The 144,179-nt window shown below is 45.4% G+C and overlaps 1 protein-coding gene across 1 annotated transcript; it reads left to right on the plus strand.

The window, feature by feature from the left end:
• The first annotated feature begins 88,099 nt into the window (after positions 1-88,099).
• LOC125510692 (probable N-acetyltransferase HLS1) lies at positions 88,100-90,344 on the plus strand. The gene is made up of 3 exons (XM_048675941.1): positions 88,100-88,786; positions 88,968-89,137; positions 89,237-90,344. Exons 1-3 carry the CDS (start codon positions 88,592-88,594, stop codon positions 90,087-90,089), a joined length of 1,218 nt encoding a protein of 405 aa, XP_048531898.1. The 5' UTR covers positions 88,100-88,591; the 3' UTR covers positions 90,090-90,344.
• Positions 90,345-144,179: the final 53,835 nt, after the last annotated feature.

Raw genomic sequence — 144,179 nt, forward strand, 5'->3', positions numbered from 1 at the left:
TTCCACGACAGTTGGCGCCCACCGTGGGGCTTGCGCACGGTGGTGTTGAGTTTTTGGAGGGCTCTCTTCCGGGATCGAGAAGATCGTGATGTAACTGGATGAAAGAGAACCGGCGTAGAAGGATACACATCGTCTCCGTGATAAGCGGTCGGAGCAATATACGAGAGTGAGACTAAAGAAATTAGGGTTTTTGCGTTCTGTGCGCCGCCGACGCGAGACGATCAGTCCAAACCGACGGGAGATTGGTTTCGCTGGATCCACAAGCTGTCAAGTCACAGTTTCCATCGAGATGGCCAAACGTTTTTTTCGCTGTCTGATCCGCCAAGTTCTCTAAGTTACAGGCTCATGTCTAGAGGATTTTTAGTACTGCTAGTCCATGGGATACACAAAGATAAATCAAGTGGAGATCAAAACTAGTACTGCTACCAGGTGATTAGACAAATCACTGCTCCTGCTGCTGCCAGGCCGGGGGCAGTCTGTTTCCTGGTAAAAATCAAATACTACTCAGCGTCCCAGGTATAGGCCAAAACAGCAGAGCAATGTTTGCAGAGAAATCAAGGAATAGTACTACTACCTGTTTGGATAGGAAGGAATTGTTGGAAATATGCCCTAGAGGCAATAATAAATTGATTATTATTATATTTCCTTGTTCATGATAATCGTTTATTATCCATGCTACAATTGTATTGATAGGAAACTCATATACATGTGTGGATACATAGACAACACCATGTCCCTAGTAAGCCTCTAGTTGACTAGCTCGTTGATCAATAGATGGTTACGGTTTCCTGACCATGGACATTGGATGTCGTTGATAACGGGATCACATCATTAGGAGAATGATGTGATGGACAAGACCCAATCCTAAGCCTAGCACAAGATCATGTAGTTCGTATGCTAAAGCTTTTCTAATGTCAAGTATCATTTCCTTAGACCATGAGATTGTGCAACTCCCGGATACCGTAGGAGTGCTTTGGGTGTGCCAAACGTCACAACGTAACTGGGTTGCTATAAAGGTACATTACAGGTATCTCCAAAAGTGTCTGTAGGGTTGGCACGAATCGAGACTGGGATTTGTCACTCCGTGTAAACGGAGAGGTATCTCTGGGCCCACTCGGTAGGACATCATCATAATGTGCACAATGTGATCAAGGAGTTGATCACACGATGATGTGTTACGGAACGAGTAAAGAGACTTGCCGGTAACGAGATTGAACAAGGTATCGGCATACTGACGATCGAATCTCGGGCAAGTAACATACCGATAGACAAAGGGAATTGTATGCGGGATTGATTGAATCCTCGACATCGTGGTTCATCTGATGAGATCATCGAGGAGCATGTGGGAGAAAACATGGGTATCCAGATCCCGCTGTTGGTTATTGGCCGGAGAGTCGTCTCGGTCATGTCTACTGTCTCCCGAACCCGTAGGGTCTACACACTTAAGGTTCGGTGACGCTAGGGTTATAGAGATATTAGTATGCGGTAACCCGAAAGTTGTTCGGAGTCCCGGATGAGATCCCGGACGTCACGAGGAGTTCCGGAATGGTCCAGAGGTAAAGATTTATATATGGGAAGTCTTGTTTTGGTCGCCGGAAAAGTTTCGCGCATTATCGGTATTGTACCGGGAGTGCCGAAAGGGGTCCGGGGGTCCACCAAGGGGGTCCACCTGCCTCGGGGGGCCACATGGGCTGTAGGGGTGTGTGCCTTGGCCTATATGGGCCAAGGGCACCAGCCCCAAGAGGCCCATGCGCCAAGAGATAAGGGAAAGGAAGAGTCCTAAAGGGGGAAGGCACCTCCTAGGTGCCTTGGGGAGGATGGACTCCTCCCTGGCCGCACCCTTCCTTGGAGGAAGGGCCAAGGCTGCGCCCCCCCCTCTCCCTTGGCCCTATATATAGTGGGGGGAAGGGAGGGCAGCCGCACCTACGCCCTGGCTCCTCCCTCTCCCTCCCATGACACATCTCCCTCCTCCCGCAGCGCTTGGCGAAGCCCTGTTGGAATCCCGCTACTTCCACCACCACGCCGTCATGCTGCTGGATCTCCATCAACCTCTCCTCCCCCCTTGCTGGATCAAGAAGGAGGAGACGTCACTGCTTCGTACGTGTGTTGAACACGGAGGTGCCGTCCGTTCGGCGCTAGGATCATCGGTGATTTGGATCACAACGAGTACGACTCCATCAACCCCGTTCTCTTGAACGCTTCCACGCACGATCTACAAGGGTATGTAGATCCACTCCTCCCTCGTTGCTATATGACTCCATAGATTGATCTTGGTGACACGTAGGAAAATTTTGAATTATTGCTACGTTCCCCAACAGTGGCATCATGAGCTAGGTCTATTGCGTAGTTTCTATGCACGAGTAGAACACAAAGTAGTTGTGGGCGTTGATTTTGTTCAATATGCTTGCCGTTACTAGTCTTATCTTGATTCGGCGGCATCGTGGGATGAAGCGGCCCGGACCGACCTTACACGTACTCTTACGTGAGACTGGTTCTACCGACTGACATGCACTAGTTGCATAAGGTGGCTAGCGGGTGTCTGTCTCTCCCACTTTAGTCAGATCGGATTCGATGAAAAGGGTCCTTATGAAGGGTAAATAGCAATTGGCATATCACGTTGTGGTTTTTGCGTAGGTAAGAAACGTTCTTGCTAGAAACCCATAGCAGCCACGTAAAACATGCAAACAACAATTAGAGGACGTCTAACTTGTTTTTGCAGGGTATGCTATGTGATGTGATATGGCCAAAAAGGAATGTGATGAATGATATGTGATGTATGAGATTGATCATGTTCTTGTAATAGGAATCACGACTTGCATGTCGATGAGTATGACAACCGGCAGGAGCCATAGGAGTTGTCTTTATTTATTGTATGACATGCGTGTCATTGAACAACGCCATGTAATTACTTTACTTTATTGCTAACCGGTAGCCATAGTAGTAGAAGTAATAGTTGGCGAGCAACTTCATGGAGACACGATGATGGAGATCATGATGATGGAGATCATGGTGTCATGCCGGTGACAAGATGATCATGGAGCCCCAAGATGGAGATCAAAGGAGCTATATGATATTGGCCATATCATGTCACTATTATTTGATTGCATGTGATGTTTATCATGTTTATGCATCTTATTTGCTTAGAACGACGGTAGTAAATAAGATGATCCCTCATTAAAATTTCAAGAAAGTGTTCCCCCTAACTGTGCACCGTTGCGAAAGTTCGTCGTTTCGAAGCACCACGTGATGATCGGGTGTGATAGATTCTTACGTTCACATACAACGGGTGTAAGCCAGATTTACACACGTGAAACACTTAGGTTGACTTGACGAGCCTAGCATGTACAGACATGGCCTCAGAACACAAGAGACCGAAAGGTCGAGCATGAGTCGTATGGTAGATACGATCAACATGAAGATGTTCACCGATGATGACTAGTCCGTCTCACGTGATGATCGGACACGGCCTAGTCGACTCGGATCATGTAATCACATAGATGACTAGAGGGATGTCTATCTGAGTGGGAGTTCATAAGATGAACTTAATTATCCTGAACATAGTCAAAAGGTCTTCGCAAATTATGTCGTAGCTCGCGCTTCAGTTCTACTGTTTAGATATGCTCCTAGAGAAAATTTAGTTGAAAGTTGATAGTAGCAATTATGCGGACTAGGTCCATAAACTGAGGATTGTTCTCATTTGCTTCATAGAAGGCTTATGTCCTTAATGCACCGCTTAGTGTGCTGAACCTCGAACGTGGTCTGTGGATGTTGCGAACATCTGACATACACATTTTGATAACTACGTGATAGTTCAGTTAAACGGTTTAGAGTTGAGGCACCAAAGACGTTTTGAAACGTCGCGAAACATACGAGATGTTTTGAGGGCTGAAATTGGGATTTCAGGCTCGTGCCCACGTCAAGAGGTATAAGACCTCCGACGATTTTATTAGCCTGCGAACTAAGGGAGAAAAGCTCAATTGTTGAACTTGTGCTCAGATTGTCTGAGTACAACAATCGCTTGAATCGAGTGGGAGTTGATCTTCCAGATGAAATAGTGATGGTTCTCCGAAGTCATTACCACCAAGATGCTAAGAGCTTCGTGATGAACTATAATATATCAGGGACATATATGATGATCCTTGAGATATTCACGATGTTTGACACCACAAAAGTAGAAATCAAGAAGGAGCATCAATTGTTGATGGTTGGTGAAACCACTAGTTTCAGGAAGGGCAAGGGCAAGAAGGGATACTTCATGAAACGGCAAATCAGCTGCTGTTCTAGTGAATAAACCCAAGGTTGAACCCAAACACGAGACTAAGTGCTTCTGTAATAAGGGGAACAGCCACTGGAGCAGAATTACCCTAGATACTTGGTAGATGAGAAGGCTGGCAAGGTCGATAGAAGTATATTGGATATACATTGTGTACTTTACTAGTACTCCTAGTAGCACCATGGTATTGGATACCGGTTCGGTTGCTAAGTGTTAGTAACTCGAAATAAAAGCTACGGAATAAACGGAGACTAGCTAAAGGTGAGCTGACGATATGTGTTGGAAGTGTTTCCAAGGTTGATATGATCAAGCATCGCACGCTCCCTCTACCATCGAGATTGGTGTTAAACCTAAATAATTGTTATTTGGTGTTTGTGTTGAGAATAGACATGATTGGATTATGTCTATCACAATACGGTTATTCATTTAAAGAGAATAATAGTTACTCTGTTTATTTGAATAATACCTTCAATGGTCTTGCACCTAAAATGAATGGTTCATTAAATCTCGATCGTAGTCATACACATGTTCATGCCAAAAGATATAAGATAGTAATGATAGTACCACCTACTTGTGGCACTGCCACTTAAGTCATATCGGTATAAAACGCATGAAGAAGCTCCATGTTGATGGATCTTTGGGCTCACTCGTTTTTGAAAAGTTTGAGACATGCGAACCATGTCTATTGGTGTATATGCATGAAGAAACTCCATGCAAATGGACCGTTTGGACTCACTTGATTTTTGAATCACTTGAGACATGCAAATCATACCACATGGGCAAGATGACTGAAAGCCTCGTTTTCAGTAAAATGGAACTAGAAAGCAACTTGTTGGAAGTAATACATTTTGATATGTGCAGTCCAATGAGTGCTGAGGCGTGTAGTGGATATCGTTATGCTCTTACTTCACAGATGATTTGAGTAGATGTTGAGTATATTTACTTGATGAATCACGAGTCTGAATTATTGAAAGGTTCAAGTAATTTCAGGGTGAAGTTGAAAGATCGTCGTGACAAGAGGATAAAATATCTATGATATGATCATAGAGATGAATATCTGAATTACGAGTTTGGCACAGAATTAAGACATTGTGGAAACTGTTTCACAACTAATACAGCCTAGAACACCATAGTGTGATGGTGTGTCCGAACATCATAACTGCACCTTATTGGATATGATGCATACCATGATGTCTCTTATCGAATTACCATGATAGTTTATGGATTAGGCATTAGAGACAACCACATTCACTTTAAATAGGGTACCACGTAATTCCGATGAGATGACACCGTATGAACTATGGTTTAGAGAAACCTAAGATGTCATTTCTTTAAAAGTTTGGGGCTGCGACGCTTATGTGAAAAAGTTTCAGGCTGATAAGCTTGAACCCAAAGCGGATAAATGCATCTTCATAGGACACCCAAAAAAAGTTGGGTATACCTCCTGTCTCAGATTCGAAAGCAATAAGGGATGTCGAAAGAATTGAGTGGGAGGATGCTGGAGACTTGATGAGGTTATTGAACCGTCTCTTCAACTAGTGTGTGGCAGGGCACAGGAAGTTGTTCCTGTGGCACCTACACCAATTGAAGTGGAAGCTTATGATAGTGATCATGAAACTTCAGATCAAGTCACTACCAAATCTCGTAGGATGACAAGGATGCGTGCTACTTCAGAGTGGTACGTAATCCTGTCTTGGAAGTCATGTTGCTAGACAACAATGAACCTACGAGCTATGGAGAAGCGATGGTGGGCCTGGATTCCAAAATGGCTCGAGGCCATATAAAATCCGAGAGAGGATCCATGTATGAAAACAAAGTGTAGACTTTGGCAGAACGGCTCGATGGTCGTAAGGCTATTGAGTACAGATGGATTTTGAAAGGAAGACGGACAATGATGGTATGTATCACCATTAAGAAAGCTCGACTTGTCGTTAAGATTTTTTCCGACAAGTTCAAGGAGTTGACTATGATGAGACTTTCTCACTCGTAGCGATGCTAAGAGTCTGTTGGAATTATATTAGCGATTACTGCATTATTTATGAAATCTTGCAGATAGGATGTCAAAACATTGTTTCCTCGACGATTTTCTTGAGGAAAGGTTGTACAACCGGAAGGTTTTTGTCAATCTGAAGGATGCTAATAAGTATGCAAAGCTCCAGCAATCCTTCTAAGGACTGGAGTAAGCATCTCGGAGTTGGAATGTATGCTTTGATGAGATGATCAAACATTTTGGGTGTATACAAAGTTTATGAGAAACTTGTATTTCCAAAGAAGTGAGTGGGAGCACTATAGAATTTCCGATGAGTATGCGTTGTTAACATGTTGTTGATCGGAAATGATGTAGAATTTCTAGAAATCATGCAGAGTTATTTGAAAAGTGTTTTTCAAGGGAAAGCCTGGATTAAGCTACTTGAACGTTGAGCATCAAGATCTATAAGGATAGATCAAAACGCTTAATGATACTTTCAAATGAGCACATACCTTGACATGATCTTGAAGGTGTTCAAGATGGATCAGTCAAAGAAGGAGTTCTTGCCTGAGTTGTAAGGTATTAAGTTAAGACTTAAAGCTCGACCACGGGAGAAGAAAGAGAAAGGACGAATGTCATCCGCTATGCTTTTGTCATAGGCTCTATACGGTATGCCATGCTGAGTACCACACCTGATGTGTGCCTTGCCACATGTCTGGCAAGAGGGTACAAAGGTGATCCAGGAGTGGATCACTAGATAGGGGTCAAAATTGTCCTTGGAGTAATAAGCACATGTTTCTCGATTATGGAGGTGATAAAGAGTTCGGCGTAAAGGGTTACATCGATGCAAGCTTTAACACCTATCCGAATGACTCTGAGTAGCAAACCGGATACGTATAGTGGAGCAACCATTTGGAATAGCTCCAAGTGGAGCGTGGAAGTAGCATTTATAATATGACCTAGAGATTTGCGAAGTACATACGGATCTGAATGTTGCAGACCCGTTGACTAAAACCTCCCTCACAAGCAAAACATGATCAAACCAAGAACTCATTGAGTCTTAATCACATGATGATGTGAACTAGTTTAGTGACACTAGTAAACTCTTTGGGTGTTAGTCACATGGGGATGTGACCTTGAGTGTTAATCACATAGCGATGTGAACTGGATTATTGACTCTAGTGCAAGTGGGAGACTGTTGGAAATATGCCCTAGAGGCAATAATAAATTGATTATTATTATATTTCCTTGTTCATGATAATCGTTTATTATCCATGCTAGAATTGTATTGATAGGAAACTCATATACATGTGTGGATACATAGACAACACCATGTCCCTAGTAAGCATCTAGTTGACTAGCTCGTTGATCAATAGATGGTTACGGTTTCCTGACCATGGACATTGGATGTCGTTGATAACGGGATCACATCATTAGGAGAATGATGTGATGGACAAGACCCAATCCTAAGCCTAGCACAAGATCATGTAGTTCGTATGCTAAAGCTTTTCTAATGTCAAGTATCATTTCCTTAGACCATGAGATTGTGCAACTCCCGGATACCGTTGGAGTGCTTTGGGTGTGCCAAACGTCACAACGTAACTGGGTGGCTATAAAGGTACACTACAGGTATCTCCGAAAGTGTCTGTTGGTTTGGCACGAATCGAGACTGGGATTTGTCACTCTGTGTAAACGGAGAGGTATCTCTGGGCCCACTCGGTAGGACATCATCATAATGTGCACAATGTGATCAAGGAGTTGATCACGGGATGATGTGTTACGGAACGAGTAAAGAGACTTGCCGGTAACGAGATTGAACAAGGTATTGGCATACTAACGATCGAATCTCGGGCAAGTAACATACCGATAGACAAAGGGAATTGTATGCGGGATTGATTGAATCCTCGACATCATGGTTCATCCGATGAGATCATCGAGGAGCATGTGGGAGCCAACATGGGTATCCATATCCCGCTGTTGGTTATTGGCCGGAGAGTCGTCTCGGTCATGTCTACGTGTCTCCCGAACCCGTAGGGTCTACACACTTAAGGTTCGGTGACGCTAGGGTTATAGAGATATTAGTATGCGGTAACCCGAAAGTTGTTCGGAGTCCCGGATGAGATCCCGGACATCACGAGGAGTTCCGGAATGGTCCAGAGGTAAAGATTTATATATGGGAAGTCTTGTTTTGGTCGCCGGAAAAGTTTCGCGCATTATCGGTATTGTACCGGGAGTGCCGAAAGGGGTCCGGGGGTCCACCTGCCCCGGGGGGCCACATGGGCTGTAAGGGTGTGCGCCTTGGCCTATATGGGCCAAGGGCACCAGCCCCAAGAGGCCCATGCGCCAAGAGATAAGGGAAAGGAAGAGTCCTAAAGGGGGAAGGCACCTCCTAGGTGCCTTGGGGAGGATGGACTCCTCCCTGGCCGCACCCTTGCTTGGAGGAAGGGCCATGGCTGCGCCCCCCCCTCTCCCTTGGCCCTATATATAGTGGGGGGAAGGGAGGGCAGCCGCACCTACGCCCTGGCTCCTCCCTCTCCCTCCCATGACACATCTCCCTCCTCCCGCAGCGCTTGGCGAAGCCCTGTTGGAATCCCGCCACTTCCACGACCACGCCGTCGTGCTGCTGGATCTCCATCAACCACTCCTCCCCCCTTGCTGGATCAAGAAGGAGGAGACGTCGCTGCTCCGTACGTGTGGTGAACGCGGAGGTGCCGTCCGTTCGACGCTAGGATCATCGGTGATTTGGATCACAACGAGTACGACTCCATCAACCCCGTTCTCTTGAACGCTTCCGCGCGCGATCTACAAGGGTATGTAGATCCACTCCTCCCTCGTTGCTAGATGACTCCATAGATTGATCTTGGTGACACGTAGGAAAATTTTGAATTATTGCTACGTTCCCCAACAGGAATAAGACAAGAGGCATGCACCAAAATCAGTCAAGTTCATCACGTGAATCTCCCAATGGCCTATTTCATGTCCAGCTGAAAATAAAAGGAAAAAGGGAGATTACGACCTGGACGACACAGATATGGACAGCCAAACTAACATCGATCAAGATGAGGATTAGAAACGGGGTCAGAATCGGACTCCGCCGTGGCCTGCTGACCCTGAGCCACCTTGCTGCTCGCTTATATTATTGTGACCCGCCCAAGTGCACGCCCGTTTTCTTGAGCCGGCCCATACTCCGTTGACTCGTCATGAGTCTCCACGATTAAATCACCATTGCCAACGCTGCGCCTGCCGCGAGATGAGCCGTCAGGGATGTGTTGAGCCGCCCCTCCCTCTGCACGCACTTATGCCGAAAAGACCGGAATTGCGGTGATGAGGGACAGTGGCTACAAACACTACTGCGGCTAGTACGTTGCATAATGTTATCAGTACTAATTCCTACATAAATATACTGACGTCATCATCAACTTGGCGGCCGAGTATCATTCAGACGAATCAGGTGATATCTATCAAAGTTTATTTTTCTTAACACATTGTTTTTATCAAAGAACAATTACTTGGTCTATGCTATTTTTTCGCAGGACCATTATTCCTCACAAAAAGGTCTTGCAAAAGGGGCATGAGCACATATTATTTTTTGCACTAGCGCTCATCCTGCAAAGGTTGCTACCCCCGCTACATCAGCACACGCGATTGACTTATTGTTCGCCCCTGCGGCTGATTCTCCCGCCCACACCGGTTTATAATGCTGCGGTCGACTCGCTATCCGCGCTGGCTTACAAACGTCACGGCCGACTCACCCGTCCACACCGGTTCATCCGTGAGCGACTTCAATTTCACCCAGCGATCATCAATCTCATGACGGATTATTTCTGGCCTGGCACATTAGGTGATATCAATCTAAGATATATTTTATTGGCATATATTATTGTTGTCAAAGAGCAGTTTATCTTTGCCTTGGTCTGCACTATTGTTGATGCAGGACAATGTGGTTGACTCACCCGCGCCGGTTTATAGCACTGCGGCTGATTCATCTGTCCGAGCCACCTCTAATACTGTGGATGTCTCTACCGTCCGTTTATTGCGGCCTGGTTTACATCGACACGCCAGGGCCGCACCGGTCTGCATGAGCTGTTTATTGAGTATGAAAAAGTCACAGCTTGGGTAGCCCGGTTTTCTTTCAACAATTTGGAGGCAATTATTATGTATTATCAGCCGTCGTCTGCACTGGATGGTTCAATGGACATGCACACAAGTCACCGCCACTATAGTTTGGTTAAACTTCAAGGAACCAGTTGGAAGGAACCATTGGCCGAGTTGCTGACACGGCTCATACGGGATCATTTATAACCCGCCGCAGTCACCTCAACTTTCTATGGATTCACATCATGCTATCAACATCAATAATATACAAGTTATGCCGGTTTATATCACGGTCAAATATGGAGAGTCTCAAGCCAACTCCTCGAGGCACCTTTGAGACTCGGGGGCTACGATGACATGACTCAGCAAATCTTGCCAGTTTCAGCCGGTTTAAGAACCCCAGGATGATGGAGGGAAACATAACCCGGTCCTGGAGGCTACTGTTATATTGATGAAAATTTATAGGCCGTCAGAAAATTTCCGGTTTAGAAAGTATATGACAGTTACAAAATCCCGGCTCAATGAAGAAGATCCGGGTCATCAGAAAGGATTCCGGTTTAAAATCCGACTCAAGGGAAGTCAGTATGACTGCAGCTCTCAAATATCTGGTTTACAGTCCGGTTCAAGGGAAATCTGTTCTCCCACAAAGCTCTGAAGCGCTCAAATCCGGTTTAACAATGTCCGGTTCAAAAAGGAATTAACCTCTCGCAAGTTCGAGTTTAAAGGCCATCAGAAAATTTTCCGGCTGAAAATGAAGATTCCGGTTTAAAATCCGGTTCAAGGGAAAGATGTCTCCCACAAAGCTTTGAAGCTCTCAATATCCGGTTCAAGATCCTGGTTCAAGAAGAATTTATCTCTTGCAAAAAGTTAAAAATTGCCAAAGAGGACCTGCTACCATGATGCGCGGTTCAAACATGGGTATCCTGCCTTACTGGCCTGACATATTATTGATCACATGGGGGCTTCTGCTTCATAAAGCGGGATCTCTGTTCTTTTACATCATGTGTGGTTACACGGAGTTGTTATAAAGCTGCCTCCGGTTTACCCCTTGAGTTAGCTTTTCAAAAGCATCATGTTATATCACTTGGGGGCTTGGTCGTGTCCGAACCAATGCAATACCTCTTGATAGGCGAGAGCCACCAGATCACTTGGGGACTTGGTCACGTCTGAACCAGTCATGCTTCTTGATCGGCCTAAGGCCACAGAATCACTTGGGGGCTTGGTCGAACCTGAACCATTGCCATGCCACTTGATCGGCATAAATGCCACGGTTTCATTTGGGGACCTGGCTGACTTGAACCATAGCTACACCTATCGGGAGCTTGGTCGTGTCCGACCATGGTAACGCCATCTGATCAGCTCAAATAAGCCTCTTTTTGCAAACGGTTTTATCATTGCCTTTGCTTGAAATTTTCTTTGATAGATATTTCTTTCTTTTTGTTGCGTTTTTTAACCGGCAAAATTTTAAACCGGTTCACACTGTCAAATTGGCGGAACATGGTCAAATCTTAATCCGGAGACTATCTGCCCGGTTTGATTTTCTGTTACCATCCTATTATGGAGTAAACCGGTGTTTATCACAACCCGGCACGGTTTTATCATAAACCTGCACAATATGGAAGGAGTTATCAGTACTCAAGATTTGGGTTATCACCCTTACTACAAAAAGTTGGTAAAACCAACAATGTGATTCAATGTCACAGGTATGATATATTTCATATTTGATTATTCTTAAGTGCAGCCTTGGTTATAAACCCAAGTTATATGTTGGGCATTATGACCCGTCCGGCGGTAAACCGCCAGGACACTTTAAACTTGTTGTATGTAGAAACAGGTTGAATAAAGCATAATTACAAATCACCGGGGTTTATGACCCGACCTGGCTTTGGACTATAAGTCGCCAGTATATATTTGGATTGCGCCATTGGAATTATGCGCTTATAAATCATTGGGTATATTATTCAAATAGCCAAAATGGCTGGATTTTTATTATGGTTATCAATAACCAGTATTATGATTAAGGTTTTCAAAAGTCGCTTTAGCGCAATGGCTATCATATTATCAATAGATATGATTTATTCTACAATTGAAGGAATAGTCCCGAGTTGCTGCAGGCTTACGACCCGGCACTTGAGGGCTATATTATTTCAGTTGAAATTACATCAAATACACAAGTCTCATGTCGCTGCAAGCATGCACCATGACACTTGGGGGCTAATGCGAAGACATTTTTTGCTCACCTTATTGAAGACCCGACTCATCATATTATAATGAGCCGGCCCTTGGGGGCTACCAATTGCTCCTGTCAAAAATTCAAGGTACACACGTTTTCATCTATTATTGAAGGATCCACTGCTCAGTTTGTAAAGTACAAAGCTCTCAACCTTGTGGATATGGGTTCAAGCCCCATGATGGGAGTTACATAATATAATGTTATTCTCAATGAAGTATATATAAAGTCCCAGCTCAATATTATCTTACTGAGCCGGCCCTTGGGGGCTACACGTTGCTGTTAAAGTCTACATGATCATATTTTCAAAGTCCCTGCTCATTATTTACATATTGACCTGGCCCTTGGGGGTTACACTGGTTGAAGTTTTTTATGAGCATCAGGAAATTACAAGTCTCGGGTTGCTGCAAGCATGACAACCCGGCACTTGGGGGCTACATATATGGAGTATTCGGTTTATATGATTGAGGTGAACTAATCGGATTTCTTCAAGGTTGAAACACTTATTGGACCAAGTCTTAAGTTATCACTATGTTCTCCTCTTAAGACTTGGGGGCTACAGGTATTATGCATATAAAGGAGGAACATCTTCATTTTATCAGTTTTGAGCAAATCAGGAAGATCAATTACATGACCCGGTGTCGACAACAATTATGACCCGACACCATCAATATTTATAAACCGGCCATTTTGGTAATATTAAACCGGCAAGTTTTACATCTTCAAACCGGCTGAATATCAGAGAAGTATTTTCAGACCCATATTTCTTAAACCGGCGGAGCTGAGTCAAAGGAGTTATTCTTCACAATATTTCTCGGTGACAAGCCAATGTCGGCAAATTGATTATGAAGCTGGTCTGTTGACCCGGATTTCCCAGAAGGAGGAAATAATAAGGACTTAAGGATGATCAGGTACCGGTTTACAAAAATTCTTAACCCGGAGCATAACCTGTCAAATTTGTTCTTGTGTTTATTTTGCAGCATAAGTTTACCATGAATAAATCCAAGCTAAACTTGGGGGCTAATGTCGGGGATATACCCCACGGTGTAAACCGGCCGGAAGTTAACCCGGCCGGACTTGGCGGTTTATCTGAAGACCCCGCTGACACTTGGCGAGTTACTAGCGACCCGCCCTGACCTGGCGGTCTACAAGCAACCCACCTGGTCATTATGACTCACTGGTGATCCGGCATGCGGGACAGACGGATGACAAGGCCCAGAAGGTCGGTTCACATTTAACAGTGGGCCGGTTTAAGAGGAAAGGCATGAGGAACATTTATCTTAGAAGGACTTAAGACCTGGACTTGTATCTGGTTTGTATTAGAGATAGACTAGTCCTAATCCTAATAGGACTATACATGTAACCCGCCCCTCCAACATATATAAGGAGGGGCAGGGCTCCCCAAAAGGGAGAAGATTCACAAGTTCCACAAGTTGGACAAGTTAGGTTTAGACAATAGCTCTCAAGATAGAGCACTCTTGTAACCATGATCATCATCATCAATATCAATGAAGCAAGATGTAGGATTTTACCTCCACCGTGAGGGGCCGAACCTGGGTAAAACATCGCGTCTCTCGTCCCGCTCAACCCCTCTCAAGCTACCACATAGATGCATTGGCCTCGCGACTAAGTCCTGACACTAAGGACATCTGCCGTGACAATTCCACGACAGTTTCTGAACACAATGCTGCAACTCTGTCAGCCCTGCAGACCGCTTGCAAGTGCCTTCAAATGTTCTAACAAACACTCAGGCCAACTCTTCCCAACTGAATATGATGTTAGGAGCCAAATGATTCAACCAAGCTCTGGCTGACCCTTCCAACATCGAAGGAAGATGTTTCATGGCTACCTCATCATTACCGCCACCAATCTGTACAGCCACTCAGTAATCCTCTAGCCAAGTGTCAGGTTTGGATTCACCGGTAAACTTACTTACCCCAGTCGCCAACCTAAAGTTGGGAGGGATTTCTGCTGCCCTGATGGCACTGCTGAAACACTCAGGTCCTCGTACATGCACTTGACTGCTTGTTGGTCGATCTATGTCCTGTCCTTCTCCGTGAGCTCTATTCCGGTCGACCAAACCTTGTACCAAAACTGACCTTGCATCAAATCCAGGTTCTCTGGGGTCGACTGGATGCCTTCGCACTTCACCATACGGACGCCTGTCATCGAGTTGCCGGGGTGCATACAATCTGCCCCTCAGAGTGGGCGTGGACACTCGACGGTGGTCCTCATGGCCGAAACGATGATCATATTGCTCGTGGTTCCGACCCATGTACTACTCTTGAAGGTGTCCTCGTCCCTCACCCCACAGAGGTGATCTTGCGCTATGGGCCGATTGGACAGTGTCTGCAACCACAGATCTGCTATGGATCCTGTTGCGCGACTGGGAAACTGATGTGTTCTGTTCTCCCGCTGCATGGAGCAGCGCTCGAATCTGCATCAAACCTCTTCCAACCTCTGACTGGGATGGCTGGATTGACTCTACTATGCGGGCTGCAGCAGTAAGATTCTGAATTGGAGTACGATATACCTGATGTTTGGGGGGAAACAATTACCGCTGCTGTCGACTGGATTCAGGGACCAGTCGTCGAGCGCGATCGTCGAGTGAACGTTGAAGGTTCTCCAGTCATGCGCCCTCAGCCAACGTGGCCAGGCGTGCAGTCTCCAAGTTCCGAGCCTCAGAGGTTTCCACAACGATGGGTGTGTGGAGTGCCTCTGTATTGCGACGATGCAGCTCCTCTCGCGGCTGCGAAGTAAGGGCTTGAGGACGATATTCTTCGTGAACATGCGACGGATCACCACCGCCATCGCCGCCTTCACTGTGGCGGAAACCAGGCGGGCTGCACGGTGTGTCGACCATCAGCACTTCTGCCGCATGGTCGTTGCTGTCACACTCGGACAGGGTCTCAACGGATCCAGTCGGCAGGTCCAACAGCCCGTAGAGAGATTCGTCAGGCTCGATTGCCGTGACTTGAGGGGTGGCCGTCTAACGAGCCACCGCATGCTTAATCCACCGCTAAAGCCGTGATCGACCGATTCGTTTGCGACGATGAACAACGGGGAGCGAAGACGTTACGGGAGCCGACCGATACTGGGACGACGGTTGCTGCAGAAGGACGCCGCGGGCGCACACCCGAAAGTGGGTCGCCCCGCAGACGGGGAGGACCTCGACGTTGAGGGCAGCTTCTTGAAGCCAAGCGGAGTCGTCGGTGTTGAAAACGAGCGCGCCAAGACGGATCTCGTGGCCCTCAGCCAAACCTCTGCCGGAAACCATGAAGATGGGACTCGGAAAATTCGCAACCTCACCGGAAGTCGCTAAGACACCTGCCCCAAGGTGGGTGCCAACTGTCGTGGTTCTAAGTCTGACATTAGAAAGGGGGGTACGTAGGAGGAGGCAAGATCCTAGATACGATGAGGTTGGGCACACAAGATTTACGAGTTCAGGCCCTTCGCGGAGGAAGTAAAAGACCTACGTCTCGGTGCCCTGAGGCGGTCGACTAGATTACGCGTGAAGTTACAGGAGGTGAGAACCCTTGTGCCAGAGGAGGGGGTGTCTTATATAGAGTGCGCCAGGACCCCAATCGTCCCACGTTACACCGGATTCAATGTACATTAAGTTGAGACGTTAGTGATAACGCCAGCAATAAAGATATATAAATGATCACTAACACTACGGAGTGAACGCCTGACCATTGCCATCCTGAGTGACTTTAGATCATCTGTACTCTGAGTGGTTTCTTATTCGGTCAAGCGATGATATACTGGTCTAATGGAATTGGGTTATCCGAGTGGAATTATTGGTCAAGTGGGTTGCACTCTGAGGTGATTCCGGTCGGTGAAAACTGTTGTGCCTTGAATGCCGTTGATCTTAGGGTAGTGACCTTGGGGAGGGCGTCTAGATCAGGCCTATTACCCTACCCTAGGTACATGTCCTCGTCAGGGACCACATATCTTAAGGGCTTTGGCATCATATCTGAGAAGAGAAAAGTTGGCATCGAATCCAAGAATCAAGGAGGAGAAGTTAGCATATTTCCTATCTGTGGTATGAAATAATGAATCTTATGAATATATCCGGTTAGAACTTGAGCATAGTGGTATAAATTTCATGAGCACATCAAGGATTTCTTCTACATGATCTCTGCCTTAGGTATTTTATTTTTGAAGCCTCCCAACATTGATGAACTGCTTGCAAGAAAAATTCACTGACATAAGATTCTAACCTTACTTCGAGGTTTTTATTTTTAGCACTTCCACAATTCTTATGTTATCTACCTCAAAGTTCCTTATTGACCTGCAGTTGGTTTCCTTTCAGAATTTTATAGGAGCCATTGATGGGCCTCGTGTACCTATAATGAAAACACCTGAGAATGTCGCTCCATTTCAAAATAGGAAGGGAAACCTTCGTCACAATGTCATGATTGCATGTGACTTTGACCTAAGAATCACTTCTGTATCATGTGGCTGGGCGGGTTCCTCTACATACTAGAGTTCTTCAGTATGCGATGAGCAAAGGCTTTAGAGTACCAAATGGAAAGGTTCGTTTGGTCGATGGGGTTATGGAAATACTGAATCATTACTGGCACCTTATCAGGGTGTTCGGTACAATTTGAAGCAATTAGGGCATGGAAGCCATCACCACAAAACCATAGGGAATTGTTCAATCATCAACATGCAACTCTTCGCAACCATGTGGAAAGGGTCCTAAGAGTTCGTAAAAAGAGCTTCCCAATTCTTCATGTTGGCACACTTCATTCAATCGAGAACTAAGTGACAATTCTAGCAGCGGCTGCGGTTCTTCAAAATATCATCAAAGTGCATAATGGTGACAAGGCTTCACTACTGTGGGATGCTGCTTACACGACACTTCAATCAGAGACCCTTCGAGAAACTGTGTGCGATGCAATATTCGCAAATGGTGGTGTATGAAAACCGTCAAGAAAGGTGAAAACATTTGCGATGGAGGATGCATCAAACATGGTTCAGATTTTAGTTGCGTGTGCGATGAAGGGCATACGGTCCAGTTCAATTAACTGTTTGCGATGAGGAGGAACAAAAGAAACGGGCAGCCAGATGAAGGCGTGTGCGATACACAACTCGGATGAACTGTTTGCGTTGACACAAGAGAACAGAAACGGTTCAACTTAACAAGACGTGTGTGTTGTGTGATGGGATTGCATGCGGTTCACTCGGCCGTTGTCGTCAGTGTGTGACCTCTGTGGCAACCGTTCACTCCCCAGGCCTCTTCGTGTACTGTGGCAACTATCCACCGACTCTTCGCCTTTCCCTCTTGATTTGGAACTGCTGTCACTCACTAGCTCTTCCTCCCTCCTCCATTTGCCTTCACCCTTCCTTCCGCCATAGTTTGATCGTCTTCTCCATGGAGGGAACAAGCCGGAAATGACCCCATTATTCTTGCCCCGATCTGAATGATGAGGCAGTGGACGAACTCATTAATCGGTGTGACGTCATCACCTCGGCTAGCATGGCAGGTTCGTTCAAGACCATTCTCCACTCAATTAATAACATCATTACAAGCAACCCAAGGGTCTAGGAGCAGTTTCATCTCCCCTATCTTGTTCACCGTGACCCTGCTGACTGGCGCGGGGACGACGGAAGCCTCGCCTTGTGCAAGTTGATGCCGCTTGATAATGATACGTGTGATGTTAAGATGCCATCGCTTGAGGGGCAAGGCTTGGGCAGGCGCAAATGAAGATTGAGTTGTTTGTATTGGGTAAAACTGCGAGTGCGAACTTGTGAATGTGTACACTCGTCACCAGGTTCCACTTCCAAAAATCTCAGACTACCCAGAGGTTGAGCATACATATGATCTACGTTTTCCCAGTCACGACGTTGTAAAACGACGGCCAGTGAATTGTAATACGACTCACTATAGGGCGAATTCGAGCTCGGTACCCGGGGATCCTCTAGAGTCGACCTGCAGGCATGCAAGCTTGTTGCCTTCCTTACTTCCACGCCTCGATGGATATTGCTCAAAAATCAATTTATGTACAAAGATGAGTACTGTGATGCAATTCATTACGAGGGTATTGTGTTTGCTGCCACCACTCGTGGCACTGTTTTTGCATGGAATCATCATGCTTTCGGTACGTTTGTCTTCCACCGTAATTATAATGGTTTCATCCACATGCATGCGGGTTAGCTAGTTTCCCTTTACTAATTAATTAACCTTCTTGTGTTTCCAAGGTCCTGTGAACATTCCACCACCTATACTTGAAAATTTTATTCACGAGCATGAGGACGAGCAGGACCCATATACTCAGTGGCGCCTGGCAACTTATTCCGATGGATCACCTCTTCTTGTCTGTATACGGGGCACTACTGATGTTACTAAGGAAGCAGGTGTTGCCTCGTATGGTCGCACTCTCCGGACCTATTCCAACATCCATTCCAGGGTATTCGGGATGGATACTAGTGTACTAGCGCCAACACCTTCTCCCTGGTTCAGTATTGAAAGTCTTGGAGGAAACTCGCTCTTCCATGGACAAAACTATCCAATGATGGTGGAAGGCGATCCAGCTGCTGTTGACACAACGTTACTACCATTTATGAGAAGCAACTGTATCTATACCTTGGACATTACTATGCTTCCCTACTGTCCCAATATGGGTATTGAAATAGGCCGCTTCAGCTTGGATGACCAGTCATGTGTTGGTCTCAAGATTGTAGCTGGCCCTTCCGAGAGAATCACTTCTAGTTCAAAGCAAGCGTTTCCAACACCGACGAGTGGTTGAGCTGAAGTTCATTTCATCTCTTTGTCATTTTTTGTGTGAGAAAAACTTTACTAGAATGTTTTGTTGGAAATGATCTATAATCCAACGTGTATCCTCGCTGTCGTTATGGGTTGATAACTTGTTGTATGTAATCAATGGTACATTTGCATATGAGTCCATGAACTCACGCCTGCTAGTGGTGTCCATATGAACAGTGCTAGCGATTTTAGTTGCAAAAATTAGATAGTGCTAGTGATTTTTAGCTGCATATTTTGACAAATCGCAGTGTCACAAGGTTGACAAATGACAATGTTACTAGATAAAAAAATGTCAATCTTTCCAGTTTGAGAAATGGCAACATACCCAAAATGATAGATATGCAAATCTTACCCAATTGTTTGTACGTGGTTGCACACGGGTCATGCAAAACAACCGTTTGCGTTGCAGGGATGCAAAAATCCTGCTTGGCACATTTTCCCTTGGCTTCCTGGGGAAGCTGTCGGTTTGCATACGGGTGTTCTAACTAAAACGTTTACGATGAGTATTTTATATTTAAAAACTGTTGACGTTTTTTTAAAAAGAAAATCATTTGATAAGTCTATAAATTAAGAGAGAAAAACACAAGTTCGTTCAAACCATATCTTTCATTCAGTCACACTGCGAATTTGTATTCATATGATCGAGAATTCGAGATACAGTATTAAACCCCCAAAAAACTATTTCCGGCGGCTGCGGAGGCGGCGTGCCGCGCCGTCGTTGTCGTTGTCGTCCTCCGGAACACCGTTGTTGAAGTCTTCAAGGCAGCACAAAAAGTTTTTCACTTGTAAATCAAACATCATGTCGTCGCGCGATCGACGGGCGGGGCAAGGGAGGACGGCAACTGGCACCGCTGAGAGTTAGCGGTCAACGGCAGCGTCCTATGCCACTGATTGGGGGCGCGCAGGCACGGGCACGGGCGCGGTGGGTGCAGCCAAACGCACGGGAATCGGCGCCACGGTGGGTGCAGGGGCGCACACGGGCGCGGCGGGTGCAGCCAAATGCACGGGGGCCGACGCCACAGTGGGTGGAGGGGCGCGCATGGGCAGAGGCACAGGCGCTGGCGCTGGCATGTACACGAGCTCGCATGGGTCCACGAAGACCTCGCTGACACCCGCGGCTTCCAGCTCTGCGATAGTGCTTGGCGACCAGCTCGTCACTGCTACGGGAATGGTCGCTGGCGCGGGCGCGGGGATGGGAGCTGGTACGGGAGCGGGGGCAGCAACCGCCGCGGCTAGCTCGTTCTGGGCCATGTCCATGAGGCCCCATTCCTCCTTATTTTCTATCACCTCCGGCTCAGAGTCGACTTCACCAAGCTTGAAGACTAGTGGCATATGATCATTCTGCGCCATGGTGGTGGAGGTCTGTCGGGGGGAGGGGAATGGAGGCGAACAGTAAGGCCGCCCATATTAAACAGCGGCTCGGGCGCCATTAATGGAGAGGAAGGTGGGCGACCATGGAAGTCAAAGGGCTCGCTTCTCAGTGAGCCTGCACAGCATACAGCTCGCACGATTCTCGATGAGCCTGCACATTGGAGGACAACTTGCACGTCACTTGGTCATCCTGCGCACCGGACTGCGCTTGCACGCCTCCCGTTCAGTCAAGATCAAGCAGCTGTCTGCACGGCACCTCCTACAGCCATTAAAACCAAGACATGTGGCGTCATTATTCGAATGTTTGAATTATACAAACGTTTGAGATATTACAGTCGCAGCTATTTTTTCAAAATGCCTTTGTTGGTTGTCATTATTCGAGTGCGCCTTCTCTCAAAATGGACACAAAAAATACCACATCATGTCGGGTGCCATTCCATGATAGCATGCCAAGTTTCATGAATTTCAGACGAGTTTTGGATTTACTAGAATTTTAAAACCAGGCATCTCAATGTTTTGTCGGCAATCAACGGTGCCCTGGTGTTTGAAATTCATTCCCATTGCTTGCATGGGACCTTAGCATGCACCCAAGGACACAGATTTGATTTTTCAACCAATTTATATGCACTGGAGCATGTGCATGTAGTTCAAATTTGAATTATGCACATAAATGCATTGAAAACCCGGTTAATGCATAAAAATGTCCAAAAGAACCCCAAAAAATCACAAAAATTGACAAAACGCTCCTGTTGTTATATGTTGACACGAGAAAAATTTTGGAAGCAATAAGAGGCAGGAGATATCATTTCGTCCCCAAAGGTGGGACGTTCCCTACCTAAACCATGATGCTTGTTGTGAGAAGCTTAGGTTTGTGAGAAGCATATACCCAAACCTGCCCCAAACGGGACAAAAAGTTTACCACAACATGTTGATGCCGCTCCATGAAAGCATGCCAAGTTTCATGAATTTCAGACGAGTTTTGGATTTACTAGAATTTAAAAATGAGGCATCTCAATGTTTTGCCGGCAATCAACGGTGCCCCGGTGTTTGAAATTCATTCCCATTTCTTGTATGGGACCTAACCATGCACCCAAGGACACAAATTTGATTTTTCAACCAATTTATATGCACTGGAGCATGTGCATGTAGTTCAAATTTGAATTATGCACATAAATGCATTGAAAACTCAGTTGATGCATAAAAATGTCCAAACGAACCCCGAAAAATCCCAAAAATTGACACAACACTCCTGTTGTTCTATGTTGACACGAGAATTTTTTTGAAAGCAATAAGAGGCAATGGATATCGTTTTGTCCCCAAAGGTGGGACGTTCCCTACCGAAACCATCATGCTTGTTGTGAGAAGCTCTGGTTTGTGAAAAGCAAAGACCCGAACCTGCCCCAAATGGGACAATTTTTTTAACACGGCATGTTGATGCCGCTCCATGATAGCGTGCCAAGTTTCATGAATTTCAGACGAGTTTTGGATTTACTAGAATTTAAAAACCAAGCATCTCAATGTTTTGCCAGCAATCAACAGTGCCCTGGTGTTTGAATTTCATTCCCATCTCTTGCATGGGACCTAGAAATTCCCCCGAGGACACAGATTAAATTTTTCAACCAACCTTAGTGCATTGGAACATCTGCACGTAGTTCAAATTTGAATTATGCACATAAATGCATTGAAAACTCAGTTAATGCATAAAAATGTCCAAACGAACCCCAAAAATTGACACAACACTCTGGTTGTTCTATGTTGACACGAGAAATTTTTTGAAAGCAATAAAAGGCAATGGATATCGTTTCGTCCCCAAAGGTGGGATGTTCCCTACCGAAACCACCATGCTTGTTGTGAGAAGCTTTGGTTTGTGAGAAGCATATACCCGAACCTGCCCCAAATGGGACAAATTTTTTAACATGGCATGTTGATGCCGCTCCATGATAACATGCCAAGTTTCATGAATTTCATACGAGTTTTGGATTTACTAGAATTTAAAAACCAGGCATCTCAACGTTTTGCCGGCAATCAACAGTGCCCTCGTGTTTGAATTTCATTCCCATCTCTTGCATGGGACCTACAAATTCACCCAAGGACACACATGTGATTTTTCAACCAACCTTAGTGCATTGGAGCATGTGCTTGTAGTTCAAATTTGAATTAGGCACATAAAATGCCTAGAAAACCTAGTTAATGCATAAAAAGGCCAAACGAACCCCGAAAAATTTCCAAGATTGAACACAACACTCTTGTTGTTCTATGTTGACACTAGAAATTTTTTGAAAGCAATAATAGGCAATGGATATCGCCACGTCCCCAAAGGTGGTACATTCCCTATCGAAACCATCATGCTTGTTGTGAGAAGCTCTGGTTTGTGAGAAGCATATACCCGAACTTGCCCCAAATGGGACAAAATTTTCACCATGGCATGTTGATGCCTCTCCATGATAGCATGCCAAGTTTCATGAATTTCATACGAGTTTTGGATTTACTAGAATTTAAAAACCAGGCATCTCAATGTTTTGCCGGCAATCAACAATGCCCTGGTGTTTGAATTTTATTTCCCATCTTTTGCATGGGACCTAGAAATTCGCCCAAGGACACACATGTGATTTTTCAAGCAACTTTGGTGCATTGGAGCATGTGCTTGTAGTTCAAACTTAAATTATGCACATAAAATGCCTAGAAAACCCTGTTAATGTATAAAAAAGGCCAAACGAACCCCGAAAATTCCAAGATTGAACACAACACTCCTGTTGTTCTATGTTGACACTAGAAATTTTTTGAAAGCAATAAGAGGCAACGGATATCGTCCCGTCACCAAAGGTGGTACGTTCACTATCGAAACCCTCATGCTTGTTATGAGAAGCTCTGGTTTGTGAGAAGCTTATACCCGAACCTGCCCCGAATGGGACAAAATTTTCACCACGGCATGTTGATGCCGCTCCATGATAGCATGCCAAGTTTCATGAATTTCAGACGAGTTTTGGATTTACTAGAATTCAAAAACCAGGCATCTCAATGTTTTGCCGGCAATCAACAGTGCCCTAGTGTTTGAATTTCATTCCCATCTCTTGCATGGGACCTAGAAATTCACCCAAGGACACACATGTGATTTTTCAGCCAACTTTGGTGCATTGGAGCATGTGCTTGTAGTTCAAATTTGAATTATGCGCATAGAATGGCTAGAAAACCTAGTTAATGTATAAAAAAGGCCAAACGAACCTCGAAAAATTCATTCCCATTTCTTCCAGGGGACCTAAGCATGCACCGAAGGACATAGATTTGATTTTTCAACCAATTTGTATGCACCGGAGCATGTGCATGTAGTTAATTTTGAATTGTGCACCTAAAATGGTTAGAAAGCCGGTTTAATGTATGAATGTCCAAACAAACCCTAAATAATTCAATTCCTTTACAACACACATACAGTTGCATATTCACTTTCGATAAAAGGTCTAGCAATTCAAACACCGTCCATTACCGCTGCGACCCCATTTTGTAATTCAAATCAAGTAGATCCCACATAGTTTATTCTCACCAACCGTGTGAGATGTAGTACAAAATATCTTGGAGCACCGTCGGTGTATAGTACACCTATGGCTTACGTGAGAAGGTGCGTCGGCTATAGTCCACAGCCGGCGTGTCAAGCACACTAGCTCGCTCCCCCAAAACTCTCGCCTCTGCATCCCTCGCAATCTCGAAAATATCTACCGCCTGGAAGGTTTTAATGTTTGATAGCACACGATTAGTATGTGCGGACCGTGTGCGATGTCTGTTACTCCCGCTCTGCTTCAGTCCCTTGGTTCAAATTTTCAGTAGCCCCGGCATTTTACTCCCGCCTCTGCATCCCTCGCAATCTCAAAAATATATGCTCCCCCTTGATCCAAGTTTTTAGTAGCCCCGCCTTATTACTCCCGTCTAGTAAAATTTTCTGTTGCCGTAGTAATTCCTCAAACATAACCTCCGCTCACACAAACACACACAACCCTCGAAACCATTGGTAGGTCGCCGCCATCACCGGCGCCTCCATCCTCAACCTATGCCTGTGTGCCGGGGAGCTCGAGTAGCCAATGGCCAAAAAGAGGTTTATCACGGCCTTTTCGCCCGACGCTGGCGAGGTGGCCGCCGAGGTGCCCCCGTTGTCCTCTGCAGGCCCGATCCGCCGTCGCCGGTCCCTTGATCCGCCCACCGCCGCGCCCCTACCCCGGTTCGAGGACTTCCCCGTCCTCCCCCGGACCCGGCAGCCGACGAAGTCCTACTTCGCGGTCCGGCAGCGGCGGTGGGGGATGTGGGTTGCCGAGATTAAAGATCGAGAGACCCACACCCACTGGTGGCTCGATAGGTTCCACACGGCCGAGCTCGCAGCCATGGAGTACGACCGCTGGTAGGTCCGCTACCATGACGTGGCGGCTAGGCTCAATTTCCCCTTCGGCACACGTCTGGTCCACCTCGTTCCACCGGAGCCAGGGGTGGTGAATTCGGCTATGGCACGGGAGGACCGCGAGGTGTGGGAGCGTCTCGAGGCCGAGGCTGCCGACGAGGCCTGCATGCAAGAGCTCCACCCGCAGCACCCGGAGCTCGTGGAGGCGGAGCGGGCGATCTTTGCCAGCATGGAGGGTAGCAAGGTCATCGCGCTCTCCTCTGATGATGAGGTCGAAGGCAGCGAGGACGGCACACCGAGGGTGGCGAGGTTATCACGCTCTCCTCTGATGACGAGGTCGAAGGCTGCGGCGACAGCAGCATGAAGGGCGTCGAGGTGGGCCCCGAGGACGAGGAGATCGACGTTGACGAGTGGAGGAGTGCCTTCCCCGACGACCCCGACGATGGTACTGGCCTGGACCCGGCTCGTGGCACACCGTTCATGACGAGGAAGGATTGGCTCGACCTCTACTTCGACCGAAAGTAGTTTAGCTTAGTTTAAATTTATGGTTTATGTTCGGTTATGCAAAACTAACTATGTTTATGTTTAAATGCTTGCTACTTTCGGTTGAACCTGCTTTGAACTTGATCAGATTGAAGTTTACAACTTTAAGTTTAGGGGATCGACTAGAAAAGGCCAAAAATTGCTGGAGTATATATATATATATATATATAGTGTTACTATTCATCACCCAGGGTGCAGAATAAGTTATTCTTCACCCGAGGTAATCTTACGATCATTTCATAATTAAATTACGTTTCAGATTCAAATAGTTACATTCCTATTGATTCACTACGTAAAATTTGACATAAGAAAATAAAAATATAGGTCATAAGACAAGAAAATTTGCAGTTTATGTGTATTTTAGACTATGTTTTTACGTTTGTAATTTTACATAACATAAAATATTTTTTACGGTGATTATATATTTTCTTACGGTCCCTTTTTGCGTCGGAAATAAGACAACACTTACGGAACGTAAAATTGCGATGCATTGATGGTAAAATAGAGGGGGTGAAGAATAACTATTCCTCACCCAGGATGACGAATAGCACGACCCTATATATATATATATCCACTAAGGGTTTTAGTCCTGTAACTTTTTAAGGATCGCCTAGAGATGTCCTTATGACTTGTTTATTTCAGTTCTTCAGAATGTGATGCTCTATATGTGCAACTATTTGCTGTGCAGTTCAATTTAATCAATAACAGTTCCAACAATACGACTATGAATTACGATATTTGGTTGCTGTTAAGGATATTGCAGTTAACTTGCCTTTTCGTTTTTCAATTGTTGCTTAGCAACATGCATTGTACTGAATGACTAAATATGCAATCCCAGACTACATAGCAACAAGGAAGAGTGTTACCTTAATGTTCTGATGATGTCTAGATATACATGTAATAAAATCTTATATAATGGGATGGATGGAGTGTTGTACTACAACATTTTTCAATTGTTGTTTAGCTTAATATTAACTTGGTGCTTTTAGGTACATATATCATTGCCAAAGATCCATGCTTCGACCCGTTCTGCACATGGGGCAATGAGATATTCATGAACCAACATCAAGTGAGGAAACTGGTAAAGATTGTTACTAAAATGGGTCAAAAGATGTTAATCAAACTATTTGTTTACACTTTATGCAAGACAACACTGAACTGCGGGATGGTAAGTAAGAACCCTATAGCCTTCTTTTTACTGCCCATAATGAGTTGTGTTAGATGACAATATCTTAATCATTTTATTTTGCAGTGGATCCTAAAGCAGTTTACTCAAGATTACCTCTCAAACTGCATGATTGGCGGCCAACCATCACTAGGGGTTGGACTAGAGTCCTGCATGCCTTCTCCATCCAAGAGAGCACAATAGGGCCATTCCGCTTCACCTTGTTCAGCACCTGGAATGTCTGTTGCCTCTTTCTTTACCATTTGTAATAGTACAAGTATAGAACATATGTACTTGTGAATCATTCTTTATTTGGTGCTTCTATAATTCTTAAACATATGTACCTGTGAATCAAATAATGCATTGGTTGTTTGAACCTGATGGATATGAATAAAGCTATAGCCTACTTTCAAGTTTAAATTAGGTGCAATTTCAAATAGTAGCAATTAAATTAGGGCAAAATTACGTTGTGCAGGTCATTATGGCACACACGGTTGGTAAAACACAAACATTTGCGATATACACCATAATCTGAGATGGTTAACAGAGAGGAAACGTGTGCAAGCATGCACACAGTTGCCGTTTGCAAAGCGTGTGTGATGTCAGACACTATCACATACAGTGCGGGAAAACTAAATGTGTGTGATTGTCTACCTATCGTACACGGTTTATAATCATGAACTGTTTGTGATGTTCTCGACATCGTAAATCTCCCGTGCCTAGAATCTGCCTAGAAAACTGCCGTGTCTGGAATCTGCCTGGTTTTAGGCAGAACCAAAAAACTCCGACTGCGATGGCAATTTGAGCACAAACGAGTGGCAAGGATGAAGCATTTGGGATATTCGAGATATCGAAAACGGTTATACAGGGACAACTGTATGCATCAAGGCTCCCTATACTCGACGGTTTCTGGGTCATGTGGGAAGGACCCCCCTATTGCCCACACTCACATGGAGACGGTTCCTTATGCCGTCGCGGTAAGGGGTTAAAACCGTTTGTTTAGGACCGACGTGCACCAATGCTAGGCTTGATAACTGATGTCTTCTACACACTTATATTCTTGAATACTATGTTGGGCCTCCAAAGGCAGAGGATTGTTGGACAATGAAAAATTTCACTCAAATGGATGACCTAAGATTATCAATCCGCTGTATATGTAGGGTTGAAAGTAGTCCTCTCAAATACCCCTGCAAACAAATACAAGTATTCTCTTGTGTCCCCAATACACCCAATACAATTTTTAATTGTGTAGGTGCACTAGTTTGGCGAAGAGATTGGTAACTTGGGTGATAGGTTTATAGCTTGGATGGTATCAATATTTTGTATTTTTCCAAATAAAATAGGATATCAGGGAAAACATTAGTAAAAGTGAGTGAAACGATGTCTCAATGCTTGGGAACGAGGTGTAAGGATTATACTTTCACTAGTGCCACTTCCAACATTAAATGATGACCCACAAGTATAGGGGTCAACTGTAGCTCTTTTTGATAAGTAAGAGTGTCAAATCCAACAAGGAGCAGAAGGAAATGGCAAGTAGTTTTCAATAAGGTATTGTCTGCAAGTGCTGAAATTGTAAGTAGCGAGTAGTTTGGTAGCAAGATAATCTGTAACGAGCAAGTAACGATAATTGTAAAAAGTATCAAGGTAGCCCAATCCTTTTGAGGTAAAGGACAGGCCAAAACAGTCTCTTATGATAAGCAAACTGTTCTTGAGGGTACATGGGAATTTCATCTAGTCACTTTCATCATGTTGGTTTGATTTGTGTTCGCTACTTTGATAAATTGATATGTGGGTGGACCGGTGCTTAGGTGCTGTTCTTACTTGAACAAACCTCCTACTTATGATTCACCTTCCCGCATGCATCCGCAACTACAAGAAAAGTATTAAGGATAAATCCTAACCATAGCATTAAATTCTAGGATCCAATCGGTCCCTTACGAAATAGTGCATAAACTGGGGTTTAAGTTCCTGTCACTCTCGCAACCCACCATCTATTTACTACTCCACAATGCATTCCCTTAGGCGCAAATATGGTGAAGTTTCATCTAGTCGACGTTCACATGACACCAATAAGGGAATCACAACATGTATACTATCAAAATATCGAACACATATCAAATTCACATGATTTATCCCGTGACCTCAAGAAAAAAATAACTACTCACAAATAATAATCATTCTCAAGATCAGAGGGGTATTAATATGCATAATGGATCCGAACATATAATCTTCCACCAAATAAACCATATAGTAATCAACTAGAAGACGTAATCAACACTACTAGTCACCCACTAGCAACAATCTATAGTTCCGGTAACAAGATTGAATACCAGAGATGAACTAGAGTTTGAGATGAGATGGTGCTGGTGAAGATGTTGATGGAGATTGCCCTCCCCAAGATGGGAGAGTTGTTGGTGATGATGATGACGACGATGATTTCCCCTTCCGGGAGGGAAGTTCACTCGGCAGAATCACTCCGCGGAGAGCAAAAGTGCTCCTGCCCAAGTTCCGCCTCGAGATGGCGGCGCTCCATCCCGAAAGTATTGTTGTAATTTTTTCTAGGTAAAAACCACTTATATACCAGAAGATGGGCACCGGAGGTGGGCCGAGGAGGCCACAACCCACCAGGGCACGCAAGGGGGGCCTCGCGCGCCCAGGTGGGTTGTGCCCACCTGGTGCCCCCTCTAGTACTTATTGGCTCCAATATTTCTTATATATTCCATAAAAATTCTCCGTAAAGTTTCAGCCCATTTGGAGTTGTGCAGAATAGGTGGCCCGACGTAGATTTTCCAGGTCCAGATTTCTAGCTGCTGGAATTCTCCCTCTTGGTGTGTTCCTTGCAAATTATGAGAGAAAGGCTTTATAATTACTCCAAAAAGCATTATTATGGATAAAAACATTGTAAATAACAGTAAGAAAACATGATGCAAAATGGACGTATCAGCTCCCTCAAGCTTAGACCTTGCTTGTCCTCAAGCGAAGACCGAAATTGAAAAACATGTCCACATGCTGAGAGAGAGAGAGAGGTGTCGATAAAAACAAAATACGGACATAGAAGCATCATGTTGATTATTATAATAGCAACAAAATTAAACATAGGACTTCTATCATAGAACTTGCGTCATATACTTCTCATGAATAAGTAATAGTTTATCACACAATCGAAGTATAAAGCAAAAACTCTATTAGAAACCAACAAACTATGTTCTTAGTAAACTTTGTAACTACAATTCATCATCTTTTCAGGAAGAGTCATGTGTCAGAGCCTTTAAAGAAAGTCCACATAATCAACCATCATATAGTATTCTATGATTGCTAACACTCACCTTGTACCCATGAACAAAACGTTTCAACCGGACACGCAGAAACATAGGGGCTTATGATTTTGCCTCCCAACATACTCAACTCAAGGGTGATGTCAACATTAATAACTCATGCCATCTATATTCAACTGGACATATGTGCCTAGATCTTTCCTCACCACATGATGCTGGCCAAAAAGAAAAAGAAAAGGAATAGAGACAAAAACTTTGACTCTTTGCATAAAAGTAAAAGATAGGCCCTTCACAGAGGGAAGAAGAGGTTGCCATGCGCTTATTTTTTGCATGCTCAACCCCTTAATGCAAAAGAACGTCACATTACATTGCCCCTTAAGATGACAACCTTTATTATGCACTCTGTCGCTTTTATTCGTTATCATCCAAGTTCATGCAACGCTCAATTTTCTCTTGCACTAAAAGATCTCACATATTTAGAAGCAATTTTTTATTGCCTTTTTGCACCGATGACAACTTACTTGAGGCATCTTGTTCAATCCGTAGCTAGGTATGGTGGGCACTTGAAAAAGATTTGGGTTTAAGGATTTTTGGATGCACAAGTAGTATCTCTACTTAGTACAGAATTTTTGGCTAGCAAAGATAGGGGGCAAGCATCACATGTTAAAGGATCTATGACAATATGACTTCTATGTGAACATAAACAAACATAAACAATTAAGTTGTCTTCCTTGTCCAACGTCAACAATTTTGGCATAATATTTTGATGAGGGCTCACAATCACAAAAGATTTCTAGGATAGTATATCTATATGTGAATCTTCTCTTCCCTTATTAATTCTTTCATGAGTTGCATCATTGACTAATGCTATGTTTGTCAATCTCTAATAAAATTTTCTTACTTATACTTTTCCTTATGTGGTGCTATCACTTACCATAGGATTAGTGTATAATCTTTTTGTTATCTCTATCCTTTCTTTATTTATTTCTTTCTTGTTTCTTTTCTTTATTATTTCGTTTCTTTATTTGCAACATGAAAGTAATGAAAACAAAAGCTCCTACTAAACTTTATTATATAACTTGCACTTAATTATAAGGATAGGTCACTAAGCAAACTCTCGAACAAGAAAAGGATCGAACTAAACTTTATTTCATCTAAAGCAAAATATTGAACTAAGATAAATAAAAGCAAAAGATAGTGGGATGATACGATACCGGGGCACCTCCCCCAAGCTTGGCGAAAGCCAAGGGCAGTGCCCATACCCGATACTCATTTATCCTCTGGTGATGAAGAAGATGGTGGCGGTGATGAAGAAGAGGTCTTGTCCTCCTTTGATTACGTCTATAGCCTCCTCCCTCTTCGTCTCGGTCTTCATTAGTCAAGCATCTTCTTCCATGTGGTTGGAGGAGCAGGAAGACACGATGCCTAGCTTGACAAATCTGACCAGGAACAGCAAGAAAAGAAAACAGAGGATTTTCTCCACGATACGGTGGTTAACATGTTCGGGAAGTATATATAGATTTTTTATCTTGGAGGATAAGCGTATAGAAGAAAATAGAGTACGGGAGGTGTCCCAGGTGGGCACAACCCACTTGGGCGTGCCAGGCATACCCACCAGGGGACGCTTCCTGGAAGTTTCTTTATTTCCAAAATTTCAAAATATTCCAAAATTGATGAAACATATTTTTGCAGATTTTTTGGAGTCCATTTGCTTATCGCACTACGTACCTCCTTATTTTGACAATTCTGGAGTGTTCCGGAAGGACTCTTTTATGTATTCTTCTGGTGTCAAAGTTTGGATAATATTGCTTTCAACATTAATAGGCGTACATGAGATATAATGCTCTATTCGTTGTCCATTGACAACCTTCGGGTTAGTACCTTCAGAATTATTTATTTTGATGGCACTGGATCGGTAAACCTCCTCGATGACATAGGGGCCTTCCCATTTGGAGAGAAGTTTTCCTGCAAAGAATATGAAACGAGAGTTGTACAAAAGAACATATTCTCTGACTTTAAACTAATGCTTTTGAATTCTTTTGTCATGCCATCTTTTAACTTTTTCTTTGAATAACTTTGCATTTTCATATGCTTGGGTTCTCCATTCATCTAATGAGCTTATATCAAATAACCTCTTTTCACCGGCAAGTTTGAAATCATAATTGAGTTCTTTAACTGCCCAGCATGCTTTATGTTCTAACTCAAGAGGCAAATGACAAGCCTTTCCATAAACCATTTTATAAGGATACATACCCATAGGATTTTTATATGCTGTCCTATAAGCCCAAAGTGCATCATCTAATTTCTTAGACAAATTCTTCCTGGACCTATTGACAGTCTTTTGCAAAATTAATTTTATTTCTCTATTGCTAAGTTCAACTTGACCACTAGACTGAGGATGATAGGGTGATGCAATTCTATGGTTAACATCATACTTGGCAAGCATTTTATGGAAAGCACCATGAATAAAGTGTGAACCACCATCAATCATTAAATATCTAGGGACTCCAAACCTTGGGAAAATAACTTCCTTAAGCATTTTAATAGAGGTGTTGTGATCAGCACTACTAGTTGGAATAGCTTCTACCCATTTAGTAACATAATCAACAGCAACCAAAATATGTGTATACCCATTAGAGGAAGGAAAAGGTCCCATGTAATCAAATCCCAAACATCAAAAGGTTCAACAGCAAGTGAATAATTCATAGGCATTTTTTGACGCTTACCGATATTACCTATTCTTTGACATTCATCACAAGAAGAGACAAACTTACTGGCATCCTTGAAGAGAGTAGGCCAATAAAATACAGATTGCAATATCTTGTGAGCAGTTCTATCTCCAGCATGATGTTGTAGGATCGAAAGTATGTCTAGAGGGGGTGATTAGACTACTTGACAAAATAAAAATTTATCCTTTTCCCAATTTTAAGTCTTGGTAGATTTTAACAACTTAGCACAAGTCAAGTAAACAACCTACACATGCAAGTCTAAGAGTATAGCAGCGGAATGTAAAACATTGCACATGAAGGTAAAGGGAGGAGTTTGAAGGGAGCAAACGCAATGTAGACACGGAGATTTTTGGCGTGGTTCTGATAGGTGGTGCTATCGTACATTCACGTTAATGGAGACTTCAACCCACGAAGGGTAACGGTTGCGCGAGTCCACGGAGGGCTCCACCCACGAAGGGTCCACGAAGAAGCAACCTTGTCTATCCCACCATGGTCATCGCCCACGAACGACTTGCCTCGCTAGGGTAGATCTTCACGAAGTAGGCGATCTCCTTGCCCATACAAACTCCTTGGTTCAACTCCACAATCTTGACGGAGGCTCCCAAGTGACACCTAAACAATCTAGGAGGCACCACTCTCCAAAAGGTAATAGACAGTGTGTTGATGATGAACTCCTTGCTCTTGTGCTTCAAATGATAGTCTCCCCAACACTCAACTCCCTCTCATAGGATTGGATTTGGTGGAAAGATGATTTGAGTGGAAAGCAACTTGGGAAGGCTAGATATCAAGATTTATGTGGTTGGAATGGAATATCTTGACCTCAACACAAGTGTAGGTGGTTCTCTCTCAGAAAATGTATGATGGAAGTGTAGGCATGTTCTGATGGCTCTCTCCACGAATGAAGAGTGGGTGGAGGGGTATATATAGCCTCCACACAAAATCTAACTTTTACACACAATTCACCAAACTCGGTGGGACCATATTAGAAAACTTGGTCAGACCGATTCAGTTCAAAATGTAAACGTTAGGATTTTCGGTGGGACCGACCAGTCAACTTGGTGGGAACAATGTCATTAGGGTTAGGGCATAACGTAATATCGGTGGGACCGATTACACAAACTCGGTGGGACCGATTTTGGTAATAAGCAAACAAAGAGTTGGTTAGGCAAACTCGGTGGGACCGATTCGCTCATCTCGGTTGGACCGAAACATTACAAAGGGGAAACAAAGAGCTTGCATTGCGAACTCGATGGGACCGATCGCTCATCTCGGTTAGACCAAAATGTTACGAAAGGAAACAGAGAGTTTGCAATCCCATCTCGGTGAGACCGAGATCCCTATCGGTGGGACCGAAGTGACTAGGGTTTTGTGGCAGTGGCTATGTCAACTGAACTCGGTGGCGCCGGATGGAAAGTTTCGATGGGGCCAAGTTTGACTTTTGGTTTAGGACATATGTGGATATGAGAAAGTGGTTGAGGATTTTGGAGCATATCACTAAGCATTTTTAGCAAGTAATCCATTAAGCAACACCTCACCCCCTTTTAATAGTATTGGCTTTTCCTATGGACTCAATGTGATCTTGGATCACTAAAAGGTAAAATGTAGAGTCTTGAGCTTTAGGGCTTGAGCCAATCTTTTGTCCTTAGCATTTTGAGGGCTCCACATTTCTAATCCATGCCATGCCAATCATTGAGCTTTCCTGAAATATTTATCTTGAAATAGTATTAGCTCAATGAGCTATATGTTGTTAGGAATTACCAAAACCACCCAGGAATAGTTGCACTTTCAGATGTCCTCCATAAGCTTTGGAGTGACATTTTCATAGGATTTGTCCCTATTCATGCTCAGGTACACAATGTTTAATAATGCAATCTAGTTCTTCTTTATAAAGATGTGGGTCATCCCAAAAGTAATGTCTTAAATCATAGAATAATTTTTTTTCTTTTGTTGATACGTAAAGCTAGGTCGCAGATATTTAGAAACAACGTAATTAGCATAGTCAGCATACCAAGGAGTACCATTAGAAACATTTATTGCAGCTAACTGCTCATCAGGAAAACTATCATCAATAGGAAGTGGGTCATCAAGCACATTTCCAAGCCTAGACAAGTTATTAGCTACGGGGTTCTCATCTCCTTTTCTATCAATAATATGCAAATCAAATTCCTGTAACAAGAGAACCCAACGAATAAGTCTAGGTTTAGCATCTTTTTTTCCATAAGATATTTAATAGCAACATGGTCTGTGTGAACAGTTACTTTGGAATCAACAATATAAGGTCTAAACTTATCACAAGCAAACACAACTGCTAAGAATTCTTTTTCAGCAGTAGCATAATTTCTTTGGGCACTGTCTAGAGTTTTACTAGCATAATGAATAACATTCAATTTCTTATCAACTCTTTGTCCTAGAACAGCACCAACAACATAATCACTAGCATCTCACATAATTTCAAAAGGCAAATTTCAATCAAGTGGTTAAACTACACGTGTAGTAATTAAAGCTTTCTTGAGTGTTTCAAAGGCCTCAAGACAATCATCATCAAAGACAAAAGGAATATCCTTTTGCAAAATATTAGTGAGTGGCCTAGAGATATTAGAAAAGTCTTTGATAAATCTCCTATAGAAACCAGCATGACCTAGGAAACTATGAATACCTTTGATGTCCTTGGGACATGGCATTTTCTCAATAGCATCAACCTTAGCTTGGTCCACTTCAATACCTTTTTCAGAAATTTTATGACCCAAGACAATGCCTTCATTTACCATAAAGTGGCACTTCTCCCAATTCAGGACAAGATTTTTTTGTTCACATCTCTACAAAACTTGATCAAGATTGCTTAAACAATCGTCAAAAGACTTCCCATAAATAGAAAAGTCATCCATGAAAACCTCAACAATCTTTTCACAGTAGTCAGAAAATATAGCCATCATACATCTTTGAAAGGTAGCAGGTGCATTACATAAACCAAAAGGCATACGTCTATAAGCATAGGTTCCAAAAGGACAAGTAAAAGTGGTCTTTTCTTGATCAGGTTGAGAAATAGGTATTTGCGAGAAGCCATAATATCCATCAAGGAAAAAATGTGTGTGCTTAGATAATCTTTCAAGCATTTGGTGAATAAAAGGTACATGGTAATGATATTTTCTAGTAGCTTTATTTAATTTCCTAAAATCAATTACCATTCTATGGCCTGTAACAATTCTTTGTGGAATAAGTTCATTCCTATTATTAGGAACAACAGTTATACCTCCTTTCTTAGGGACACAATGAACATGACTTACCCATCTACTATCAACTATAGGATAGATTATACCTGCTTCCAGAAGTTTTAATATTTCCTTACTTACCACCTCTTTCATCTTTGGATTTAACCGACGTTGGTGATCAACAACTGGTTTAGCATCAGGTTCCATATTAATTTTGTGCTGACATAGAGTGGGACTAATGCCCTTTAAATCATCAAGGGTATATCCAATAGCATCTAGGTGCTTCCTTAGAACTTTCAATAATCTTTCTTCTTCGTGTTCTGAAAGGCTAGCAATGATAATAACAGGATATATCTTCTTTTCATCAAGATAAGCATATTCCAAAGTGTCTGGCAATTGTTTTAATTCAAACACAGGATCACCTTTAGGTGGAGGAGGACCTCCAAGAGTTTCAATAGGCAAATTGTGTTTAAGCAGAGGACATTGTTCAAAGAAAATATTATCTATTTCACTTCTTTCATGCATATGTAAATCATTCTCATGGTCTAGCAAGTTTTGCTCTAAAGGATCAGTAGGTGGCACAGCAATAGAAGCAAGACCAATGAATTCATCCTTACTAGGCAATTCTTTTTCATTATAAATTCTACTAAACTTGGAAAATTTAAACTCATGAGACTCATCACCAAAGCTAACACCCACTGTTTGTTTCTGGCAATCTATCTTAGCATTAACGGTGTTCAAGAATGGTCTACCAAAGATAATGGGACATAAGTCATCAGGTGGGGTACCAAGAACAAGAAAGTCGGTAGGATATTTTGTTTTCCCACACAAGACTTCAACATCTCTGGCAATCCCAACTGGTGATATAGTGTCTCTATTTGCAAGTTTAATAGTAACATCTATGTCCTCTATCTCAACAGGTGATATGTCCTCCCTAGTTTCTTGATATAACTTGTGAGGAATAGCACTCACACTAGCACCCATATCGCATAAACCATAATATCAGTGATCTCCTATTTTAACTAAAATGACAGGCATGCCAACAACAGGTCTATGTTTATCTTTTCCATCAGGTTTAGCAATTCTAGTAGCTTCTTCACAGAAGTAGATAACATGCCCACCCACATCTTCTTCCAATAGATCTTTAACTATAGCAATATTAGGTTCAACTCTAATTTGTTCATCTGGTTTAGGTGTTCTAACAGAGCTTTTGTTAACCATAGTCGAAACTTTAGGATGTTCCTTTATCCTAACAGGAAAAGGAGGTTTCTCAAAATAAGCAGTAGAAACAACTGGATCAACATTATAAAGTATAGTTTCTTCTGTAACTCATACCGGTTCTTTAATTTCTTATTTGATATCTAATCCACTTCTCTTTAGGGAGTTCAGCATGAGTAGCAAAGGACTCACAAAAGGAGGCTACTATCTAAGAGTCAAGTCCATATTTAGTGCTAAACTTTTGAAAAGCATCGGTATCCATAAAAGATTTAACACAATCATACTTAAGCTTTATCCCTGACTCTTTACCTTCATCGAGTTCCAAATCTTCAGAGTTGCATTTAATTCTTTCCGAAAGATCCCACCGGAATTCAATATTCTTCTTCATAAAAGAACCAGCACAAGAAGTATCAAGCATGGTTTGATCATTAGGAGAAAGCTGAGCATAGAAATTCTGGATAATAATTTCTCTTGAGAGCTCATGATTGGGGCATGAATATAACATTGACTTAAGCCTCCCCCAAGCTAGAGCGATACTTTCTCCTTCACGAGGCCAAAAATTATATATATAATTTCGATCATGGTGAACTTGATGCATAGGATAATTTTTTTGGTGAAACTCCAATTTCAAACAATTCGAATTCCACGGTCCAATATCATTGCATAGCCTATACCATGCCAATGCTTTTCCCTTCAAAGATAAAGGGAAAACCTTTTTCATAACTTCATTCCTGGGTAAACCTGCAAGCTTAAACAATGCACAAATTTGTTCCACATGTATCAAGTGCATACCAGGATGTTCGGTTCCATCTCCTGCATAAGGATTAGCTAGCAGTTGTTCTATCATACCTGAAGGAATTTCATATTCAATATTTTTAGTAGGTGTTGTAGGTTGAGGGGCAATTAATTGTGGTTCCGGACGAGGTGAAGATACCCCGAACATACCCATCAAAGGATTGTTTTCCATAGTAACAAGTAACAATAAATTTCAGCACACTATATAAATGTTTCCTTACCGAATTCCACTTACCAGAAGTGCTTCACTCCTAGGCAACGGCGCCAGAAAATAGCCTTGATGACCCACAAGTATAGGGGTCAATTGTAGCTCTTTTCGATAAGTAAGAGTGTCAAACCCAACGAGGGGCAGAACCAAATGACAAGTAGTTTTTAGTAAGGTATTGTCTGCAAGTGCTGAAATTGTAAGTAGCGAGTAGTTTGGTAGCAAGATAATCTGTAAGGAGCAAATAATGATAATTGTAACAAGTATGCAGCAAGGTAGCCCAATCCTTTTGAGGCAAAGGACATGCCAAAACGGTCTCTTATGATAAGCAAAGCGTTCTTGAGGGTACACGGGAATTTCATCTAGTCACTTTCATCATGTTGGTTTGATTTGTGTTCGCTACTTTGATAATTTGATATGTGGGTGGACCGGTGCTTAGGTGATGCTCTTACTTGAACAAACATCCTACTTATGATTAACCCTCCCGCAAACATCCGCAACTACAAGAAAAGTATTAAGGATAAATCCTAACCATAGCATTAAATTCTAGGATCCAACCGACCCCTTATGGAATAGTGCATAAACTGGGGTTTAAGTTTCTGTCACTCTCGCAACCCACCATCTATTTACTACTCCACAATGCATTCCCTTAGGCCAAAATATGGTGAAGTGTCATGTAGTCGACGTTCACATGACACCACTAAGGGAATCACAACATACATACTATCAAAATATCGAACACATATCAAATTCACATGATTACTTGTAACATGATTTATCTCGTGACCTCAAGAACAAAAGTAACTACTCAGAAGTAATAATCATGCTCAAGATCAGAGGGGTATTAATATGCATAATGGATCTTAACATATAATATTCCACCAAATAAACCATATAATAATCAACTACAAGATGTAATCAACACTACTAGTCACCGCCTAGCAACAATCTGTAGTTCCGGTAACAAGATTAAATACAAGAGATGAACTAGGGTTTGAGATGAGATGGTGCTGGTGAATATGTTGATGGAGATTGCCCTCCCCAAGATGGGAGAGTTGTTGGTGATGATGATGACGATGATTTCCCCTTTCAGCAGGGAACTTCCCCCAGCAGATTCGCTCTGCCGGAGGGCAAAAGTGCTCCTACCCAAGTTCCGCCTCGAGACGGCGGCGCTCCATCCCGAAAGTATTGTTTTGATTTTTTTTTCTAGGTCAAAACCACTTATATACTAGAAGACGGGCACTAGAGGTGGGCCGAGGAGGCCACAACCCACCAGGGCACGCCAGGGGGGCCTGGCGCGCCCAGATGGGTTGTGCCCACCTGGTGGCCCCCCTCTGGTACTTATTGGCTCCAATATTTCTTACATATTCCATAAAAGATCTCTATAAAGTTTCAACCCATTTGGAGTTGTGCAGAATAGGTGGCCTGGCGTAGCTTTTCCAGGTCCAGATTTCCAGCTGCTGGAATTCTCCCTCTTGGTGTGCTCCTTACAACTTATGAGAGAAAAGGCATTAGAATTACTCCAAAAGGCATTATTATGGATAAAAACATTGTAAATAACAGTAAGAAAACATGATGCAAAGTGGACGTATCATTAAACAACATGATAAAACCTCAAAAGGCGTAGTAATGAATTAATCCAAAGTTCCTCTCTTTTATGATATCAAAGTAGGATGGGATCGAGTAGGTGCACAAATAGCCAACCACCTCATAATCATCTTTCCCTTAATCTTTTGAGCTACGCCAATATCACCTCAGGATACCTCAAAAATTATACTATGACAACACCATATGATCTTTATCATTCTAACCATTAGTCGTAAAGTTACCCCAATGTCTCTACGGTTCTCTGAAATTTATACTAGGCATGCATCATGTAGTCTCATCGATTCCCAAAAGATTCAATCTAGCATAAATAAAATTATACCAAGAGAAAAATCCAATTCACCAAAAAGATAATATCAAGGGATATATCACATAATTCAACTCCATTAACAAAGTCCATAATAACAATCATCATCGGAAGAAACATAATCAGGAGAGAGAGAGAGAGAGATCACATAGTTACTGGTACAAACCCTCATCACAAAGGGTGAACTACTCTTAGATCATCATGGAAGTAGCAATGGATGATGAAGAGGTCGATGAAGATTAATCCCCCCTTCCGCTAGGGTGACGAAAAAGGGCCAAAACGAAGAATGCCTCGAATCAGGAACTAAGGCATTGGAAAAATTATGGTTAAATAACATTTGTTTTTAGTATATATAGAGAGTCGCGGAGACCAAGAGGCGGTGGAAAAGAGATCCAAGGATACCATGCGACCACCTCACCCGGCCATGGGGGTGGCCCTTGTGGTTTGCCGGCATGGCCAACTGGTGGTCTCCTGGTCCTAGGTCTCTTCTGGTACAAAAATAATTATTGTTATTTTTCTGGAAGTAAAAAAACAAGCAGAAAACAACAACTAACATTGGGCATTGGATTAATAGGTTAGTCCAGAAATATAATAAATATTGATGCAAAGCTATACAGAAGTGGTATAATAATAGCATGAAATAATGAAAATTATAAATACATTTAGGACGTATTAACGACCAACCCAATAACATAGTAGAAAATGATTTTGTTGATCTCCCAAATGGTGATGAAAATAACTATGGGAACGACGGCTTAGGGAACACTTTGAGGGATGAAATTGCAATGCAAATGTCGAATGCATATCAATATGAATAGCCACCATTGTGATGTGTATCTTTATCATGTAATAATTAACTTTTAATGTCTTTATCATGTAATAATTTAATCTTTGTTGCAATTCAGTTGCGTATACAAAAGGGTAAATACAATTTGATGAAAGCTAGTGCTAGAAAATCTTGACTTGGTACAAAGAAGCCATCACCAAAGATAGAAAAAGCCTCCTCCAATAAGTATTTTAACGCTTCATATCAACATGTAACTTCATCCATGATAAAACTTGGTGCATTAATATTGCTCATTTTAAATAGTAGTTAGCTCATGGTAGTTTATCACTATATAGTGTAAACTTTCTTTTGAGCAACGTAAATTTGTGCTTGTGTAGCTAAAAAGCCAAGAACCAAGTGGAACCCAACTCTTTAAAAAGGTTTGGTAAAGTTACTCCATGAACACAACAATTCTTGCCATAGAGGTCAAAATGGACGGTCGAGTGAATCTTGAACTAGAATGGTAGCAGTATTCCATTAAAGATATGGCCATACAAATTTCACAAAGCTTTAAATTCAAGAAATAATAAAGAGATGAAGAGTCACATTGGCTTCTCAAGGATGCCCAAAAACAAAGTGGTGCTAGTTGGAACTTTCACCCACACATGATAGAGGCCGACTCACATCTTTGGCACAGTATGATCACTGTAAGTTCTAATTTGCTCCATTTCATCTTTGTAACTTGTAACTTCCACCATGTTTCTATTGTACTCAATGTTGTTTTTGTCTAATCCATGTTTGAGCATTTACTTGTGTTATCTATAGCCGTGGACAGAAATAAGCAATTCCAGATCAAACCGTCTCCTCCATTTGATTTGCTAGGTGGCCTTTATGATGGTAAGTTTAATGAATTTACATTTTTGCTAGATAGTACATTACTTAGTTGGTAACTTGGGTACTTTGTGCAGGCCACATGGCCGAGGGTAATTACAAGTTTGCATCTGTAATGTGTTATGGCTCTTCCGGTGTGTTGTGAAGATCCTATTTTCATGGTCAGCGGATGGTGTGTGAGGGGATTGGTGGGGATTTGAGAGGATTATGTGAAGGATAAGGATTCACAAAATCCCCTCCATATCCCAACCCCTTAGGGGTTTGAAAACTCCTCATGCGAAACAAAACCTAAAGACTTCCTCAATAACCTTCATTTCCAAAAATGGATATTTGTACTATTTTTTACTTCCTCATGCCCAATCTTGTTGCTAAATGTATTTCATATTTATATCCATAAATCTTTATATATATTCAAGTAATATTTTTCTAGGTGTAACAAGAAAATTTAACAGTGCAACAAAGTTTATGTATATTAAATACATATTTTCATCATTATTAATATATTTTATGTGATAACTTAGTTATACTTTTGGCAAAACCATTTTTTTAAGAAAAAGGTAAGTGAAACCCCTAGAGTGTCTTTTTAAATAATGAAAGTGCTAGTGATCGACTAGAGGGGGGGTGAATAGGCGATTTTTGAGAAAGTCTTCAAAACATGGAAGTTTCGAAGACTAACGATAGAAATAAACCTATTACCATGCAGCGAAAGGTAGACTACACTAAGCAAGCCATAGTCAAGTATTCTATGAAGTGAAAGCACAACGACTAATAGCAGCTAGGCAGTGTAGATCAGGTAGGAAGATAGTATGAAGCCAATTAGAACAAGCAGTCACTCAGTGAAGACAAAAGATAATGCAAACATGCAATGACTTCACAAGGACCAACTGTAAATAAAGAGATGGGAAGGATAGAACCAGTGGCTTGTTGAAGACAATGATTTGTTGGACCAGTTCCAGTTGCCGTGACAACTGTACGTCTGGTTAGGGAGGCTGAGATTCAACTCAGAAGACCGTGTCTTCACCTTATTCCCCTTGAGCTAAGGACACTAAATCCTCGCCCAATCACTCTGGTAAGTCTTCGAGGTAGACTTCCAAACCTTCACAGACTTCGTTCACCGGCGATCCACATTGACTCTTGGATGCTTAGAACACGACGCCTAACCGGCTGTAGGATTCACAGTCCTCAAGTGTAATAAGTCTTTAGATCACACAGACAAGAAGACTTCAGTGATGCCTAACACTCTTTGGCTCTGGGTGTTTAGGGCTTTGTCCTCGCAAGGAATTCTCTCTCAAAGGCTTCGAGGTGGGTTGCTCTCAAACGACAAAAGCCGTATACTAACTCTGAGCAGCCAACCGTTTATGGTTGTATGGGGTGGGCTATTTATATCCACTAGGCAACCCAACCTGATTTGTCCGAAATGACTTTGGGTCACTAGGGAACTGACACATGTTCCAACAGTAAGATTTCAAACACACACGGCAACTTTACTTGGGCTACAAGCAAAGCTGACTTATCCAACTCTGGATAACATTTGCTCTCATTGTCTTTGCTCGAAGACATAGGATTTTGGTTAAGCATCACTTCAGTCATTCTGACTGGTTCTCTTGGACCCCACTTAACAGTACAGTGGTTCCTATGACTCAACAAAGAAGAAAAAGAACGACGAAGCAACTAAGTCTTCGCGCTCCATAGTCTTCATGCGATGTCTTCTCTTGTCATAGTCTTCAATGTGAATGTCTTCACATACCACCTTTGACTTCAATGTCTTCATACATTTTTAGGGGTCATCTCTGGTAGGAAAACCGAATCAATGAGGGACTTCTACCTGTGTTATCCTGCAATTCTCACAAACACATTAGTCCCTCAACCAGGTTTGTCGTCAATACTCCAAAACCAACTAGGGGTGGCACTAGATGCACTTACAATCTCCCCCTTTTTGGTGATTGATGACAAAATGGTTGAAGTTTTCAACAGGGAATAAAATATGTGAAATTGTAAAGGATAGGGTATTGTCTTCATAAGTGGCAAAGGCTCCCCCTGAAGATGTGCATATAAGTAATTTGCTCTTGGAATGCAAATGCACATGGCAGGTTGTACTTGTGGAGATCCTCTTCAACTTATGATGACAATTCATCATGCATGATTTGATGTAACGAAGATAATGACATGCATAATGAAAAATGGACGTCTGTGAAATGACCTAAGTGCGGAAGTTATCATCGCACATGCGGAATTTATCATCGCATCACAGAATAGAAAATAAGTAGCAGACGACCATCGAGTTTAAGTGTTACAACTCAAAGAACCAAATGTATCAAAAAGCAAGAGTTGTAAGCACTTGGCAAAAGTAGCAAAAGGTAAAGCAACCACCCATATGGACCCGCTTGAAGACTATCAACTCATATGCTTCTCCCCCTTTTGTTAGTAAGGACCAAAAAGGTTTGAAGACATAGAGCGCCTACTCGTTCCCATGAGGTGCAGGCGAGGCAGCAGGGTCGTCATTGAGGTCCGATGGTGCAGAAGAACTTGGTGCAGTGTCGACACGCGCTGAAGTTGGAGGAGGTGAAGTTGCATCATCTTGGTCATCAATGACTCTGGCATTCACTGTCGCAGCTGAGGACGAATAGTCAGAGTCTTCAAGTGAGGGAGTCCGACGCAAGTGACCATTCCTGGGAGGAGTTGAGTCAAATTTGAATCTTTCAGTGAAGCCATCGTCTTGTAGATCAGCTTCAGCACTAAGCAATGTCAAACTCTTCCACGACCTCCGACAGGTTTCATGAGTGACAAAGGCATTCTTGGTGGCAAGATTGTGAATGCGGTTGACATCCACCAAGAGGCTTTGCATCTGACACTTGAGCCAGTTGTGATGCTTGTCATGTTTCTGGTGTAGCGTGACGAGAAGCTCTCGGTCATTGAGAACACGAGAGCGCCTTCGAGGTCTTTGCGCAATGGTGCTTCCAGTGGCGTCAGTTTGAGTACAAGGGGCACGTGTGTTGCCAGCCAAGGGATAAACATGCGAGACTGCCTGAACTCCTTCAATGGGCTGGGTGAAGCTTTGGTGATCAGCATTATGAAGATAAATGGGATCCTTAGCAGGCTCTGGGTAAATAGCTTCAACAGACAGATCAACCTCTGGCAAGAAGACAAGATGATTGCGCGCAGATGGCTGATAGTTGATTGTAGAATGACGCTTGATAAGGCGCATTACCCATGGAGCATAGAACTTCAGACCAAAAATGACGGAGCCTGATGCAGCCAACTGCCTGATGAAGAAGTCTTGAGCATTGAAGCTGATGCCATTGAACATATAGAAGACCAAAGTCTTCATTGCTCCTTCAAGCTTCGCTGCAGATGAATGTCCTTGGACGGGCCATAGAGTTTTTCTGATGATATGATAAATGGTGCGAGGCAAATACTCTAGGTCTTCAACAAAGAATTCAGATGGGTAGTCAACGTCGTGAGGCAAAGGCTTCATCATGCTCAACATTTGGCTCATGTTGGGTTCTGGCTTCTCAGAGATGCTCTCCAAAGCATTCTGGTGTTGTTGACAACCTGGTTCATAGTATTCACCAGGAGTGGGCAGGCATGTGAGCTCAATGATATCAAGAGCTTTGGCTTCATGATGGACATTGACTGTCATCCACTCAAGGACCAAAGTCTTTGGATCCCTGTTGTAGCCTCGAATGTGAAGAGTTGCATAGAACTGTAGCAGAAGCTCTTCATTCTAGTGTTCCTTATCTGTGACAAACTGCAGGAGTCCAGCGTCTCTGAAGCAATCCAATGCTTCTTCAAGGCAGGGCAGGCCAGCTATAGCTTCAATGTCGAGACGCATATGTGGAAATATGCGCCCTTGATTGTATAAGACGCAGCAATAGTAGTTGCGCTGCTGACAGCTCCAGAACCGATCTGATGAAATGCGACGTTTGGTGTAAGGGTTCTTGGCGCTGTTGAAGAAGGTGTTGTGTGCCACGAAGCCATTCACATTGAAGACCCCAGGTGAAGTTGTAGTGCCTAGGAATCATGGAAGTCTTGGCTTGCGCTTCTGGACGGGAGGTCTGTGCTCGACATGATAGTTAAATTGTGGACCCGCAGTAGGTGGAGGAACCAGAATGGGCCATCGGACCATAGCAGGCTGACCACGATCAAATGCCAGCTCAATTGTATGAGGTCTTGGAGGGGGTACAGGAGCATTGACATTGTCGTTGATCTGGGCTTCAGGGGCCACATTGGCTTCAGGTGCTTCAGTATTGGCTTCGGGCGCTGCAGTGGCTTCAGGTGCATGCACTTCTGGCATCGCAGTAGCTTCAGGCGCCACATTAGATTCAGCCATGACAACGTCATTGGCTTCAGTGTTGATGTTGGTGGCCGCCTCAGGATTGTTAACCTCCACTTCAGAAGCTGGAGGGTCGTACACGTTCTCCTCGAGAACAACATCTTGGTGGGATGGGGTGTAGCAACTCTTTCTACTTCAACTCTTGGTTCTTCTCTTTCATCGGCTGATGCAGCCGGAATATCTTCAGTGGTTTTGGCTTCAGACTCTGACACATGCATAGTGGGAGTGACTTGGGACCTCGGTCCTTTGTGAAGCCTGCGTAATGCTGGCGACGGTTGGGGAGATGGAGTTTGCTGGGCCTCAAAGTCATCGTCATCTTGCACGGGTGAGGTTACTTGTGGTTGGGGAGAAATTGGGGTGTCTTGTCGTTGTGGGTGATCAGCCCACGATGCATCCTGAGCAGTTGGCGTCAGAGGACGACCAATGCTGATGAGTTCGCTGTGCGTGAGCACAGGCGATAATACCAACTGGTGCTCGATCTGAGGAAGGACTTCATCATCTTCAACATTGTCGTGAGGACCAATGTCTTCAGCTGCGGTGGGGTCAACAGCTGGATTGTCTTCAGCTTCATGAGCCTCTGTGGAAGCAGGCTCATGAACTACCACTTGGCGTTCTTGATGTTCAGACGCAGGACAAGCCACTGAGATTGGATCGACCTCAAGGGGCTTTGTGGGAGCAGCCCGGTCTCTCTTCTTGGTTTTGCGTTTCTTGGTTGGAGGAGCATCATCAGTGATGGCCTTGGTTTTGCGCTTTCTGGCTTCAGCTTCAGATGCCCTTGTTTTCTTCAGTTCTGAAGCCACTGTGGGGACCTTAAGCTTCGAGCCTGTCATACTAGCTGGGAAGACAATTGGATGTACTTCCTACCTTGGTGCTTTGGGTTCTACCACAGCTGGCTTCTTCTTCTTCTTGGCCGCCATTCGGGGGTCGATGCCTGGTCGCCCCAAAGCCTTGCGCTTTTCAGCTTCATTTTATCCCTGAACACATTTAGCAGCAAGATCCTTCATGCGCTCACGAGAACCTTTGGCTTCTTCACGTTTCGTTTGGAATGCTTCCTTGAGCTCATGCATCATGACCTGGAAGTTCTGAATGTCTTCAACATTGAGCTTGGCCATATGCTTCTTGAACTGGGCCTTTTCATAATCTATCTTATGCTTCAGCGCAACAATTTTCTGAGCTAGAGCCAGCTCAGCAGCAATGGCTCCGTGGAAGGCGATGCTGAGGCCAATGGGAAGCTGAAGATCATCAAAGCTAACATTTGGACTGTCAAACCACTCATCAATGAACTTTTTTATGATTTCAACATCAAAAAGAGGAAGGTTGTTGAAGATTTCTGCCTCTTGCTTGATCTTGATCAACTGCTCAAGAGCGTCATCGCCAAGGTCGTCTTCGCTGGACAGATCAATGGCGTCATTCTCGTTGCGCAGAACAGCAGCAGGGGTCAGTGCTTGGCTGGTGGGTTGCATGGGCATCTTCACTTTGGAGGGCTTGGAGATGCGTGACAGATCTTCAGACTGCACACTGTGTTTAGGAGGTGCAGTGGCCAGAGGCTTCGCCCATGAAACCTTTGGTGCAGGGGCAGGCTTCGAAGCTTTAGGTTTCTTCAGCTTCTTTGGCTTCGGTGGTGCTGGCGCTTCGTCAGAATCAGCGTCGTCTGCAGGTTGATCCACGACTGCCCCTTGAACCTGTATGTGAGTAATGAGACCTTCTAAGTTATAGAAGGGCCCAACCAGATTGGGTTAAGCTTCGCGTGTGCCATCGACACGAGGAGCAGAGGGGCCTGGATTGAAGTCTAGTCCCCATGATTTCTTGTTTTCTTTGGCCGAGTTCTTGGCAAACTGGAAGTTGCGCTTGAACAGATTGTCGTCATGGCACCATAGTAATGAAGAAGGGTATGCATCGGCAGGCTGTGGTCCACGGACCATGCAAGGATAGAAGCCTTGTTCAATGGCTTCAGCTCTGGATCTGGGTTGAAGTTTTCTATACAAGATGTCTCCCCACGGTCGCTTGATGGCATTTTTCTCAGCATACTCCTGGGTCACGAACCTGTACTTGAACCATTGTTCTGCCCAATATCTTCGAATCCATTGGATTCGGGTTTTCCGCTGATTGTAGTCCTCCTCTGGATCTGTCTTGTACAGCTCATAGAGGTCAGGAGGCAAATCTCTTGAGGTGTTCCCACGACGCTGTCTGCCACCCTTCCTTGCAGATTTCTCTGTTGCCATGAAGTTTAGACTGAAAGGCTTCAAAATTGTCAAAGTATTCCATCTACTGGTCAGATAATAACTGGCTTCAGGAGAATTTATATGATGTTGTAAGAACTCTGCAAATGAATGCAGACTATGAGAACCAAGGGATTCTCCCACAGACATGTACCTGTGACAGCATTAAAGGTGCGAGGGAAGGGGAAGAGGTCATATGCATTCTCAGAAGATTTTTGAAGATAAATCAGTTTAGAAGACATTGACTTCATAGTGCGAAGACATTCACTCATAGGTAGAGAGTTGGTTCCATATTTGTATGAATCCACGAATAAGTACAAGTGAGGAATCTAACTACTTTGTGAAGCATAAGTGAATATACTAGGCATGTTATGAGATGCAGTATGAGATAGATCCAACTTGTGTGAACAGAAACTACTTGTGGTTGAAAAGGATGAATCTATCGGATCAAAAGGACTGTAAAAAGGAGGTTTTATTTACCACACGAGGAACTGCTAGACGGAGTGGGAGAGGAGGCCGAGCAGTTCGATCGTCCGTGCCCTAACTTGGCGACGAAGGACACCTACGGCGACGGCGGAGAAGACGATGTCCGCGGCCGGCGTGAGGACGGCGTCGATGAGGTCGCGGTAGCTAAGCGCTTCGTCGCCGGCGTCGTCGAGGGCTAGCGATAGTGCTAGGGTTTGTGCGAGAGTGGAAGAAGAGATAATGACTGGGGTGAGGCGTGTATTTATAGGGACAGGGACGGCACAGTGTTATTACACAGCTGCCCCTGGCGGTTCACATCTGAAGGACACGTGGCTATAATGCAACACATTGGAGGTTGTTCCATGTTCCCACGCACGCCTGGATTGTCGGGTGGTCGTTCCCACTTCTCCGGGTTTTAGGTGGAAGGATTTAGCATTGAAAACGGGTTAATGTTTGTCTCTGTTTCTTCTGCTGACAAGGACGCAGAGAAGACATTTTGACAGTGTCAATAGAATGCATATGATTTGGATAGATAGACTTAAGAAAGAAGCATAGAGGGGTTAGGGTCCGATCACATTCACTTAGTTCAAAAGACTCAGCAAGAAGATATAGCTATAAGTGAATGTTGTAGAGGACATAAACCAAATCAGTACATTGAAGATAAACATGAAGCCATGTTAACATTGAAGACAAACAGAAACTGAAGACTTTGCAAATGTAACGCCATGTGAGAAACACTTCTTAGGGAAGAATTTGGTGGTGGCGTTACCCACCGTATAGGAAGTATTAGACCCAGACATGGCGCACAATTATTGTGGCGCTTCGAAGTCAAATTCCACGTTAATGTATTCACACTCAGAATGCAAGTCTTCATTGATTGAAGACATACGTTACTTTGTGTGTTGCACATCTAAGTCATCAACATGCACAAGTGTTAGGATGTGTGCCTGATCACAAGACATTTGAGGATTCCAAGATATTTAGCTCACACCGTAACTTGCAAAACCTTTTCTCATCCAAGGGCTTTGTGAAGATATATGCCAGTTGCTCTTCAGTGTTGACGTGTATGATATCAATATCTTCCTTCATCACATGATCTCTGTGAAAGTGATGACGAATTTCAATGTGCTTTGTCTTCGAGTGCTAAACTGGGTTGTTAGCAATCTTGATGGCGCTTTCGTTGTCGTAGTAGAGCGGCACTTGCTTCAGATGAATGCCATAGTCTTTGAGTGTTTGCTTCATCCATAGAAGCTGAGCGCAGCAAGATCCAGCAGCAATGTATTCAGATTCAGTAGTGGAGAGAGATACACAGTTCTGCTTCTTTGAAGACCAACATACAAGTGATCGTCCCAGAAAGTGACATGTGCCTGATGTAGACTTGCGATCCACTTTGTCACCAGCATAATCAGCATCCAAGAATCCAACTAGATCAAACTCTGAGCCCTTTGGATACCATAATCCTAGTGTTGGGGTGTGAGCCAAATATCGAAGAATTCGCTTCACAGCTAAGTGATGCGATTCCTTTGGTGCCGCTTGGAATCGGGCACACATGCAAACACTAAGCATGATATCTGGCCTAGATGCACATAAATAAAGCAAAGAACCAATCATGGAGCGATATACCTTTTGATCGAACTCTTTACCATTGTCGTCGGGACCCAGATGGTGTTTAGCTGGCATTGGCGTCGTGTAGCCTTTGCAGTCTTGCATTCCAAACTTCTTCAGGCAATCTTTGAGGTATTTCTCTTGAGATATGAAGATGTCGTTACGTTTCTGTCGTATTTGAAGACCAAGGAAGAACTTCAGCTCACCCATCATGGACATTTGATATTGCTCTTGCATCATATATCCAAACTCGTCACTGTATTTCTGGTTAGTGCAGCCAAAGATAATGTCATCCACATATATTTGGCACACAAACAGTTCACCATCATATGTCTTCGTGAAGAGAGTGGGATCCAGCAAACCAGGTTTGAAGCCTTTGCTCTTCAGGAAGTCTTTAAGTGTGTCATACCAAGCTCGAGGGGCTTGTTTAAGGCCATACAGTGCCTTGTTGAGCTTGTAAACCATGTCAGGATGTTTTGGATCTTCAAAGCCAGGCGGTTGTGCAACATACACTTCTTCTTCAATCTTGCCATTGAGAAAGGCGTTCTTCACATCCATTTGATACAGAAGAATGTTATGATGATTTGCATAGGCCAGCAGTATGCGTATAGCTTCAAGCCTAGCTATAGGAGCAAATGTTTCATCGAAGTCAATTCCTTCAACTTGAGTGTATCCTTGAGCAACGAGATGAGCTTTTTTCTGACAACTTGACCATGCTCATCTTGCTTGTTGCGATATATCCATTTAGTGCCTATGATATTGTGCTTACGAGGATCAGGACACTTGACCAGTTCCCATACATTATTCAACTCAAACTGCTGAAGCTCTTCTTGCATAGCTTGAATCCATTCAGGTTCCATGAAGGCTTCATCAACTTTCTTGGGTTCCGATATTGAGACAAATGTGAAGTGTCCACAAAAATTTGCTAGTTGTGTTGCCCTTGAACGAGTGAGTGGACCTGGTGCATTGATGCTATCAATTATTCTCTCAATCTGTACTTCATTTGCAACACGAGGATGAACAGGACGAAGATTTTGCTCTTGCTGATCATTGTCACCTTTAGAAGGATTGTCTTCAGGCTGAGCATTGTCTTCAGGTTGATCAGGTGTAGAGATGATGAGTTCCTCTTCAGGCTGAGCTTCAGACGGTATGATTTCTCCAGTTCCCATGAGCTTGATGGTTTCACTGGATGCAACTTCATCTTGCACATTTGGCAGGTGCTCTCTTTGCGAGCCGTTAGTCTCATCGAACCGCACATCCACAGTTTCAACCACTTTATAGTGAAAGAGGTTGAAGACTCTGTAGGAGTGCGAGTCCTTTCTGTATCCAATAATAAAACCTTCATGTGCTTTCGGTGCAAATTTTGAAGTGTGATGTGGATCCTTGATCCAGCACCTGGCACCAAATACTCTGAAGTAACTGACATTTGGCTTCTTACCAGTGAGGATCTCATAGGATGTTTTGTTCAGAAGCTTGTGAAGATAAACACGGTTGATGACATGGCATGCAGTATCAATGGCTTCAGGCCAGAACTTTCTTGGAGTCTTGTATTCATCGAGCATCGTCCGGGCCATCTCAATAAGTGTTATGTTCTTGCATTCCACGACGCCATTCTGCTGTGGCGTGTACGGAGCTGAGAATTCATGAGTGAGGCCCAAAGTATCAAGATAAGTGTCGAGGCCAGTGTTCTTGAATTCAGTGCCATTGTCACTTCTGATGTGCTTGATCTTGACGCCATAGTTGTTCATGGCTCGATTGGCGAGGCGTCTGAAGACATCCTGCACTTCAGTCTTGTAGAGGATTATATGCACCCAAGTATATCTTGAATAATCATCAACAATGACGAAGCCATAGATACAAGCAGTAATAGTAAGAGTTGAGTAGTGAGTGGGACCGAAGAGGTCCATGTGGAGCAGTTCGAAGGGTTGAGTCGTTGTCATGATTGTCTTCGAGGGATGCTTGGCCTTCGTCATCTTTCCTGCTTCACAGGCACCGCATAAGTGATCCTTCTTGAACTTGACGCCCTCGATGCCTACGACATGCTTCTTCTTTGCAACAGTGTGCAAGTTCCTCATGCCAGCATGCCCTAGCCTCCGATGCCAGAGCCAGCATTCTGAAGCTTTTGCTAGAAGACATATGTCAAGCTGTGTTCCTGCTGAGAAATCTACCACGTACAAATCTTCTTTCCGATACCCTTCAAAGACTAGAGACTTGTCAGATTCCATTAGAACAAGGCAACGATATTTTCCAAACATCACAATCATATTTAAATCACAAAGCATTGAGACAGACATTAAGTTGAAACCAAGAGATTCAACAAGCATCACTTTATCCATGTGTTGATCCCTTGAGATTGCAACTCTACCTAGACCCAATACCTTGCTTTTACCAGTATCAGCAAATGTGATGTGAATCTTGTCAGATGGACGTAAAGTTGAATCCATGAGAAGACTTCACTTGCCAGTCATGTGATTAGTACACCCACTGTCAATAATCCATTCTGAAGCAGCTGGTGTCATACCCTACAGTGTAGTTAGGGGGATAGGCTTCATGAAGAGAATTGTGAAGCATAAACATTTGACGAGCAAGTGGATTATGAAAGCTTAGATCGAGGTTAGGACTGATAGGGCAAGTAGCAAGCGACTCAGAAACAAAATACATAATAAGACCATTTGGGCATTTGATCTTGCGCCCTACAAGATGTTTAAGGTCCCCAGCAATAGCTTCAGACGAATTTGATTTTTGGCTGGAGACCTTCCCTGCAAAAGAGAGTTAAGCTTTCTTAGCCACCCACATCTTCAAGGGTGGCTTTGAAGCAATGAGTCTAAGTGCAGCATCTGAGAACTTTGGCTTTGGAGCCCTAGCAAATAGTCTTGCAGGTGGACAATACTACTCATAAGAATAAGCAGAGTAGTTCTTGGTCTTATGAACATGGAGGTTTGATGAAACGCGCTCATATTCATAGGCCTGGGTATGGTTTCCCTGCAAAACATTTGCGTTAGTGTGACTCAGGTGAGTCCTTTGTCTATATGAAGCCTTTGGACCATATGAAGCCTGTGGTCTGGGGTTTGTCTTCTTCACTTGTGGTGTCATGACGACATTCACAGGAAGATTCTCCAACCACTTTTTCAGCACCCAGACTTTCTTCATAGGTGGCCCATTCTTGTAGTTAGTACCAATATACCTGGCAAACACTTCACCATTATGATTCTTAAACAGTTTATAGTTTGCATCAAAGGATTCATCAATAACAATGGGATTAGCACAAGTGAAGCCAGACAGGGTGGATGGATCCACTGAAGATTCCTTTGCAGCAACCCATGTGATTTTGGGGTACTGCTCAGGTTTCCAGTAAGAGCCATCAGCATTCATTTTCCTTTCGAACCCAAGACCCTCTTTCCTAGGGTTTCGGTTCAGGATCTGCCTTTTGAGGACATCACATAGTGTCTGATGCCCTTTGAGACTTTTGTACATCCCTGTTTCAAGCTATGTCTTCAACCTAGCATTTTCATCAGCAATAGCAGTGGTATCCTCAGCAGAGGGGTTAGTTACCACATCAACAATTGAAGATATTGCAATAGTAGCAGCAGTAGAACATCCAGCAACAGAAGTAGCGTTGTCATGCTCAATGCATTTAAGACAAGGTGGTTCAAATCCTTCCTGAGCGGAACAGATCTGTTTGGCGCGAAGTGACTCGTTTTCCTTTTGAAGATCTTCATGAGCCGCTCTCAATTTCTCAAGATATTGCTTCCTTTGAAGATAATCATAGGAAAGCTTTTCATGAGTTGTTGAGAGCGTTTCATGATGACTTTCAAGTTCCTCATACTTAACATGAAGATTTTTTATGTCTTCAATTAAGGACTGAGATCGAGTCATTTCAGCGTCTAATAGGTCATCGCTTTTTTCTAACAGTTTTTGAATATGTTCCATAGCTTTCTGTTGTTCAGTTGCAATTTTAGCAAGTGTTTTGTAGCTGGGTTTGGAACGAAATTAGAGTCATCTTCACTGGATGTTTGATAGTGAGTAGTGCGTGTGTTCACCTTGGCACCGCGTGCCATGAAGTAGTAGGTGGGAGCGGAGTAGTCCTTGTCAATTGCATCGGCGTCGGTGATGAAGTCATTGTCTTCAGTGTTGAAGATGGACTTGGCAACGTATGCTGTAGAGACTTGCAACGCCAGAATCAGACTCCTCCTCAGACTCCACCTCCGCCTCTTCATAAGCGGACTCCTCCTCTGAATCCATTTCCTTGCCAACAAACGCACGAGCCTTGCCAGATGAGCTCTTCTTGTGTGATGAAGACTTTGAGGAAGACTTGGAAGAAGACTTTGAGTATTTCTTTTTCTTCTTGTCGTCAGAATCATACTCCTTGCTCTTCTTCTTGTTGTTGTTCTCATTGTCCCACTACGGACATTCAGAGATGTAGTGGCCAGGTTTCTTGCACCTGTGGCATGTTCTCTTCTTGTAGTCATGAGCAGAAGCTTCATCATTCCTTGAGCTTGATCGTGAAGACTTTCTGAAGCCTTTCTTCTTGGTGAATTTTTGGAACTTCTTCACAAGCATAGCAAGCTCCTTTCCAATATCTTCAGGATCATCAGAACTGCTGTCATATTCTTCTTCAGATGAGGAGACAGATTTTGCCTTCAAGGCACGAGTTCGCCCATAGTTGGGACCGTATATGTCTCTTTTCTCAAAAAGCTGAAACTCATGTGTGTTGAGCCTTTCAAGTATGTCAGACGGATCGAGTGTCTTGAAGTCAGGACGTTCTTGAATCATTAGGGCTAGGGTCTCAGGAGTGTCTTGACGACTTCATGTTTGGTGATCTCAGTAGCGCCGAGGGCTTGAAGCTCATTTGTGATGTCAGTGAGTCGATCAAACGTGAGATGAACATTCTCATTGTCGTTTCTCTTGAAGCGGTTGAAGAGGTTGCGAAGGACACTGATTCTTTGATCTCTATGGGTTGAGACGCCTTCGTTGACCTTGGAGAGCCAGTTCTAGACTAGCTTAGATGTTTCCAGAGCACTCACACGGCCATGTTGTCCTTTGGTCAGATGACCATAGATGATGTTCTTAGCCGTGGAGTCTAGTTGAACGAACTACTTGACATCAGCAGCGGTGACACCTTCACCAGCCTTGGGGACGCCATTCTTGATGACATACCAGAGGTCGACATCAATGGCTTCAAGATGCATGCGCATCTTATTCTTCCAGTAGGGATATTCAGTTCCATCGAAGACTGGGCACGCGGCGGAGACTTTGATTATCCCTGCAGTCGACATAGCTGAAACTCCAGGTGGTTAAACCGAATCACACAGAACAAGGTAGTACCTTGCTCTGATACCAATTGAAAGTGCTAGTGATCGACTAGAGGGGGGGTGAATAGGCGATTTTTTAGAAAGTCTTCAAAACATGGGAGTTTTGAAGACAAACGATAGAAATAAACCTATTACCATGCAGAGGAAGGTAGACTACACTAAGCAAGCCATAGTCAAGTATTCTATGAAGTGAAAGCACAACGACTAATAGCAGCTAGGCAGTATAGATCAGGTAGGAAGATAGTATGAAGCCAATCAGAACAAGCAGTCACTCAGTTAAGACAAAAGATAATGCAAACAGGCAATGACTTCACAAGGACCAACTGTAAATAAAGAGATGGGAAGGATAGAACCAGTGGCTTGTTGAAGACAATGATTTGTTGGACCAGTTCCAGTTTCTGTGACAACTGTACGTCTGGTTAGGGAGGCTGAGATTCAACTCAGAAGACCGTGTCTTCACCTTATTCCCCTTGAGCTAAGGACACCCAGTCCTCGCCCAATCACTCTGGTAAGTCTTCAAGGTAGACTTCCAAACCTTCACAGACTTCATTCACCGGTGATCCACAATGACTCTTGGATGCTCAGAACGCGACGCCTAACCGGCTGGAGGATTCACAGTCCTCAAGTGTAATAAGTCTTCAGATCACACAGACAATAAGACTTTAGTGATGCCTAACACTCTTTGGCTCTGGGTGTTTAGGGTTTTGTCCTTGCAAGGAATTCTCTCTCAAAGGCTTCGAGGTGGGTTGCTCTCAAACGACAAAAGCCGTATACTAACTCTGAGCAGCCAACCGTTTATGGTTGTAGGGGGTGGGCTATTTATATCCACTAGGCAACCTAACCTGATTTGTCCGAAATGACCCTGGGTCACTAGGGAACTTACACGTGTTCCAACAGTCAGATTTCAAACACACACGGCAACTTTACTTGGGCTACAAGCAAAGCTGACTTATCCAGCTCTGGATAAGATTTGCTCTCATTGTCTTCGCTCGAAGACATGGGATTTTGGTTAAGCATCAGTTCAGTCATTCTGACTGGTTCTCTTGGACCCCACTTAACAGTACGGTGGTTCCTATGACTCAACAAACAAGAAAAAGAACGACGAAACAACTAAGTCTTCGCGCTCCATAGTCTTCACGCGATGTCTTCTCTTGTGATAGTCTTCAATGTGAATGTCTTCACATACCACCTTTGACTTCAATGTCTTCATACATTTTTAGGGGTCATCTCTGGTAGGAAAACCGAATCAATGAGGGACTTCTACCTGTGTTATCCTGCAATTCTCACAAACACATTAGTCCCTCAACCAGGTTTGTCTTCAATACTCCAAAACCAACTAGGCGTGGAACTAGATGCACTTACAAATAATAATAACTCAAACTCACATGTGTGAGGACTAGAATTTAAGTGACTGGATCGTACATCCACTCCCCTAACTAAATGCATGAGAGCTTACTTCTTATGTCAAAAAAATTCTCTTTTTTATTTGTTTGTGGATGTCAGCAAAAGATTGTTTTATAGGCATTAGGTTTTACCCTAGACAAGTAAATAAGAAGTATCACATTGGTACACAAATTATTTGTTACCCCTTAATGTTCTTTATTATTTATATGTATCATTACCCACAATATACCTCAAAATATATAGAACTTGGTAGAGTCTTTAGAGTGTAAGAATCAAGCAACTAACTCGACACTGATTTCTAAAGCACAAGAGTATCAAGGTTTAATAATAAACATTTCTTGAGTATATGACCTATCAATTAACACTAATAAGTTGAAGACACCTTGAATCGAAAGATGCATTTAAGAGCGTAGGTAAAATATCAACGATCCACTTTATTATATGTACAACTTTCGTTCTTTTCTTTCTAGGTAAATATGTAGGCATAGGCTAAATTCATAATGAGGTGATACATATGAGCAATATAAGCAAACATGCATCAAGTGCAAGTTTAGAAAGACATGCATTAATTTGAACAGAGTTATAATAATATGAATTTTGGATCGGTAAAATCTTGGTCATAAATTTTGAGCCAGTGGACGTCACACATCTTGGTCCGGATGTTTGCGAGCGATTTGAGGGCGAGCCTTGGAGATATCCTTTAATATCTAGGGAAACTTTTCCCAAAGACAAGGAGTTAGAAAGGATGTGGAGAGGGCATTTGGAGTGCTCCAAACCAGTTTTGTAGTTGCTTGAGTACCTGCAAAAATATGTGACCGAGAGATCTTGTGGGAGGTGATAACATGTTGTGTGATCATGCATAACATGATCATAGAGGATGAGAGTGAAGATGCTGCTGGAGGTCTGGAATTTGAGAACATAGGTGATCCTATCTGACTCCCAAATCAAAACCTGACCATGTTTGATGAGTTTGTGAAAATGCATCAACAAATTCGAAACCGAACAACTCATGAGCAGTTTAATAAAGAGTTGATTTGACATTGGTGGACACTTAAAGGGCACAACTAGAACATATGTGCATGTTGAATTCAAGTTTGAAGTTTTTTATTTTAAACTTAGTTGGATTGTAATATTATATTCGAACTAGCGCCGAATTTGAAATTTTTCACTAGTCAAAGGTTTTATATGCTATTACTGAAGGAAATATGCCCTAGAGGCAATAATAAAGTTGTTATTTATATTCCCTTATATCATGATAAATGTTTATTATTCATGCTATAATTGTATTAGCCCGAAACTTAGTACATGTGTGAATACATAGACAAACAGAGTGTCCATAGTACCTCTATTTTGACTAGCTCGTTAATCAAAGATGGTTAAGTTTCCTAGCCATAGACATGTGTTGTCATTTGATGAACGGGATCACATCATTAGAGAATGATGTGATGGACAAGACTCATCCGTTAGCTTAGCATAATGGTCGTTTAGTTTTATTGCTATTGCTTTCTTCATGACTTATACATGTTCCTCTGACTATGAGATTATGCAACTGCCGAATACCGGAGGAACACCTTGTGTGCTATCAAATGTCACAACATAACTGGGTGATTATAAAGATGCTCTACAGGTGTCTCCGATGGTGTTTGTTGAGTTGGCATAGATCGAGATTAGGATTTGTCACTCTGTGTATCGGAGAGGTATCTCTGGGCCCTCTCGGTAATGCACATCACTATGAGCCTTGCAAGCAATGTGTCTAATGAGTTAGCCACGGGATGATGCATTACAGAACGAGTAAAGAGAGTTGCCGGTAACGAGATTGAACTAGGTATGATGATACCGACAATCGAATCTCGGGCAAGTAACATACCGATGACAAAGGGAACAACGTATGTTGTTATGCTATTTGACCGATAAAGATCTTCATAGAATATGTAGGAGCCAATATGAGCATCCAGGTTCCGCTATTGGTTATTGACCAGAGATGTTTCTCGGCCATGTACACATAGTTCTCGAACCCGTAGGGTCCGCACGCTTAATGTTCGATGACGATTTGTATTATGAGTTATGTGATTTGATGACCGAAGTTTGTTCGGAGTTACGGATGAGATCACGGACATGACGAGGAGTCTTGAAATGGTCAAGACATAAAGATTGATATATTGGACGATGTTATTCGGACATCGGATGAGTTCCGAGAGGTACCGGATAATTATCGGAGTGCTGGAGGGTTATCGGACCCCCCCGGGGGAACTAATGGTCCTTCATGGGCCTTAGTGGGGAGAGAGAAGGGCCACACAAGATCACGTAGTATTTCAAAAAATTTACCTACGATCATGCAAGATCTATCTAGGAGATGCATAGCAACGAGAGGGGAGAGTGTGTCTACGTACCCTCGTAGACCGAAAGTGGAAGCGTTTAGTAACGCGGTTGATGTAGTCGAATGTCTTCGCGATCCAACCGATCAAGTACCGAATGCACGGCACCTCCGCGATCTACACACGTTAATCTCAGTGACGTCCCTCAAACACTTGATCTAGTTGAGGCCGAGGGGGAGTTTCGTCAGCACGACGGCGTGGTGACGGTGATGATGAAGTTACCGACGCAAGGCTTCGCCTAAGCACTACGACAATATGACCGAGGTGTAAAACTCTGGAGGGGGGCACCGCACATGGCTAAAGATCAACTTGGTGTCTATGAGGTGCCCCCTCCCCCGTATATAAAGGAGGGGAGGAGGTAGCCGGCCGGCCCTAGGGGGCGCACCCAAGGCGGGGAGTCCTACTCCAAGTAGGAATCGGCTCCCCCCTTTCCTAGTCCAAGTAGGAGAAGAAGGAAGGAGAGGGAGAGGAAGAGAGGGGCCGCACCCCCTCCCCTAGTCCTATTCGGACTCCCCTTGGGGGGCGCGCCACCTCCTGGCTGCTGCCCTCTCTCTCCCCTAAGGCCCACTAAGGCCCATTGCTTCCCCGGGGGGTTCCGGTAACCCTTCCGGCACTCCGATTTTATCCGAAACTATCCGAAACACTTTCGGTGTCCGAATAACATGGTCCAATATATCAATCCTTATGTCTCGACCATTTCGAGACTCCTCGTCATGTCCGTGATCTCATCCGGGACTCCGAACAACCTTTGGTGCATCAAATCACATAACTCATAGTACAAATCGTCATCAAACGTTATGCGTGCGGACCCTACGGGTTTGAAAACTATGTAGACATGACCGAGAAACATCTCCAGTCAATAACCAATAGTGGAACCTGGATGCTCATATTGGTTCCTACATATTCTACAAAGATCTTTTCCAGTCAAACCGCATAACAACATACGTTGTCCCCTTTGTCATCGGTATGTTACTTGCCTAAGATTCGATCGTCGATATCATCATGCCTAGTTCAATATCGTTACCGGCAAGTCTCTTTACTCGTTCCATAATGCATCATCCCGCAACTAACTCATTAGTCACTTTGCTTACAAGGCTTTATAGTGATGAGCATTACCAAGAGGGCCCAGAGATACCTCTCTGAAACACGGAGTGACAAATCCTATTCTCGATCTATGACAACTCAACAAACACCATCGGAGACACCTGTAGAGCATCTTAATAATCACCCAATTACGTTGTGAAGTTTGATAGCACACTAAGTGTTCCTCCGGTATTTGGTAGTTGCATAATTTCATAGTCATAGGAACATGTATAAGTTATGAAGAAAGCAATAGCAATAAACTAAACGATCATAGTGCAAAGCTAACGGATGGATCTTGTCCATCACATCATTCTCTAATGATGTGATCCCGTTCATCAAATGACAACACATGTCTATGGCTAGGAAACTTAACCATCTTCGATTAACGAGCTAGTCAAAATAGAGGAATACTAGGGACACTATGTTTGTTTATGTATTCACACATGTTATAAGTTTCCGGTTAATACATTTCTAGCATGAATAATAAACATTTATTATGATATAAGGAAATATAAATAACAACTTTATTATTGCCTCTAGGGCATATTTCCTTCAGTTTCCCACTTGCACTAGAGTCAATAATCTAGATTACATAGTAATGATTCTAACACCCATGGAGTCTTGGTGTTGATCATGTTTTGCTCGTGAGAGAGGTTTAGTCAACGGGTCTGCAACATTCAGATCCGTATGTATCTTGCAAATCTCTATGTCTTCCTCCTTGACTTTATCACGGATGGAATTGAAGCGTCTCTTGATGTGCTTGGTTCTCTTGTGAAATCTGGATTCCTTTGCCAAGGTAATTGCACCAATATTGTCACAAAAGATTTTCATTAGACCCGATGCACTAGGTATTACACCTAGATCGGATATGAACTCCTTCATCCAGACTCCTTCATTTGCTGCTTCTGAAGCAGCTATGTATTCCGCTTCACACGTAGATCCCGCCACGACGCTCTGCTTAGAACTGCACCAACTGGCAGCTCTACCATTCAATAAAAAAATACGTATCCAGTTTGTGACTTAGAGTCATCCGGATCAGTGTCAAAGCTTGCATCGACGTATAACCATTTACGACGAGCTCTTTGTCACCGCCATAAACGAGAAACATATCCTTAGTCCTTTTCAGGTATTTCAGGATGTTCTTGACCGTTGTCCAGTGATCCACTCCTGGATTACTTTGGTACCTCCCTGCTAAACTAAGAGCAAGGCACACATCAGGTCTAGTACACAGCATTGCATACATGATATAACCTATGGCTGAGGCATAGGGAATGACTTTCATTTTCTCTCTATCTTCTGCAGTGGTCGGGCATTGAGTCTGACTCAACTTCACACATTGTAACACAGGCAAGAACCCTTTCTTTGACTAATCCATTTTGAACTTCTTCAAAACTTTATCAAGGTATGTGCTTTGTGAAAGTCCAATTAAGCATATTGATCTATCTCTATAGATCTTGATGCCCAATATATAACCAGCTTCACCGAGGTCTTTCATTGAAAAATTCTTATTCAAGTGTCATTTTATGCTATTCAGAAATTCAGTATCATTTCCGATCCACAATATGTCATCCACATATAATATCAGAAATGCTACGGAGCTCCCACTCAATTTCTTATAAATACAGGCTTCTCCAAAAGTCTGTATAAAACTATATGCTTTGATCACACTATCAAAGCATATATTCCAACTCCTAGAGGTTTGCACCAGTCCATAAATGGATCGCTAGAGCTTGCACACTTTTTTAGCACCTTTAGGATCGACAAAACCTTCTGGTTGCATCATATACAACTCTTCTTTGAGATATCCATTAAGGAATGCAGTTTTGACATCCATTTACCAAATTTCATAATCATAAAATGCGGCAATTGCTAACATGATTCGGACAGACTTAAGCATCGCTATAGATGAGAAGGTCTCATCGTAGTCAACTCCTTGATCTTGTCAAAAACCTTTTGCAACAAGTCGAGCTTTGTAGACAGTAATATTACCGTCAGCATCAGTTTTCTTCTTGAAGATCCATTTATTCTCTATGGCTTGCCGATCATCGGGCAAGTCAACCAAAGTCCACACTTTGTTCTCATACATGGATCCCATCTTAGATTTAATGGCCTCAAGCCATTTCGTGGAATCTGGGCTCATCATCGCTTCCTCATAGTTCATAGGTTCGGCATGGTCAAGTAACATGACCTCCAGAACAGGATTACCGTACCACTCTGGTGCGGATCTTGCTCTGGTTGACCTACGAGGTTCGGTAGTAATTTGATCAGAAGTTTCATGATCATCATCATTAGCTTCCTCACTAATTGGTGTAGGAATCACTGGAACTGATTTCTATTATGAACTACTTTCCAATAAGGGAGAAGGTATAGTTACCTCATCAAGTTCTACTTTCCTCCCACTCACTTATTTCGAGAGAAACTCCTTCTCTAGAAAGGATCCATTCTTAGCAACGAATATCTTGCCTTCGGATCTGTGATATAAGGTGTACCCAACAGTCTCCTTTGGGTATCCTATGAAGACACATTTCTCCAACTTGGGTTCGAGCTTATCAGGTTGAAGCTTGTTCACATAAGCATCGCAGCCCCTAACTTTAAGAAACGATAACTTAGGTTTCTTGCCAAACCACAGCTCATATGGTGTCGTCTCAAAGGATTTTGATGGTGCCCTATTTAACGTGAATGCAGCCGTCTCTAAAGCATAACCCCAAAACGATAGCGGTAAATCAGTAAGAGACATCATAGATCGCACCATATCTAATAAAGTGCGGTTACGACATTCTGACACACCATTACGTTGTGGTGTTCTGGGTGGCGTGAGTTGCGAAACTATTCTGGATTGTTTCAAATGAAGACCAAACTCATAACTCAAATATTCACCTCACGATCAGATCGTAGAAACTTAATTTTCTTGTTATGATGATTTTCGACTTCACTCTAAAATTCTTTGAAATTTTCAAATGTTTCAGACTTATGTTTCATCAAGTAGATATACCCATATCTACTCAAATCATCTGTGAAGGTCAGAAAATAATGATACCCGTCGGGAGCATCGACACTCATCGGATCGCGTACATCAGTATGTATTATTTCCAATAAGTCTGTTACTTGCTCCATTGTTCCGGAGAACGGAGTCTTAGTCATCTTGCCCATGAGGCATGGTTCGCAAGCATCAAGTGATTCCAAAAGCCCATCAGCATGGAGTTTCTTCATGCGCTTTACACCAATATGACCTAAACGGTAGTGCCACAAATAAGTTGCACTATCATTATTAAACTTATATCTTTTGGCTTCAATACTATGAATATGTGTATCACTACTATCGAGATTCAATAAAAATAGACCACTCATCAAGGGTGCATGACCATAAAATATATTACTCATATAAATAGAACAACCATTATTATCTGATTTAAATGAATAACCGTCTCGCATCAAACAAGATCCAGATATAATGTTCATGCTTAACGCTGGCACCAAATAACAATTATTCAGGTCTAAAACTAATCTTGAAGGTAGATGTAGAGGCAACATGCCGACCACGATCACATCGACTTTGGAACCATTTCCCACACGCATCGTCACCTCGTCCTTAGCCAATCTTCGCTTAATCTGTAGCCCTTGTTTTGAGTTGCAAATATTAGCAACAGAACCAGTATCAAATACCCAGGCGCTACTGCGAGCATTAGTAAGGTACACACCAATAATATGTATATCATGTATATCAAATATACCTTTCACTTTGCCATCCTTCTTATCCGCCAAATACTTGGGGCAGTTCCGCTTCCAGTGACCAGTCCCTTTGTAGTAGAAGCACTCAGTCTCAGGCTTAGGTCCAGACTTGGGCTTCTTCACTTGAGCAACAACTTGCTCGCCGTTCTTCTTGAAGTTCCCCTTCTTCCTTTTTCCCTTTTTCTTGGAACTAGTGGTCTTGTTGACCATCAACACTTGATGCTCCTTCTTGATTTCTACCTCCGCAGCCTTTAGCATTGCGAAGAGCTCGGGAATTGTCTTATCCATCCCTTGCATATTATAGTTCATCACGAAGCTCTTGTAGCTTGGTGGCAGTGATTAAAGAGCTATGTCAATGACACTATCATCAGGAAGATTAACTCCCAGTTGAGTCAAGTGGTTGTGGTACCCAGACATTCTGAGTATATGTTCACTGACAGGACTATTCTCCTCCATCTTGCAGCTGTAGAACTTATTGGAGACTTCATACCTCTCAATCCGGGCATTTGCTTGAAATATTAACTTCAACTCAGGGAACATCTCATATGCTCCATGACGTTCAAAAAGTCGTTGAAGTCCCGATTCTAAGCCGTAAAGCATGGCACACTGAACTATCAAGTAGTCATCAGCTTTGCTCTGCCAGACGTTCATAACATCTGGAGTAGCTCATGCAGCGGGCTTTGAACCTAGCAGTGCTTCCAGGACGTAATTCTTTTGTGCAACAATGAGGATAATCCTCAAGTTACGGACCCAGTCCGTGTAGTTTCTACCATCATCTTTCAACTTAGCTTTCTCTAGGAACGCATTAAAATTCAAGGCCATTTATCTACAACAACATAGACATGCAAAATATTATCAGGTACTAAGTTCATGATAAATTACTTAAGAACTCCCACTTAGATAGACATCCCTCTAGTCATCTAAATGATCACATGATCCATATCAACTAAACCATGTCCGATCATCATGTGAGATGGAGAAGTTTTCAACGGTGAACATCACTATGTTGATGATATCTACTATATGATTCGCGCTCAACCTTTCGATCTCAGTGTTCCAAGGCCATATCTGCATATGCTAGGCTCGTCAAGTTTAACCTGAGTATTCTGCTTGTGCAAAACTGGCTTGCACCCGTTGTATGTGAACGTAGAGCTTATCACACCCGATCATCACGTGGTGTCTCGGCACGACGAACTGTAGCAACGGTGCATACTCAGGGAGAACACTTATACCTTGAAATTTAGTGAGAGATCATCTTATAATGCTACCGCCGAACTAAGCAAAATAAGATGCATAAAAAGATAAACATCACATGCAATCAAATAAGTGATATGACATGGCCATCATCGTCGTGTGCCTTTGATCTCCATCTTCAAAGCACCATTATGGTCACCATCGTCACCGGCTTGACACCTTGATCTCCATAGAAGTATCGTTGTCGTCTCGCCAACTATTGCTTCTATGACTATCGGTACCGCTTAATGATAAAGTAAAGCAATTGCATGGCGATTGCATTTCATACAATAAAGCGACAACCATATGGCTCCTGCCAGTTGCCGATAACTGTTACAAAACGTGATCATCTCATACAACAACTTATATATCATCACGTCTTCACCATATCACATCATAGCAAGCCCTACAAAAACAAGTTAGATGTCCTCTACTTTTTTGTTGCAAGTTTTACGTGGCTGCTATGGGCTTCTAGCAAGAACGTTCTTACCTACGCATCAAAACCACAATGATTTCTCGTCAAGTGTGATGTTTTAACCTTCAACAAGGACTGGGCGTAGTCACACTCGATTCAACTAAAGTTGGAGAAACAGACACCCACTAGCCACCTGTGTGCGAAGCACATCGGTAGAACCAGTCTCATGAACGCGGTCATGTAATGTCGATCTGGGCCGCTTCATCCAACAATACCGCCTAATCAAAGTATGACATGCTGGTAAGCAGTATGACTATTATCGCCCACAACTCTTTGTGTTCTACTCGTGCATATAACATCTACGCATAGACCTGGCTCGGATGTCACTGTTGGGGAACGCAATATTTCAAAAAAATTACCTACGATCATGCAAGATATATCTAGGAGATGCATAGCAACGAGAGGGGAGAGTGTGTCTACGTACCCTCATAGACTGAAAGCGGAAGCATTTAGTAACGCAGTTGATGTAGTCGAACGTCTTTGCGAGCCAACCGATCAAGTATCAAATGCACGGCACCTCCGCGATCTACACACGTTCAGCTCGGTGACGTCCCTCGAACTCTTAATCCAGTTGAGTTCGAGGGAGGGTTTCATCAGCACGATGGTGCAGTGACGGTGATGATGAAGTTACCGATGCAGGGCTTCGCCTAAGCACTACGATAATACGACCGAGGTGTAAAACTGTGGAGGGGCACCGCACACGGCTAAAGATCAACTTGTGTGTCTATGGGGTGCCCCCTCCCCCATATGTAAAGCAGGGGAGGAGGAGGTCGGCCGGCCCTAGGGGGTGCTCCCGAGGGGGGGGAGTCCTACTCCAAGTAGGAATCAGCTCCCCCCTTTCCTAGTCCAAGTAGGAGAAGAAGGAAGGAGAGGGAGAGGGAGAGGGAGAGGGAAAGAGGGGTCATGGCCCCCTCCCCTAGTCCTATTCGGACTCCCCTTGGGGGGGGCGCCACCTCCTGGATGCTGCCCTCTCTCTCCCCTAAGGCTCACTAAGGCCCATTACTTCCCGGGGGTTCCGGTAACCCTTCCAGCACTCCGGTTTTATCAGAAACTATCCGGAACACACCCGGTGTACAAATAACATGGTCCAATATATCATTCTCTATGTCTAGACCATTTTGAGACTCCTCGTCATGTCCATGATCTCATCCGAGACTCTGAGCAACCTTCGGTACATCAAATCACATAACTCATAATACAAATCGTCATCGAACGTTAAGCGTGCGGACCCTACGGGTTCGAGAACTATGTAGACATGACCGAGACACATCTCCAGTCAATAACCAATAGCGGAACCTGGATGCTCATATTGGTTCCTACATATTCTACGAAGATCTTTATCGGTCAAACCGCATAACAACATACGTTGTTCCCTTTGTCATCGGTATGTTACTTGCCCGAGATTCGATCGTCGGTATCATCATACGTAGTTCAATATCGTTACTGGCAAGTCTATTTACTCGTTCCGTAATGCATCATCCCGCAACTAACTCATTAGTCACTTTGCTTTCAAGGCTTTATATTGATGAGCATTACCGAGAGGGCCCAAAGATACCTCTCTGAAAGACAGAGTGACAAATCCTATTCTCGATCTATGCCAACTCAACAAACACCATCGGAGACACATGTAGAGCATCTTAATAATCACCCATTTACGTTGTGACGTTTGATAGAACACTAAGTGTTCCTCGGGTATTCGGGAGTTGCATAATCTCATAGTCATAGGAACATGTATAAGTTATGAAGAAAGCAATAGCAATAAACTAAACGATCATAGTGCTAAGCTAACAGATGGGTCTTGCCCATCACATCATTCTCTAATGATGTGATCCCGTTCATCAAATGACAACACATGTCTATGGATAGGAAACTTAACCATATTTGATTAACGAGCTAGTCAAAATAGAGGCATACTAGGGACACACTGTTTGTCTATGTATTCACACATGTACTAAGTTTCCGGTTAATACAATTCTAGCATGAATAATAAACATTTATCATGATATAAGGAAATATAAATAACAACTTTATTATTGCCTCTAGGGTATATTTCCTTCACCCAGAGCATGCAGCGGCCGGAATTGATGCCCGTGATTTGACCGGACGGGAGGGCGGCGCAGACGAACGCGACATGTCACTGTTGGCATTGAAGCGGTGCACCAGCCGAGAGAGCGCCGCCTGCTGCTCATCTGGCTGAACATGTCTCCTCACCACATTCAAATGGCCACAGACTGCCCGCCTTCCTGCATTAAAACCAGCGCGTGTGTCGAGAAATCTACTCCGGCCACATGTCTATTCATGAGCCGCCCGTCATTAAACACAACGCTGGTTGGTTCCAGCCGTCCACCCTCTATATAAACGATGCCACACCCGCTATTTAGACGATGCCAGATGTCGGGCAAAAACCACACCATACTCCGCTCCCATCTCTTCCTTGCACACCATTTTCTCCACAAACTCCAAGGCATCTGACGAGCAGGAAGCCGAGTTCTCCGGCATACAAGCTAGCTGGGTGGCCCGTAGAGCCCGCCGGATATGAGCCAGGCAACTCTCTGATCCGCTTCCGTCGACGGTCTAGGCGGCTCCAGGCTAGCTCGCGAAGGCATAAGCTCCAAGTCGGCGCGTCGTACAACAACTCACCGCTCCAAGCCAGCTCACGGAGGAGTGGCGTGTTACTCCAGGCCGGCAAGCGGTGGACCACGACGGCACAGGTAGTGTGGCTGACGTGGATGACGTTGTGTCGCACCGCTCCTCCCGTGACTGCGACCGCGCCATCCACCGTCAACGTGTCCGTGACCGCGCCCTAACGGCGGAGGTTGGCGACGTGGCGTCCAACACAACCGCGCCCGCCGAGGTCATCGAGGAGAAGTAGAACGCCGCTGCCGCTTGGGTCCCATGAAGGCCACCGCCTCGACGTACACAACCGGTGTCTTGCCCGATCGCAGGCCACCATCTTCCCATTCACCTCCGGCTGAAGCACATCGCGACGGTTCCATTCCGATGACCAGCGTTGCCGAACATGGGGAGCGAGCTGCCCTTTGCACTGAAGCATATACCTTCGGGGCTCATGACAGTCCGACGAGTGGACTGTCGGACATGAGGAAGACAAAGGGATCTGCCACGGCCGGCCGTAGACTAGTGTAGTGTAATCGTGTCGTGGGAATGGAGCTCCGCGTGGCCGAACGTGCACATAGTTTTAGCTATTTTAGTTAAAATATGTTCAAAACGTATTGAATTGCGTCCGATTTATATGAAATCCGTTGTGTTTGCATGAATTTCATCCGATGTATTAAAAATATATTTGAAATGTATGCGGGCAGCGTTGAAAGGCAGCCTCCCACATCCGTGTCTGCGAACTAGTCCCTTTATTCGTGGACGGATACGGAAGGAAATTTGCAAGTCGCCGTTGAAGATGTCCTAAAATATATAATCTGTTCAGCATCGCACCAGGCATCAGACATATTTTTTCTAGCGATGAAGCACCATTGGATATACTGAAGCAACGCATATTATCCTTCTTCTGTAGCGCAAACATCAAATTAAGGTCGTTCAGGGAAAAGGTTGAGATACGACAATGAGAGAAATGCTCATATCTTGCTACCAGTGACCCTTTTCTCTCTTCCTCCTCACAAATCCCGACCGAAACTGGGCCTCCCTTTTTTGAGAGATCAGAAAAGCTTACGTGCAAGGGTGAACGAAAAAGACGGCAGTGATTGCCATCGACCGATGGATCGATCGATCAGCCACAGCGCCTCGTACACAACCACTAGAAAGCAAAAGGAAGCACCTCTCACCGTCTCGTTATGCACTGTACAAAACATAACAAGAAAATACGAACAAAAACCGTAGCGCATGCGCCCTATCCACATACTATACGACAAGACAGTCAGAGATGATATCTACTAGTACTTCATAACCATGAGGAGATAATGCCAGTGTAGTAGATCGTAAGCCAGGCTTCTATGTCGGTCAAAAGATAATCTCGAATAGTAGTAGTAGTGTAGCACTGGCTAGTTGCTACAGGATTGGATGAAGTCCAATTGCACCGGAAGCAAATCCATAGCGCCGATGTATATCGCTATTAGTCAGTCTCAGAAATTTACGAGAGTTCCATCATATGAATAGGGATGGAAATTTAAGACACTATACTGCTATTCAGTATCGATCATTGTCAAGTCCCGCTCAAGAAAGCAAACTTGGAGAAACCCACCAGTCTCCTGCAAACCATATTATCGAGTTAGTTTAATAAAAGTTTTTGAAACCTTATTGTACTGACGTTCGCTAGGAAGCACGGCAAATTAAACCCTTTTTATGGTAAAATCCTTTAAAAAGCATGTCAAATCGGATCGAGCAACATAGGAAAAAGAAGACTTGGGGCGTAGCATACTGTGAGGCAACAACTTTGCTTTCGTCACCATAGTGTGGCTGCTGCACGTTACTATTGGCCACTTTCGTCTACAGTCATTTATATTTCAGTTACTGGTAGTAGGAGTAGTACTGAAGGCGCCTTTGATGAGAGAAAGAGTGGAAAGGAATATCGAAGGCCTGATGAAATGATGCTGTGATTAGAAGGTGGGGTAATGAATTTGTGTGAGCACATCATATCATACTCCTACATTAAATCGTAACGGCAACGGGTCGGAGAGGAATGGTGGATGAGAATGACGGCGCTGTACTCTTGTTTTACTGCGCATATCTACTCCAATGGCATCTCATCCTCAACCGGCTGCTCGTGTTGGCGCACGTGTCTCGCACATTAAAAAAATCATTTTTAAATATTAAAAAGAAATGCTATTTCTGTTCCAATGTATACTTGGCGGCTCAATCTCATGGCAATACATAGAACGCCAGCCGTAAAAAAAATACTATCAAATCTGGAGATTTGTTCGTGCTCTTGGTAATTATAATCTGCAGGGAGTTTTTCTAAAATGAAATTGCTATGCTTGCGATGTTTTCTTTGATCAACATCGGTACTACAGTACAATAAATTGATGATGCATGATATGCCCCAAACTAAATTTGAGTTTGGAATAGAAATTCGATGTATGCATAGCATTGGCGTTCCTAAACTTGAGCTAAAGCATGTAGCCAATGCATGCGCCTTTCTTTGGCCATGCACGGTGTATGGCACTCACCGTAACTAGACACGAGAGTGCGAGTATTTGACAAAAAACTACCATATTAGGGGTATCCGTCCCACAAAACTATCACTTTTAAAAAAGTGACTAATAACTACCGAAAATTTCTAATTTTGTGACAAAAAACTACCAAGTCGTGTTGATCGTCCATTTAGTCGTTTTAACCGCTTAACTGACATGGATGGCCCACATGGCAGGCCGACGGCGGCCCTAACGGCTAACGAACGCCCGCTCGCGGCCGTTAGTGGCCCGGCTCGGTCGGAACCAGCCAGGGGCTAGGTCAAAACGACCGACCGGCCGGCCGACCCTCACTCACTCTCACTCACTCACTCCTCTCCTTGAGCTCTCTTCTTCTTCTGTTTTCCTCCGGCGACTGCGACGCGGCGGCGCGAGGATGCCTTCCTGGCCCAACAGCAACGAAACATCCGACGCCGACGATGACGAGTACATGGATGAGTACAGCAGCATGCAAATGGAGTATTTTGTAAGTGAGCTCACTCTGTTCTCTCCTATGCTAGGGTTAGGGTTAGGGTTTGAGCTCACTCTGCTTTTCCATGTAGTTCTTATGTGTGAGGTGTTGTGGCTGATATATATGGGGTTGGTACTGCAGCAAACTCCTGACACGGTGATAGATCCAAGTTTCAGTGGGCTTGTGGTTGAATCTGACCGTAAGTGCATCCTGCACAGGCAGAGACCAGGCAGGTTTGTGGCATTTGAAGGGACTGACTGTAACGCCCTCGATGCGGCCATAGCTCCCACGTGTCGAGGCACGACTTAGATACATAACCGCATTGAAAGCAATGTCGCAAGTTAGGCAATCTTCACAACATCCCATGTAATATAAATAATAAAGGGGAGATAACATAGTTGGCTTACACTCGCCACGTCACACAAAGTACATAAATAGCATTACAACATTCAAACACTCATGGCCCGACTACGGCGCCAAAATAAAAGATAACCCAACATGCGACACGGTCCCGATCACCCCAACTGGGCACCACTACTGATCATCAGGGAAAGACACGTAGTATCAGCGTGAGTCCTCGTCGAACTCCCACTAGAGCTCAAGCGCGTCATCTGGAACGGAGTCATCAGGCCCTGCATCTGGTTTGGAAGTAATCTGTGAGCCACAGGGACTCAGCAATCTCGCACCCTCGCGATCAAGACTATTTAAGCTTAAGGTAAGGCAAGGAAAATATGTGGAGCTGCAGCAAGCGACTAGCATATGTGGTGGCTAACCTGTTCGCAAAAGAGAGCGAGAAGAGGAGGCAAAGCGCGAGCGAGAAACTAGAGAACAACCTGCGCAAGCATTACTCCAACACCGTGTTCACTTCCCGGACTCCGCCAAGAAGGGACCATCATGGTAACTCACACTGTTGATTTATTTTAATTAAATTAAGGTTTAAGTTATCTACAACCGGACATTAACAAATTCCCATCTGCCCATAACCATGGGCACGGCTTTCGAAAGTTCAAATCCCTGCAGGGGAGTCCCAACTTAGCCCATGACAAGCTCTCACGGTCAACGAAGGAATAGACCTCCTTCCGAGACATTCCGATCAGACTCGGTATCCCGGTTCTTCAAGACACTTCGACAAGTTAAAAGAAAACCAGCAACACCGCCCGAATGTGCCGACAAATTCCGATAGGATCTGCACATATCTCGTTCTCAGGGCACAATCGGATAAGCAATCCGTACAACTAAAACCAGCCCTCGAGTTTCCCCGAGGTGGCGCTGCAAGGGGCTCTAGGTTGGACCAACACTCAGAGGAGCACTGGCCCGGGGGGGGGGTTAAAAAAGATGACCCTCGGGCTCCGGAAACCCAAGGGAAAAAAAGGCTAGGTGGCAAAAGGTAAAACCAAGGTTGGGCATTGCTGGAAAAGCTTTAATCAAGGCGAACTATCAAGGGGTTCCCATTATAACCCAACCGCGTAAGGAACGCAAAATCCGGGAACATAACATCGATATGACGGAAACTAGGGCGGCAAGAGTGGAACAAAACACTAGGCGAGAGGCCGAGCCTTCCACCCTTTACCAAGTATATAGATGCATTAAGATAACAAGGCAATATAACGATATCCCAACAAGTAAATAATGTTCCAACAAGGAACGGTCTCCAATCTTCACCTGCAACTAGCAACGCTATAAGAGGGGTTGAGCAAAGCGGTAACATAGCCAATCAACGGTTTGCTGGGACATGGTGGGTTAGAGGTTTGACATGGCAATTTGGGAGGCATGATAAGCAAGTGGTAGGCATCGTAGCATAGGCATAGCAAAAGAGCGAGCATCTAGCAAAGCAAAGATAGTAGTGATTTCGAGGGTATGATCATCTTGCCTACAAAGTTGTCAGAGTTGACTGGATCCTCGAAAGCAAACTCAACGGGCTCCTCGTTAGCGAACTCGACTCCCGGCTCTACCCAAACAAGACAAACAAGCAACAAGGACACAATCAACCACGTGCAAACTCAAACACATGATGCAAAGATGATATGCTATGCGGGATGCAATATGTGATGCATATGCAAGATTTGACAAGGAATGCATGAACCTGGCCTCAACATGGAAATCCAAATGTGCCACTGAAAATATGGGATGAAATCGCTTGAAAACGATATAAAGAACGCCGGAATCGGAGTTACGGTTTGGAAATGGCAAGCAATTCAAATATGACCACGTTCTGCAATTTACAGCAAGTAGCCATCTAAATGCAACAAGATGAACATGCTACAGCACCCAAACATGGCATCAAAATACATGGCAGGGATCCATTCATGATGCTTAACAAAAGTCTAGCACTGAGCTACGGCCAATTCATCCATTAACAGTTTCAAACAAGCATGACAAAAATGCATTTGGTAAACAGATCTCAGACTTAGTGAAATTAACACTTAACTGGAATTTTAGATCAGATAGCACTCTTCGGAGCATGAAAACTATATGCTACAGGACCTGAACATGGCAAAGTAAAGCATGGCATGGAGCTACTCAAAGAGCTTAACAAAAGTCCTTTAGTGACCTTGAGCCAAAAGGGATCAGAAAATACAATTGCAAGCATGTGAACATGACAAAAACATAATCAGTTCTCAGACTTAGTGAAAACTGGAGCATGCTGAAACAGATATCAAGTAGGCATGTTTACGAGCTCGATGCACTCGCTACAGAGTAAGTCATGACAATCTAAGCATACACCCATCAAGAATACACAAAATCCAAGCTAGACATGGCAAGAACAATAGCATAGCATGCACGGATCAACTACAACATCATCGGCAAAATCGCTAACAAGTAGACAATCTGCCCAGATTCACGACATGACAAAAGTAGAGCTTGATTGACTCAAGCTAGGGTGCTCCATAATTGCAAACAAAGACATGTATGGATAGAGCACTACAAGATTAACAAAACATCCTTACTAATCATCCTCAAAAGAGGCACGGATCACTAGAAAACAACATGAACATATGGCATATTGAGATAAACAGATCAAGGACTTAGTGGAAATGCTAAGTCCCTGAAATCAGCATTAACGAATGCTCCACTTTACAAGCTTGTGCTAGTCACCACACACATCACAAAAATACATGGGTTGCACCTCTGGATAGATGGCAAAACATATAAAAAACACATGTAGAGCTCATGGGCATATCATGCACACAATAATCATGGCAAAAATGACAAATATCCAATTGGAGCAGCAGATCTGATAATTATCTCAAATAGCACTCTTCTAACAGCATTACGGACATCAAGATGAACTCAAATGAAAAAAATGAAATGAGATGAAATGATGTGCTCTTTGAGATGAACATTTTGATATGTTATGTGCCCAAAACGGAGCTACGGATGAGGAGTTACGGCACGATGAACATAGCAAATTATTAGGGTTTCGGGGATAAAAAGTCAACCGCGAGTTTTAGATCTCAGATCTGGCACTGTAGATGCACTGTAGCAGCTCGAGGTCGCCGGCAAAAATGGAGCTGCGGTGGCCGGACTTGCCGTGGCGGTGAGGAGGAAGGAGAGGGAGCCGGATGGGGAGGACGGCGAGGCGCGGTGGCGCGGCGTACTCCGGGCGGCGTGGTGGCGGCGGTGGTCGGCACCGGCGGTGGTCGGCACCGGCGGGAGGAAGCAGCCGCGGCGGAGCTTGCTCCGGCCGGTGAGGTGCGAGGCGGCCGGCGCGGCTCCGGTCGCCGGCGTCGGTGGAGATGGTGGCGGGGCCGAGCGAAGAGGGAGGCGGGGCGAAGATGGCGGCGGTGGCCGCGATGGGCCTCGGGGGCCCGGCTCGGGCCTCCCGGGCCGGCGGCGGAGGAAGGCGGCGATGGGCCACGTGGCGCGCCCTGGTTGGCCGGAGGCGGCGGCAGACGTTGTCCGGCCGGGGACGGACATGTCCGGCCGGCGTGAGGTGTTTTTTTAGGGTTTCGAGGAGGGGATCTGAGATTTGGAATGAGGGGTCTATATATAGGCATAGAGGGAGCTAGGAGAGTCCAAATGAGGTGCGGTTTTCGGCCACGCGATCATGATCGAACGCTCTAGATGATGGAGAGGGTTTTGGTGGGTTTTGGGCCAACTTGGAGGGGTGTTGGGCTGCAACACACATGAGGCCTTTTCGGTCCCTCGGTTAACCGTTGGAGCATCAAACGAAGTCCAAATGGTACGAAACTTGACAGGCGGTCTACCGGTAGTAAACCAAGGCCGCTTGGCAAGTCTCGGTCCAATCCGGAAATGTTTGATCCCCACACACGAAAGAAAGGTAGAAATGACCGCCGAAGGAGAACGAAGCGCCGGAATGCAAAACGGACAACGGGGAAAATGCTCGAATGCATGAGATGAACACGTATGCAAATGCAATGCACATGATGACATGATATGAGATGCATGACAATGATAACAACACACGTAGACAAAAACCCGAACCCGAGAAAATAAAATAACTTAACGCCGGAAACGGCAAGAGTTGGAGTACATATTGGGAAAATCATATCCGGGGTGTTACACTGACACTGGAAGGAGATTCATTGGATGTGCTACTACGGTAAGAGCAACTATTGTTAGTGGTTTTCATGTGTAGAATTATTTGGTGGTACATAGTGCAAACAACATTGATATTCTTTTTGTTTCAGTATCTGTTTACTGAAAACTGAAGTACAAAGCTGGTGTGGTGTTCATGTGTCAGCTAAATCTCTGATAGGAACTGAATCTAGGCAGCATCTAAAATTCGTCTAACTGAATTTCTTTGTTACTGCATTCAGACAAACATTGATATGTATGTATGAATTCTGTAACTGAATTTTACTGGATTTAGTTATCATTAATATTTCACTGCATTTTCAGGATGGTGTGAACTGTGGTGTTCTGGAGTGGGTAGATGCCCCTTGGCCAGTAATTCTGCAAAGGTGTTTAACCAAGCTGTGGGATATGTATCATGAGGAGAACCTTGGTAGAGTCCAAGACAAAGAAGCTCATGAGATAGAGGTTGAGAAACTGAAGAAGGAGCTGGATTCTCTTGCCAATCAGTACAGTCAGCTTGTGGATGATGTATCCAAGCTATTTGATTACCAGGATGGGCAGAAATCCCATGACATGGATTACACAAGCCAGGCAATCAATGAACTTAAGAAGAAGAAGCATCAGCTTGAGGAGCAGGCAAAGATTGAGGTTCAAATGGAGAAGCTTAAGCTGAAGAAAGAACAGAGGTGCATCCTGCAGAGTCAAGATGATATCATTCAAAACACCAGGAAGGCCATGAAGGAGATACAAGTGGAGAGAGACCTTCTTAAAGAAGAGAAGAAGAAGCTGGAGCATGTCATTTCTGAGCTACTGAAGGCTGGTCATGGGTGCAAGGAAAAGCTGGACAAAATCAAAGAAGTTGTCATGGAGGAGTGATTTTTTAGGCATGGTTGGTAAGTAAATATGAGGCCTCTATATATAACTGGCCTAGCAATGAAGGAGTCTGATGCAAATATGCATCTCATTACTAATATTAGCTAATGAACTGCCTAAGCCTAAGAATTGTCTATGGTTTCAGATCATTTTGGTTGTGGTGTGGGGTGTTGTTATGGCCCTGATCTGTAATGCTCTAAGATGATGTTATCTTTAATGCCCTGATGCTCAGTTAAGAACCTTATTATCTAAGCCTGCTGCAGTTTCTATCTGTCTTTTTTATCCTACCTGCAATATGGTCCTGAGAAGTTTGTTGTAACATTTCACAGATTGCACAAACTTGGTAACACTGAACAAAAGCAGGTAGTTCACATAGGAGGCACCATAGGTAGCATTACATAGATAGCACAATACTTGCTAAAATTGAAGATTACTGACACTGACGAAACTGACATAGGTAGTTCAATTGACGAAACTGACATAGGTAGTTCAACTACTGACGAAACTGAATCTGAAACTTATAGTTTCAGATTCACTTCGTTGTCTGTCCTGCTAAGCGTCCGGATCGTTGTACCTCTTGCTTCAGTTGGGTGGGATTTGGCTGCACCTCCACCTCCTCTTCCTCTTCGTCTTCATCGATGATGATGATGGGAGGAGCACGGCGGCGAGCCTGCACAGCTGGCTGTGCGATGATCTGTAGGTCGTCGTCGTCTTCGTGCACCTCTGCTGCGTTTGCATTTGATGTAGCTTGTGCTGGAGCAACATAGCGGTGGTCTGCCCACCGCTGCCTCTGCCCAGCATTGCCAGAGTCGGCCTCCTTCATTGCCCATAGGAGAATGTCGATGGGCATGACCACCTTACCTGGGTTTCCATAGCGCTGCTCCATGCGCTGCTTCTCCTCGCTAGTCGCCTTCTTCCTCACTTCATCTGCTGCATCTACCAGCCCAATAGCGCTGGTGTACCTCATGGCGACATTCATGTAATCGAGGAAGAGTTCTTGGTCGCCGCGTGCTGAACCAAGAAGCATGGCAACCCATCCCTTGCCAGTTGGGAATGGGTTTAGCCATGGGTCTGGGGAAGGGGAAGAGGAAGAACCAGCCATGGTTAGAGCTAGGGAGAGGAGGAGTAGTTGTGGATGCGGCAGAAGTGAGGTGGATAGGTGTTGGAGTAGTAGTTATGTGGAGGAGTTAAGTCGGGGGAGGTGTTGTGTGGCAGTGGAGTAGTAATAGTGAGGTGGTAGATGTGTTGTATTTAATGTTCACAATTTCAGTGTGTTGAAACTTGTGATAATTTGCTGCCATTTCTCATTGGGAAAGTGAAAGTTAGGTTGGAATGTAACCAAACGCAAAAAAGATTTCTCAAGTATTTACAGACATTCATGAATGTAAACCTGATTCATAAACTTAAACCAAATTTAGAAACATTCAGCAATGTTTAGATAGCATGATCCTTAACCAGATTCAGACATAGACAGAGGCGAAACATTCAGTACCACGCATTAAAACGCATAAAACATAGATAGTTCAAGCTGATTTAAGCAAACATAGTACTAATACAGACGACGAAGATGACAATAATTTGCTGCCGCATCTCCATTGTTGCATGCTCTCTCACTCTGCAGACGACAAAGATGACACCGCTCTGAACATTCAGAAGTAACAACAATAATTGCAGGCAAATGCATTATAAAGGAAGAAATAAGTTCAGAGACATACATAAATAGAAAACACAGAGCATGCAGATAACATGCAGAGAACTAATCCTCTCTTCCTTCGAACGTAGCCAACATCCTAGTCCATCGAGTCCTTGTTACTTGGAATCGATGGAAGCTTGCCCTGTCTCTTGCCCACCAGATGACAAGGTCATCCGTGATGTGCGTTCCTTCTGGGAACGCCTCATTGAACTGCTTGACATCGTTGGCGTTGCGTTCTGCCATAATCCTGGCAGCCAGCCTCCGCCATCGCTCCAGCGCGTGCGCTCTGCGATTGGCCCTCGCAGCAGCCCTATCAACCTCCTCATGGTCATCCACTACCTCTCCTAATGTTGGATCCATCTCTGGCTGAACTAGGGTCCGCGTGCTTCCGCGGCGGCTAGGTTTTGGGTTAGGGGAAAGAGGTTGTACGATCGCTGCGACTTTTGTAGACAGAATGGCAGGCTTGGGAGGGGGGCAGAGAGATCCAATAACCGATCCCAGCACCAGGCCCAAATTAATAAAGCATAACAGGGAAACAGGCCCATCTTAGACAAGTTTAGTTTCAGACAAGTTTAGACAAGTGCAGAAACTAAGTGCAGAAACTAAGTTTAGAAACTAAGTTTAGAAACTAAGTTCAGAAACTAAGTTCAGACTTACCATTAGTTACCACTTGCATAGAAGTAGCCCTTCAATTTGGAGCTTGGATACCTCTTCCTTTTGGTCCCTGCCAAACCTTGTGCAGAAGTTGTGGCAGATCTTTGTGTACTGAAACCAGAATTTTTCCCTCTACCTGCAGGCCTGCCCCTTCTGGATGTACCAACAGGGGCTGGTGCTGATGCAGAAGGGCCTGGAGCAGAATGTGATGCTCTATTTGCTGTTGCAGCAGGGACTGATATGGTAGGATTGGCTCTTCTTCCAGTTGTAGCATGGCCTTGAGCTGGTGCAGCTGGAGTATCTGCATAAACTGCCCTGTTTTCCTACATTCAAGAACCAGGACACATTTAGTGAGGTAAATACCATGGAAAAAGGAAACTTGTAAGTCATGTAATTACATGATGTTTGTTTTTCCTCATCTGAAGCTTAGGCCTCAGAGCCTTCTGGCAACTTGTATATTTGTGTCCTTCTAGCCCACAGTTACTACATGTTATAGTCCCCATCCTACTACTATCTCTTGGACCTGGAACTTCAAACTACCCTTTCCTCCTTGCAGTTTGATTTTTCCCTGCCTTTTCTTTAAAAACAGGAGGCTCAATGTCTGGTGTGTTTGTTTGAGGCCAGCAATCTGGATCAGGGACAGGGTATATGATTTCTTTGTATGTCTCAGAATATAGTGTCTTCTTGAAAAATTCACTAACATAGTCCTTAGGATGCAGTTTTTTCTTTGTCATTACAGATATGCCATGACTGCAAGGTACTCCTGACATGTTCCATCTCTTGCAATCACAGGTATATTTTTCCATGTCAACATAATATTGTTTTTCTTTGCTGGTAACTTGCCATATTGTTTCACCTGCTCTATCAGCCTGGCAATACTTGGCATATTTCTTGTTCTCTTCTAAAATCTCTGCATAGTTGGGTGTGATTGTCCACCTGCTAATCTGTAACTTCTCTCTGGTCTTCTGCCTCTTGATCATCTGCTTGGTCCTAATCCCTTCAAACATTGTCCTTATAGGCTTAGCCCTAACATCCAGTATCATCTTGTTGAACACTTCACTCAGGTTGTTCACCACTAGATCTGTTTTGCATGTATGATCCATAGCAAACCTAGCCCAAGCAGAAGCATCAAACTTTTTTAGCCATTTCCAAGCATCCTCACATTGTGCTTTCAAATCTGCCATCCCTAATTCATGACCATGTTTTGTGTAAGAGTAGCTAGCCTTGTCCACACATTTCTTTAGTTCCTGCCCCCCTAAATCCAGCTGCTTGGAAATTTGCATATATGTGCCTAAGACAGTATCTTTGAGGTGAACCAAGGAATACCTCATTTATTGCCTTAAGCAAGCCCTGTACATTAACAAATTAGTAATGCACATGATCAAACTTAAATAATTCCAATAGGTACTAAAACCACATTGATCAAACATATTTGTGCATAAGACACTAACCTTTTGCCTGTCAGATATGATGGTGTATGTTCCAAACTTGTTGCCACTACCAATGCAACATCTCAACTGAGTTAAAAACCAAGTCCAACTCTCTCCATCTTCCTTGTCAACCACACCAAAAGCTATGGGGTAGATGTTGTTGTTGCCATCCCTTCCTGTGGCTGCAAGTATTTGTTGTCCAGTGGTTAACTTGATGAAGCATCCATCAAGACCTGGATTAAGTGACAAATTAGCTACAACATAGAACTACTAGGAAACCACTAATTAATGATAGTTAAATCTTCAAAAATTACCTATAAATGGTCTGCAACCATTAAGGAAACCTTCCTTTGAAGCTACTAAACAGTAGAAAAGATACTTGAATCTAGGAGTAGGTGCTGGGTTTTCTGGATCTTCAAATGTTGTCACTATACACCTACTCCCAGGGTTTGTATCAAGAACAGCTTGAAGATAATCTCTTAACCTCAAATACTGCTGCTTGTGATCACCTTGCACCACATCAACAGCCTTCCTCCTTGCCCTATATGCCACACTCCTTGACACATCCACTGAAAACTTGATCTTTGTCTTTTTAATTAATGCATCCACATGAGATCTAATGTCTTCTCTCAATGCTTCATGTACTGATCTGGACAACCACTTTGTAGTAACCTTTGTGGACTCTGCACATGCTCCACAAGTGTGCACAATATCACACTTCTTGATGCAGAAAGTTTTCTCATGAGCTATTTTAGAGGCAGTGGTATAAAAATCACATCCTTGTGCTCTCTCTGAGCACCAAACAATAATCCTATCTGGGGCATTTCTATGGTATTGAAAGTTCCGCAATGTCCTAATGTGAAAATCCCTAAGTACATCTTTGTACTCATAAACACTGGTGAAGCACAATCCCTTACAAAACTGTTCTTCTGGGTTTGGTAGTTTGGGATTGAACCATACCCTTTTCTTCAACTTCATATTCCTTCTCTTCCTACCACTTGGTAGTTTATAGGATCCTTCAGGCTCATCTTCTTCATCACTAATGCCATAATCACCAGGAAAACATTTTTCATCAGCTTCAAGGAACCAATCTGGTTTTTCCATTTTCTCAACCTCATTGTGTGATCTAATTGTTGGACCAGGATTTCTCACTGGCTTTAGTTTATGTGCCATTGGTCTATCTTCATCATCAGATGAAGAAACTGCTTGCAGTTCCACACTGTTTCCATCTGAATCAGACAGAAATTCTGATACATCAGTGTCACCTTCAAAATGATTGAGGTCAGCTTCTCTCTGAAGAATACTTTTCTTAAGCTCTTCCTTTCTGTCCATGCTTGTATCCACCAACTTAGTGCAACTTTGTTGGGTGTTAATGCAATGATCAACAAAATAATAATCTCTGTTTTCATCTGCATTACACAGCTCATTTGCTCTCACAACTCTTATGTTCACACTCTTTTCATTTAGAGAGTGGAGCAACATCTGCTGCACATCATCTTCAGAAGATATTTTCTCTAAGCCTTCTATCCATTTATGAGCATCACTAACATAGTACATATAATCATCAGAGCAGCAACCCTCACTCCTAATAAGAGATATCAGAGTCCCAAATGATATCTCTGACTGGTACATGTTTCTAACAACAGAATCTCTGGCTTCTAAATGGAACCAAATTCCCCATTTTGGGTCATCAATACTGGACAAAAATGGAATGAATTATTATAAATAAATGCACACTGCTAAAGTTTCTAACAATTTTCAATTACTCCGTTATCATACATTAGGGGAAATTGACCTAAAATACATCCTGTCAATAAAACTGAAAAAGAAGAAGATATGTTGTACCTGCCGCCTCCCGCACGAGGAAGCTTGCGCCGGCCGCGAGGTGCACTTCTTGTCGTCGTCGGTGGTGGAGCCGACGCCAACTCCTGGGATGGCTCGTCGGTGGTCGAACCGCCGCCGCCAACTCCAGATTCAGGCTGTTGCACCGCAAAGCTAGAGCTGCCTAGCCACGTATCGACCTCCAAAAGGTCGACGCGGCCCCCAACTACGTCAGGAGGTTGGCCGCCGAACAAATCGCCGTCGGGGTTTGGATCCACCGCCGCCATTACCACCGCCGCTTAGGGATACAAAGGAGAAAGCTCGGGGAGAGAGATGTGGTTCGGTCAGTCGGCCGGCCGATCGGTCGTTTTGACCTGGCCCCTGGCTGGTTCCGACCAAGCCGGGCCACTAACGGCCGCCAGTGGGGCGCCGTTAGCCGTTAGGGCAGCCGTCCGCCTGCCTGTGGGCCATCCCTGTCAGTTATGCGGTTAAAACGGCTAAATGGACGATCAAAACGACTTGGTAGTTTTTCTGCCACAAAATTTGAAATTTTCGGTAGTTATTAGTCACTTTTTTGAAAGTGGTAGTTCTGTGGGACGGATACCCCTAATGTGGTAGTTTTTTGTCAAATACTCCGAGAGTGCTCAAGAGCATAATAGGACGTGGGCCGTGATATTTTTGAGCATCCTTGTTGACTTGCATAGCGTAACTCCTAGCCATGTACTCCTAGCCATAGAGTAAAGTGTTAATGCATAACATACTTACTGAAAATGGTGCATGTATGGTTTCTCACTAAGGAATGTGTAATCAATGAGGAAATATTATCCTTTTGAGAGGGTTTTTTGTCAGAGGTTAAAGATCCTCCATTGGTCTGGATTTTTTAAAAACCCTGCCTATATAAAAGATTGTTTTCCCGAGTTGGGCCTAAAAAGAGGATCGATGGGAGCAGCTAATATTTTCTTTGTTTGAACACCCTTGTTTGATTGTCAAAATGTCTTGTATATGTTATTTTTTAGCAAACTATGTCTAGATAGATTTGATAATCAAAACAATGAAAACAAAATGTTGTTTTCCCTACATGCAAGGAAAAATGTAAATTCAAAGTAAAACAAATTCGTGGTCTTTTGATTTTAGAATAAAAATTAATATACAACAAAAAACAATTTAGCACCAAATAGGACGGCAATGATTGAGTGAAATGTTCACTCCAAGGTTGCATTCGGAACCTTTTTATATCTTCTCGTTGTATCGGTGCATGCTTGTGGTGATGCATGTGCTATGTATACATCTAGTTTTAATCGATATTTTCTGAAAGACGTGTTTTATGTAATTAATTCTCACATCAATATTAATATGCATTGATAAAAGATAATTAAAATTTGCTTGACAACGCGGTATTGACAAGAGCAGATTACAGGTCACTTCTTCCCATCAAGTAATTTTTCTTTCTCTTTCTCCCGTCCATCTAAACAATTTTTCTACTTAACACCTTAAGAGAAGGTTTGTTGCACAATTGTAACGCCCTAAGCCTAGAGCTTCCATAAACCTTAACCCTTACATACAAACGCTATTAAAGTCGAGCACATCTTTGGTAACTTTTAACATATGCTAGTAGAAACTATGAGCAAAAGTGTGTTTAAAATTCTTTGCATAATATACTTGGAAAGTCATACACATGATTATCCTAATAAATGCTTATGAATATTTTTTTATTCTATAGGTGAGAAAGGAGACACATGTTGCTACACACTTAAAAGATATGCACCTGCTTATAAGACGATGTGATAGGCACAAACCCAGTGGAGGTGTTCGCGCCCAAGGGTGGCTCAGTCCTGACATTGTGGATCAATATGGGAGGCTAACTAGCCGCAACCAACTGATGTAACTACCTTTAATCTGCTAACATTGGATGCGACCCGTACATTGGGAAGGCAATCCCAAGCTAAACGAACTTTGACATGCTATTCAAATCGGGACTAACCCACACAAATGACTGGAGTCGTAAACCAAATTATGGGGTCCGGAGGTTCCTTCTCATGAATTTGGATGAACTTAGTCCTATTTGAGTGATTATTTGCATGGCTTCATTGGGGAATAAGTAGTCAAACTAGAAAGTTATTGGAGATATTCTTGAATTTTGGCAAAAATTTTAACCTTTTGGATCTCACTAAACTAGTCATTACTTTTTCTACACAACCCCAATAAAATGCAAGGTGCTTAAGTTGGAAAATAGTTTTGAAGGGGCTTCTAATGGTTTACCCCCATTTTAACGTTGCACTTTAGCATGGTGGTGAAATAATAAAGTATACGTTAAAAGCATAGCAATATTACCTTAAGCCATCACAAGCACATGTGTTTTATTGGTTCGGCTTAGTAGTTCTTTCCAACGAATTTGTGCGTCTTGCTAAAATGTGAGGCGTGTTATATCCATGTGCTCTTCAAATTACTTTATTGGATTTAAAGGTCGTTGAAAGTATCCACGATATATGTAAGTGGGTGGCAACAATCTCGTATCAGTCTCAGCCATTGGAACAATAAATTAGATGCTCCATATGTATGAATTATGGGAAATGAACAATCACCACTAGCTTGACTGTTTATAGGAGTGAAAATATTACACTACAAAAAATAGTGAGTAAAGTTGGATCTGAAAATCGTATCGACATTCAAATAAAAAAAATCCAGGGCATAAGATGGAGTAAATAAACTAAATCATATTTAAATGGCCCAAGTGACTAGCTAGTGGGTTGATAAGATGGAGTACTACCTCCGTCCTGGTTTACTAGTCATCCTCGTATTCTGGATTGTATTTTGATTATGACTTTAACTAATAAAATATATATTATATGTAACAAAAATAATATCATTAAAAACTACATTCAAATATGAACCCAACAATATAATTTTTGGTGACACGCCTTAATATTTTGCTAGTCAAATATGTTGTCAAATTTTAACCCAAAATACAATAGGGACTAATAAGCCAGTAAGAGCATTTTCAGCAGATGCGCAAAATAAGCCGTGCACTGGGTAAAATGAGTATATAGCATGTGCGACCGAAAGTAGCGCTCTAGCAGCCACGCTATAATCCCGTGCACGGTAAATAAGATTCAGCGCGCTAGAGAAAACTGCATCGCACGTCCTACTACCTCCGTCTAGGTGAATAAGTCATTTACGTATTTCTAGGTTATCAATTTGAGGAATTAAATATGTGCCATGTGTCATGAAAAGTATATCACTAGATTTCTACACGGATGTAGTTTTTAAATATATATTTTTTGTCACATATAATACATATTTAGATAGTTAAATCATTGACCTAAAACTACACGAATGACTTATTCACCGAGACGGAGATAGTATATTTTGTGCGCCGGCTCCAGCGCGCTGGGCAAGACTGCATCACATGCTAGGTATTTTGTGCGCCAGCTCCAACGGCAAAATTTTACCGCGCCTGAAAAAGGAACCACCCTCTCGTGCCTGCAAAAACGCTATTTCGACGTTGCAATTTTTTTAACGCGCCACCCTACCGCGTGTCTGTTCTCTAAGAGCATCTCCAGTCGTGCCCCCAAAAAGACCCCCAGGCGACTTTTCAGCCGCCGGCGCTAAAAAATCGGCCCAGTCGGGCCCCCAAGAGCCCAGTTTTCGCCGGCTCGGGCCGAAATTTGGCGCCGGCGGATCCAACCCGAACCCGGAGCGCTGGGGGTCGCTCGGGGGCGTCGGGCGAATCTTTTTTGGTGCGAAGAGCCGCGGGCCAGCCGCGTCAGCGACTCGACTCTCTTCTCGCCGTTTTGTCGTCCTCATCACCTCGTTTCCCACGGCGAATCAATGCCAAAGCTGTGCGCTGCGCGCGCTGCCACGCCGGTCAGTCTCAATTGATGTCTCACGGGCAGCGCAGTGAAGGCCGGGCGACGCGCATCCCCTCGGCCGGCACGCCATCAAGCCACGCATAACGCGCCGGCCAAGCCGACCACGCGGCGCCTCCGCCTCTATAAGCCGACCACCAGCGCGCCGGAGGCACGCACAGACACTCCACCCCCGACGCGCCCATTTCTCCCCCCTTCCTCCTCTCGCCGTCTCCAGTCCATTAGAATGTCCGAGCGCTTTCCAGGCAACGGCGTGGCGGCGAATGGCTTCGGGCGCCGCCATCTTCACGAGGACGAGGCTCGCCTCCTTTTCGAGGCCGAGTACCCGGTCCCGCCGGACATGCGGGTGCCCTGGGCTTGGAGGATCAGCGCCGGCGGCGTGCCGGTGCCACCACCACCCACCGGGGCGGCACAGCGTGCGGAGATCGCACGTATCCGCGCGTCCCTGCCACGGGCGGCGAGGGAGGGGCCACGGTACGTCCCCGACAGCCCGCTTTGGGAGCCCTACTTCCGATGCCGTCACGCCGAGTAGCTCGAGGCCACCAACGGCGTCGTGCCCTCCGGCAGGCTCAGCTCCGATGGTCGGCGCCGGTGGTGGGGCGTGCCCGGCCGCACGTTGGAGGCCGTCCTCGAGTACATCGAGGGCGGCAACACGCCGCGCCTCGAGTACCCCGCTCCCCCGTCCTTCTCACGCCGTCGTGGAAGCTCCTAGACGCCGAGGCGCATGGAGCGGCCCGGGGCGTCCTCCTCGTCCGGCCGCTCGTCGGGCTCTCCCTGCCTCCGCCCCGTCAAGCCGGAGCCCCAGGACACGCCTGTCAGCGCGCGCACCCGCAGCTCCGGCGTCCGCATCGGCGACAACGCCTCCCCCACCGGCCGCTTCGTCCTCGTCAAGCCCAAGCCGGAGCCCGGCCTCCCCGCGGAGTACGAGGAGATAGCCCGGCACGGCTTCTTCGACGAGGACGCCCTGCGGTGGGCGCGGGACGACTACCTCCGGACGGAGATGACCCGACAGACCCGGGCCCTGGAGGAGATCGCCGCCCGCAAGCGTGGGCGCGAGGACGAGCACGGCATCGTCGTCCTCGACGGCGACGACGACGACGACGCCCCCGGACCGTCCAACCCGCCGCGCCAACCCGGGGAGGGATGCAGCAGGGACGGCGGCGGCGGCGGAGACGACGACCACGACGACTACACGCAGTTCTACCGCCTCCTCGGCATGTAGAACTGCAAAGGCGGGCGGCGGACGGCGAGCGGCGAGGTAGACGGCGAGGAGCGGCGATGGAGACAGCGGGGGCAGCCCGTGCTAGTTTATTTTTCTTTTTTTGTAAAATATGTTTAAATTTGAACGAGCTCACCAATGTTTGCGATAAATTTGAGCCGTGTTTGCGCTGTATTTGACCTTTTCAAGAAAACATGCGCCGCGACTGGGGGACATCACGCCCCAGTGCGCGATTTAGCGCCGATGCACTCTCAAGAAGCAATTTTTAGCCCCTCCTGCAAGGCCAACAGCTGGAGATGCTCTAAGTAGCAGCCGCGCAGCCCCGTCGCAGCAGCAACCAACGAGTATCACCGCACCGAAGCAGTGTAGGCAGCCACACTCACTCTCCTCTCCTCTCCTCTCTGCCTTCCACCTCGCGTCGCCAATTGAAAAGCCTACGGCCCCGGAGCGAGTCGCTCCGAGCTCCGCAGCCTTTACTGCCCAATTAAACCCTTGGCTTCCAAAACTTTTAAGATGCGCTAGTGGCTACTCCTCCCCGAATCGGCCGTACCGATTCCTTAGCATTTCATTCCAGTGCGTGGGCGCACTGGGTGGGTCGTAGTAACTGAGACGGCGGCAGGCACGCGAAAGAGCGCCTCCTCCTTCCCGGCTCTCACGTGATTCATACCCGCGCCCTCCCCTCGTCCGAGCCGGGCCCCCCTACCCGCCTGCCCCGCCGTCTAGCTATATATCCAAATCGCCGAGCCTCCACCCCCTCCATCTCCCTTTCTCGCGAGCTCGTCCGTTTGCCTGCTACCCATCTTTGCACTGCTTACAGTCAGGAGAGTGAGTGAGTGAGCGAGCTCGATCGGTCGGTCATGGTTGAGGCAGTGGCGGAGGAGGAGCCGGTGGTGCGGGAGTACGACGACGTCCGCGACCGCGCCGGCGTGGAGGAGGTGGAGCGGGAGTGCGAGGTGGGGTCCAGCGGCGGCGGCGGCGAGATGTGCCTCTTCACGGACCTCCTCGGCGACCCGCTCTGCCGCATTCGCAACTCGCCGGACTTCCTCATGCTGGTACGTATTCGTACGTGCCTACAGAACAAATGAACAATGGCTGCGTTCTCCGTTCGTAGTGTATATCCGTTTTGCCTTTTCCTCCTCCCGTTTAATTCCCTGTCGCTTCGGCGTTGGCCCACTCCCGCCTCCAAAACTAATTAACTCGAAACGCATGTTTGAACCGCCCTGATATGGAAAGGTCGCGGAGACAGCAACCGGCAGCGCCGCCGGCGGCGGCGCGGAGATAATCGGCCTCGTCCGCGGCTGCGTCAAGTCCGTCGTCTCCGGCGGCTCCCACGCCAAGGACAAGGACCCCATCTACACCAAGGTCGCCTACATCCTCGGCCTCCGCGTCTCACCCAACCATCGGTACGTGTATAATATAACACCATCATCGTCAAGAAAGAAACATGCAACTTCCGACTATCGAACCAGTTTCTAACTTGGAATGCGATGGTGCGCATGCAGGAGGAAAGGGGTGGGGAGGAAGCTCGTGGAGAGGATGGAGCAATGGTTCCGGCAGAAGGGCGCGGAGTACTCGTACATGGCGACGGAGCAGGACAACGAGGCGTCCGTGCGCCTCTTCACCTCCCGCTGCGGCTACTCCAAGTTCCGCACGCCGTCGTTGCTCGTCCACCCGGTGTTCCGCCACGCCCTCAAGCCCTCGCGCCGCGCCTCCATCGTGCGCCTCGAGCCCCGCGACGCCGAGCGCCTCTACCGCTGGCACTTTGCCGCCGTCGAGTTCTTCCCCGCCGACATCGACGCCGTGCTGTCCAACGCCCTGTCGCTCGGCACGTTCCTGGCGCTCCCGGCGGGCACAAGTTGGCACGGGGACGTTGAGGCATTTCTCGCCGCGCCGCCGGCTTCGTGGGCGGTGCTGAGCGTGTGGAACTGCATGGACGCCTTCCGTCTCGAGGTGCGCGGCGCACCCCGTCTGATGCGCGCCGCGGCCGGCGCAACGCGGCTGGTGGACCGAGCGGCGCCGTGGCTCCGGATACCCTCCATCCCGAACCTCTTCGCGCCGTTCGGGCTCTACTTCCTCTACGGCCTGGGCGGCGCCGGGCCGGGGGCGCCGCGGCTGGTGCGCGCGCTGTGCCGGCACGCGCACAACATGGCCCGACGCGGCGGATGCGGCGTGGTGGCCACCGAGGTCGCCGCCCTCGAGCCCGTGCGCGCCGGGGTGCCGCACTGGGCGCGTCTCGGCGCCGAGGACCTCTGGTGCATCAAGCGGCTCGCCGACGGCTACAACCACGGGCTGCTCGGCGACTGGACCAAGGCGGCGCCCGGGCGCTCCATCTTCGTCGACCCCAGAGAGTTTTAGCTTCATTTTCAGTTTTTCTGAATTAGATCATGTAGGCTTTTTTGTTCTCCTCCGTCTGATCCGGCCTGCTCCTTCCAGAGCACTGTGCCATGCCAGTGCTCCCTCCCGAACCTTCTGAGTTCCAAGGACGCGGTACATCACATTTTTCCGTACGTACGTAGGAGTGCTCTCTGTTTCAACTTGTGCGGTTACAGCTCTCTGCAGGTCGAGAGAACTTGAGCTGCTGCTTTAACAGCAAATTTTTTTTTGTCGACAGAGCTGAGTAGCAGACCAGAGTGAAAACCTGGCGGCCTTTTTGGTGCCTTTGGGCCGCTTTTTTTTGCTTTCCGTGGCTTCGGCCCGCTTCGTAGATTTGCTGCTTTTTTGCGCTCTGCCTCTGCGTTGACGCATCCCCTTCCCCGTCTATGTCAGATCCTGCTTTTGTTGGCTCGATGATGAGCCCGGACTTGTAAATGGATGCCGCTGCGTGGTTTACGTGTAACCCGCAGGCTTGGCTTCACCGGCGGCCCCCCGTTGGAGGTCGACCGTGGGGATTCACACCACAGATCAGCCGACAACAGAGCAGGATAATGGGAGCCCAGGACATTTGCTAGTGGGGTGAAATTCGATAATGCTTCCACTTTATGTCTTTTAGTACTCCGTAGATAGATAGTACCGGTGCCTTTTCCCCCCGCATATGTCGAGTTTTTCACACATGTTATCAGTGTGTCTGGCTCGGTTTGGTTCAGAAAACCATTGCTGCTAGAATCAGCAACGTCCAGTCCAGACTGGTCTGTTCGTTCGTAAAACCAAACGGCACGGACCTTCCATAATGATTGGCCCCGTACCCTGCAATCGACAAAACGGAGAGTGATGCATGCTGGCAGAGTACGATCGGGCGGCTGATACTGTTGCTGCGCTACAGATTTGCAGGTGTCATTGCTCGTACTGCAACAAACTCAACTCCCTGGCAGTATGTATGTCCAGGACTTTCCCCGGCGGCGGGTCACGGCGAATTGACTCCACAGAGCGGCCAGCAGACGTGAGCGCACGGACTCCACACGACGGCGAGCGCGAAAGGGACGCCGGATTTATCGGGAGGTGGCCCTGCCGCCGTGCGCCACATACGTAGAGATCGACCGCGATCGCTTGCTCGTCGGGTCGCCGTCGTGTGTCGCCCAAGTGGATCCGGGTTAAATGAAGCGCGGATGTTGACGAGGAGGGAGAAGGCCGGGGGCCCCCGGCCGGTGCGTGCACTGTGGGTGTGCCTTGGTCGACCGACTGCCGTCGCGTCGAGACGTGCGCCGTGCGTGCTGTAAAGGCTTGTGCCCGTCCGTCCGGCGGTTACTGTCTGCCGACACACAGCCGCCTCTGAATTTACGACGGTGTCGTCGCGTCGGTCAGGGCCGCCGCCGGATTTAAAGTCCACCGTCTTTTACCTGCTAATCATTCGGGTTCAGCCTATTCGCTACCGTGGTCGGCTCGTCTGCCAAATGGCGAGCGAGCGAGCGCTGCTCAAAGTCAAGAAGGGCTTACTTTTTGCATGGGCGCAGTGTGATGCAACCGTCACGACCTCAGCTGTGAAAGTGAAACTGTTTTTCGGGAGAATCATGACTAGCACGGTTACCTAAACCAAAAGAAATACTCCCTCCGTTTCTTTTTAGTCTGCATATAAGATTTGGTCAAAGTCAAGCTTTGTAGAGTTTGACTAACTTTATATTGAAAAATATAAACATTCACGATATGAAATCAATATTATCAGATGCACCATGAAACATATGTTCATACTATATAGTTTTAGTATTGTAGATGTTCATATTTTTATATAAATTTGGTCAAACTTTGTGCAGTTTGACTTTGACCAAATATTATATGCGGAGTAAAAAGAAACGGAGGGAGTACTATGTGGCTGACTCTTAATCAACGAATTTTGTAATTGGTAAACCACAAGGATTTTGTAACAAAACCGAGCGCCCCGGATCCCGTCCATTCTGGATCGAACGGTCAGCTCATCGAGTTGTTGCAATGAGAGCGAGCCGCACGGTGCCTCACGTGCTTCTAGCCATGCCCCCTCCGTGTTTCTCTGTCAGGTGGGCCATATTCATCAAATTACTCTCCATCTAACATTCATCCGCGGCTGAATTGGCGGGATTATGGTCTGTTTCTGCGGCGGGCGGTCAACAATGACAATCACACCCCCTGATTTCTATTTGCACAATCCATTCTCAACTCCTTTCCTTCGCCGGTTGTGGTTGTCTTCCCGTTTGTGCCGGTTTCTGGACATTGGAGCGCGGTGTTGTTAGCTTTCGTGGGATGGCCGGTGGCAGAGGAAGTATAGGCTGAGGTCGGTTCATCCGGATTTGGTCGGCGGTGGGTGGTGGTGATGTTTGGGGGTTTAGAGTTTCTAATACATCTGGATGATTTCGGATGGCATGGTCGTCTTATTGCTTAATCTGGCAGTGCATGACGGATTTATTGCGTGTGACTGCACGGATTTTGGATGACATGCAAATTTACACTAGGGGAAGGTGGTTTTGTATTTTGTACCAAGAAATTCATTGTTCAAGAGCTTCTGATCCATGTTGCTGACAAGGGCACCGGTAAAAAATCATTCCACCCCCACTAGGAAGAAGCAGGATCCGCGCAGGTGATCTATCATTGTATTTTCACTTCTTTGTTTCAGTTTTATCTTTTGTAATATTAATTTTTTATATGGTCACTGCATGGTCGGTTTAGTTGTTGTTGTACGGTATTTCAGGTAGTATAACTTTTGATAACTTGTACCTCTATTTATTCCCCTTTCGTTTCTACTTTTTTTTGCTCCAACCACTTTTCTGACTTCTTCTTTTATGCAGGGCATCTATCCAAAAAAATGATATGGGTAAGGCGTCACCATGTGTCTCAAGAACAAGGTATTTTCATTTCCGAGTTTCCATCTTTTTCTCTCTTTTCATATAAAAGACATACCGATTTTGCTTGCAATAGGTCTCATGTAAGCACCGCAGCAGACGAGGAACTGTGATATCACATCGAGGTGATTCTCGCGTTCTCGGTCCTTCTTAGTGTCACTTGTTCTCTTCAACATATATAACTTAGTAAAAAATAGGATGATATTTTACCTTACTAGCATGATAACTTATTTATTCAACATGGATAACTTAGTTAAAATAGGCCAATAATTTACATCAGTAATATCTGATAGTTTGTTTTCTTCAACATATATAACTTAGTCAAAATTGTCTGGTAATTTACATTAATAACTTGTTTCTTCAACATAGATAACTTAGTCAAATTAGGTTGGTAATTTTCATTACTAGGATATGATAACTGATTTTCCTCCCCCCCCCTTTTGTTTTTTGCAGCCAGATAAAATATAAGAATGTTGTGAAAAAGGTTCGTCTTACCAACACTAGGTCTTCTCCTCGGTTCAAATCCACATCATCACAGCCGAAGGGGGATACTGGTCTTGAAGAACTGCGCACAATGATGTCTCTAGTTGTTGTCGCGCAAGCTAGTGTGATAGGTGATGACCCACAAGTATAGGGGATCTATCGTAGTCCTTTCGATAAGTAAGAGTGTCGAACCCAACAAGGAGCAGAAGGAAATGACAAGTGGTTTTTAGTAAGGTATTCTCTGCAAGCACTGAAATTATCGGTGACGGCTAGTTTTATGATAAGATAAATAGTAACGGGTAACAAGTAAATAAAGTAACTAAGGTGCAGCAAGGTGGCCCAATCCTTTTTGTAGTAAAGGACAAGCCTGGACAAACTCTTATATAAAGCAAAGAGCTCCCGAGGACACATGTGAATTGTTGTCAAGTTAGTTTTCATTATGCTCATATGATTTGCGTTCGTTACTTTGATGATTTGATATGTGGGTGGACGGTGTTTGGGTGCTGCCCTTCCCTGGACAAGTTCCCCACTTATGATTAACCCCTCTCGCAAGTATCCGCGACTACGAAAGAAGTATTAAGGTAAACCTAACCATAGCATGAAACATATGGATCCAAATCATCCCCTTACGAAGCAACGCATAAACTAGGGTTTAAGCTTCTGTCACTCTAGCAACCCATCATCTACTTATTAGTTCCCAATGCCTTCCCCTAGGCCCAAATAATGGTGAAGTGTCATGTAGTCGACGTTCACATAACACCACTAGAGGAGAGACAACATACATCTCATAAAAATATCGAACGAATACCAAATTCACATGATTACTTATAACAAGACTTCTCCCATGTCCTCAGGAACAAACATAACTACTCATAAAGCATATTCATAATCATAATTAGAGGAGTATTAATTATCATTAAGGATCTGAACATATGATCTTCCACCGGATAAACCAACTAGCATCAACTTCAAGGAGTAATCAACACTACTAGCAACCCACATGTACCAATCTGGGGTTTTGGGACCAAGATCGAATACAAGAGATGAACTAGGTTTTGAGAGGAGATGGTGATGGTGAAGATGTTGATGGAGATTGACCTCCTCTTGATGAGAGGATTGATGGTGATGACGATGACGACGATTTCCCCCTCCCGAAGGGATGTTTCCCCGGCAGAACAGCTCCGTCGGAGCCCTAGATTGGTTCTGCCCAGGTTCCGCCTCGAGACGGCGGCGCTTCATCCCGAAAGCTTCTCTATGATTTTTTTCCAGGGTAAAAGACACCATATAGCATAAGATGGGCACCAGGGGCCTGCTAGGGGGCCCACAAGGTCAGGAGGCGCGCCCAGGGGGGTAGGGCACGCCCTCCACCCTTGTGGCTGGCTGGTGGTGAAGGAAATATGCCCTAGAGGCAATAATAAAGTTGTTATTTATATTTCCTTATATCATGAGAAATGTTTATTATTCATGCCAGAATTGTATTAACCAGAAACTTAGTACATGTGTGAATACATAGACAAACAGAGTGTCCCTAGTATGCCTCTACTTGACTAGCTCGTTAATCAAAGATGGTTAAGTTTCCTAGCCATAGACATGTGTTGTCATTTGATGAACAGGATCACATCATTAGAGAATGATGTGACGGAAAAGACCCATCCGTTAGCTTAGCATAAACGATTGTTTAGTTTTATTGCTAATGCTTTCATCATGACTTATACATCACTACTAGGGAAAAGCCTAGCAGCAGTGCGGGTTTTAGGACTATCAGTAGCGCGGGCAGGAGCGATACTGGTATGGCGCTACAGCTAAAGGTTAGCAGTAGCGTTGGTTAACCCACGCTACTGCTACACCGACTTAGTAGTAGCGCTTTCTCGACGCGGGACTACTGGTAATTACTAGTAGCGCTTCTCCCAGCCCGCGCTACTACTATTATTCCATATTTTATTTCTTTTTTATTTCATGTTGTATTCATACACCTCTATATAAGTTTTTATACAACAACAATTTAGAGATTGTTTTTACATCATAATGAGTTATTACATCATTGGGTGAAAGAACCGTGGACTAGTTTCAAGTGGATGGACATCCACTTGAAACTAATCTGCGGTTCTTTCACGCAATGATATAATAAATATCATCATCATCATATCATTAACAACTTATCATCATAATACATCATTGTCATATAACACCTCCTCATGATCATCGTTTTCATCGATGAGACATCACATAGCAAGTTGGTCACTAGTCATAATCACAACTACTCCTCATCATCAGCTCTAACACATTGTACCACATAATAAACATATTGTACCTCATAGGACCTACTACATTCTCTTAGGACCTACTATATTCTCTAAGGTAAAATAGCAAAAAACAAGATAGCCCCTGGCTCTCCATTATGGAGAATGCAGATTATCCTGTCTCCAATTCTTGCCTTTCGCTTAATGTTGCTTCCAAGAACCTCCTTACGAATGTCCAAACATTTTTTCCACTCTTTGATTAGCATGTGTTCACTGGTTTCAGAAATCCGATATGCATAGGTGAGATCCGTAGGATGACCTGACTGTATGTTCAGAACTTCAAGGCGACCATTGTAATACATCAGATGAGGCACACAATCCATCGGGATTTTCTGTTGAAAAACATAGTAATAACTATGTAGTTAGCAATGATGTACTAGTTTTAGAAGTATGCAAAAGATGCACGGATGTCGTAATAGTAAAAAATCTTACCAGGGTATCTCCATAGAATTTATCGTGGTTCAGCACGTGCACTAGTGGCACGTATTCACCATAATTTGGAGGAGTTCGATAATAGGTATTGTAATTCTCAAAGTACAAAATGTGATTACATGATTTTTCTTCTTATAAGCTAATTTGGAGCCATCGGTGTAGTGGGTTTTGTCTACCATCTTCCGCACATTCTTTGAAGAATGAAAATAAGCTTTCAATGGAAATAAGCTGTCAACTATTTTGAAATAAACTATATAAATTAGTTAATAACTATGTTTGAGAAACTCACATAGCGGTAGAATCGGAAGCGTATCAACAATGACCCAAATGTCCATATTTTTTGCTCGATGTTAGGATCACCAAGATCCATGGTGACAATCATACCCTCATAAAAACCATACATTTTGCAAAGTGCTTCCCAATTTTGGCAACCAGAATGGGTTACGCTCTGAGAATTGTACAGATTTACTTGAAAATCCATATCATGATGGGTCCTTAGGTGTATTTTCTTTGTTTCAAAATTTGCGTGGTCTTCAAAACCCATCCTCTCCAAGACATATCCTCTTGCATGGCATGGGATAAGCTAGTTGAATTATAGAAGATGAAAATTAGAGGTTGAAATAGTTGAAGTCGTGCTTAATTACGAAAAAAACACTTGTCGTCGTTGCGTACCGTTTCAACGTCGAAGGTCTCCTCGAGCTTAATGCTGAAGCGCTGATCATAGTCCAGGTGATGGCACCTGTCGCACAGACCTCGATCGTCGTGGCACCAGCTGCACTCCTCCGGGAGACTTTGGTCATCCGAGTACGACATTTCCTACGTTCATAATTCAAAGATTAAACGTGTACAATTAAATATATGTACTAAAAAAACTAAATTAGATCATTATTTTTCAAGAAAATCCAAGCCACTCGATATTTCCTACATATTCTAGCACAAGTCATGCCAGAATTCACGGAAAAATCCGGCATGACTTTTGCTAAAAAAAAGGACATATCGAGCGCCTGAAATTTGCCGGAATGGAAATTAATCAACACTCCGGCAAAACATAGGCCACTCGGAGGTGTAACCTGAACATGATCGGCCACTTGGGCAACCACATATCCTATTTGAGCAACACAGGATATACATGTTTTTATCTACATCATATATCTTATAGGACTCATATTGACATGGAGATTTGGCTGGTCTCACCTCGAGGTCGGAGGGGGTCAGTAACGGGGACGACGGCGGGGATGATGGAGGGGCTCCTTGATTTCTGCAAAAGCAAAAACCCTATAAGTTATCACTAATACATCCCGAATAATTGCTTAAAATAAAAAATAACAACAAATATGACATGTTCAACTAGTTCTATTAATTCAACTAGTTCTTACTAAATATAAACTTACTATAAATAGAAAAATTAGTTCTTTCTAAAAATAAAGTAGTTCAACTAGTTATATTAATTTTCTTACAAAAAATACATTTATTAATTCAACTAGTTCAACTAGTTTATTAATTTACTTACTAAATAAACTAGTTCTATTAATCACTTAATATAAATAAACTAGTCATATTAATCACTTACTAAATAAACTATTTCTATTAAACACTTGCTAAAAATTCTACTACCCTAGTTCTACCCTAAATTATCTTACTTTTATTTTATTCAAAACACCTAAAATAGTCAAAAAAATATTCTATTAAAAAACCTACATTCTACAATGTCTACATTCTAAAATCTACATTTAAATTACCTACAATTTGCAAGAACAGAGACAAGGGAGGGAGGAAGGGAGGAGAGAGGAGGGGGAGGGGGCGTCCGGAGGAGGAGGGGGAGGGGCCGGCCGGAGGAGGAGGAGGAGGAGGGAGGGGCGGGGGGAGGAGGGCTGCCAGCGGAGGAGGGAGGAGGGGGCGGCCGGGGGGGGGGGGGGGGGGGGGCGGCCGGAGGCGAAGGGAGGACGCGGTGGGAGGAGGAGGGAGGAGGGCGCGGTGGGAGGAGGAGTGAGGGAAGGAGGGAGTACCTCAGTGGAGGACGGACGACGACGGCAGCGGCGGACGACGGGTATCGGCGCGGGCGAGAGTGACTGAGAGGGAGAGTGAGTGAGAGAGGGTCGGCCGCGTGGGGAGGATAAGGTAGGGTTAGTAGTAGCGCATGTGTGAGAAAAGCGCTACAGCTAAGGAGAATAGCAGTAGCGCTGGGCGAGGATACGCGCTACTGCTAAGTTGGGCTAGCCATGTGCGCCCAGTTCAAACATAGTAGCATCGCTTTTTGCTAGGACGCGCCATTGCTAAAGTTATAGTAGTAGCGCGGTTTATTTACGGGCGCTGCTACTAAGTAGCAGTAGCGCATGATTGTGTCCAGCACTGCTGCTAAGATGTTGTGTATAAGGTTTTCCCTAATAGTGCATGTTCCTCTGACTATGAGATTATGCAACTCCCGAATACCGGAAAAACACCTTGTGTGCTATCAAACGTCACAACGTAACTGGGTGATTATAAAGATTCTCTACAGGTGTCTCCGATGGTGTTTGTTGAGTTGGCATAGATCGAGATTAGGATTTGTCACTCCGTGTATCGAAGAGGTATCTCTGGGCCCTCTCGGTAATGCACATCACTATAAACCTTGCAAGCAATGTGACTAATGAGTTAGTTACGGGATGATGCATTATGGAACGAGTAAAGAGACTTGCTAGAAACGAGATTGAACTAGGTATGATGACACCGACGATCGAATCTCGGGGAAGTAACATACCAATGACAAAGGGAACTACGTATGTTGTTATGCGGTTTGACCGATAAAGATCTTCATAGAATATCTAGGAACCAATATGAGCATCCAGGTTCCGCTATTGCTTATTGACCGGAGATGTGTCTCGGTCATGTCTACATAGTTCTCGAACCCATAGGGTCCGCACGCTTAACGTTCGATGACGATTTGTATTATGAGTTATGTGATTTGACGTACTGAAGTTTGTTCGGAGTCCCGGGTGAGATCACGGACATGACGAGGAGTCTCGAAATGGTCGAGACATAAAGATTGATATATTGGAAGGTTATGTTTGGACACCGGAATGGTTTCGGATAGGTTCGGGCATTTTCCAGAGTATCGGGGAGTTACCGGAACCCCCCAGGGGGTTAATGGGCCTTCATGAGCCCTAGTGTAAGAGAGGAGGCGGCGGACAGGTGGAGGTGCCCCCCAAGCCCAATCTGAATTGGACTAGGGTTGGGGGGCGGGGCGGCCCCCCTTTCCTTCTTCTCCTCCCTCTCTTTCCCCCTTCTCCTTCTTGGAATAGGAAGGGGGGGGGGCGAATCCTACTTGGACCGGGAGTCCAAGTAGGACCCCCCCCTTGGCCCGCCACACCTTGGCCGGTCTCCTCCTCCCCCTCTCCTTTATATACGTGGGAGGGGGCACCCCAAAGACATACCAAAGTTTCTCTTATCCGTGTGCGGTGTCCCCCCTCCACGGTTACACACCTCGGTCATATCGTCGTAGTGCTTAGGCGAAGCCCTGCGCCGGTTACTTCATCATCACTGTCACCACGCCGTCGTGCTGAAGGAACTCTCCCTCAACCTCAACTGGATCAAGAGTTCTAGGGAGGTCACCGAGCTGAACGTGTGCTGATCGCGGAGGTGCCGTACGTTCGGTACTTGGATCGGTTGGATCACGAAGACGTTCGACTACATCAACCGCGTTACTAAACGCTTCCGCTTTTGGTCTATGAGGGTACATGGACACACTCTCCCCACTCGTTGCTATGCTTCTCCTAGATAGATCTTCCGTGATCGTAGGAATTTTTTTTGAAATACTACGTTCCCCAACAGTGGCATCCGAGCCAGGTCTATGCGTAGATGTTATATGCACAAGTAAAACACAATGAGTTGTGGGAAATAATAGTCATACTGCTTGCAAGCAACGTCTTACTTTGATTCGGCGATATTGTTGGATGAAGCGTCCCGGACCGACATTGCATGACCGCGTTCATGACACTGGTTCTACCGACGTGCTTCGCACATAGGTGGCTAGTGGGTGTCTATTTCTCCAACTTTAGTTGAATTGAGTTTGACTACGCTCGGTCCTTGTTGAAGGTTAAAACATCACACTTGACGTGAAAGTGCGTTATATCGACTAGAGGGGGGGTGAATAGGCGATTTTTATGAAATTCTTCACTGAGGAATTTGCCGGTGAGGAAATTCCTTAGCGAAGAACTACTAACAGCGGAATAAGTACTCAAAAGTAAACATAGCAGAACACAAGCATAGTCATCATGATGAAATGAAGACAGGCACAGAGTACAGGAAGCGTAAGCACAGGATAACACAGGATGAAGACAAACAGACTGAAGAAATTGAACTGAGGAAATTGAGAAAGTCTTCAGCCAAAGTCTTCAAGCATAGATATGAACAAGCACACAACACAGTTATGAGGAAATGAAAGAGTTGAGGAAATATAACCAGTAAGCTTGGTGAAGACAATGATTTGGTAGACCAGTTCCAAATGTTGTCTCAGTTGTACGTCTGGTTGGAGTGGCTGAGTATTTAGACTCGAGGACACACAGTCCCGGACACCCAGTCCTGAACACGCAGCTCAGGACACCCAGTCCTCACCGTATTCTCCTTGAACTAAGGTCACACAGACCTCGTCCAATCACTCGTGGTAAGTCTTCAGGTGACTTCCGAACCTTCACAAACTTGGTCACTCGGCGATCCACAATTCCTCTTGGATGCTCTAGACCATGACGCCTAACTGTCTGGAAGAAGCACAGTCTTCAAAGGTAACAAGCGTCAGATCCACGCAGGATTAATCTCTTCAGTGATGCTCAATCACTTGGGGTTTGTAGGTGTTTGGGTTTGGTTTTTTTCTCACTTGATGATTTTTGCTCAAAGTCCTCGGAGGATGGGTTGCTCTCAAATGACAAGTGTCAGTTTCTCTCGGAGCAGCCAACCAGCTAGTGGTTGTAGGGGGCGGCTATTTATAGCCTAGGGAGCAGCCCGACATGATAAGACATAAATGCCCTTCAATGATATGACCGTTAGATGGATAGATATTGTGGGACAGCTGGCGCATAGCACAACAACGGTCGGAATTTTGAGTAGCTAAATCCTCAGGGCTATCATGTTCCTCACTATGTAGGAAATCCGCACTGGCGAATTCCTAACTCCTCAGTCAGAACAAATTCCTCAGAGACCAGAAGAACTTCGTCTCTGTCGCTGAAGAATATGACTGGAATGTATGAGATTTCCAATGGCTTCACTCGAAGGGATTGGTAGGTGTAGGATTTTGAGTTGAGCATCACATGGAAATTTTTCCTTAGTATTTCCTCGACCCCCTTTAACAGTACGGTGTTTCCTATGACTCAAGAAAGAGAAAATGAAACTACGAAAACAAAAGTCTTCGCACTTCATGTTCCTCGAATGAATACCAAGTCTTCAAGGTCACACCAATTTCTTCACTTTCAAAGTCTTCAGAAAGTCTTCAGAGATTTAAAGTCTTCAGTCGAAGAACTTCATTTTTAGGGGTCAACTTTCTCTGTAAATATCAAACTCCTCATAGACTTATAGACCTGTGTACACTCACAAACACATTAGTCCCTTAACCTATAAGTCTTCAATACACAAAAATCACTAAGGGGCACTTGATGCACTTACAATCTCCCCCTTTTTGGTGATTGATGACAATATAGGTTAAGTTTTCAACAGGGATAAACATATGAAGTGTAAATACTGATATTGAGGAATTTTATTGCAAGATATAGAAGAACTCCCCCTGAAGATGTGCATAGTGAGGAATTTGCTTTTGAAGCAATGCACACTTGAAGAGTTGAATCATGGAGATCTCCCCCTACATCTTGTAATTCATACACGCATTTGACATATAACAGTGAAGAATTTGAAATGCATGATGAAATATGGTGAATGATGTAATTCAGCATGCGTGCAATAATATTAACGAGGAATAAGCATGCAGAAAAACATATCAGGAGTATCAAAGCACCATCGGGTTTAAGTTTACAAATTGATCCAATAAAGTCTCAGAAGAACGAGAGTTGTAACTTGAAAAAAAACGTCCATATAGAAAGACCCTCTTGAAGACTAACTCAAAATTCTCCCCCTCTATCATCAAATGACCAAAAGGATTGAATATGAGGACTAACGCCCCTGAAGAATATCAAGTTGATGAAGGAGCGCCAACATTGTTGGGGTCGTTTGTTGTAGTAGGGCCTGCCGCAGTGTCGTCCAAGTCTTCATTTTCATCAGTGTCGCGCGATGAAGAATATGAGCTGGCCACTAGAGAAGGAACCTTGACCTTCTTGAATTTCTTCGGTGGAGGTGCAGACCAGTCAAAATCTTCCTTGAGACCCATTTTCTTCAGATCGTCTTCACCATACAGATGTGACAGGATTGCCCAGGTGCGACCGAAGACTTCATGGAGGTAGTAATGGTTTTTCTTCACTGCATTATGTGTAGCAGTCATGTTGTGAAGAAATGAACCAAACTGACGCTTAGCCCATTTGTTATTTCGATCCACCTTCTGGTGAAGACTAAGCAGAAGCTCACGATCAGTCATCACACGAGGAGCAGTGGCTTGAGGAGTAGACTTGGGTGCATTGGCAGAGTCATGTGTGGTAGAGTCATCATTGGTGGAATAAGAGGCAGCTTTGCGAAACTGACCATCCAATGGACGAATGCCTTCATCTATAACAGCTGGTGCCTTGCCCTTTCCATCAACTGAGGAATAGGTCTGCTTGAGGACTTCAATTGGGGGCAAGTAGCTGAGATGATTTTGAAAATCATCTTTGTAGTTGAGTGAAGACCTTGTCCTGAGGAATCTCATAATCCAAGGTGCATAAGGCTTCAGCTCAAACGGAGACAGTGCAACATTTGCCAGAGTCCTCATGAAGAAATCGTGATAATTGACAGGAATGCCATGAATGATGTTGAATACCAGATTCTTCATGATGCCAACAATTTCCTCATCAGATGAGTCGTGGCCTTTGATAGGACTCATTGTCCTCGTAAGAATATGATAGACAGTTATGGGCACATAAAGCAATTCCTTCACGAGGAATTTGGTTCTTGGTGCCTGACCTGGCTTCAAAGGTTTCATCAGCACCTGCATGTAGTGATTTGTAAGCTCAGGTTCACTGTAGATGCAACGAGCTTCTTCAAGGGGAGGCCTGAGTGGTAAGGCACGAAGCAATTCAGAGGCTGGTACAGTGTAGTGAGTGTTTTCAGACATCTAGTCCAGCACCCATGAATTCACATCTTCAGAATCTCCTGTGATGTGCAATGTAGCATAAAATTGAAGAATCAGTTCTTCATTCCAATCACAGATGTCAGAGCAAAAGTTTAACAGTCTAGTGTCGTGAAGAACACTGAGGACTGGTGTGAAGAACGACAGAGATTCCATATCCACGTGAGGAATGTGCTCATGGTAGAAGATTTTCTCTTTGTTGAACAACACTGAGGAATAGAAATTGGCTTGACTAGCAGTCCAGAAACGCCTCTTCCTAATGCGAGCAGAGTTATAAGGGTTGTAGTATTCGAAGAATACATGCTCGCCGAAGAAATCATCAGCCTTGAACTTTTTCTTGCGTGAGAATGGATCCTTGGGATTGGGCAGAGGAGTGTTAGTGAGTTGCATCACGACCTCAGGAATCGCAATCTCAGGTTCTTCAGGCTGAGGAATTTCTGGTTCCTCTTCAGTGGCAGTCTGCGTCTTTAGATGTTCAGCAGCAGCAGTTTTTTCAACACTAGTGGTTGGAATTTCCTCATGTATAGATGAAGTGGGGTGAGTTTCTTCAGAGCCCATTTGAACAGTTTGTGCAGGTGACCGAGGTATTTGCTTACAACGGTGTGAACATTGGAGAGTTTGGATGCTGACTTTCCCAGAATTCATCACTGATTACGGGTGTGGAGCAGCCAACGTCCACATCTTCATCTTCCATTTCTTCAACGCCAGCCTCTTCAGCTGTGGACCGAGGCATGGGCAAGGAGATGACTGGTGTTGAAGGGATCATATCCACTTCAATTTCTTCATCGATCTGCTCCGATGAAGCAGCAGAATGATTTTGTTCATCAGATCCGCTAGGGATCTCATATTCTTCACCAAAAGGAACAAGGTCCTTTGATGGCCTGGTTGAGATGGGAACAACATCAATGGGATTAGCAAATGAGCTTGTCATAGGCTTCATCTTCTTTGGAGCTGAAGAATCTGAAGCGCTGATGCTTTCCTTTTCTTCACTGCTGCACGCTCCGCAGCCTTGGTCTTCTTCACATCTGATGCAGATGGAAGGATTGGAGTTGGTGTAGGCACAGGAGGAGCAGAGGAATCTGGTTGATTTTCTTCATTTTCTTCAGGCGCACCACAAGTGGGTGCCCTGGAAATTTCTTCAGCGGCTGGAATGCAGTCATCAGCCCTGGAACTCATGTTTTCTTTAGCAGCCTGATTGTCATCAGCGGTGCTGGCATTTTCTTTAGTAGGCTGAGCAGATGCTTTAGCCTGAGGAATTTCCTGTTGCATTGGGGCTGCAACAGTGGAGGTGAACTGTTCTATGATCTTTACAAATCTGACTTTGTCTCCTAGCCAGTCAGCATAATAGCGATCAAATTCATCACTCAGTTTCTTGATTTCAGATTGGAGAGCAACAAGTTCTTTAGGTGAAAGCTTCATAACGTTTTGCTTCAGAAAGCGCTCTTTCTTGTACTGCACTTTCTTCACTCTCCTCCCCTGTTCAAATTTCCATTTCTCTTCTTGTATGAAGTGAGTCAGCATGTGACTTTGACCAGGAGTCATCTTGAAATTAGGCATGGGAGTGTTGGGGTCCTTGTGCCAAACATCAATGTATTCGAGGACCAACTTGGGATCCAAAAGCAGTGGCACATCCGTTCCCTTGGCTCTAGCGGCCCTGACTTGCCTATCTCTAATGATTTCTGCAAGTTCATCATCATCAGCTTTGTCTTCTTCAGACGACACTTGGAAGGCGACTTGCTTCTTCTGAGGAATGGGGCGAGGACCTCGTCCAGCAGTGGCCTTAGTCTTCAGTAGAGAGGGTCCCGTTGAGGAAGTTGGTGCAGCTGAGGAACTAGCTGAAGCTCCTGAGGCAATGGACATGCCTGCAGTCCTTTGGCACGAGGCAAGATGCACAGGTGCTGAGGACTTTGTTGGAACAACTGAGGACTTTGGAGGAGCTGAGGATTTTGAGGGAGCAGGAGCAACATGAGGAATTGGCCATGAGGGCTTTGAGGATTCTGGCCGTGAGGGCATTGCTGAGGAGCTTGGCCTTGAGGGCATTGTTGGTGAAGCACTTGGCTTGCGCGCAGGCTTCTTTGACATAGCCTTCTTTGGCTTGACAGTAGAGGCCTCGGCAGAGGCAACAGCAGCAGCAGAGTCTTCATTGAATTTCCTCACTGCTTCTCTGGCTTGCTTAGCCAACTTGGCTTGGCGCTTGGCCCATTTGTCAGGATAGTCCTCACCGCGCTTGAGGCTGGTGGGATCAGCTATTTGGCCAGGTGCCAATGGAGGTCTTGGGCATGGAGGGTTGAGTGCGAATTTCTTCATATACTTGGGAGTGACATATCTGTACTCCCTCCACTCTCTAGCCCATCTCCTCTCTATCTTCTGAATGCGCACTTTGTGCTCATTCTTGGTTTCCTCAGTAGGTGTGCAGTACCCGGCATATATTTCATCAGGGATCTCAAACGCTGTATTGACCTTAGGTCTCTTTCCTCCTTTCTGTGGCTTCTTACCGTCAGCCATTTTCTTCAGTTGAGAAATTTGGACAATTGAATTCTCTGAAGAAGTATGCAACTTTTCTTCGAGGAACACTGCAAATGAGTTAAGTTGATGAGAACCTAGTGATTCAGCAGCTGACATGAGTACCTGTGAACAGAGTATAGTTGCGAGGAATTTTGGAGAGGTCATATGCGTTCTCAGAAGGTTTTTCAAAAAGAACAAGTTTGAGGAATTTGACCAGATGAGTCTTGAAGAATTTCACTAAGCGTTCTTTGTCTTAGGTTCCATAGTTGTATAGATCGAAGATCCACACAATTGAGGAATCTTGAAGAAAAATGATGCTTAGAGAAACGAATCAAGAACAGATGGCTTGTGAGGTGTTTAGTGTGTGAAGATATGAAGAAAAACACCTTTGAAGATTTTGTAGATAATCATTTGAATCAACGAGGGCAGTAAAAGTAACTTTTAATTACCCTGGATGAAGAACATGACGAACAGTGAAGAGGAGAGGTGAAGTTCGTCTGTGTATATCTTCCACGCCCTAACTCGACGGAGGAAGACGGCTACGGCGGTGGCGGAGTGAAGATTTCTGCGGTCGGCGCGAGTACGACGGCGATGAGGTCGAGGCAGTGAAGCTCTTCCTCACCGGCGACGATGAAGTAGCGGCGGCGCTAGGGTTTGAGAAGCTCGGGCTGGAGAGAGGTCAAGCGGAGTAAAAGAAGTGAGGAGGGGGAAGAGAGGTATTTATAGCCACAGTGAAAAACTGTTCGCCCGAAGAAATTGGACGAACGTGCCCCTGACCCTTCTCATTCGCTTGACATGTGTATCCCACATACTGAGAGGTGGAGATCGTGTGCGATCGTGGGTGAAAGGATAAGTATATCGTGGGATGCGGAACGGTTTGAGCGGCAAAGCCAAAAATTTAGATAAGATAGGTTTTAAAGTTCCGTTCGCAATTTCTTCAGCTGACAAGGACACAGTGAAGATTTTGAACGAGTTTCAAATAGAACGCACATGAAGAATTTTTGAATAGATTGGGTTGAGTATAGCATAGAGGGGAAGGGTCCGATCACATTCACTTAGCAGAAAAACCAACTTGAAAAATTAGCAATAAGTGAATGCCGTAGAGGACATAAACTCATATATATATAGCCAATGAAGAAAAACGACGGAAACAGTTAAGACAATGCAAAGTTGAAGAATATGAACAACTGAGGAATTTCATCTTTTGGTGGTGGCGTGACCCACCGTATAAGAATGATGATTTCAGACACCGCGTACAATTATCGTAGGGTTCTGAGAACCAAATTCTTCGTTAATTTCTTCACACTAAGAGTGTTATTCTTCATTGATTGAAGAAAAACGTTTCTTCATGTGTTACACATCCAAGTCATCAATTTTGCATAAGTGTTAGGATGAGTGTCCTTTTCAAAGAACATTCGAAGGTTCTAGGATATTTAGCTCACACCGCAACTTGCTAAATCTCTTCTCATCCAAGGGCTTTGTGAAGATATCGGCTAGCTGTTCTTCAGTCTTCACATGCTCAATAGAAATGTCGCCCTTCAGCACATGATCACGAAGAAAATGATGATGAATCTGAATGTGCTTTGTCTTCGGGTGCTGAACTGGGTTGTGAGCAATCTTGATGACACTCTCATTGTCACAGAAGAGAGGCACATTCTTCATGTTGACGCCGTAGTGCTTGAGAGTTTGCTTCATCCATAGCAATTGAGAACAACAAGAACCAGCGGCAATATACTCAGCTTCAGCAGTAGATAGTGATACACAATTCTGTTTCTTCGAGGACCAACAGACCAAAGATCGTCCGAGGAAGTGACATGTACCAGATGTTGACTTGCGGTCCACACGATCACCAGCATAGTCAGAGTCAGAATATCCAACGAGATCAAAAGACGAGCCCTTGGGGTACCATAATCCTAGTGTTGGCGTGTGAGCTAGATATCGAAGAATATGCTTCACAGCCTTATGGTGTGATTCCTTCGGTGTAGCTTGAAATCGGGCACACATGCAAACACTAAGCATTATATCTGGCCTAGATGCACATAAGTACAATAAGGAACCTATCATGGAGCGATATACCTTATGATCGAAGTCAATACCATTTTCATCAGTGCACAGATGGCCATTTGTGGGCATAGGAATTTTGACGCCTTTCCAATCTTGCATGCCGAATTTCCTCAGTACATCCTTGAGGTATTTCTCCTGAGATATGAATATGCCATTGCGTTGTTGACGAATTTGAAGACCTAAGAAGAATTTCAACTCTCCCATCCTAGACATTTGATATTCTTCACTCATCATATAGGCAAATTCATCACTATAACATTGGTCAGTACAACCAAAGATAATATCATCAACATATATTTGGCACACAAACAATTCACCATCATAAGATTTAGTGAAAAGAGTAGGGTCGAGTGAACCGGGTTTGAAGCCTTTCTTCATGAGGAGTTCCTTCAAGGTATCATACCAAGCCCGTGGGGCCTGCTTGAGGCCATAGAGGGCCTTGTTGAGTCTGAAGACTTTGTCAGGATTCTTTGGATCTTCAAAACCCGGGGGTTGAGCAACATATACTTATTCCTCAAGCTTACCATTGAGGAATGCACTTTTCACATCCATTTGATATAAAGTGATATCATGATGGTTAGCATAAGCAAGTAATATGCGAATAGCCTCAAGTCTAGCAACAGGTGCAAAAGTTTCATCAAAATCAATTCCTTCAACCTGTGTGTAGCCTTGAGCTACGAGTCGTGCCTTATTCCTCACCACAAGGCCATTTTCATCTTGCTTGTTGCGGTAGATCCACTTTGTGCCAATGATATTGTGCTTGATCTTCACACCAAAGTTGGTTGAAGCCCTCGAGGAAAATTGTTTGAAGACTTCCCGCACTTCATGTTTGTAAGTAACAAGGTGTACCCATGTGTAACGAGAGTAATCATCAACAATAACAAAGCCATATTGAAATGCTTCATTTGAAATAGCAGAATAATGATTAGGACCAAAGAGATCCATGTGAAGCAATTCAAATGGGCGAGTGGTGGTCATGATAGTCTTCGCTGGATGCTTAGCCTTTGTCATCTTCCCAGCTTCACATGCTCCGCATAGGTGATCCTTGAGGAATTTGACATTCTCCATGCCAATGACATGCTTCTTCTTCGCAAGCGTGTGCAAATTCCTCATGCCTGCATAACCAAGTTGTCGATGCCAGAGCCAGCCTTCTGAAAGCTTTTGCAAGTAGACACACGACTGGTTGTGGTCCTGTAGAGAAATCAACAATATACAGGTCTCCTCTCCTAAAGCCTTTGAAGACTTTGGAATTGTCAGCTTCCATAACCACAACAAAACGATACTTGCCAAAGACAACAACCATATCAAGATCACAAAGCATTGCAGCAGACATAAGGTTGTATCCTAGGGACTCAACAAGCATGACTTTGTCCATGTGTTGATCCTTTGTGATCGCAACCTTACCTAGACCCAATACCTGACTTTTTCCTTTGTCAGCAAAGATGATATGCTTCAGATGCGACGGAGATAATGGAGCATCTATCAATAGATTCTTTTCACCAGTCATGTGATTTGTACATCCACTATCGAGGACCCACTCAGTGGCTTTGGATTGATCATCCTGCAGATGAATTAGTGCAGCTTACAAACTCATATACTTCAATAGTGAAGAATATGACATTGATTCATCAGATCAATTTCATCAAGCAACGGAACAGATAAAGCAGTGTGAGGACGTGAGAAATGAAAGTTAATTTCTTCATGATTAGCCCACGTCCTATCAGGCGTGCTCAGGTCTCCAGCAAATTCTTCAGACGATTACGTACGTCTGGAGACCTGACCCTGCAGAAGAGATTAGTTCTTTTTCTTCACCACCCACATCTGAAGGGGTGGCAAAGAGTTCATCATTCTGCGAGCTCCATACGAGAAGGATGGCATAGAAGTCAGTCCGTTTCGTTTCACATAAGAGGGATTAGAATAAGCATAAGAGTAAGCAGAGAAATTCTTCGAGGACTTATGGACATAATAATTTGAAGAATAATGCACATATCCACAATCTTTAGATCTTCCCTGCAAAACAAACGGGTTAGCACGATGATGTTCATATGAGGACTTTGATCCTTTTGAGGAATTTCATCCATGTGAGGAGTTTGGTCCGTATGAGGACTTGGATCCATATGAAGAATTTGATCTGGGGTTCCTATTCTTCATAGGTGGCGTCATGATGACATTCACCTGAAGATTTTCAAGGCATCTTTTGGGAACCCAAATTTTCTTCATAGGGGGACCGTTCCTGCAGTTAGTGCCAACATATCTAGCAAATACTTCACCATTCTGATTTTTGAACAGTTTGTAGTTGGAGTCAAATGACTCATCATCAGAATGAGGAGATTCACATGCATATCCAGATAGGTTAGATGGATCAAATGGAGGTCCCTTTGCAGAAACCCATGTAGTTTTGGGGTACTGCTCAGGCTTCCAATATGTACCATCAGCATTGAGTTTCCTCTCAAAAGCAATACCCTCTTTCCTAGGGTTCCTGTTGAGGATCTGCTTTTTAAGCACATCACAAAGAGTCTGATGCCCTTTGAGGATTTTGTACATGCCTGTCATGTACAATTCCTTCAGCCCTGCATCATCAGTGATACTAGCAATGTCCTCAGATGAGGAATTAGTGATAGCAGAGGCATGTGAAGAATTTGAAACATTTGCAGCATTTGAACATTCAGGTGAAGAATTAGCAGATTCACGTTCAATGCATTTCAAACAAGGAGGAACAAATTCTTCCTGAGAAGCGTTGATTTGTTGAGCAAGTAATGAATCGCGCTCCTTCTGAAGATCTTCATAACTCACTCTTAGCTTCTCAAGGTCTTGCTTTCTTTGAAGAAATTCATAAGAAAGCTTCTCATGATCGGATAAGAGAGTGTTATGATGACCTTGAAGATTGTCAAACCTAGTCTGAAGTCTCTGAAGATTTTCAGTCAAGGCTTTAGTGCGATCCATTTCTTCACCCAACATATCATCACTTTTTTCTAGCATGTTTTGAACCTTTTCAAGAGCCCTTTGTTGTTTTACAGTAATCTTAGCAAGTTTAGAATAGCTGTGCTTAAGGTTTTCATCAGATTCATTCTCACTTGATTCAGAGGAGGTATATTTGAGTACCTTGGCACCCTTTGCCATGAAGCAATAGGTGGGAGCGTAGTCATCATCGCCTTCATCAGCCCTGTTGGTGAGGTCATTTTCTTCAGTGTTGAAGATAGACTTGCTGACGAATGCAGTAGCAAGAGCTAGGCTCGCCACTCCGGATTCAGACTCCTCAGATGACTCCTCTTCCTCATTTTCTTCAGATTCAGCCTCAGAGTCCATTTCCTTGCCAATGAATGCCCTAGCCTTCTTGGAGTTGCTCTTCTTGTGAAATGAAGACTTTGAGGATTTTGATGATGAAGATTTTGTGGATTTCTTCTTTTTCTTTGCATAATCAGAACTGTAATCCTTGTATTTCTTTTTCTTTGATTCCTTTTCCCACTAAGGACAATCTTGAATGTAATGTCCAGGTTTCTTGCATTTGTGACAGAGCCTCCTCTTGTAGTCACTGGATGAGGAATCATTGCTCCTTGAGGGTCTTCCAAGGCGGCCACGTCTTGAGAACTTTTGGAACTTCTTCACGAGCAGAGCCAGATCATGGCTTAGTTCTTCAGGATCACCAAGGCTGCTACCAGAGTCTTCATCTTCGGACTCAGATACTGCCTTGGCCTTCAGTGCACGTGATCTGCCATAGCTCGAACCATAGAGATCTCTTTTTTCAGCAAGTTGGAACTCATGAGTATTTAGCCTCTCGAGAATATCAGCGGGATCAAGTGACTTGTAATCAGCACGTTCTTGTATCATCAATGCCAGAGTGTCAAATGAGGAATCAAGCGATCTCAGCAATTTCTTCACCACCTCATGGTCGGTGATGTTAGTGGCACCAAGTGCTTGAAGCTCATTTGAGATGTCAGTGAGGCGATCGAAGGTTTGTTGAACATTTTCATTGTCGAGTATTTTGAAGCTATTGAAGAGATTGCGAAGAACATCAACTCGAGAGCCACGCTGTGTTGAGACTCCTTCATTCACTTTGGACAACCTGTCCCAGATACGCTTCGCTGTCTCCAAAGCACTCACTCTGCCATACTGTCCTTTGCTCAGATGGCCACATATGATATTCTTCGCTTGAGAGTCGAGTTGCTTGAATCTCTTCACATCAGCAACATTTAGAGAAGGTGTGACTGAGGGAACACCATTTTCCACAACATACCAGAGATCGTTATCAATTGCCTCAAGATGCATTCGCATCTTATTCTTCCAGTAGGGGTAGTCCGTCCCATCGAAGGTAGGACACCTGTCGGATTTTGGGTTCCGGCAGACCCTTGAGGTTCGAACACTGGGGTGCACGCGGAGATTTTGCCTCCTACCTTCCTGCACACCTCTGCCATGCTAGGATCTAAACTAAGGAAAGAACAACACAAGAGACACATGGTTTATACTGGTTCGGGCCACCGTTGCGGTGTAATACCCTACTCCAGTGTGTCGTGTGTGGATTGCCTCTTGGGCTGGTGATGATGAACAATACAAGGAAGAACAGCCTCGCGAGGGTCTGTTCTTGGCCGAGGCGATGAACTGCTGGGAGGAGTTCAGCCACCTTTCTCTCTCTCTCTCTCTCTCTCTCTCTCTCTCTCTTTTTGACCTCCCTTTGCCGACCCCCTTTGTCGTGTGGGTGGCTAGTCCTATTTATAGAGGCCCTGGTCCTCTTCCCAAATATTGAGCGGGAAGGGAGCCAACAATGGCGGACTAATTTGAAGGGGGACAGCGAGCATCAGCTATCCTAACAAAAGTAGTCTTCGCCTGCGCAAAGCTCTGGTGATGACGCCGTCTTGGGCTCCACGGTGACCTCCGTCTCGTAGTCCTCCTGGTCTTGGTCTCGTTGCACCAAAATGGCAACCTTTGCCTGATGCCTCGGTACTCCGCGGCTGCGCTTGCCCCCTTTCCACCAAAGAGGAAAGGAGGACGCTACGTGGGCTGGCACCCGCCTGGCGCCCTGAGTCGTCATGGCTTGCATCACGGGCTCCTCATGAGGTACCCCACCTTGATCTCCCCGCCTCCTCGCGAGCCAGCCTGACGAGGCCGGGCCTGAGGAAGCTTCTCGTCGTCCGCCTCGCGAGGCTTGGCCCCTCGCGAGGGTCTTGGGATTGTGTTGGTGAAGATGGGCCGTGCTGGGCCCCCCTTTGAGCCACGCCGCAGGCCGCAGGCAGGCAAGTCTGGGGACCCCCGTTCCCAGAACGCCGACAGTAGCCCCCGGGCCCAAGGAGCGCCCGGACTTGGCCGTGCAGGGAGGCGGAAGGGCAGGAGCGAAGCGCCGCGGGCCCTAACAGCCTGCGGCCTTGGGCGCCGCGTGGCGGTTGACTGGACGTGGGCGTCTCCACTTCCCCACGACGCCTCGGGAACTGCACGGATGGAACAAAGTCCTGCATGCAAAAACGGGTCATGATTACCTGCGATCGTGGAGGCCGGCGGTTGGCCTTCGCCAGCCATAAGTACGGGACGGCGCGCGCCCTTCCAGTCCACTCCTCCTCGCTTCTCCTTCTTCCCGATCCTTGCTCCGTCTTTCCGCGATGGCTCCGATCCGCCGGTTCTCGGCGGCAGAGAAGGGAAAGGCTCCCCGAGAGGGGCCAGACCCCCTCCCGCCGAAGAAACGGCCAATCCCCCGTGGCCCGGACGAAGGGGCCCTTCAGGTGGTGCCGAGGCCTTGGGGCGAGCGGGCGCCGCCGGGGTTCCCGCTTCCATTACACGCCCACGTCGAGGGCCCCGAAGGAGCTGATGCTGACCGCCACAGGGGGCACCGTCGTCGGCGCCGACGGGTCACGAAGGTGTGGGTCGTCCCCCCTGGGGTCCACACCGAGGGCTCCTCCCAAGAGTTCGTGCTCCACGTCGCCATTCCTCTTCAGTCTTGGATTTGCCTGCCTCCCTTCTTCGCCTCCATCATCCCGCAGGGGGAGCCCCTGGAGCTCTGGCTGCAGCACGCCGGCTGCAGCACCCTCGCGACTGAGGCAGAGGTCGCGGTCGTCGCCCGGGCGAGGTCTACCTGACCCGCGGCTGGAGGAAGATCGCCCGGGTTTGCCGGACAAGGGGAGTCTTCGCGATCCACTTGGACTACGATGGTGCTTCGGTGATGCTCTTCAAGGTCTTCGATGCGAGCGGGCGCCGGCTGGAGTGCTGCCCCGGGGAAGGTGGCCAGGGCCCTGCTGTGGCGAGGACTGGGCACGCCACCCACTCCCTTGGAGGCTCCTCAGGTGGTGGAGGCGTCGGAGGTTCCAGCGACTCCGGCAAGCTCTTCGCGACTCCGGAGACGAGCGATGACAGCTACGAGCCCCCGAGCCGGCGCCGCTCCTGGAGCAGGGCGGGCTCGTCAGGCCGCCGCCAACTCTGATCTGGATGGGGTTGGCGTCGGTGCTTGACGGCCCACTGTTGATGATGGCGTCATTTGTAGGGACGCGCATAGTTTGTGCCCCTTTAGGATCCGTTCCCTGTGAGGAATCAAAAATGCGTCCCGTAGGGGCTTGTAAGGTGCCTGTGATCCTGTCTTGTATATATAACACTTGTCATAGAATTGCGCGAGTTGCTCATTCCATCTTAGCTCAGTCCTCCCTTTCGAACCTCACGAGGGCTTGGTGCTCTGCGCCGACAGGTCCCAGTCCCAAGGCGGCTTCAGCCGTCGCTGGTATGCCAGGTCGCGATGCCGTGGTCAAGGCCAAGAGGTGAGCGACCCGGAGTCCGGTAAGAGCCCCTGAGTCGCGATGCTCAGGAAGTCCCCTTTGGCGCCCAAGCAGCCGTCGTTTGGTGAGAAAGGGGAGCGGCGTCGCTAACAAGGGATAGCATTAGGTGCGGGGATGGTGCCACGGTAGCTGGCGCTTCCGGGCGATAACTTATCTTGAGGATCAAGGGCCGCTCTCTGGTGTGTGGCCGGGTCCGTGCGTTGGCAGGAGCGGGGTTGCTCGGCGAGGTCCTCGTGTGTCTCCTCCCTCTCGCCTTAGCTCCCCTTTCTGCTCTACGTCCTCGGGTCCCGGCCCTTGAGCGAATCTCAGCCGTCGCTGGTATGCCAGGTCGCGATGCCGTGGTCAAGGCCAGAGGGTGAGGGCTGGAGAGCCAGTAGGAGCCCTGAGTCGCGATGCTCAGGCACCCCCCCTTTAACGTGCAAGCGGTTCGCGCGGACGAGAGCGAAGGAGGCACAGCAAGAGCCTCGCCTGACGCAGCTCCTTCAGGAGGTCCTGCAGGTCCATCATAGAAAAAGCAAGGGGTTGCTATACAATTGACGGTCAGCCACTGGTTGCTTCCGAGGGGTAGTGAGGCACTGAAGGCTTGACGAGGTGACGCTGTGCGGGGCTGCCGCGACCAGAGCTCAGCCATCCAGGTTTGTCACTGTTGCAGGGATGGACCCATGCGCAAGCGTCGTGCCGTTCGGGAGTAGTTCCGCTAGTTGGCGTCAGCTGAGTAGGCAACTAGGTAAAACACGTTAGCCGCGAAGGAGTGGATTCGTTCGAATGGATGCCGGGAATGCGAAGATCACTGGGTCAGGCCTGAGCGACTTGGGGGTGATGCAGCCTGAGGGGTGCCCCCAACAAGGTAAGCTAACAACATGGAATAAAGGGATACACGCCGCAGGGACGGACCCACGCGGCCTGGGAATAATGCAGCCCTGGGGGCGCTCCCAGCTGGAAGTAAAACTCGAAAGATGTCACCTGATGATGTTGAGGACGAAGGGGTGTTGGTGTAGCAGGCTCGGGGGGCTGCGGGAGCCGATCCTCACAAGCCCCCAGGCCTAGGGGCCTCGGGAGGCTCCGGAGGCGCTGGCGACTCCTCGTGGGCCATCTCCATCTCTGCCAGGGCTGCGGAACGCCTGGCCTCTCGTACCTCCATGATGCCCCTCATGTGGCGCTGGTGCGCGTCAGCCGCGTTCGGCAAGCCGTAAGGCATGCGAACATAGCTGTGGGGTGGACCTCCGCAGCGCCCCACTCGCGAGGGCCAGAGGCGCTCCAGAGAGACGACTCGGTTGAGCCCTGGTATGTCAATGCAGACGCGCAGCCCACCATCCTCGCCTGGATGGGGGGCCACTGCTGGTAGGCGGCGGGCGCCTCTCATGACTCTTGACTCCTGTAGCTCCTGAATGGCCTTGCTGACGAACTCCTATGGGTCTGGATCTCCTTGCCTTGCTCCTTCTTGAGGGAAACGTGCTTCAAAACATGCCTCCATGTGGTGCCCAAGCGCCTCCCTCGTGACCCTAGCTAGGTCGATGGCCCTCCAGGGGAGAGCCCCCGAGCCCTGCCTGAGGGGGGCGCTGGGCACGCTTTCCTATGCGATGGAGGGAGGCTCCCACTGAGCAGGCGCGGGCCCAAAGGGGCCTGCCTCCTGAGTGGTCGAGCCGGAAGATGTCTTCTTCTTCTTGGGCGTGGTCTCGGGAAGCCTCCTGCTTCCGCGATCCGGGTCTTCCAGTGATGTGGCCTGAAAGGCTCGTTCCAGGGAACACACCGTGTCCTTCTCTTCACAGGGCACCGTGATGACTCCGCCGCTTCCTGGCATCTTGAGGACGTTGTAGCCGTGGTGAGTTACGACCATGAACTTGGCCAGCGCTGGGTACCCAAGGATGGCATTGTACGGCAGGCGAATGTGAGCGACGTCGAAGTCGATGAGCTCGGTGCGGTAGTTGTCACGTGCCCCGAAGGTGACAGGGAGGCGGACCTGCCCAATCGGGACCGTGGAGCCGTCAGTGATACCGGAGAAGGGCTTGGTCGGCTGAAGCTGGCTATAGGGCACTTGGAGGTTGTTGAACGTCTCCACGGACAGGACGTTGAGCCCTGCCCCGCCATCGATGAGGGTCTTGGTGACCACCACGTTGCTGATGATTGGGGAACAAAGCATCGGGAGGACTCCAGCGGTTGCCGCACACTTGAGCTGATCTGCTGAGCTGAACGTGATGGCGCATGCCGACCACCTGAGAGGGCGTGTGGCTTCGAGTCTGGGGAGTACCGCGTTCACTTCGCGGGCGAACTACTTGAAGATGCGCTGAGAGGCTGGGGCTTGTGCTCCGCCCAAGATGCAGGCGATCGCGCGCGGCTCCTAAAAGCCCCCAGCCTCCTCGTCCTGATGGTGGTCATCATTTCTCCTTGGCTGCGGCGGCAGCGGTGGGAGGCCTGCGTTGCCTAGCGGGCGATCCTTGCGAGGCTGATCCCTCGAGTCTCCCTCGCGAGGCTGATCTCTCCATCCTCTCTCGCGAGGCGGGTCTTGCCAGCGATCCTCGCAAGGTTGATCGCGCCACCCTTGGCACGGCCCATGGTCTTCCCAGCGTCCTGCGTTTCTTCCTCCTCCTCGACCGTAGCCCTGGTCACCACGGTCGGGGCGACGGCCGATCCTTCCTTCACGCACGGCTCGGAGTTCTTGGCATTCGTTGGTGTTGTGGGTGTGGAGGTCGTGGTACACATAGTACCGGCTGCCCTTGGGAGGTTCGGGCTGATCTCTGCCCCGCTTGGTGTCTGGTTCTGTCGCGAGCACTGCAGCCCCCTTGCGCTTCACATCCTTGGCCTTGAGCTTCTTCTCTTCTAGGTCTGCGGAAGGCAGCTCGACGAGGGAGAGACGCCCCTCCTCAGCCCTGGCGCACTTGTTTGCCAAGTTGAACAACTCCAAGGAAGTGCATAGGTCTTCATGCATCGCCAGCTCCTCCTTCATCTTGACGTCGCGCACTCCGTCGAAGAAAGCTGAGATCATGGCCTCCTCAGTCACCTTGGGGATCTTGAGGTGCGCGTTGTTGAAGCACTGGGTGTACTTCTGCAGGGTCTCCCCGGGTTGTTGCTTGATGCGGCGCATGTCGCTCACGGCGGGGGGCCGATCGCGAGTACCTTGGAAGTTGGCGATGAAGCGGGTGTGCATCTCTTCCCAGGAGGAGATTGTGCCTGGAGCCACCTTCAGGAGCCAGGTGCGGGCCCCGTCCTTGAGTGCCATGGGAAACCAGTTCGCCATGACCTTCTCGTCTCCGTTGGCAGCTTCGATGCCCAGCTCGTAGAGCTGGAGGAACTCCGCAGGGTCGGCCGTGCCGTCGTAGCGAGGAGGCAGGTCTGGTTTGAACTTGCCGGGCCACGCGACGCTGCGTAGTTCGGTGGTGTAGGCACGGCAGCCTGCTGTGGCCACGGGAGGCCTTAGGTGACGGAGAGCCTGGTCTTGCATGTCCCCACGCGCTGGAGCAGGGGGATGGTCGCGACGTGCTGGAGCAAGGAGCGTCCGGGCAGCTTCTGGCGGGCGAGGGATTTCTTGGCAGCTCTATTCTTGCTGCGCTGGCACCTAACGGAGCGGGTTCCGCCCAGGGGCCATGCGCCTTGGAGCCATGGCGTCTTCTTGAGGAGGAGGCGGCCGGGGCGCCGCCGGAGCCTCTTTGCCCGCGCGGGGCGGGGTGCGGTGCAGCAGAACGGACGACGCAGAAGAGCCCCCTGCAGCGCGGACGAGCTCGGCGACGCGGTCGAGCCATTCTTCATAGACGTCGTCGACGGGACGGTAGCGCAGGAGCTCGTTTGCCGCGATGAGTGCAGACCGAGCCTCCATGGGCGCGCGGAGTGCGCGGGACAAAGATCCAGCTGGGGCGAGCGAGGGGGTTGCGGTGCGGCCGTCTTACCACACGGACGGATGCTGGGACGATGCTTGCCGCTCGTCCCCCGCCGGGCCGGTGGCGGCATTGTTGGCAGGTGATGGGGAACGGCATGGATGCCCGCCGACAGGGGCCGTCTGGGCGACGTGGGAAGCGAGTGCGGCCCGGCGCTCGGCGCGAGCCCGACGAGCGTCGGACATGGGCGTGACGGTCGGAGGAGAACGGGGCGGTGGAAGACGAATTCCGGCGCACCCCTACCTGGCGCGCCAAATGTCGGAGTTTGGGTTCCAGCAGACCCTTGAGGTTCGAACACTGGGGTGCACACGGAGATTTCACCTCCTACCTTCCTGCACCCCTCCGCCGTGCTAGGATCTAAACTAAGGAAAGAACAACACAAGAGACACATGGTTTATACTGGTTCGGGCCACCGTTGTGGTGTAATACCCTACTCCAATGTGTGGTGTGTGGATTGCCTCTTGGGCTGGTGATGATGAACAATACAAGGAAGAACAGCCTCGCGAGGGTCTGTTCTTGGCTGAGGCGATGAACTGCTGGGAGGAGTTCAGCCACCTTTCTCTCTCTACCTTTCTCTCTCTCTCTCTCTCTGTCTCTCTCTTTCTGACCTCCCTTTGCCGACCCCCTTTGCCGTGTGGGTGGCTAGTCCTATTTATAGAGGCCCTGGTCCTCTTCCCAAATATTGAGCGGGAAGGGAGCCAACAATGGCGGGCTAATTTGAAGGGGACAACGAGCATCAGCTATCCTGACAAAAGTAGTCTTCGCCTGCGCAAAGCTCTGGTGATGACGCTGTCTTGGGCTCCACGGTGACCTCTGTCTCGTAGTCCTCCTGGTCTTGGTCTCGTTGCACCGAAATGGCAACCTTTGCCTGATGCCTCGGTACTCCGCGGCTGCGCTTGCCCCCTTTGCACCAAAGAGGAAAGGAGGACGCTGCGCGGGCTGGCACCCGCCTGGCGCCCTGAGTCATCATGGCTTGCGTCACGGGCTCCTCGTGAGGTACCCCGCCTTGATCTCCCCGCCTCCTTGCGAGCCAGCCTGACGAGGCCGGGCCTGAGGAAGCTTCGCGTCGTCCACCTCGCGAGGCTTGGCCCCTCGCGAGGGTCTTGGGTTTGTGTTGGTGAAGATGGGCCGTGCTGGGCCCCCCTTTGAGCCACGGCGCAGGCCGCAGGCAGGCAAGTCTGGGGACCCCCGTTCCCTGAACGCCGACAACACCCAGCAGAGACCTTGATCATACCTGCGGTCGACATAACTGAACTCCTGGCGGTTAAACCAAAATCACACAGAACAAGGGAGTACCTTGCTCTGATACCAATTGAAAGTGCGTTATATCGCCTAGAGGGGGGGTGAATAGGCGATTTTTATGAAATTCTTCACTAAGGAATTTGCCGGAGAGGAAATTCCTTAGCGAAGAACTACTAGCAGCGGAATAAGTACTCAAAAGTAAACATAGCAGAACACAAGCATAGTCATCATGATGAAATGAAGACAGGCATAGAGTACAGGAAGCGTAAGCACAAGATAACACAGGATGAAGACAAACAGACTTAAGAAATTGAACTGAGGAAATTGAGAAAGTCTTCAGCCAAAGTCTTCAAGCACAGATATGAACAAACACACAACACAGTTATGAGGAAATGAAAGAGTTGAGGATATAGAACCAGTAAGCTTGGTGAAGACAATGATTTGGTAGACCAGTTCCAACTGCTGTCTCAATTGTACGTCTGGTTGGAGCGGCTGAGTATTTAAACTCGAGGACACACAGTCCCGGACACCCAGTCCTGAACACGCAGCTCAGGACACCCAGTCCTCACCGTATTCTCCTTGAACTAAGGTCACACAGACCTCGTTCAATCACTCGTGGTAAGTCTTCAGGTGACTTCCGAACCTTCACAAACTTGGTCACTCGGTTATTCATTTAAATCAGAGAATAATGGTTGTTCTATTTATATGAGTAATATATTTTATGGTCATGCACCCTTGATGTGTGGTCTATTTTTGTTGAATCTCGATAGTAGTGATACACATATTCATGGTATTGAAGCCAAAAGATATAATTTTAATAATGATAGTGCAACTTATTTGTGGCACCGCCGTTTAGATCATATTGGTGTAAGGCGCATGAAGAAACTCCATGCTGATGGGATTTTGGAATCACTTGATGCTTGCGAACCAGGCCTCATGGGCAAGATGACTAAGACTCCAATCTCTGGAACAATGGAGCGAGCAACAGACTTGTTGGAAATAATACATAATGATGTATGCGGTCCGATGAGTGTTGAGGCTCGCGGCGGGTATTGTTATTTTCTGACCTTCACAAATGATTTGAGCAGATATGGGTATATCTACTTGATGAAAAACAAGTCTGAAACATTTGAAAAGTTCAAAGAATTTCAAACTGAAGTGGAAAATCATCGTAAACAAGAAAATAAAGTTTCTACGATCTGATCATGGAGGTGAATATTTGAGTTACGAGTTTGGTCTTCATTTGAAACAATGTGGAATAGTTTCACAACTTGCGCCACCTGGAACACCACAATGTAATGGTGTATCCGAACGTCGTAATCGTACTTTATTAGATATGGTGCGATCTATGATGTCCCTTACTGATTTACCGCTATCATTTTGGGGTTATCTTTAGAGATGGCTGCATTCACGTTAGGGCACCATCTAAATCTGTTGAGACAACACCATATGAACTATGCTTTGGCAAGAAACCCAAGTTGTTGTTTCTTAAAGTTTGGGGCTGTGATGCTTATGTGAAAAAGCTTCAACCTGATAAGTTTGAACCCAAATCGGAGAAATGTGTCTTCATAGGATACCCAAAGGAGACTGTTGGGTACACCTTCTATCACAGATCCGAAGGCAATATATTTGTTGCTAAAAATGGATCCTTTCTAGAGAAGGAGTTTCTCTCGAAAGAAGTGAGTGGGAGGAAAGTAGAACTTGATGAGGTAATTGTACGTGCTCCCTTATTGGAAAGTAGTTCATCACAGAAATCGGTTCCAGCGATTTCTACACCAATTAGTGAGGAAGCTAATGATGATGATCATGAAACTTCTGATCAAGTTACTACCGAACCTCGTAGGTCAACCTGAGTAAGATCCGCACCAGAGTGGTACGGTAATCCTGTTCTGGAGGTCATGTTACTTGACCATGACGATCCTACAAACTATGAGGAAGCGATGATGAGCCCAGATTCCACGAAATGGCTTGAGGCCACGAAATCTGCTATGGGATCCATGTATGAGAACAAAGTGTGGACTTTGGTTGACTTGCCCAATGATCGGCAAGCCATAGAGAATAAATGGATCTTCAAGAAGAAGACCGATGTTGACAGTAATGTTACTGTCTACAAAGCTCGCCTTGTTGCGAAAGGTTTTCGACAAGTTCAAGGAGTTGACTATGATGAGACCTTCTTACCCGTGGCGATGCTTAAGTCTGTCTGAATCATGTTAGCAATTGCCGCATTTTATGATTATGAAATTTGGCAAATGGATGTCAAAACTGCATTTCTTAATGGATATCTTAAAGAAGAGTTGTACATTATGCAACCAGAAGGTTTTGTCGATACAAAAGGTGCTAACAAAGTGTGCAAGCTCCAGCGATCCATTTATGGACTGGTACCAGCCTCTCGGAGTTGGAATATATGCTTTGATAGTGTGATCAAAGCATATGGTTTTATACAGACTTTTGGAGAAGCCTGCATTTACAAGAAAGTGAGTGGGAGCTCTGTAGCATTTCTGATATTATATGTAGATGACATATTGTTGATCGGAAATGATATTGAATTTCTGGATAGCATAAAAGGATACTTGAATAAGAATTTTTCAATGAAAGACCTCGGTGAAGCTGCTTATATATTGGGCATCAAGATCTATAGAGATAGATCAATACGCTTGATTGGACTTTCACAAAGCACATACCTTGATAAAGTTTTGAAGAACTTCAAAATGGATCAGGCAAAGAAAGGGTTCTCGCCTGTGTTACAAGGTGTGAAGTTGAGTCAGACACAATGCCCGACCACTTCAGAAGATTGAGAGAAAATGAAAGTCATTCCCTATGCCTCAGCCATTGGTTCTATCATGTATGCAATGTTGTGTACCAGACCTGATGTGCCTTGCTATTAGTTTAGCAAGGAGGTACCAAAGTAATCCAGGAGTGGATCACTGGACAATGGTCAAGAACATCCTGAAATACCTGAAAAGGACTAAGGATATGTTTCTCGTTTATGGAGGTGACAAAGAGCTCGTCGTAAATGGTTACGTCGATGCAAAGCATTGACACTGATCCGGATGACTCTACGTCACCAACTAGGTGCGTATTTATATTGAATGGTGGAGCCGTCAGTTGGTGCAGTTCTAAGCGAAGCGTCGTGGCGGGATCTACGTGTGAAGCGGAGTACATAGCTGCTTCGGAAGTAGTAAATGAAGTAGTATGGATCAAGGAGTTCATATCCGATCTAGGTGTCATACCTAGTGTATCGGGTCCAATGAAAATCTTTTGTGATAATACTGGAGCAATTGCCTTGGCGAAGGAATCCAGATTTCACAAGAGAACCAAACACATCAAGAGATGCTTCAGTTCCATCGACGATCAATTCAAGGAGGGAGACATAGAGATTTGCAAAATACATACGGATCTGAATATTGCAGACCCGCCGACTAAGCCTCTCTCACGAGCAAAACATGATCAGCACCAAGACTCCATGGGTGTTAGAGCCATTACTATGTAATCTAGATTATTGACTCTAGTGCAAGTGGGAGACTGAAGGAAATATGCCCTAGAGGAAATAATAAAGTTGTTATTTGTATTTATTTATATCATGATAAATGCTTATTATTCATGCTAGAATTGTATTAACCGGAAACTTAGTACATGTGTGAATACATAGACAAATAGAGTGTCTCTAGTATGCCTCTACTTGACTAGCTCGTTAATCAAAGATGGTTAAGTTTCCTAGCCATAGACATGTGTTGTCATTTGATGAACGGGATCACATCACTAGAGAATGTTGTGATGGAAAAGACCCATCCGTGTGCGTAAGATACGGGTGGGTTGTACATTCAACCCTCACAATCCTCCCCCTTTTCTCTTATTCACAATGCTTTCAAGGTTTTGCACATCCTACAAATCATCCTTGTCCGTGTGTGGCTCGCCACATTGTCCACACACCAGGAGCATTCTGCTTATAGTGACATTCTTGAGAGTTCTCATGTAGTCCCACCTTTTCCCAAGTCCATATGCCTTGACGTGTAAAACATGTAGTCCTCAACAACCACTTCATAACCGTCAAACCTCATTGTTATATTAGCAGGCTTAGGCATGGATTGGGCCTTAGTGTTTATGTCTCCTTGATCACCGTTTATCCCACCCGATTCCATAGTCGCCGGCTCGCTGATTGTTTCATCCACAAAGCAAGATGCCCTGATGCTAGCACTCGGTTCCGTGGTACACTCATAGATGGAGAACCTGCATTTTCTGACATGGAAATGAACTGTTGGGTTTAAGCTATTTTTGTCGTAATTTGCATTCAAAACATGTGGTAACTCGCACATTGCTTACATAGTAAGGAAGAAAAAAAATACTTTTTATGATGGATTCAGAAAGACTAGTAACTATGACATTCTATGGTAGTCGCTTATAAAGTATGTGATATGGTAAATTTTATGCAGGGTTTTTTCATTGCTTCAGGTAGTCTACATGTAGGAATGCCAATAGTGCTAAACTAAAGCATAGTAAACAATGTTGGGGAACATAGTAGAAAACAAAAAAGGCCTACGAATCTAGTTCCTAGGATCATTATGAAGATTGTGCATACAAGGTTAGATATGATCTTACAAAAAGAACGAGTCGTGGCGCTTGAAGTCCCTCGATTTGTCCCAAGAACATTTCCCTCCAACAAGAATCAGACACATGATCCCTCTGTGGATTACACACGTACAACACCTTCATCTAGTCAGGCTTCACCGTCCAAAGCTAAGCAGTGCCAGAGTAGAAGTAGAGGGAGGAGCAGCCCGTCAGGAGGGATCAACTACACAATAGAGAGAGGGATAGATAGATATATAGATAGATAGAGAGGGAGGGAGGGAGGGAGAGAGAGGGGAAAGGAGGGGGAGGGTGTCGCCAAAGGCTCCAAAAAAGTTGTGTCCTTTGGGGTTGCCCCTCTGCTCTATTTGTAATAGCCCCAGGAGGAGGCTTGCTTGGAGGATGGGCTGCCCCAAACGAGGCATCCTGATCTAGGGTTGGAAACCCCAAGGGGTGCGCCATCCCCTTCCTATAACCCTAGCCGCCAACGGAACTTGGCCCTCAAGCCTAAAGGGGGTGCCTCCCACTATTGGGCCATAAGGCCCATATATGGCTACCCCACTTTCGTCCAATACCAAGTGGCAGCCCATGCCACCCTCCAGAGTTCTCTGGAACGTCCTAGACACTTATAGAACCTACCTACATAATCTGGAGGTTTTTCAGGGTTATTTGGAACTTTTTATGTTTTACCGATTTTTCTCGGTTTTCTTCCAAAACCTCTGGTCCCTCCAAAACACTTCTGGTTCTCTCTCAAAACAATTTTTCTTATCTCTAAAACTTTTATGGTGAAATTCTCCAATAATCCTAATTCAATTTCTACTCAATAGATCAAAAATATCTTAAGTGTGTGACCATGCAGGTTCAGTGACATATAAACATGAACAAAACATCCTTTGTTCAATGATTAACAGCGGAACCATGGACATCCATGTTGACCCTATACTCACACAAATGATATTTGAGTGAACCATTGGTTATCATATGCTATTGTTTTGCTTCATGAGGCTTTACACAGCCTGAGGTGAGATATATTAGTATCCTCTTGAGTCCTTCTCATGCTCACTATACGAGTCTCCTCGTTACCGGTTTTGTTCCTCTTTCTAATTATCATGTTTTGGCATCCATGTGAACAAGTTACCTTTGTATGGCTAGATGATGAAGGATGCCATCACACTGGGAGGGCCCTAAGAATATCTTTCCATCATCCGAGGAGCAAATCCCAGTCTCAAGTTATCTTGCCTCTTGTCATACTTTTTGATGAACCTGTAAGTTGCCGTTATGATCACCCTGTTACAGATGACACTAGAACAACCCCAAAGCGCATCATCTAGTATGAAGTCACTCGATACTCTCATCGTCTAAGGAACTGAGCATACGCTAATTCTCCGTGAAATAGACTATAGACTTGTGACGATGCCATCCCTTTGTATAACAAACAAGTTGGGTCGATTCAATATGATTGTTCTTCCAACATCATATTCTCAAAGTTGTTGGCATCCTTGTTACACTTAACTTATTACTATAATCAGGAAAACATAACCATCATGCAACATTTGAGCTAGTCCTAGAGGCAAGACTAGGAATCGGGTTTTACCGTTTATAACTCTACACGTGATTATGAGTTTTGCTCTAAATCACCTATTCAAGAACCATAGCATTATAGAACAGAGTATAACAATTAATTATAAATGTGAAAATAAGTAATACAATTATTCTTGCCTCTAGGGCATATTTCCAACAAAGTTTTGTGAACATGGTAATCTACATGTAGGAAGGTTGGTACTTCAAAATTGCAACATGGTAAACAAAGTACTATGAACATGGTAATCTATATGCAGAAGGCTGGTAGTTCTAAACCGTGGCATGGTAAATATCAATATCATGCAGTTAACGTGGTAGTTTTACATATGTAAAGCTGGTAACACTTGAACATGGTAAATGTCATACAGTTAACACTTTTGCAAGGTTGTTACCGATGACTGGGATTTTTAGGTTGGCAGAACTAAAGCTTGCCGTACACGGGTCCTCATCCTACTTTTAGCTCCTACACCACTCCTTATGCCATCCGCATCATCTTCCTGGTTATGTGCCATTGTAGCACCTGCTTTCCCATTAATACCACCATACATCCAATCTAATATACATATTCAAATCTTTACTTTTTACAACTAGAGTTTCTCTTCACTTCTGTCTTTTTTGCACTGTTATAGATATCTTTATTTTTTCACAAGTATCGAAATGGTAGTCATTTAGCACACTGCTTTAGACAAGTTTTGGCACCACTTAGCAAGTAACTAGTGCATGGCAACTCTAGTCTATACAACCTATTATTTCAACATCATTTTCGTTTCTTCATCAGTCTTCTTACAACACTTTTTCTGTACAACCTAGTATTTCAAGATCGTTTTCATTTCTTCATCATTATTTTTACAACACCTTTTCTACACATGCTTTAGTGATAGTGGCCTAGTAGTTTTGATCTACATGGGTTGATAACTATGTAACAAACAACATGGTAACTTTCCTATTTCCCATACAACAGTGATAACTTCTTTTTTGACAACTTTAGGACTGTAACCAAATTGTGTCGGGGGTTGTAACCTTTGTTTTATGTACAAGCAATGTTTATACTAGATTTTTTATCATGGTAAAAAGGTGAAAAGGGCTGTCTTTGGTAACTTTGGTGTAAACTGAATGCACCATTATAGGGGAATTCGATTTACCTTCCTATTTGTCCTTGTGCTCTTGGGTATCTTATGGATCCCAATGCCCTTATAAGTCCCTTAGAGCATTGTTGGTAGTTTATGCTCGAGGGTGAGGTAATTTTTTTCTTTAGGTTGCCATTGACATGGTGGTGGCTGAAGTAGTGGATCCGATTGGGTGGAGGGACACTACTGCAGGATGGTCCAAACACGACAGTCGAATCAGAGACCCTTCGACGAAACTGTGTGTGATGTATCAATCACAAACAGTGATGTAATAAAACCGTCAAAAAAGATGGAAAACATTTGCGATGGTGGCGACATCAAACATGGTTCATATTAGATTTGCGTGTGCGATGAGTGGCAAACGGTTAATCCAGAAGAACTGTTTGCGATGATGCAGAACAACAGAAATGAGCAGCCATATGAGGTGTGTGCGATATACATCATACAGTTCACTAGGATGAACTGTGTGTGATTAGGCAATACAATGGAAACGGTTCAACTAAACAAGATGTGTGTGATATGCGGCAAACAAGTTCGTAATCAGAAATGTGTGCGAAGACCAATAATAACACAGATGATTGCTGTTAATAAGCCATGCGATTTGCTCTCTCTACAGAAGAATAACATGTGTGTGTATATATATATATTTAACTGACATAAACATCAAATTACATAAGTGACTATACAGATCATTCGCACACACCTCAATAAACAATTGCATGCATTCTAGACTAGGAGAAACGATCGTCTAGTCATTTACTTCTTGTGACGCTCCTGCCACTACTCTGTGGCTCGATCCCTCGACTGGGGCAGGAAGAAGACAGTTCCTCATGTCAATGATCCGCATGTACATCTTGTAGCTTGTGTACACGTCCTTGGCCGCGTACTTGACGTGTTGTTCCTCCAGTCTCTCATGCCAGATGCTGTGCTAGGCGTTCTTGTCCTTCTTGCTCTCATCCTTCATCTTCCTGTAGTAGGGGTCAACTATGGCCGAGGCGAGGTCAACTAGGGAGTTCTGTTTGTTGTTAACGCTGCCCCAGACCTTGTAGTGGTGCTGGATGTTGACAAGATTCCTGCATTTCAAGCCCGAAACCTTGAGCGCTTTTAGATCGTTGGTGGTGTCCAACATAGCGAAATTGTAGTCAGAGCTGTTCATAAACCTGGAGAAACGCTCGCAAGACCTTGTGGCCAGGTGGTAGTGGTAGACGAGGATGTCATGTTGCACACACAACTGGGTGACGGCAACCTTCTGATCGTGCCCGGCACGACCGATGGTGTACTCAAGGTCGAAGCCGACCACTTGTTACTTGTCCTCAGCAAGGAAGTGCTCCATAGTTTGGATAGAGCTCTCCACCGAGACTAGATCATTCATTTACACCACCGAGAGGGCCTTCCCCTCACGTGGGTGTCCACTACGTGATGCATGGTAAACTGCTCGCCGTTGTCGTCATCGGCCACTGGGAGCGCCATTGGACCCACGGGGAGCGCCATTGGAACCGCTCAATGTACTCTTTGTATGTGTCGTCGTGGGTGTGCTTATTGTGTTTTGTGGTGCGAGAGATGAACGTAAATGGCCGCATGAATAAATGGGAGCTGGGCGGCCTAGATTCTCGGCACGTCCGCATGGCAGTTTTTGCAGTGGGTAACTGCATCATGGCGTCGCGCCCGGCGCAACCGCATGTGTAATGGCAGCACGAACATATGTGATCGTGTACCTGCCCCAAACACTGGCAGCGCGGGTGGAGGGACGAGAGCAGAGCGCCCGGAGGGATGCGAGAGCAGGCGCGCGTGGCGGGACGCGAGCAGAGCATGTTGCGTCCACCTCAATCACAAGCAACCACACGCATAGAGCAGGTTGAACACACATGAAATGGTCACCTACAAGCCGTCCAACAGTTGCGTCACTGCGTAGAGAGTGGCCGTGTGCAAGTACCTCTGTCTTGGTCTATTATTCCCCTTTATATTCTGTGCCATACTTTGCCCTTAAATTTAACCAACAAAATGTTAATGCATGTTATAAAAAGTATATAATTGGAAACTATGTTCAAATACGAATCCAACTATATAACCTTTGGCGACATGCATTCGTATTTTATTAGTTAAATCCTACTTATAAACCAGGATAGGGTATAGTAGGTAATTAAATCGCAAATGTTTTTTTATTAGGGATTTTTATTTCTGTGCCCCTGGTTCCTTAGCTCTACTCATTCATCCCCACTCTGTTAAATTTTGCTCACTTTTCCCCACTCCCTTGCCCGATACCCTCAGAACAGGTTATAACAGACGTTGCCATCGGGTCAATGCCTTTGACCGTTAACTCTGGTGAGTGGGGCCGCATATACGTGGGTGCATGCAAGACCGCAATCATGGGGTAGCACGTGTCCATGGAGATGCTCGAAACGTCCCATCATATAAAGACGGGCAACCACCTCCATTGCCCCTACCATTTTCCCCAAATCACATCCCTGCCGCATCATCTTCCTCTCCCCCACCAGCATCATCTCGCTCTCCTCCACTGCCTCCACCGCACCGTCTCGCTCTCCCCCACCGCATCCTCTTCCTCACCTTCATCGCCTCCATCTGTCAGATGGCCGACGCTCGTGGCGACGCTGGCGCTGTGGCCGGAGATGTGGTGGAGCTGCAGGGTCAGGGCGCGGTGACTGCGGATGTCGGCGGCGTCCATGACAGTGCGGGGATACTCGCAACCACTGCGGATGTGGCGAGCTCCGCCTCATCGCCGCAGAAGGTGCTGGTGTCGAGCGGCGCAGTCCATCCCGATGCCCCCGATGCGCCGCCTGCCGTGGAGCAGTAGGTATTTGCACTTGCTTAGCTTGTAGAGTTAGTTGCTCCCTAGTTGCATTGATTAGATTGTGATTCATACGGTAGTTCAGATGGTTAGAGTAGTTGGTTTGACGGATGGGTCGGGGTTTTTTGTATGGGTTGGGGGGATGGGGGTTTTTGGACTAGGGTTTGTTGGTAAATTCGTTGCAAAAATGCTAGATGTTGTGAACTATGATTTTAGGTGTTGCAATGATTGGGGTTTTTAGATTTGTTTTTATATTTGGATAAATTTGTTGCAAAAATGCTAGATTTTGTGAACAGATGCATGCTTAATAGATTTGTTTTTAGTGCTCACAAAATGGGGTTTTTAACGCTACTCAGATTCGTTGCCTTAGATTGGGTCCCTATTAGATATGTTTTTGAATGCTACTCAGATTGGGGTTTTGAATGTCATATGCCCAAATGGAATCCATTGATTAAGAAGTTAGTTATGTTTAAAATCACAATCCTACCATATGAATCACAATATCAATTTGAATGTTATAACCAAAAGTAACCCTTGATTCATTAGTATATAAATTTGTCCACAATATGTAGTTATATTAGCTCTGTTGTTCAATTTGTGTGCATGACAATGGAAAATGCAAAACAATGATCATAGTATATTGGGAGTATATTAGCCCTATGATCAATGTGTCATGTTTGCATATCTAAATTTTCAATTGGCTTCCGTATTTACTAGTGATGGATGTAATTGTATGTTCAGGAGGATGATGGTTGGGGGGTAGAAAGAGGAAGCTGGCCTAGTACGACCTGTATGATCCAGAGGAAAGTGATGATGAAGAATATGAGGTAAGCCTACTTGAAATTTAGATTGTTCATTTAGTTCCTTTGACATAGCGTATCCATAAATCTATAATGTATTAATGTAACTCATTCATGTGTGCAGTATGATTCTAAAGATGAAGTGTCCAAGGGCAACATCGCATTCTCAATAGCCAAGGAGGTGGTGAAGATCAAGGACAAGGGAGTTACTTCCTTCTACAACCGCAAGACCAAGAAGTGGCACTGCCTCTACTGCACCACCAAGCCAAAGCCAAGGGATGGCCGCTTCGATCACCTTCTGTCTCATGCGGAGGATGTAGCGATTCACGGGGAGGACTACATGATCAGGGGGAAGCATGCCGCCCTCGCGAAGGCCCTGACTCCGGAATGATGTGATCGATGATGTGATGTTGTGAACTGAATCTTTAAGTTTATCTGTTGGGTCACTTTTGGTTCGTTGAACTGAATTTAGTTTTCATGAATATGGTTATGGTTGGCTATGTTAATGCTAGTAATCTGGTTGCTATCTATATTTGTCTATCCTTAAATTTGCGTGTGGTATATTTGTCTATCCTCAATTTATGGTTAGTTATGTTTATATGTTGTGAACTATGACTTTAGGTGCTACAATGATCACACAGGTTGTGTAGGAAATCAAATGCATGCTCCAAATGAGATCATGTAAACCTTGGCAAACCTGGACAATATAAATTCAAGAAAATGCAAAAACAAGTAAAACCTTGGCAAACTATCTATGTTTGTGTAGGAGATCATGTGTGCAAAATTTGAAGTGATTTAGAGGAGGTCAAATAAATTTGAATTTGAGAAATGTGCTCCAAATGAGCTCCCAGGCTAGGGTAAACAACCCATTTGTAATCAAGTTTTTTGGACCTACTCTAAATGAGCCAAATGTTTTTTATTAACACATATTCACTTTCCATAGTGTAGATTCGAAGTCTCACTATTTTTTGAACTAATCTTCATATTTTTACATTTTCTTTCAAAAACATATGCTTTAATATAAAAACTATTAAAAACACGTTTGAAATATGAAAATGGAAAACTAACTTCGGATCCTTCTTATTCACTTTGAAATAAAGCTTTGGTGATTTTTTGATATTTTTTTTCATTTTCAAAAATAGAAGGTAACCTTACCTCCTCTCCTTGAACTCTATGAAATCATGTACATGATAGCTCATATGTGTGAAGGTTTTCTCATGAAAATGACCATAGACCAAGTTTATGATTTCTGGTTGGTAACATGTCACATAAGACAACATTGTGCACATGTTTTATATTTTTTGATTTTTTAAAATTAATGGTGCTCATTTGACCTCGATCATGCCAGCTAGGGTTTTTTCATGAAAATGACCATAGACCAAGTTTAGTATTTTTCCTTGTTAGTTTGTCTTATAAAACGATGAACAACGAAGGTTTCATATTTTTTCCGATTTTTTAAAAATTAGTTATGCTCAGTCAAAGCCTTCGAAACCCCTTTGACCAGTTCAAAACCCCTCTAAACCCCGCGGGGTTTCGCCTAACACTAGCTCCCAACGTCAATCGTCCGATCATACCCTCGCGCCAAGCGGCTGCCCTCAGATCTGGTCTCCTAGAAGGAATTAGGTGGGCTGACTGCATGCAGGCTCCGCACCGTTGGATCACAAGGATGGCTCCGCATCGTTGGATTGTGGGGCGATCCGTGAGAGGCGATCCTATTGGTTGTGCTTGGCTGCTCGCCCACCACTGACTCCGCGAAAAAACGTTGTTATTGGGCCCAAAAGGAAACCAAGCTCTGGTTGGGCCGTCGAATTGTCTCTTTTTGTTCATATAATATATATGACCACAGATTCCCACACGTGCAATTAGCTTCTTTTTCTTCTTCTTTTTCAAACCATCGTTTCCCATGCGTGTACACTCCTGATGATGCGGTGGGTTTGAAAATGGGCTACTTCACATTTGAACATGTTATTGCCACGGCCAAATAACACATAGCACTACGGCTATTTAAGCTACCCTCTGCCTCTGCCATCCCTCATCCATCTCCCATCCTCTCTGGCATCTGTCCTTCTTGCTTTGCGACCACTTCTACTTCTTCTAGCACATCCTCAGCCATGCAATACACCGGACCAACCTACCACTTCCCACCCACCGTGCCGGAGAGGCTCTACCCTCCTGGCGTGTACGTTGAGCGCACACTACGTGTGTGGGCGATATCAAGGTGGAGGACCGCAAGGGACTTCACCGAGTTATTCCTCACGTCCGGCTACCACCACCTCCTGCGGGGATCTCCAGGGATGTTCCGTGTCAAGGAGGTCACCCAAAACAGGGTGGTGGTTTCTCTCCTTGCCCACTTCACCGACACATTCGACGCCTTCTACCTCCTCGGCCGGGTGTTTTGGTGTGGCTGCAAGTTCATCGCTTTCACCACCCACAACATGTTCACGGAGTACACCAACATCTTCCTCACTGCATCGCGCATGCACACTCTTCCGTACCCCATCGACAACGCCCCGGAGGAGCAGTGAAGGGCGCCCAGAGGAGGAGCGAGGTGGAGAAGGTGGCGTCTAGGGTTCTAAACCCTCTATTTATTTTTTGAGTCTATGTTATGTTAATTCTAATTGAACTATGTTGGAGATGCTATGGGCTTGTTGGACCTTTTATCAAGTTCTATTATTAAGTTTTCTATCTATTCTATTATGAAGTTCTTCCTAGATTCAACTATGTGATCGTGCTATGGGCTTGTTGGCCCTATCTACATGTTTGTTGATTGTGTTCTTAGAGAGCTCGCTTTGTTGGTAACCACCTAGTGCATGCAGCCACAATGAACTCTTCTTTTTTACACAAGCCACAAATATGTAGCCACCTAGCTAGCTAGTGCATGCAGCCACAACATATTTGTCGTAGCAAAATGGGTGCAGAAGCGAGTGGATCGAAAAGGCTGAAATTGATCGTAAAAAACGATGCTCTAAAGCGAGGAGACAAGCGTGCGAGAAGAGAGGAACTAGCGGCAGCGACCGTCGCTGGATCCGTGGCGGCTGGGGTGCATGAAAGCGGCTCGGTCAGTGCATCATGGCGGCACACATCAGCGCATGCAGGCTCGGTCGGTGCATCTTGGCGGCGTGCATCGACGCATGCATGCAGGCTTGTTGGGTGCATGCATAGCAGGCTTCTATCGTGGCGGCGCGTGCAGGCTTTTAATGCAATGGACGACCCAACGAAACCATGACCCAACGCTCGAACAGCTACACCGCCCAATGCGGCCCCACTCGTTAGAGTTAACGGTCAAAGCACTGACCCGACGACGACATCCGTTGTGACCTCTTCTGAGGGTTTCGGGCAAGGGAGTGGGGAAAACTGAGCAAAAGTTAAGAGTGTGGGGATGAATGAGTAGAGCTAAGGAACCAGGGGCACAGATGTAAAAAACCCTTTTTATTAACCATATGTGAACATGGCCTTTCGTCCTCCTCTCGCACGTCTTGTCACCCCGCTGCTGCAGATGGCTTACATCGCAAGCTTGAGCAGCGTGGGGGGCGTTCTTTTGGCCAAACGGTGGTGAGTCCGTTCCCACGCAACCGCCCAGGTTCCCGCGTAAGCTTCCCGCCCGACTGGGTGAAATCCCCCAAAATCCCAATGCTTACCAGCCTACTATATAAACCCTCACGGATGGCGAGTCCCACATCGTATTTACCCATCCCTCCATGTAGCTTATCTCGTCTGCTTCTCCCACAATCGCCAATGGCATCGGTCCGTCGTCGTTGCTCAGCCACTTCGCCGTCATCAAAGGACAGCTTTAACTGGGAGGCTACACCGTGGCGGCGGCGCAGTCCCCAGCGTAGTGTAGTGCGCGTGGCATCCCTGTTGGGTGTGCGTTGAACACCCACCACACGCTCCGCCGCCGCTGCCCGTCGACGGCTGTTGCTAGCCACCACTGTCGCCACACCACCGTCGAAAGCCAGAGCCATCGCCCGCCCTGCCACCATGGCCCGAAGGCGGGAGGTGGTCATCGTGGCCGCTACCCCACTGCCGGCCACCGTGGCCATCACCCGCTCCGCCACCGCGGCCTGAAGGCGGGAGGTGGTGGTCGCAACCGCCATCCCATCGTCGGCCGCCGTGGCCGCCAGCCCATCGTCGATCACCGGGGTCATCACCCGCTCCGCCACCGCCGCCCAAAGGCGGGAGGCGGAGGTGGAGGCCCGCACATGCATTAGCGACCTTGTGCGCTACATCGAGTTCCTGTAGGAGGAGGAGGAGCGCCTCATCAAGCACGCAAAGAGCTTTACCGCCGTCGTGGCCGCGGCACACGCCGCCTCAAAGGCGACGAATCAGGAGATCTACGAGGAGAACCACTGCTTCGAGAGGGGTTGTCTAGAGCGGCAGAGGGCGTTCGAGGCGAGGGTCGCTGAAGGTGCAGTAGCGGCAGGCACCGTGTTGCAATTGTCCAGCTCGTCGATAGGCTCCTCCTGCTCTACCTCTTACTGAGTGCGCTTGGCAGAGGACATGCTGCCACAAGTAGTACAAAGCCCTTCCGTAGTAGTAGTATTTAGGGGCTATTTTGTTCAGTTCATCTGACTATAGATGTGGTTGAACTGTACAACATAATTAAAATTAGCTAGTATATATAGTTGAATTAGCTATTTCAGTAGTTGGCAACAATTGGGGAAAAGTTTGGTCGGTTCAGCCGTCGAGTTGAACTATTTGTATAAAGAATGACTGCTTAATCTATGAATGAAATCTATGCTTAATTACTGAGTTTTAGTTGCAAAAATTAGATAGTGCTAGTGATTTTTAGCTGCATATTTTGACAAATCACGGTGTTACAAGGTTGACAAATGGAAATGTTACCAGATCTACAAATGTCAATCTTTCCAGTTTGACAAATGGCAACATACCCAATAAGACAGATGCAAATCTTATCAAATTGTTTGTATGTGGTTGCACATGGGTCATCCAAAACAACCATTGACGTTGAAAGGATGTACAAATCCTTCTCGGCACATTTTCTCTTGGCTTTGCGCTGAAGTCTGGCTTTGCATACTGTATTCAATCTAAACCGTTTGTGTTGAAGAGATGCACAAATCCCGCGCTGGGAATTTTCCCTTGACTTAAGGGGGAAGACCATAGCTCTCACTTTGCATATGGGTGTTCTATCTAAAACGTTTGCGATCAAGAGATGCACAAATCCTGCTCGACACATATTCCCTTGGCTTCCCAGGGAAGCTGTCGGTTTGCATACGGGTGTTCTAACTAAAATGTTTGCGATGAGTGTTCTATATTTAAAAACCATTGACGTTTTTTTCAAAAGAAAATCATTTGATAAGTCTGTACATTAAGAGAGAAAAACGCAAGTTCGTTCAAACCATATCTTTCGTTCAGTCACAATGTGAATTTATATCTTCACTTATTTACTTTACCGTTGCTATTGTTATCATCACTATAAAACACCAAAAATATTACTTTTGCTACCGTTACCACTACTATCATATTACTTTGCTCCTAAACACTTTGCTGTAGATATTAAGTTTCCAGGTGTGGTTGAATTGACAACTCAGCTGCTAATACTTGAGAATATTCTTTGGCTCCCCTTGTGTCGAATCAATAAATTTGGGTTGAATACTCTACCCTCGAAAACTGTTGCGATCCCCTATACTTGTGGGTTATCAGCTCGCTTCCTAGCGAGCCCGCACAGCGTACAGCTCACACGCTTCCCGGCGAGCCTGCGCATTGAAGGACAACTTGCACGCCTCTCGGTCATCCTACACACCGGACTACGCTCGCACGCTTCCTGTTCAGTCAAGCAGTTGTCCGCACGGCACCTCCTATAGCCATTAAAACCATTACACGTGGTCTCATGAGAATGGTAAACAGAACGCACATGAATTGAATTATACAAACGTTTGAGATATTAAAGTGGTAGCTCTTTTTTTCAAAATGCCTTTGTTGGTTGTTATTCGGGTGCGTCTTCTCTCAAAATGGAAACGAAAAATACCACAGCATGTCGAGTGCCATTCCATGATATCATGCCAAGTTTCATGAATTTCAGATGAGTTTTGGATTTACTTGAATTTAAAAATAAAATATCTCAACGTTTTGACGGCAATCAAAAGTGCCCTGGTGTTTGAAATTCATTCCCATTTCTTGCATGGGACCTAAGCATGCACCTAAGTACACACATTTCATATCACTACCAAAAAAGACACTTCCGTGATGATACGTTTTTGTCAGAGTAGGTCACATTTTCTGTCATGCATGTACATCCATGATGATTTTATGACAGAATCAAGATAGGCATACCTGTGCTGTCGTACAAGTGTTCCATGACATTACCTAAACTATCATCATGCAAGTGTCCACTTCCATGATGATAAATCACGCGTCATAGAAGTGCTTTCGTCAAGGGTGACCGACACGTGGCATCCACCATAACGGGTCACCGTTAAGCTATCGGGTTCGGTTTTGGATCCGATAACCCGTTAACAACTCGGACCAATGAGGATTTTCCATGTGTAAAATTGTCATTGGTCGGAGGAAACACGTGTTGGCTTACCGTTGGGACAAATGTCATCCATTCATTGGATAGGAGGCGCCTATGATACGTCGACACGTGGCACGGCCCAACAGAGGCCCATTCAGGTGAAAAGGCTGTCCCGTTTGACTTGGTCAAATGGTAACGGGCCGGCCCACGGAAAGCTTGTTAACGACATGTTCATATATATCCCATTTACGACCCGCTAACTCACGACCCGTTACGGCCTATCGGAATTAAGCCCAGTAGCTTCATCTGGGCCGTCCAATATGATTCCATGCCGTTGTAACTTCCGGCCCATGTATGGCCCATGATGTCTTTCGGCCCATACAAGGCCATTTGTAACTCTTGGGCCATTAACGGCCCGTGGTGAATCTGGCCCGCAATGAATAGTGTACCGCTTTGTACCCATTAAAGGCCCATTATTCCATTGGGCCGTTTCCAACCCGTGTTATCTTTCGGCCTTCTCAGGGCCCATTTATTCTTGGGCTTATTTCCAGCATTCGGTTACTTATGGCCCGGTATTGGCCAAATTCAGCCCGTGGTTACAGTCGGCCCGTTAATCCTTTGGGCCATTTTCGTAGCGTCATCAAATACGGATGATTAACGACAGCCCGTTTGTTGGAAATATGCCCTAGAGGCAATAATAAAATGATTATTATTATATTTCCTTGTTCATGATAATTGTCTATTATTCATGCTATAATTGTGTTATCCGGAAATCATAATACATGTGTGAATACATAGACCATAACATGTCCCTAGTGAGCCTCTAGTTAACTAGGTCGTTGATCAACAGATAGTCATGGTTTCCTGACTATGGACATTGGATGTCATTGATAACGGGATCACATCATTAGGAGAATGATGTGATGGATAAGACACAATCCTAAGCATAGCACAAGATCGTGTAGTTCGTTTGCTAGAGCTTTTCCAATGTCAAGTATCATTTCATTAGACCATGAGATCGTGTAACTCCCGGATGCCGTAGGAGTGCTTTGGGTGTACCAAACGTCACAACATAACTGGGTGACTATAAAGGTATACTACAGGTATCCCTGAAAGCATCTGTTGGGTTGACACGGATCGAGACTGGGATTTGTCACTCCGTATGACAGAGAGGTATCTCTGGGCCCACTCGGTAATGCATCATCATAATGAGCTCAATCTGACCAAGTGTTTGGTCATGGGATCATGCATTACAGTACGAGTAAAGTGACTTGCCGGTAACAAGATTGAACGAGGTATTGGGATACCGACGATCGAATCTCGGGCAAGTAACGTACCGATTGACAAAGGGAATTGAATACGGGATTGATTGAATCCTCGACATCGTGGTTCATCCGATGAGATCATTGTGGAACATGTGGGAGCCAACATGGGTATACAGATCCCGCTGTTGGTTATTGACCGGAGAGTCGTCTCAGTCATGTCTGCGTGTCTCCCGAACCCGTAGGGTCTACACACTTAAGGTTTGGTGACGCTAGGGTTGTAGAGATATTAGTATGCGGTAACCCAAAAGTTGTTCGGAGTCCCGGATGAGATCTCGGACGTCACGAGGAGTTTCGGAATGGTCAGGAGGTGAAGAATTATATATAGGAAGTCCAGTTTCAGCCATCGGGAAAGTTTCGGGGGTAATCGGTATTGTACTGGGACCACCGGAAGGGTCCCGGGGGGTCCACCGGGTGGGGCCACCTATCCCGGAGGGCCCCATGGGCTGAAGTGGTAGGCGAACCAGCCCCTGGTGGGCTGGTGCGCCCCCCATGGGCCTCCCCTGCGCCTAGGGTTGGAAACCCTAGGGGTGGGGGCGCCCCACCTAACTTGGGGGGGGGGGCAAGTCCCCCCTTGGCCACCGCCCCCCTTGGAGATGGGATCTCCTAGGGCCGGCGCCCCCCTAGGGGCCCTATATATAGTGGGGGAGGGAGGGCAGCCGCACCCAAGCCCCTGGCGCCTCCCTCTCCCCTCGTAACACCTCTCCCTCTGGTTTGAGCTTGGCGAAGCCCTGCCGAGATCACCGCTGCTTCCACCACCACGCCGTCATGCTGCTGGATCTCCATCAATCTCTCCTTCCCTTGCTTCATCAAGAAGGAGGAGACGTCTTCCCCAACCGTACGTGTGTTGAATGCGGAGGTGCCGTCCGTTCGGCGCTCGGTCATCGGTGATTTGGATCACGACGAGTACGACTCCATCAACCCCATTCTCTTGAACGCTTCCGCTCGTGATCTACAGGTGTATGTAGATGCACCCCCTCTCCCTCGTTGCTAGATGACTCCATAGATTGATCTTGGTGATGCATAGAAAATTTTAAAATTCTGCTACATTCCCCAACAGTGGCATCATGAGCTAGGTCTATGCGTAGTTTCTATGCACGAGTAGAACACAAGTTGTTGTGGGCGTTGATTTTGTCAATTTACTTGCCGTTACTAGTCTTATCTTGATTCGGCGGCATCGTGGGATGAAGCGGCCCGGACCAACCTTACACGTACGCTTACGTGAGACTGGTTCCACCGACTGACATGCATTAGTTGCATAAGGTGGCTAGAGGGTGTCTGTCTCTCCCACTTTAGTCGGATCGGATTAGATGAAAAGGGTCCTTATGAAGGGTAAATAGAAATTGGCATATCATGTTGTGGTTTTGGCGTAGGTACGAAACGTTATTGCTAGAAACCTATAGCAGCCACGTAAAAACTTGCAACAACAATTAGAGGACGTCTAACTTGTTTTTGCAGCATGTGCCAAGTGATGTGATATGGCCAAAAGGATTTGATGAATGATATATGTGATGTATGAGATTGATCATGTTCTTGTAATAGGAATCACGACTTGCATGTCGATGAGTATGACAACCGATAGGAGCCATAGGAGTTGTCTTAATTTATTTATGACCTGCATGTCAACATAAACGCCATGTAATTACTTTACTTCATCGCTAACCGTTAGCCATAGTAGTAGAAGTAATAGTTGACGAGACAACTTCATGAAGACACGATGATGGAGATCATGATGTCATGCCGGTGACAACGATGATCATGGCGCCTCGAAGATGGAGATCAAAAGGAGCAAAATGATATTGGCCATATCATGTCACTGTTTGATTGCATGTGATGTTTATCATGTTTTACATCTTATTTGCTTAGAACGACGGTAGCATAAATAAGATGATCCCTCACAATAATTTCAAAAAAGTGTTCCCCCTAACTGTGCACCGTTGCAAAGGTTCATTGTTTCGAAGCACCACGTGATGATCGGGTGTGATAGATTCTAACGTTCGAATACAACGGGTGTAAGCCAGATTTACACACGCAATACACTTAGGTTGATTTGACAAGCCTAGCATGTACAGACATGGACTCGGAACACGGAAGACCGAAAGGTCGAACATGAGTCGTATAGAAGATACGATCAACATGAAGATGTTCACCGATGATGACTAGTCCATCTCACATGATGATCGGACACGACCTAGTTGACTCGGATCATGTATCACTTAGATGACTAGAGGGATGTCTGTCTGAGTGGGAGTTCATTAAATAATTTGATTAGATGAACTTAATTATCATGAACTTAGTCTAAAAACCTTTGCAAAATGTCTTGTAGATCAAATGGACAACGCTCATGTCAACCTCAACTTCAACGCGTTCCTAGAGAAAACCAAGCTGAAAGATGATGGCAGCAACTATCTGGACTGGGTCCGGAACCTGAGGATCATCCTCATAGCTGCCAAGAAAGCATATGTCCTAGAAGCACCGCTAGGTGAAGCACCCATCCCAGAGAACCAAGATGTTATGAACGCTTGGCAGTCGCGTGCTGATGATTACTCCCTCATTTAGTGCGGCATGCTTTACAGCTTAGAACCAGGGCTCCAAAAGCGTTTTGAGCAACACGGAGCATATGAGATGTTTGAAGAGCTGAAAATGGTTTTCCAAGCTCATGTCCGGGTCGAGATATATGAAGTCTCTGACAAGTTCTACAGTTGTAAGATGGAGGAAAATAGTTCTGTCAGTGAGCACATACTCAAAATGTCTGGGTTGCACAACCGCTTGTCCCAGCTGGACATTAACCTCCCGGACGAGGCGGTCATTGACAGAATCCTTCAGTCGCTCCCACCTAGCTACAAGAGCTTTGTGATGAACTACAATATGCAGGGAATGGTGAAAACTATTCTTGAAGTATTTTCAATGCTGAAATCAGCGAAGGTGGAAATCAAAAAGGAACATCAAGTGTTGATGGTCAATAAAACCACTAGTTTCAAGAAAGGCAAGGGTAAGAATAACTTCAAGAAGGACGGCAAGGGAGTTGCCGCAGCCGGTAAATCAGTTGCTGAGAAGAAGCCAAAGAATGGACCCAAACCTGAGACTGAGTGCTTTTATTGCAAGGGAAAGGGACACTGGAAGCGGAACTGCCCCAAATACTTAGCGGACAAGAAGGCCAGCAACACTAAAGGTATGTGTGATATACATGTAATTGATGTGTACCTTACCAGTACTCGTAGTAGCTCCTGGGTATTTGATACCGGTGCGGTTGCTCATATTTGTAACTCAAAACAGGAGCTGGGAATAAGCGGAGACTGGCGAAGGACGAGGTGACGATGCGCGTCAGGAATGGTTCCAAGGTCGATGTGATCGCCGTCGGCACGCTACCTCTACATTTACCTACGGGATTAGTTTTAAACCTCAATAATTGTTATTTAGTGCCAGCTTTGAGCATGAACATTGTATCTGGATCTCGTTTAATACGAGATGGCTACTCATTTAAATCCGAGAATAATGGTTGTTCTATTTATATGAGAGATATGTTTTATGGTCATGCCCCACTGGTCAATGGTTTATTCTTAATGAATCTCGAACGTGATGTTACACATATTCATAGTGTGAATACCAAAAGATGTAAGACTGATAATGATAGTCCCACATATCTGTGGCACTGCCGCCTTGGTCACATCAGTGTCAAACGCATGAAGAAGCTCCATACAGATGGACTTTTGGAGTCTCTTGATTTCGAATCATTTGACACATGCGAACCATGCCTCATGGGTAAAATGACCAAGACTCCGTTCTCCGGAACAATGGAGCGAGCAACCAACTTATTGAAAATTATACATACTGATGTGTGCGGTCCAATGAGTGTTGAGGCTCGCGGTGGCTATCGTTATGTTCTCACTCTCACTGATGACTTAAGTAGATATGGGTATGTCTATTTGATGAAACACAGGTCTGAGACCTTTGAAAAGTTCAAGGAATTTCAGAATGAGGTAGAGAATCAACGTGACCGAAAGATAAAATTCTTACGATCAGATCGTGGGGGAGAATATTTAAGTCACGAATTTGGTACGCACTTAAGGAAATATGGAATCGTTTCACAACTCACGCTGCCTCGAACACCTCAGCGTAACGGTGTGTCTGAACGTCGTAATCGCACTCTATTGGATATGGTGCGATCTATGATGTCACTCACTGATTTACCGCTATCATTTTGGGGATACGCTCTAGAGACATCTACATTCACTTTAAATAGGGCACCGTCTAAATTCGTTGAGACGACACCGTATGAATTATGGTTTGGGAAGGAACCTAAGCTATCGTTTCTAAAAGTTTGGGGATGCGATGCTTATGTCAAGAAACTTCAACCTGAAAAGCTCGAACCCAAGTCGGAAAAATGCGTCTTCATAGGATACCCTAAGGAAACCATTGGGTATACCTTTTACCTCAGATCCGAAGGCAAGATCTTTGTTGCCAAGAATGGGTCCTTTCTAGAGAAAGAGTTTCTCTCGAGAGAAGTAAGTGGGAGGAAAGTAGAACTCGATGAAGTACTGCCTCTTGAACTGAAAAGTAGCGCAGCTCAGGAAGATGTTCCTGTGGTGCCTACACCGACTAGAGAGGAAGTTAATGATAATGATCAAGGTACTTCAGATCAAGTTGCTACTGAACTTCGAAGGTCCACAAGGACACGTTCCACACCAGAATGGTATGGCAACCCTGTCCTGGAAATCATGTTGTTAGACAACGGTGAACCTTCAAACTATGAAGAAGCAATGGCGGGCCCAGATTCCAACAAATGGCTTGAAGCCATGCAATCCGAGATATGATCCATGTATGAAAACAAAGTATGGACTTTGACAGACTTGCTCGATGATCGGCGAGCGATAGAGAATAAATGGATCTTTAAGAAGAAGACGGTCGCGGATGGTAATGTTACCATCTATAAGGCTCGACTTGTCGCTAAGGGTTATCGACAAGTTCAAGGGGTTGACTATGATGAGACCTTCTCACCCGTAGCAAAGCTGAAGTCCGTCCGAATCATGTTAGCAATTGCCGCATACTATGATTATGAGATATGGCAGATGGACGCCAAAACAGCATTCCTTAACGGCTTTCTTAAGGAAGAATTGTATATGATGCAGCCGGAAGGTTTTGTCGATCCTAAGAATGATAACAAGGTATGCAAGCTCCAGCGCTCCATCTATGGGCTGGTGCAAGCATCTCGGAGTTGGAACATTCACTTTAATGAAATGATGAAAGCGTTTGGGTTTATGCAGACTTATGGAGAAGCATGCGTTTACAAGAAAGTGAGTGGGAGCTCTGTAGCATTTCTCATATTATATGTGGATGACATACTTTTGATGGGAAATGATATAGAACTTTTGGACAGTATTAAGGCCTACTTGAATAAGTGTTTTTCGATCAAGGACATTGGAGAAGCTGCTTACATATTAGGCATCAAGATCTATAGAGATAGATCAAGACGCCTCATAGGTCTTTCACAAAGCACATACCTTGATAAGATATTGAAGAAGTTCAATATGGATCAGTCCAAGAAGGGGTTCTTGCCTGTGTTGCAAGGTGTGAAATTGAGCTTAGCTCAATGTCCGACCACGGCAGAAGATAGAGAAAAGATGAGTGTCGTCCCCTATGCCTCAGCCAT

Source organism: Triticum urartu, chromosome 5 (assembly GCF_003073215.2).
Source record: "Triticum urartu cultivar G1812 chromosome 5, Tu2.1, whole genome shotgun sequence".
Lineage (NCBI taxonomy): Eukaryota > Viridiplantae > Streptophyta > Magnoliopsida > Poales > Poaceae > Triticum > Triticum urartu.

Bases quoted from the DNA above. Each gene is read 5' to 3' on its own strand.
- LOC125510692 (XM_048675941.1), top strand. From the start codon at position 88,592: ATGGTTGAGGCAGTGGCGGAGGAGGAGCCGGTGGTGCGGGAGTACGAC. The intron at 88,787-88,967 runs GTACGTATTCGT...TGATATGGAAAG, and splicing joins CGCCGGACTTCCTCATGCTG to GTCGCGGAGACAGCAACCGG. The intron at 89,138-89,236 runs GTACGTGTATAA...GTGCGCATGCAG, and splicing joins CGCGTCTCACCCAACCATCG to GAGGAAAGGGGTGGGGAGGA.